Source organism: Leptosomus discolor, unplaced genomic scaffold (assembly GCF_034619465.1).
Source record: "Leptosomus discolor isolate bLepDis1 unplaced genomic scaffold, bLepDis1.hap2 HAP2_SCAFFOLD_66, whole genome shotgun sequence".
Lineage (NCBI taxonomy): Eukaryota > Metazoa > Chordata > Aves > Leptosomiformes > Leptosomidae > Leptosomus > Leptosomus discolor.
Genome location: NW_028237818.1, coordinates 669675 through 809913, shown reverse-complemented (window position 1 = coordinate 809913; position 140239 = coordinate 669675). Strand labels below are relative to the sequence as shown.

Genomic DNA, 140239 nt, shown 5'->3' with positions numbered 1-140239 from the left:
GAACTCAAACTGAGACTTTGAGCCCTAAAAGAGGGATTTGGACCCTCCAAATGTGGGTTTGGACTCACAATGCAGCTTGGGCCCTAAAAATGCCTGGCAGGATCCTAAAAACGAGGCTCTGGAGCCTGAAAGTGAGATTTTGCAAGTCAAGCTGACCTTTTGGACCCTAAAAATGAGGCTTTGGACATGAAGAAAATGAGGCTTTGTTCTCTGAGGGAGGAGTTTGTACCCTAAAAGGAGGGTCTGGAGCATAAAAATGAGGCTTTTGGGACAAAAAATGGCACTCCGAGCAGGACGGGAGCAGGGCAGGGACAAAACTCAGTGCCTCAAGTGGGGCAGGAGCAAAGCTAGCCACCCTGATTTGGGCAGGGGCATAAAGAGCCACCGGAGCAGGGCTGGAGTAAATCCAGGCAGCCTGTGTGGAGAAGGGGCAAAAGGAGCCTCCCCAAGCAAGGGAGGGGAAGAACCGAGGGGGACACGATGAGCAAAAGGCGCCCGAGCAAGGCTGTGGCCAAACGGGATGCCCCAGCGGGGGATAAAAAGAAGAAAGTCTCCCCGGGTGGAGCAGGGGCAGAACGAACTGCCCTGAGCTGAGCAGGAGGAAAACCAACTGCCCCGAGTGGACACTGGGAAAACTGGATGACCTCAGTTTGGGGCAGGGGCCAAACCGGCCAGTTCAAGTGGGGCAGGAATAGCAACCAGCTGCCTCGTCGGGGCAGGAGCAAGACTCACTGCCCGTGGAGCAGGAACAAGGGGTTGGAGCAGACGTCCCGAGCGGGGACAGCCCAAAGCTACGCAGGCCAGGCCGGGCAGGAACAAAACTGCATCCAGGCACCGCGAGCGGGGATCTGGCCAAGCTGTGGCTGACGGAGAGCTAACAAACCCCGGAGGGAGGAGAAATGGGAAGGTGGCAAAGAGCTGCCCACAAAGGAGTTTGGGAGCTCGAGGGCGAGAGCGCAGCCGGACAGGGGCCTGGCAGCCAGCGAAGCTCAACCCCGTGCCGTTGCTGAAGGTGTTTCTCGGGCAGCGCTTGTTCGGTGTCAGCCCGTGGCTGTATCTTGGGGGCAGACGAAAGGCGTTGGAAATGACGCTGTGAGAGAGCAGGGGCTTTGCTACACGAGGCTCACGGACACAGCCCCGGACCCAGGACGAGTGGAAAAGAAACCTTCAGCAACCCGCCTGTGCCGGCCGAAGCTGGGGACAGGCGCGCTCACGGCCCTGGGCAGGTTTCCATTTGCCCGGCTGGGGCGGCCCAGGGCAGAGGTGGGAGCTCTGCCGGCGGACAAACAGCCCTTGGCCAGCGGCGCCTGCGGTGCCTGGGGAAGCCCAGCGGCTTGTGACACAGCCCCGTGTCCCAAAGGGGCAGTGATGCGGCACTTGCCCCATGATTGTGACCTCCCCTGGCCAGGGCTTGGTATCCCGACAAGCGGCCCAGCGAGAGCCAGTCGGGCTGAGCTGGCCTTCGGGGTAGCTCGGTCCTTCCTTTGCTGCTGGCGCGGCTACTTTGTTCCAGCCATTTCTCGTTTTCTGGCCACTTGTCTGCAACATCCGTCCTCTGTCAAAGGTAATTATGGTTTGACTTTTGGGACAGACTGTAGGTAGGTAGGTACGGGAGAGAAGCACAGCCTGGTCTCTGCCTTCTGAGCTTGGGGCTGAGCTATTGCACCTGCATAGGCCGGCCAGAGGTGGGCTGTGGGTAGGGATCCTACTTGCTAGTTCTGATTTCTTTACCGTAGCCTAGGAGAGGCAAGTGGGGGGGTGGCTTGAGGGACTGGGCTCAGCCTGGAGTCACAAGGAGCCCACCCAGCCTCACCGATGGGTCGGAAGGGAGACAGAAAAGGAGCCTGGCAAAGGCAGCCATTAAAGTCGTGGCCGAAAGCTCGTTGCTCCTGCGCACAAGGAGAGGGCTCTGCTGCTAACGCTGGTAACAGGTCAGCAGCACGTCCTCTTCTGAGAAGGTGGCACGCAATGCAGTCTTCCAAAGGGCCTTGGGAACTGCTGTCAGTTCGAGTCCCGTGACAGGGATAGCAGGGCCACCAGCCTGCAGCTCTGCAGCAGTTACCACTACCACCAAGACACTTTTGATGGCGGGTGCTGATCTGTGGGTTACCTTTGGGGCTTTTCTAAGTCATTTTGTTGATCTACAATTATTTCTTTGCCATCAGGTGACAGGACTGGCGCCAAACTTCTCTTTCTGGAGCACGTCCCGACACCCTTGGTCATCCCAAGCTTTCTCCCTTGTTCTTGAGAGGAGCGATGGCCGCAATGGGGAACGACTCCTGTGAGTACGGGCTTCACCAGCAGCCTTGGCCTTTGTGAATCCCCACAGGCAACGGACGTGGCTGATGCTCTGTCCCTGGCTGTCGATGTGCTGACCGCCCAGAGTGCATTCTGGGGCATTTCCCAATAGCAGACAGATTTACCCACGTGTTCTCGATTAGTTGCAGGAAAACACATTTTTTCACTCCTCTGTCACTAGGAACCAGACTTTGAGAGATGACATTGCTCCTGGGAAGATCTGACGTCCGTAGGGTTACCCTCTGCGTGAGGTGCTTGCTTGTCTCATCTCTTTTCAAACGTTTCCCTGCAGTCGTTGCTGAAGGGATGGCTCCGCCACAAAGGATCCTCTGTTCCCCAGAGAAGATTTGCCTGGACTGGCAGCAACGACGGGGCGCTGGAGCGGGACTCTACAACCTGGGCAACTCATGCTTCCTCAACTCCGTCCTGCAGTGCCTGACCTACACCCCGCCTCTGGGCAACTACCTGCTCTCTCGGGAGCACAGCCAGTCATGTGAGTGCCTTCATGAACATCTCCGTGTCAATCTGTTGTGCGCGCCCCAAGGGTTCCCAGAGTCTGGAATTTGATTTAGGAGAAAAGCAGCCCTTCTCTGTTGGCCCCCCGAGTGGGTGTTCTTAGAACACTCAAGCCTAGAAGCCGCTTGTCGTATCTAGGTGTGTTCACCTTCAGAAAGGCACCTCTTTCTAGCCCCGGCTCTCAGTCCCTATTCCTGCGAGTCTTTGCTTATGGCACAGAAAACTCTGGTCAGTTCAGCATCCCTCTGAAGAAAGTTTTCTCCCGGGCTTGTTGGGACCTTGGGAGGAGAGGAGCGGCGACTTAGAATGTCAAGATCACCATTAGATTTCCCATCCCTGCGGCTCTTTTGCTAACCTGAGGAGCTTCTTCCTTCCCTCCTCCCTCTTCAGGTCTCCAGCAAGACACCTGCGTGATGTGGGCAGTGGAAAAGCACGTCAACAAGGTCCTGAGTTGCTCAATCGGTGCCATCCGTCCTACGGCCGTCATCAATGTCCTCAATCGTAAGTCGCTTCTGGTGCTTTTACAGGTTTTCTTTCCTTCTTGTAGGAGAGAACAACTAACTACTTCTTCCTTAGTAAAAGGAGAGCATTTCCAGACTGACGAGCAGGGAGACACCCACGAGTTCTTCCTCTGCACTGTCAATGCCAGGCAGACAGCTTGTCTGCACGGAAACATCGAGTAAGCACAAGCAGATAACCTTTCCAGTGTTCCTGAGCCCTTGGAGCTCCTTGACGTACTCCCGTCAAGGAAACCCTACAACCAGGGCTTTCACACAAAGCAAAACTCTCGGAGGAGATAACTAACCCTCTGCCTTACCATTGCTTTCCAGCTTGGACGCCTCTTCTCAATCAACCACCACCATCCATCAAATATTCTGGGGCTCTCTGAGATCCAGAGGTACTTTTCCACAGCTATTGCTCCCCTTGGGATTGCCGGTGCCCTTCTGTCTGCCTGGGGTAAACCACTGATGCTGTGACTGGCGTGGTCGGCATGAAGAGCGTAAGCTGTCACAGCCAGTCGACTTCCCCTGTCGCTGAGCATTTTATTTGCCTTCCAGTCATGTGCCTGAGCTGCAGAGCCGTTTCCGAGTCCTACGAGGCCTTCCTGGATGTCCCTTTGGATATCAGAGTAAGAGGCTCTGTAGCTGTGCTTCCAGACGTCCCACAGCTCCTGTAGCTTTCCACAATCCACGCAGTGGGCTTAAACATGTCTAGTGCAAACCCAGGAGAGCTTGGTGGCGGGTGGGAGGTGGAACGAATGGTGTCCTGCTGGGGAGGCCATGGCACTGCTCTGTGTGGAGGTGCTGCCTTTCAGCTGCACAAGCACGCGTTGTCCTCTCTGCACCCTCCATGTACTCTCGTCCTTCTTCCCTTTGCCCTCCCCCCGCACCCGTCTGGCTCCCAGCCCAGGCTGATGGGTTGTGCTGGTTTCATTATGGATGACCCCGCACACTGTCAGGAGCTGAGCTGAGCGGTGCCACAGAGACACGGCTCTTGATGGCCCCGGGATTCCCTGGGAATTGAGGGACTCTTCAGCCAAATACCCTCATTCTGCCTCCTCCTGGGCACGGCTCATGGGCTCACGGTGGCTCTCCTCGGCACCACCGAGCTGGGTTTTGGCATAAACTGCTCGTGAGAGTCTGGGCAAGGATGTTTCCCAGAGCTCAGCGCTCTCCTTCACACTCCTCCAGGCAGCCTCGTCTGTCGCCGCAGCCCTGGAGGGCTTTGTGGAACCCGAGCGGCTGGATAGCCAAAACTGCTTTAAATGTGCCAGGTAAGATGATCGCCAACGCCATTATTAATGCCAGATCCGGCGGGAAGGTGCTGCACGGCATCGAGCACAAGTGACCTGTTCCCCTGGGTTTAATGCACAACGGTGAGATGCAGCTTCTCTTCCTATGGCCTCACGGTGCTGAGTAGCCTTGAAAGAGCGGAGGGGTGTGTGAGACAGGGAAGGCAGCCTGGCCTTCTGGCAGCAAGAGGGTGCAGTTCAGCACCGGGCTCTGTGCTTGCTTTCCAGCTGCAACAGGATGGCTGCTGCCTCCAAGGGGCTCACTGTCCATCGCGCACCCAAGGTCCTCACGCTGTGTCTGAAGAGGTACGACGTTTTCACCGGCAGGAAGATCTGCAAGGTGCGTAGGCAGCTGGAGCGCGACCGTCTCTTCCCGGAGCGGATTTCCCAAAGCAGTGCGCTCTTTCCCAAGCTGGTCACGTTGGGTTTTCCGTGTTCCCTTCCGGGGAGATGAGGCTTCCCGTGGGAAGACCAGCCTGTGCTCTGCTGCGACAGAGCTGCTTTGGCCAAGAGCAGTTTCCCGCCACCCAAACCATGACATGTTGCTTTGGGGAAAAGCAAACGTGCGCGGGCCCCGGAGGTGTATTTGTGCACCCCTGGCCCTTGGAAGGCTGTTTCACGCACTATTTCAGGATGGTTTCTGAGCCCTCTTGCTTTCGCCGTAGGCTGTGCAGTACCCTGAGTACTTGGACCTTCACCCATACACATCTGAGGGAGCTGGGGAACCTCTCCTCTACTCCTTGTATGCTGTCCTGGTTCATGCAGGTGGCAGCTGTGGTACAGGACACTACTTCTGCTACATAAAGGTAAAGAGCAACTTCCTCCCCAGCCAGGGAGCAACGTGTGCTGGGGAAGACAAACTTTCCTGGCAGCATTCCTGGCAGCCAAGGTTTTGGGGGAGAGGGTCTCCTTAGGGGTTGGGCTGGATTTGTTTGGGGCATCCTCTTGGTGCCGCAGCTTTCTGAACCTGTGTTTTTGTGGAGAAACCTTGCACTTCATCTCCAGATCTCGGTGCCTTTTTGTACAGGCCAGCGACGGACTGTGGTACCAGATGGATGACATGGCTGTGAATCCTTGTGACATCAGCACAGTTCTCAAGCAGGAAGCCTACTTACTGTTCTATGTCAGGTAAGAGCAGTGTTAGAAGGTGCTCAGAACAGCTTTCCTTTCCCTGGCTTTGCTCTTTTCCTTCTCACCCTCCCAAGTGTTTCAGTGATCTGAAGCTGGCTAAAGCAGAGAAGAGCATGTAAAGGGGGCCAGCAGGAGAGAGGGGGAGGGACTCGTCATGGGGGAGCGCAGTGATAGGACAAGAGGTAAGGATTTTCAACCGGAAGAGGGTAAATTAGATCAGATCTTAGGACGAAGTTCTTCACTGTGAGGGTGGTGAGGCGCTGGCACAGGTTGCCCAGAGAAGCTGGGGTTGCCCCTCCCTGGCAGTGTTCAAGGCCAGGTTGGATGGGACTGGGAGCAACCTGGTCTGGTGGGAGGTGTCCCTGCCCATGGCAGGGGGTTGGACTAGGCAATCTTCAAGGTCCCTCCAGCCTAAACCACTCTATGATTTCACGATCCTACGAAATGGAGGCCATAAGGGGTATGAAGATGAGGCCTTGCCCTAGCAGGGGAGACCTGGTGGGAAGACGCCGGTCACGTTTCCCATCTGTGGTCCTGGTTACATCTTCTCTCTGTCATAGAAACCGCCCCAATAAAATGACTGAAGCTCAGAGGAGGCTGCGAGAACAGCCCTAACCAGAGATCACTCTTTTTCTCTCCAGGCGCCCTGACCTGAAAACTGAACCAAGGCAGCCTTCCTCACCAGCACCATCACGTGTCCGTTCCTTCCTCAGTCGGCGGGCGGCTGGCAGTGAGCGGGGGGGTTCTGCGGGACCAGGATTCAGCCCTTCATCCCGCTGCCGGAGGAACGGGGCCAGGGAGAGGGTCCGGAGCAGATCCCTGCAGTGGGGCGTTGATCTCCGCAGCTGGTTCGTGGACACCACGGGCTCTGACCATGCAGCATGGAGGAAAGCTGGTCCTCCAACTCGTGACTGTGCTCCCAGTGGTGGCGCACCTCCAGGGACCTCCATCTCCCAGGTGGCTCCTGCACCCGGTGCCGCTTGGGAGCAAACCCCACGGCAGGGCTACAATCTCCGCAGCCGGTTCGTGGACACGACGGACTACAACCACTCAACCGGGCGGCGGAGGAGAGCTGGTCCTAACTCTCATCACCGCACTTCCAAGGATGGCGCACCTCCAGGGACCTCCAGCTGCTTCTCCCACTTGGCTCCTGCACCCAGTGCCACTCGGGAGCAAACCCTGCCGAGGCAGAGGGAGCGGAGCAGATCCCCGCGGCAGGGCTACAATCTCCGCAGCCGGTTTGTGGACACAACGGTCTATGACCACTCAACCAGGTGGCGGAGGAGAGCTGGGCCTCCAACTCGTGACCATGCTCTCAGGGATAGCGCAGCTCTGGGGACCTCCAGCTGCTGCTCCCCACTGACGCCCACATCCAGCACCTCTCTGGAGCAAACCCTGACAAGGCAGAGCAAGCAGAACAGATCGCTGTGGTGGGGCTACAATCTCCTCAGCTGGTTCATGGGCACCACAGACCATGACCACTCAGCTGGGCAGCAGAGAAGTGGTGCTCCAAGTCGTGACCACAGTCCCAGTTGCGGTGCAGCTCGATGGACCTGCAAGTGCTGCTGCTGCCAGTGGGCTCCTGGACCCAGTGCCGCTCAGGAGCAAACCCTCCGGCAGGGCTACAATCTCCGCAGCCGGTTCGTGGACACAACAGACTACGATCACTCAACCAGGCGGCGGAGGAGAGCTGGTCCTAACACACATGACCGCCCTCCCAGGGATGGTGCAGCTCTGGGGACCTCCTGGTGCTGTACCTCCTAGTTGGCTCCTGCACCTGGCGCCTTTCAGGAGCAAACCCTGCTGAGGCAGAGGGTCCAGAGCAGATCCCCGCAGCGGGGCTATGATCCCCGCAGCCGGTTTGTGAAGCACAAGGGCCACCACCACCCAGCAAGGAGAAGGAAGAGAACAAGCAGAAAAGCCAAAGCCGTCATTAAAAGCACGCGCTGACCTTCCACGTGTGATTTGCAGGGAGTTTTCTTCTGTGCAGGTTTTGCGGCGCTTGGTGCAAACGCCCAGTGCGGGAGGTTGATGTCTCGGGATTTGGGGAGCTCTGTGCTGGCACAGGCCCATCGGGGAGGCCACAACCTCATTCCGCGTCCCCCTGTGCCGCTCGGGGAGCAGAGGAGGCCGAGGAGCCAGGAAGGGAGGAGCGAGGCTGAGCCTAGGCCGAGCAGGGCTGGGGAAGCTGCTGGGGTTGGGTTTGTGGCCGCTCTCCTGTTCCATGTTGAATTGGGAATGACTGCAACGGCCTGGGCCTAGTCAGGGCCCTCTGGCCCGGGAGGGGGCACAGGGCAGCTCTGGGAGGGGAGGCCATTGGCCACGGCTGAGCCCATCAGTGGGGCCAGAGCCTCAAGCTGGAGCTCAGCTTTCACCCCTAGAATCTGAGCTACGGACCCTAAAAACAAGCCTTTGGATGCTGAAAGTGAGGCTTTGCAAAGAAAAACTGACCCTTTGGACCCTCAAAATGAGGCTTTGGAGCCTGAAATGAGGCTTCGGAAGCAAAAAACCAAGACTTCAGCAAGTAAAAACGAGGCTGTGTTCACCATCAGGCAAGCTTTGGATTCTGGAAATGAATCCTTGGAGCTTCCAAATGACAGTTTGGGGCTTCCAAATGACACTCAGGGCCCTTCAAGTTAGTCCCTGAAACTTTAAAAGTGTAACCTTGGACCTTGTCAATGAGGCTTTGGAGCCCAACACTGAGAGTTTGGAGCCTCAGACTGGAACGGTGGGTCCTAAAACAAGCCAACATGTACTAAAAGCCAGGCTTGGGCCCTCAAAGTGAGGATTTGGGCCCTGCAAATGGGGCTTTCATGCCTAAAAACGGGTCTTTGGGTGCTGAAATTGAGGCATTGGACATGCCGATAATGAGGCTTTGAGCCCTAAGAGGAGTTTGTGCCCTAAAAGGAGGGTCTGGAGCATAAAAATGAGGCTTTGGGAGCCCTAGAACCCAAGCTTTGGACCCTAAAAATAAGCCTTTGAGACCTCAGACTAAGGCTTTGATACCCAAAACAGGGCTTTGGACCCTCCAGCTGAGGGTTTGGACAATCACAATGTGCCTTGGACCCTCCAAATGCCTGCCTGGAGCCTCAAAACGAGGCTTTGGAGCCTGAAATGAGGCTTTGGAAGCCAAAACTAAGAGTTTGGAAAGTAAGAACGAGGCTGTGGACACCATCTGTGAGGTTTGGGCTGCAGAAATGAGGCTTTGGATCTTCCGAATGAGACTTTGGGCTCCAAAATGATGCTCAGGGTGCCTGAACCGACTCTTTCCATCTTTAAAAAGCATCGAGTCAAAGAAAAAAAGGAAATCCGCAGAGGGTGGAAGCAAGGACAGGTAGCCTGGGAGGAATACATCGAGATTGTGCGAGCAGCCGGGGGTCAGGCCAGGGAAGCCAAGGCCCTGAGGGAATTGCACCTGGCCAGGGACACCGCGGGCAAGAAGAAAAGCTGCTGCAGGTCCGTCAGCGCCAGAAGGAAGACGAGGGATAACGCGGGCCCTCTCCGGAAGGAAACGGGAGGCCTGGCCACCCGGGCTAAGGAGCTGCTGGTTCTTCTGGAGCTGCCGAAAACCTCGTCTGCAGGAGGAGGGGAGGGAAGGGCCAACTTCTCCGGGCTGTCCCGGGGCAGCGCCGCGCCCTCCCCCTCAGCCCGGCCGCGCTTTCCCGACGGCTCCGCCTTGGTGCCCGGCGACGCCGCTCACGTCCCGGCGCTCCCGGCCGTCGGTTACTTCGACTCTCGCCTCGCCGCGTTCCCGGCCCGGCCCGGCCGCGCTCCGCGGGGCGGCACTCCTCCTTCCCGCCCCGCCGCCACCGCCACCGCCGCCGGACCCGCTCCGCTGCCTCCCGGGACGCGGGGAGCCGGGCCCTGCCCCACCGGCCGCGGGAACGTCCTGCCCGCAGCCAGGCGGCCGTTGGGTCCGTTGGGACGGCGGCTGCCCCGGGGCGGCGCTGGCGGCGCCGCGCCTGGCGGCGGGGGCGCTCCTGGTGGCGGTGAGGGGGGCGGCGGCGCTAAGGGGGGTTGCTGAGGGCGGCGGTGCTGAGGGCGGTGGGGTGGTGGTGGCGCTGAGGGCGATGGAGGCGTTGGGGGGGGCGGCGCTGGGCACCAACTGCCGCCGCCTCCCGCTCCCCCGCCCCTCCGCTGCCGCAGCCCCGTCCCGCGGCGCGGACGTTGGGGGGAGGGGGGGGGCGGGGCGGCGCCGCCATCGGTTCTGTCACTCCGGCGAGTTGTTCCCGCGGGGCCGCGGCCGCTTCGGCGAGAGCTGCGGGAAGGAGCGGCCCCGCGGCGGCCCCTCTGCGCCGCACCCCCGAGGTACCGGCGAGCGCGGGGGGAGGGCGGGGGGCGGCGGCGCAGGACCCGCCCCGGCTGCCCGGGCAGCCTCTGGCCCGGCGGGCGGGGGCTGGAGGCGGCGGCCGAGCGGCGGGGCCGGGCCGGGCCGCGCCCGGGGCTCCGCGGCGGCCGCTGCCGGCGGGAGCTGCGCGGCCGAGCGGCCCCGCTGCCGTGGCGCTGGCCTGGGGCTGCCGGCGGCGGCGGCTGCTCTGGCGCTGGGGGCGCTGCACAATGGGCCCCAAGAAAGAGAACGGGGGGAAACACCTCCGGGGGCTTCGCTGCTTTTGGCTTCGTTTGCCAGCGGGGCTTAACGGGGGCCAGCGGAGGGTCCTGCCCCTGGGGAGGAGCGACCCCGCGCGGCGGCGCTGCAGGTCTGCAGGGGTGAGGAAACCTCCACGCGCGGTCAGAGAAGCAGAGACGTCCTTTAGGAACGACGCGCACCGGGGCCGTGGGATCCTTCCCAAGATGTCCGCCTGCCCGTTGCAGTCAGCAAATATTTATACATTAAATTCATACAGATTCAGTCTATACAATGCGTATTCATTATCATCCTCTCGATGATTGGTTCCTCCCTTCTCGCTTCTGATGCAAATGGGCGTGCAGCCTCTGTCGCAGTCTTCCATTGTTCCCTGGTGAGTAGGGGGTATAATTTGGATAGGTGGTCCGTGAGTCGGAGGTCTCGACCAGTCCTCGAATGGACCATGTTTGGTCAAGGAACATGTCCTTGGCTTGCAGGCTCTTGGCTCATACGTGCTTTGGTCACGATTCAAAGATGACACACAACGGGTACCATCATAAATCCTGTTTAGCAGACGTCTTGGACGAGAACACACTGTCCTTGTTTCTAACCACCAACAGATTATTGGTTAATAAACACCATAGGTCTAGGAGTTTACAGTAAGCTGTTTAGGATGTTTCTTGCGCTCGCCCACGCTGCTGTACCTCTGTGGAGCCATTTGCAAGGGGATGATTTGCCTTGTGGTGCCACAGAAAGGAATATTGGGTTGTGGCAAAGTCCTTTGGGACATTCCCGTCTTTGAAGTTCTCTCCCGAATCCTTGTTGTGTCTCCAGCTGTTACTGACTTACCGGTGAGGTACCGAGGCCCGTTTCTTCATGACTATACAGGGCACTTGGGAGTAGGACTATGTTTTCTTGGAGGTTGTTGATGATTCCTCTCCTCGCAGGGTTTTCCGACTTGTCTCCAGAAGAGCTGCACCTGGAGTGTTACAACTGCAGAGCAAATTTCAACATTCAAAGCTGTGTAAGTATTTAAAAAATGCTGGCTTGTTCTGGGAACACCTTTCAAGACGGGACTTGTGTCTGTTCTTCAGGTGGCAACTCTGTACCGTACGTTTAATGACCAAACTCTAGGAGATGATCTGAACGCCAAGATATTTTTAAGTTCCTGTGCACCAAATAGACTGCAAAAGTAGCTGCCAGTCTGTGTGCTCGGCCGTCACTTACTCTTTCTGCCTGAGAACAGGGGCTAAACCTGTCCGATCTGGGCTTCCGAAACGGGTGGCAAGAGCCCTTGAGCGAGTCTCCGTTCAACGTGTGGGCTTCCTAAACCGAGACACGCCTCGGCTTGGCCTTGGCCCCGCTCTTGTGCGTTGTTTGTAGAAGTTACTTGAATCCTGTCTCCAAAGCCTCATCCTTTGTACGCTCTTCGTCTGTTGGGTTGCTCTAGCTGGAGATGGAGCGCTTTAGGTAGAACGCTGGGTAAGTTTATTTGACCTTGGGCTTTCACATACCTTTGTTGCGGGGAATTAATGCTGAAAATAGCAGATACTGCTAAAGGAGTGTATACATTTCTAGAGAAGCAGCAAGACATACGTTTTTATATTATAGATATATATATAATATTTTTGTATTGCGTATATATATTATATTCCTGAGAAGTAAATGATTTAATGACTTGCCAGTTCCTTGTTGGATACTTTAATCACAGTTATGGGACGGACACAGGCACTAGTTATTGCTGTGTATGTTCCCTGCAGTAATCTGTTGGATCACATTAAAGGGGCTGATTTGATTGAAGGAAGTTAATTTCTGCAAAGCTGAATGTTGTAGGATGATACTGTTAAAGGGCTCTGAATTATAGTAGTGTGACAGGGGGCATTTTTTCCTGAAAATGTGAGAGAAGCCAAGGCAGATCTTAGGACTTCAGCTTAATGAGCACATAAGTGGACAAGCCAGAAATAAAACCAGGGCTGGAGAGTTTGTTCTCTTACCCTTAAAACTGACATATTTGGTGGGTGGTGGTTGTGTTGTGGTTTTTTTTTTTTCCTAAGCACCTGATTCAGACAGTGGTAGAACTTAGATTCAGAAAGGCCCAGGAAATAAAAAAGTTATTTAAGGGCAGTGGAAAGGAATTCTGTGTTAATAACAAACATTTCAGCTCCTGTTGTCTTGGCCTAATAAAGTTTCTTTTCTAACTGTAGAAATCTTTCACTTTAGTTGTCAGATCACTATTTTACTTTTTTTTTTTAAGTCTTCGCCAATAATAAACCCAGACTTTTCTTTTCCCCCTTTTTAGATATTTCTGTCCAACAGTTAGTGGAACAATGGAAAAATCGTCTGTGCCAGCTGAAAGCTTCACAGGCATCGACAAAAGCAGCTTTGGTAAGTGCTAATGAAAGATAAAATGTTTCTGTTCCTGATGTAATTTTTTTTCTTAGGTTCACATTTCTTTAGGCACATCCCACCAAACTGTGCTGCAAATGCCGACCTTAATTTCTGCTGCAAAGATCTCTAAGACATGAGAACTGTAACGTGCCACCTCGTTTTTAATGCAGAGATCTTGCAAACGTTCCCCAGAAGCGTCGGCTGTCACCAGCGTATTTAACTGCACTTCTGCTGACTTCACATCAGTAGGTGATCGGTGTTGCTTTGAAGATCGCAGGATGCTCTGTTTTACAGCCAGCCAGACGTGATTCTTTTAGGGCATCCGTGTTTGCCCCTCAGTAGCTGAGACGTGGAAACATGCGGTTCCTGGATTTGTTGGCAATTTGACGCCAGCTCTGTGAACTGCTCTGAAAATCTCAGCTGGGATGTGTTCTGGCACTGCAGCCTTGAAAAACATCTGGCGTGAAAGCGTTGGGCTGACTGGCGGCACGAAGACCTTGACCGTGACCCTGGCACACCGCAGGGCCCGTCAGAGAGAGCAGAAAGGGTGTCAGGAGCAATTGCAGAAGAGAGTAACGCTGGCAGTTTGCAAACTGCCCCGGCTCTGCCTCTCTGTGGTTTTCATAGGCGACAGAAACGGGACGGAATGTTCTGGCACTGCCTGAGGCCGGCGACCGTGAAAGTCTGTAAACACCGTTGGGGGTCTTACCTCCACCTTTCTGTGGAGTCCTGAACTCAGTGACTTGCAGGCGGGTGTTGTAAAACCCTGTAGGTGACTCAGGAGAGCAGCGGGTCAGGACGGTTCCATGTCAGCGAGGCAGCCGCTGGGTCCCAGGTTTGGAATGCTGTCGTTGCCAGCCACGGGCAGGTCACCGCAGCTTGAGGCTGGGATCCGGTCGAGTGCCCGTCTAGGGAGAGGCGAATGTCCACCCCACCTTTTCTTCCACGTGCTGATGTTGACTCTTCCAAGGTGTCAGCAGCAGATGAGACCAGCAGTGTCCTCCAGGCCATCTTAGGATCAATGGAGCATTTTGGTGGTGCCAGAAGGAGAAATGGGTAGAGAGGAGGGAGAGAAGCTCTTTGGCTACATAGCTGTTCTGGGAAGGTGACAAACACTGCTGAATCTAGATGTGTCGGAAAGGAATGCTGGAGTTCAAGCCAGTCAGGGAGACAGAGGCAGCTGGTTGGAGCGGAGTCCGCGTGAGGCGCGTTCGAGTTTTAGTGCGATGATCCCAGCCCTTGGTGGGTTCCGTGCGGAAGGTGCAGGAGTGCCACTGGAGCTTTAGCACAGCAGGCTGGGTGTGCCAGGGTGAGGGAACAGACCCAGTCACAGCAGTGACAGGGAGAAGGTCCTGAAACCCTGACTGAAACAGGGGAGAGAGGAGAACGAGAGCTGGAAGAGGCGTTCAGGCCAGTGCCTGACAGACCAAAACCTGTACCTTGTGATAGATCTGTGTTTGTGGAGTGTTTTACAGAGAACAGCGTGTGGCTTTACAGCGTTTTGTTTGTAGCTGCCAGAGCACGTGGTCGTGATGAAAGCGATCGGTGTCTAACTCGGTCTGAGTTGCGTTCACTTGCACTGGGCCGCTGTATTTTTGCTTCAAGTATTTATCGAAAGACATTTCCCTGTTTTGGAATCTAATTTTCCTTTATGCTTTTGGTATTTTGTTCAGCCACCTGAATTGAAGAAGACGACCACTCGACCATTGCCTGTCTTTGGATTTGGAGGACAGCAAACATCAGGCTTTGGGTTGTCAGGTAAGTTCCTGCATGAAGAACCAACAGTGAAACATTTTCTTGAGTTTTTCTTCTTCTGCATTATTGAAATACAGCAGTGGTTTAGCATCACAGGGGTGCACATTCTAAGATTTCTTACAAATGTTATAGTTGCAGGCTTTCTTGTGAAGAGCAGCAGTACTAGTGCCAGCGATGGCTCCTTTCAAACATGTTCCAGTCGTGTCGGTCCTGCTCTGGGGAGCTCCTCTGCTGATTCTAATCCTCCCGCGTTTAGACTGATGTCCTCTCCTAGTGTACCCCCTTCTGCTGGTTTTGGCAGCTTGGCAACTCCATCTGCAGCCTCCTTCTCATTTCAAACTTCTGGAACCACCAGGAATTCCAACCCCACTGGTTTTTCAGGGTTTGGCAGTTCGGCTGTGGACCGTTCAGGCACCGCTCCATTTCCAGCCTTTGGAGATTCGAATGCAGCAGGTACAGCTTCTCCCTCCCATTCAAGCAGCGCTGGTTTTGGGCAGACTGTCAGTGCCTCTGGACATCACGTGACATCAACATCTTCTGCGGTCACAAGTAACAGCACATCAGAAAATTTATGTACGCCAGTGAGCAAATTAACAGCTGAAGAGGTGGAACAATTCAAAGCCAAAAAGTTTACCTTGGGGAAGATTCTTCTTAATCCACCAAGTTAAGTAGAACTTTTAAATGTTTCATGACTTAAGTTTGCTTGAAATAACATGTTACTGTAACTCCTTTGGTAGCTCAACTACACAAGTTTGTGGTGGTTGTGGTTGAGTACTAAATTTTCCCGTTTGAGTTGAATTTTGTTTCATCTCTAAGTCTTCTGCATTAATAAACTTTGAACGTCGTATTTTGTCATTTCTTTGTTAGTTTGGAATGGAACTTTTACATCCCAGAAATGAGTTAATGAAGATAAAATGTAAAGTTCCCTTTTATCTTCTGTACTGTGAGATTCTGGGCAAAACCTGTGTTAAAAAGGCTTTGTCGAAAGTAAGAGTGCTTGGGTGAGGTGTTGACAGCCTGCTGCGAGTGCAAAGCCAGACGGATGCGGTTGCGGTGCACGACTGCTTGTTGTGGGACCTCCTTGTCTTTTGGCTCCTACTTGAAGGGGACGTGCAGCCCTGGACAGTTGGGGTGGGTGGAGGGCTCCTGTGTGGTCTGTACCCAGCTAATGCTTGTGTCGCCTGGGAGCTGGTTACCTCTCCCAGCTGATGTGATTCAGCTTTTGTTCGTTGATCTGTTGGAGGGCGTAATGCACCAGTTCATGTCCTACAGCTGGGGGAGGACAGCCTTGAGAGCATTCATCATGAACAGGGAGCTTGTGGTTTGCTCTTCTGATACCTCTTGGATAAAACTTTGCCAGCAATTGCAAAACTGCTTACTGCAGTGGTGTGAATTGGTGGCGTTTTGTTGTCTGCTTCTCCCAGCTTGATGGGCGCATACATTAGCAGTACCTGTTCTGAGTTAGTGGTATTGAGGGAGGTGTAGATTTTGCCCAAATGCTGTAAAGCAGGGGTCAGAAATCTTCTAGAGGAGGTATTAGAGTCAGGTGAAGAGAACATTTGTTCTTGACCAGGCCCTTCCATTACGGGTTTAAAATTACCAAACCAAAGTAGCAACAGTTGACTGCAGGCTGTCCATAGAGAAATTGATTGTGTGACACTTGAAGGTGACATTTCAGTTTGTGCTGTGGAGCCCAGAGTCCTCCTTCAGCCTAGAGCTGGCTTCCTCCCAAAGGCCCACGGCACCCTGGCTCGCTCAACCAGCGCGAACACACGGACCGTTGAGGCTGGCAGGCGCGGGGGAGGCGCTCTGCCGGCCTCCTGGAAACCCAGGTTCCTCGGCCGTGTGCTCAGTGCTCCGGAGACACCAGGAACTTGCGTCTGCGATGTCAGAGCGCTGGGCTGCTCCGGTGTATTTTTCTGGTGGCTGTTTTGTAGATGAAATGCGGCGTCTGGGGTTTGCTGCTGTTGATGACGACCCAGCGCAGCTTCCTGTAACTCGCCAACAAACTGCGGCTCCGTTGGCCCAGAGCTCAATGTCATTCTCAGGACGGGTGTATTTCCCCGGGGGTCTCCCGAGCCGTGCTATGACTTGTACCAGTGAAGACGTGCACATCTGTCAGGGCTCATGGAGCTCTGGGCTGTTCATGCTAGTCAGTCCGACCTTGAGACAGGAACGTGCCCAGATCCTTTATACCCCTGTAGCTGCAGAAATCCCCCATCTTTACAGAAGTTGTTAAGCTGACTTTGTAAAAAGGTAGTATTTAATGAGAACCAAATGAAAACCGTGCTTGTGGTTCGTCAGATGAATGCCAGAACTGCCTCAACTCCCTCTTGATTCTGTTCTGGCCCTGTTCAAAGGGACTCAGGCTTTGAAGCCTCAAGCTTTCAAGCTTCTGGAGACTCGTACCAGGGATGTCACCAAGAGGCTGCCAAGCCTCGGACAGCCGCCTGGCTCTTACCCACTGCTGCTGTTTCATGTGGGCACCAGGGATACAGCCAGGAGCTGTCTGCAGAGTATCACGAAGGATTTCAGAGCCCTGGGAGCGATGGTAAAGGACTCTGGCGTGCAGGTGGTTTTCTCATCAGCTCTCCTGGTCAAAGGAAAGGGCTTTGAAAGGGCCAGTGAAATCTGGCAGGTCAGCAACTGCTGTCGGGAGCGGTGCCACAGCCAGGGGTTTGGCTGCTTAGACCATGGCGCTCGCTCGGAGAAACCTGGTCTGTTGGGGGCTGAGGGGCTCCGTCTGTCAAAGAAAGGGAAGAGGGTCTTTGGGCATAGGCTTGCTAAGCTGGTGGAGAGGGCTTGAAACTGGAGCCGGAGGGGGGCCAAAATGATGCTCACAGCCCATAAAATCGGTCTCAGAACCTTTAAACGTATAAAACTTGGAACTTGTAAATGAGGCTGTGGAGCCTAACTGTGACGGATTGGAGCCTAAAACTGGAACTGTGGGTCCTATAAAAAGGCTGTGGGTGCTAAAAGCCAGGCTTGGAGCCTAAACATGAGGATCTGGGCTCTAGAAATGGGGCTTTCTGCCTAGAAATAGGTTTTGGGGGCTGAAAATGAGGCTTTGGACATGAAGAAAATGAGGCTTTGAGGCCTAAGGGAGGAGTTTGTACGCTAAAAGGAGGGTTTGCATCCTGAAAGGAAGGCTTTGGGACCTCAAAGTGAGACTTTAGCCCTAAAGGAGGGCTCTGGACCCACCAAATAAGGGTTTGGAGATTCACGATTTGGCTTGGACCCTCAAAATGCCTGCCTGGATCTGCAAAATGAGGTTTTGGAGCCTGAACTGAAGGTTTCCAAGCCAAAATGAATAGTTTGGCAAGTAGGAATGAGGCTGTGGACAGCAGCTCTGAGGTTTGGGCTGTAGAAATGAGGCTTTGGCGCATCCAAATGAGACTTTGGGGCTTCAAAATGATGCTCAGGGCCCCTAAAATGAGTCTGCAAACCTTTAAAAGTGTAAACCTGGAAACTTGTATATGAGGTTTGGAGCCTAACCATGAGCATTTGGAGCCTAAAAGTGGAACTGTGGATCCAGTAAAAAGGCTATAGGTGCTAAAAGCCAGGCTTGGAGCCTAAAAAATAGGATTTGAGTCCCTCAAACGGGACTTTCCAGCCTAAAAATGGGGTTTGGGGGCTGAAAATGAGGCTTTGGACATGAAGAAAATGAGGCTTTGAGCCCCAAGGGAGGAGTTTGTACTCTAAAAAAAGGGTTTGGACCCTAAACCTGAGGCTTTGGGATCACAAACTAAGGCTTTGAGCCCTAAAAGAGGGCTTTGGACTCACCAAAGAAGGGTTTGGACACTCAGGAAGTTTCTTGGACCCTAAAGATGCCTGGCAGGATCCTCAAGAGGAGGCTTTGGAGCCTGAAAGTGAGACTTTGCAAAGTAAACCTGACCCTTTGGAGCCTAAAAATGAGGCTTTGGAGCCCGAAATGAGGCTTCCGATTCAAAACCTCCAGTCTGGAAAGTGAGAAGGAAGCTGTGGTCACCATCATTTAGGCTTTGGGCTCTGGAAATGAGGCTTTGGAGCTTCCAGATGAGACTTTGGGGCTTCCAAGTGACCCTCAGGGCCCTTCAAATGAGTCTTTGCACCTTTAAAAGCGTTAACCTTGGAAGCTGGAACTGAGCTTTGGACCCAAACACCGAGGCTCTGGAGCCTCAAACTGGAACTGTGAGTCCTAAAAATAGGCCCTGGGTGTGAAAAGAGAGGCTTCTACCTTAAAAATGCGGATTTGGCCCTACAAATGGGGCTTTCCAGGCTAAAAATGGGTCTTTGGTGCTGAAAACGAGAACTTGGACCTGGAGAAACTGAGGCTTTGAGCCCTAAGTGGGGAGTTTGCCCCTTGAAAGGAGGGTCTGGAGCATGAAAATGAAGCTTTCACGCCTAGAATCTGAGCTATGGACCCTAAACCTGAGGCTTTGGGATCACAAACTAAGGCTTTGAGCCCTAAAAGAGGGCTTTGGACTCTCCAAAGAAGGATTTGGACACTCAGGATGTTTCTTGGGCCCTAGAAATTGCTGCCTGGCTCCTACAATTGAGGCTTTGGAGCTTGAAAATGAAGCTTCAAAATTAAGTGAGAGTTTGCAAACTGAAATGGAGCCTTTGGTCCATAAAAATGAGGCTTTGGAGCTTGAAATGAGGCTTTGGAAGCCAAAACTAAGACTTTGGAAAGGAAAACTCAATCTTTGGATACTATAAATGTAGCTTTCAACCCTGAACAGAACCTTTCTACCCTAAAACTGAGGGTTTAAAACCCTGCAAATGAAACTGTGGGTGCTAAAAGAAAAGCAGTGGGTAATAAAAGACAGGTTTGGACCAGAAACATGAGAATTCTGGCCCTCAAAATGAGGCTTAGGGCAATAAAAAGGATGGGTTAGGTGCTACATATGACCCTTTGGACCCTGCAAGGGAGGGGAACCTCTTGGTTCCTCTGTGGCCCCTAGAAATGAAGCTTTGATCCCCAACACAGGGCTTTGGGTACTCCGGTGCAGGCGTACAGCTGTAGAAGAGGGCTTTGCCCTCTCTGAAGGATGGTCTGGGCCTTCAAAATAGGGCTTTGGACACTCAAACGGGGCTTTGGAAATGAAAATGAGGGTTTCAAACCCGAGATTCAGTTTTGGTCCCTCAAACCATGCTTTGGTACCAAAACCTGAGGCTTTGCATCACTAACAAGGGCTCTTTGGAGGCTCAAAATGAGGATTTGGGCCCTCAAAACTGCAGCCAGAATCCTCAAAATGAGGCTAGATAGGGAATTCCTGGCATGTATCCTTGCTAAGTCCGTGCTGCCTGCGTTTGGACATATTCTTCTCTTTAAGGTGCCCAGGAGCATCACCCAAGAGGACTCTGATGGCCCACTCCTCACCAAAGTGAGCTTTTAGAATCATAGAATCATGAACAGTTTGGGTTGGAAGGGACCTCTAATGGTCGTCTAAAGACACTCAAATCATGAGGCTCAGCTGGAGCAGGTTGTTGAGGACCATGTCTAGGTGGGTGGATGGAGACTCCACCACCTCACTGGGGCACCCTGTTCCAGGGGTTGACCATCCTCACAGTCAAAAAGTGTTTACCTGTCCATCACCCCTTGTCTTGTCGCTGGGAACTACCAAGAAGAGTTTGGCTCTCAAGTCTTCATGCCCCCCCATCAGGTATTCATTCACAGTAACAGAATCCCTCCAAGATTCCTTCTCCAGACTGAACAGTCCCACCTCTCTCAGCATTCCCTCCTATGGAAGGTACGGAAAGTCCCTTACACCACCTTTGTGGCCTTTACTGGGCTTCCTTTAGTAGGTCAACAGCTTCCCTGCCCTGGGCAGCCCAGCACTGGACACAGCACTGCAGGTGTGGCCTCACCAGCGCCGAGTCGAGGGGAAGGGTCACCTCCCTCCACCTGCCAGCATGGCCTTTCCTCATGCAGCCCAGGAGCTGTTGGCCTTGGCCACGCGGGTGCCATGTTGGCTCAGGCTCAGCTGGTCCTCCAGGACCCCAAGGGCCTTCTCTGCAGAGCTGCTCTGGAGCTGACAAGCCTCCAGCAGGATGTCCGCTGTGCGGCTGGATCACAGGCTCTCCTCCCCCAGGGACATTCCAGCAGCATCACGGTCCTTCTTGGAGATGGGCTCCACCTCTGGCACAGGCCCCACCATGCTGCAGAGTCCCCTGGCACAGCCAACCCCTCTCCTGCCAGGGCTGCACAGCCCAGGTCTTTTTCTCTCTGCCCTCGGGCACTGCAGCTCTTGCTCTCGTGGTGGGAACCTCAGCCATCAGCACGTTGCCACCTGCCATCCCCTCCAGCGTGCCTCTGCTGGCAAGCAAAGCCTTCCCACACACGGCGTCCCATCTCTTGCCACCAGGTTTCCAGGTGACAAGCCCGCCCTTGGCCCTGGTGCCACGTCTGAGGCGCTGCAGCCCAAATGGGCCCCACAGCCTGGGGCACAGAGAGCAGGAGCCCCATGTGCCACCACAGAGCTGTGACAGGAGTGGAAGAAGGGCTGGGGTGGGGAAGGACAGCTCCCACGGCTCTTGGGGTGGGTGGAGAGGCAGGGTCTTTAGGAGAGACCAACGGGAATGATGCAGATCTCCTGTTTGATGTCAGGGCAGCTCAGATACCTGAGCTCTTCTGTTGGACAGGCAAGAGTGTAGGTGAGAGCCTGCGTGTGGGTCAGAGGAGAGCCCAGAAAGGTCACTGTGGTAGGAACTAGTTGTGGTTTGGCCCTGGCCAACAGCTAAACGCCCAGAATCAATTGCTCACTCTCCCCTTGCACCCCCAGCAGGATCGGGGAGAGAATCAGAAGTGAAAAAAGCAGCAAAACTCGTGGGCCAAGACAAAGACAGCTTAAGAGTTGAAGCAAAAGCCGTGTGTGCAAGCAAAGCAAGATGAAGAATTCATTCCCTACTTCCCACGGGCAGGCAGGGGTTCAGCCATTTCCAGGAAAGCAGAGCTTCATCACAGGTATCGGTGCCATGGGGAGACAAACACCATGACCACAAATGTCCTCTTTTCATCCTCCTTTCCTTGGGCTTTTGTTGAGGAGCACCACGTCCTATGGTATGCAATATCCCTCTGGTCATTTTGGGTCAGCTGTCCCGGCTTCTTGGCTACCCCCAGCCCACTTACTGTGGGGGAAGAGGGTGAAAAAGAGAAAGCTTCATGCTCTGCCGGGACTGCTCAGCAGTAGCCAGAACACTGGTTCTGTGTGTTGTCAGTGCTGTGTCAGCGACAGAGCCAAAGCACAGCGCTGTAAGGGCGACTGTGAAGAAAATTAACTCCATCCCAGCCAGACCCGGGACAGAGTTACAGGTCATGCTGTCAGGGTGAGGAATGGAGAAAGTCTCATCATCTGGGACACCGCTTTTCTGGAGGAATCAGTCTCCTTGGTATTCACTGGAGAGCCAAGCAAGGACACAAACAGTCCGGGGGCTTGTGGAGAAGATCCTGACACCAAATGGGCCACCCAGTCTGATGCTGGCCTGGACCTGCTACTCCCAAAAGAGGAAGAGCTGGTCACGGATCAGCCTTGGCTGTAGTGACTGGGAAATTGTGGTGTCCCAGATCTGGAGGGATGTGGGGAAGGCCAGCAGCAGAGCACAGCCCCTGCACATCAGGGAATGAGAACCTGGGCTGTGGAGGGCACAGGCAGGTGGGGTGCCATGGGGCAGGGACAGGGCCCTGAGAGCATCCACAGACCTTCCTGTCCCTCACCAGCCTCCCCTGGGGCCTCCACCCACACCTCTCTCCATCAGCCCAGGAGGCCACTGAAGCCAGGCCTGAGTTTCAGCCCCAGCTTCATCTCTGCTGTAGGTGTAGTGCTCTCCAGACACAGCCATGGACACAGCCTTGCCTGGCCATGGACCTTGTTGATTCAGACTTGCAGACTCACTTCCCACCTTGACTCTCCATGGCTTGTACAATAAATAACACCGTGGCCATCCAAGTCCTAGGGCCTTGCTGCTTCCTTTTTATGCCATCCCTTGGTCAGGTTTTGGAAGGAGGGGAAGGAAAAGCAGGTGAAGTTTCTGGGTGTCAATGACTGAAAGGGGGGGAGCAAAACTGTGATCTTCAGCTCCTTTCTCAGAGACCTTAAATCTTCCACAGGAACCTGAAAGCTCTGAGATCCCTCCACCTCCCTCTCCTTTAGCAATCAGGTTGAGAGTACCCAAGTCAGAGGATTTGTTGACATTCTGTTTACAGCCTGGAGCATCCCCTGGCCTGGGGATATCTCATTTCCTTACCTCTGGCCAAGAATGTCCTTAGTTCATCTGACTACTGCCTATCACTCTCCTGCCCAGCACGACAGTTGCAAGAGTGGCTGCATCTTCCTGAAACCCTCCCCACAGGGACTGGGAGGTGACGCTGAGGCGGGACTATGTGAGGAATTTATGTTAATGAATTCCTGAAAATGATTAGAATAACCCGACCTTTCCTTAGAAATGGAATAAATATGTATAAAAGCTGTAACATAAGGCAAGAATCCTAACGCTTGTGCGCACACGGATGGAAGGAGCCATCCCCCGTGCTGCCCGGCGCCGCAATAAAGAATCCCTGCTTGATAACACTGGGTTGTTATTGAGTTTTCTTCGATTCAGGAGGGAACTTTGCAAAAAATGGCACTCCGAGCAGGGCGGGAGCAGGGCAGGGACAAAACTCAGTGCCTCAAGTGGGGCAGGAGCAAAGTTAGCCACCCTGATTTGGGCAGGGGCATAAAGAGCCACCGGAGCAGGGCTGGAGTAAATCCAGGCAGCCTGTGTGGAGAAGGGGCAAAAGGAGCCTCCCCAAGCAAGGGAGGGGAAGAACCGAGGGGGACACGATGAGCAAAAGGCGCCCGAGCAAGGCTGTGGCCAAACGGGATGCCCCAGCGGGGGATAAAAAGAAGAAAGTCTCCCCGGGTGGAGCAGGGGCAGAACGAACTGCCCTGAGCTGAGCAGGAGGAAAACCAACTGCCCCGAGTGGACACTGGGAAAACTGGATGACCTCAGTTTGGAGCAGGGGCCAAACCAGCCAGTTCAAGTGGGGCAGGAATAGCAACCAGCTGCCTCGTCGGGGCAGGAGCAAGACTCACTGCCCGCGGAGCAGGAACAAGGGGTTGGAGCAGACGTCCCGAGCGGGGACAGCCCAAAGCTACGCAGGCCAGGCCGGGCAGGAACAAAACTGCCTCCAGGCACCGCGAGCGGGGATCTGGCTCGACAGAGAAGAAAACATCAAAGGAAAAACCCATGGAGACCACCAAAGAACCAGAGCCTCCCGCTTTCCTTAGTATTGCAGCCAGCAGGGAAGTACCACATGAGACTTCTGGTAGCGTGGAAGTAGAAGCCCTGACCCCAACGGAGGAGGCAGCACCCCAAAGCCTTCCAGGTCAGGGCAAACCAGAGGGCAGTGACTGTGGCTGCAGGAAATCAGCGAGATCTGCAAAGGTGCTCTTGGTAAAAGCCTGGTGTCAGAGGGCCTGCTGACATGCCTGCACGCTGGTGTGGACAGAGGTGGGTGGCTTTGGTGGTTCGTTTACAGCCTGAACTGCAAAAGCCTGGCTGGAGTGGGTGGAAAAGCCAAAGTCCGTGTTTAAGGTGGAGTTTGAGGACTGTTGATGGGAATGCTGGGCCTGGTCACCTGAGATGCTGGGGGCAGGTGGAGGTGATGGATTCCACGGTCCAGGGCAGGTCTTCTGGAGTCCTGCTGTCTGTGTTCCTACTTACTTCAGAAACTTAATGTCTCCCCTTTTGTCCCTCACGGTCTGAGAGGCAGCTTTTTGACTGAAGGCTCTGTTGGTTCATTTGTCAGCCTGCTGACAGAGGGATGCAGGAGCTCTGTCATCTGTAACCCTGAACAATTGGCTTGTTGCTATGGAAACAGCTCTTGTGGTTGTGAGCGGAGTTCACAGTCCTGTGAGAGGCAGATGGGTGCGCTTTGGTGGTGAGCTTTGCTGCAGGTGGTGAGCGAGAACCCTTCACCTCGTGGAAGTATAAATTTGAGATAATTTCTGGAAGATTTCAGTGAGACGTCTTGAAATGTATTTTTCTGATTAGTAGAGCTATAGGTGTAACTAGAACAGTCAGAAAAGAAAAAGATATTTCTGACTTAGGGAAATTGATTAGTGTAAATCTCCTCATCTCTTTATCTTCTTTTCTACCTCAAGAGATCCTGGCTTTAGAGGTAGTATAAAGACTGGGGGCGAGGAGGAGCTAGTGGCCAATATCATCATTATCCAGGTTAAAATAAACAAATAAATAATCTGTAACACTTTCAGGAATGTCAGGCATCACGAGTTGCAGTACTGAAGGGGTACACAAGTTCCTTCTGAGCCCACATTGTCTGGGTGCCTTTTCTAAAAATGAGAAAAAAAAAAATTCTGCCTTCATCCCTGGAAAAACAAGCTCTGGAAAAGGCAAATCCTCAAATCAAAAAAAAAGTGGCCTTTTTCCCGAAGTAGACCAAGTGGGAACAAAAACTGGAAAAAAGCCATTTGGTTTCGGTCGAGTTGCGGATTAACACTGTCCGAAGCTTTAGTTAGGTCAGTGTGGTAACTGAAGCGTGAGCTCTCTTCATTGCAGCCGAGGGAACTGCATCCAACACTCAAATAATCACAATTAGTCAGAATTCCTGAAAATTACCGACCCCACTGGGCTGAGCCATGTTCTGGGTACCTGTTGCTTGTATACCAAAGTAGTTCCTTTGAGATCTTTCCTGGGTTACACTACCATAAACAGATTTAAATGACATTATTTACTCCCTTTAAAAAAAGGTGCAATATTTACCCACTCAAGAGGTGGTGAAGAGGGTTACTTATATTTTGAGAGCACTTTGCAAGCAGCATTTAACGTTCTGTGTAGGTGTTCAGTCATCCTAAACAGAATTAGACTAGAAAGAATGATCTCTCTGCCCGCTTGGAGAGATTGCATATGGAGGAAGAGTAAACAATTTTCTAATATTGACAAATAATTGTGATAAACATATGATTTTTCCATTGTAGAGACAAGTTGTTTAAACTGTTCGCATTCATTGTGAATAAATTCAATATATTGGAAGAATAATTAATGATTACAAATGCATTAAAACTTAGCAAGGCTCCACAGAATTACTTTTCCATTATCTAACTTCCCCGGGATGCTGGGTGAATAAAAGCAGAGACATGTTTTTGTTTGTTGGTTTTGGGGTGTTGTTCCCCGCCCTCCCCCCCAACTAGGGCTGTATGCTTTAGTGTGGTATATTTTGGAGTAAATGGTGCCAGAACAAATACAAAGCTAATTCCCACCCCAAAGCATCAGGTTTTAGAATATCCCCAGAAGATTGAATCATTTGACATTTTTCTTCTCGTTTGAATTGTTGTTGTTTTCTTTCTGGTGTAAGGACTTTTCTGTGAGGTTTCTTTACTGGGTTTATTGTCCTTTTTTGTTTGTTTCCCTCACAGAACAGACACATTTCCTGTATGAATCTGTGCAGCGAACAGAAGTCACCAGTCTGACATTGATTTTTTCCCTAATTTTAATGTATGCAGCTGATGTAATCCACGTGTACTGACTGAGGAAGGCAGAGGCTGCAGTGTACGTTCTCACCACAAAGCTGGATTAACATATACTAGTTTGGTGCTTACAGTGTGTTTGCGCTGCTTCTTTCCCAGACTCATCCCAGAAGGGTTTGGGCTGGAAGGGGCCTCCAAGGCCACCGAGTGCCACCACCCGCTGCCCTGGGCAGGGACACCTCCCACCAGCCCAGTCACTCCCAGCCCCGTCCAGCCTGGCCTGGAGCCCTGCCAGGCAGGGGCAGCCCCAGCCGCTCCGGGCAGCCTGTGCCAGCGCCTCGCTGCCCTCCCGGGAAGAGTTTCCTCCCCGTATCTCACGGGAGGGAAGCGCCCCGCAACCCCCGGCCCCGCCGCTGTCCCGCAGGGCAAACGCCCCCGCAGCGGCCCCGGCCCCGCGCCCGGCGCCCCGCTCCGGTCGGAGCCGTTTCTGCCCGCGCTGCCGGTGCCGCCGGGAGCGCGGCCGCGCGGTTCCCTCGGCTCGGGGCCGGCGCCGTCGGGCCCCGGGGGGCCGCGGGAAGGGGCTGCCAGGCCGGGCGGCGGTGCCGCCGCGGGGGAACCCCCAGAGCGCCCGGCCCGGCCGTGCCTTGGCCGAGCTGGGCTCTGCCCACGGGGCGGGGGGAGAGAGCCCGGGAAGGGGCAGTGTCCTCCTTCCCTCTCACGCCGCTTTCGCCGCTCCTGCTCCTTCCCCCGGCCCCTCCTTGCCCTCCTCCGGAGCGGCAGGACCCGGGCGACAAGGCCAGAGCCCCTTCCCGGAGGGGCCCGGATAGCGGGCACAGCGGAGCGCGGAGGTCGGGGCGAGGAGCCGCGGGGAGCCGCGGGGCCGCCGGCTGCGGCGCGGGGGAGAGGGGAGAGGGGCCCGACTGCTCCCCTCTCCCGCGGGGAAACCAGTGCCGGGGACACGGGGCGAGGAGGGGAGGGGGGGAGCGCCGCTCTCCCGGGCTCCGCGGCGGCAGTGGCCCCCGCGAAAATCAAGTCCCGGAGCTGTCTGGGGATCGGGCGCGCAGCAGCCCACCCACCCTCCGCGGCCCGGCCCGGCCCCCGGCCGTTGCCCCTCCAGGCGTTTCCCGGGCCGGCCCGGGGTAATCGACGGCGGGGCCGGGAAGAGGGGACGAGCGGGCGGGGAAGCGCCGCTGCCGCTAAAGCTCGTCACAGCGGAGCGCCGGGTCGGCACGACAGCGCCGGCGAAGCGCTGCCAGCGGGAGGGGAGAGCTTCGGCCGGCAAGTCGCGGCCGGACGGGATCGGGCCCCTCGCCGGTCCCGGGAACGCCAGCGGCCGCCCGGCAGCAGTCGCCTCTCCCTCGGGGGCACCCGCGCCCGTCCCCGCCGCACCCCCTGCAGAGCTCCACCTTTTACGGCGGCGCCGGGGGGGGCAAAGAAAAGAGGGGGCTGCAGGGGCGAGAGACCCCCGCCCCGGGCACGGCGGGACCGGGGCACGGCGGGAGCATCCCCGGCACCGGGCAGCCCTGGCGGCGGGTGTCCGTCCGCCCCGCAAACGCCCGGGGAGGGCAGGGTGGGCAGCAGCGAGCCACTCCGGCGCTGCCCCGGGATGGGGAGGCGGGGACGGGCGGGTCTTCCCACGGGAGCTCGGCCGCCGCCGGCCCCGCCGCTCCCCTCCCTCCCCCCGAGCGGCGGGGACAGCCCGGCCGCCCGCCCAGCGCTCGGCTCTCCCGGGGGGCTCCGGGCCGCCCCTGGCAGCAGGGCCGGAGGAGCAGCGGGGCCCCGGGCGGGCTCAGGGAGAGCATCGCTCCGCTCCGCACCCGGCCCCCGGCCCGGCCCCGAGGAGCGGCGCCGAGCGCGGCTTCCCCCGCCTCGGCCGGAGGACTCGGGTCTCACCGCGCCTCGGAAGGGGCAGCGGGATCCGCCGCCGGAGCCCGCGCGCGGTGCCGGCCTTGCCTGGGACAGCGAGCCGGGAACAGCCGTGGGAGCCGAGTCCCGCCACCGGCAGCCAGAGGAGCCGCGGGGGAGAGCGGGAGGCCGGGCCGGGAGGGCGCGGGCTGCGCAGGGGGAGAGAGCGCAGCGGCTGCCGCCCGCCGGGGCTCCTGCCGGCCCGCCGGGAAAGGAGCCCCGGAGCCCGGACAGCGCGCTGGGTGCGCCTGACGTCACCCCGCCGGGCTGTTCGCCCTTTTTTCCCCTCAATCTGGCCAAGCTCAGCAGCAGCTCGTACACAGGAGTTAGCCTTTTCCTCCAGCTGTCGAACAGTCGAATACTGTTTTGTTGTTACCTTTGTCGTTGAACTACGAATTCCTGTGGATCAACAGCCAGAAAGTCAGAAGAATTGGTGATTCGGGACTTCAGTACCCCTGGGGAAAAAAAAAGGAAAAGGCCGATGGTTCAGCCCGGCTCTTCCCTGTCTGATTCGTTACTATTATTCTATCTGGTGATGTGGATGGACGGGGAGACTCACTCTGAGCCCAGACGAGCCGGTTTATAAACACCACCGCCTGAAGGGCTCCGTTTATACTTTGTCAAAACGACAAAACGGTGGAGACGTGCGGGGACAGCGCGATGGCGGGAGCGCAGGAAAGGTCCTGTAAGAGCACGACCGGCTTGTTAATCGATTAATGTTTATTGAGTGTAAATATTTGGTAAAGTTTTTAGGAAAACAGGCGATTCTAAATGATTAGACCAGTCAGCAGGGCTTTTGAATAACGCATCCCATTAAATACATCTAAATATCTCTGTAGCGATTGCTTTATTCGCAGGGCATCCCCCCGCATCTTTCTCTCCCGTTCATTTGTTCTTCCGCCGCCGGCAGCTGGTTTCTTCTTGGCGCGTTCGCCTGAATATCAGGATCCCCAAATACGTGTTTCTCCCTGTACGTATAAACCGAACGTTTACAGAAAATGCTCTTTCAGCCTTGACATCGGGAGCGGTAATCACTTGGAAATTTCGAGTCGGAAGCAAAACTATGAAACTAAGGGGAAACCGAACTGAGCGCATATACATTTTGCTGGTTGGTGACTTCTGGTTTGTAGACAGCATTTAATTTAGACAGATTTGATTAGAGACGTATTTTTCCCAATAAAAGCCTTTTCTTTCTGTTTCAAATTACAAATACTTTTCTCCTCCCTCCCTCCCTCCCTCCCCCCCGCCCCCGCGCCCCAGTGCATGATTTTCACGTTTCCTTATTTCCACCGGAAAAAAAGGCGATTATTTCCCATCGCTTTCCCCCATCCATCCTCAATCTCGCTACAAAAAGAACGGATATTATTATCACTAATGACGCACCCGAAAGGCGCCTGCGGGGCGCGGGGTGCCGGGGAGCCCGCTCCGCTCCGTCCCCGGCCGCGCTCCCGCTCGGGGGGGTCCGAGGGACGGCCGAGCTCAGGGGACACGCCGAGGGGGCAGGGCCGAGGGCTTGCACCCCGAGGCGCGAATCCTTTTAACGGCAACGACTGACGTGAATCAGCGAGAGACCGGGCCTTCTCCTCGCCCGGCTCCGACCTGGCAGCTCGGCATCGCCCACCGTCCCCAAACCCTCTCCCGGTCCCTGCGCCCGGCGGAGACCAGCCGAGAGCCGGGACCCCCGCAGCGCCCGGGGGACAGAGCCGCGTCCCAGCGCCCGCCCCGGCGGCAGCGCTCAGCCCCGGCCCCGCCGTCACCGCCGCGCCCCTCCCCCGGGACGGCGCGGCTCGGCAGTGACCGACTCCGGCCGGAGCGGCTGCCACCTCCCCCCAAACCGCGCTCGGCCCCTCACAGACACCCCGCTCTCTGCCCGCAAACCGCCCGCGCCAGCGCGCCCCGCGGAGGCGTGCGGAGAGCGGAGCGCTCACGGCAGCCGCTCCCGCCGGCCCCTCCCGCGGACGCGGGGCTCGGGGGGTCCCGCTGCCGTCCCCGCCTCCCGCTCCCCGCCGCTCCCGGGGCCGGTCCGCCCGCGGCAGAGGCGAGCCCGGCCGGCGGCTGAGGGCGCCGGGCGAGTCCCCGCCGGCTGCGGCTCCGCTGGGAGCGCGGGGGCGGGCGGGGCAGGGCGGGAGGGAGGAGACCGGCAGGGCGGGGGTTGGGCTGCGGGGGCTGGAGCTTTCCACAGCCACGACCCCCTGTCACTCCTCCGGCCGTTCGGCACCCGAGGCCCGTGCTCAGCCTCCGGCCCGGCAAGTCTCCCCCCAGGGAGCGGGGACGGTCCCGCAGCTCCACCGCGGCGGGCGGCAGAAACCAGCGCCCCGCGCTCGGCACGGAGCCGCCGTCCTGCCCGGCACCGGAGCGCCCCGGGGCAGCACAGACAGCTACCGCGGCCCTCGCTCCGCACCCTGGAACGCAACAGCTCCGCTATTTCAGTCAGAACTGCTGACAGTGAGGGAGAGTTCAAATCCCTGACAGACAGAGGTGCCTCTCTCAAATCGTCCTTCGCCGGCACAGCCCGGCTCACGCACGGGCAGACCAGGCGCCAGCAGGGGCTCCCCGGGGGCCCGCTCTGTCCCGGGAACCGCGCTGCGCACCCCTCTCGCTCAGACGGACACGACCAGCGGCAGCACCGCGGGGGCCGGGGCGTCTCTGCGCGTTCGCCGCGGGGAAAGGAGGTTCGTCAGCGCCTGGGCTCTGCCCCAGCCGATGCTGAACCAGACCCGACGGGACCTCCTGGGCTGCAGCATCTCTCCCCGCAGCGAGGAGCAGGCGAGGCGCAGCGGCTCCCGGCCGGGCTCTCACGCAGAGGGTCGCGGCGAGCGGCTGCAGCCTCCCCCTGCCCCGCGGGGAGGAACTTGCCCAACTTTCGCAGTGTCGCAGCCCCGGGCTTCTTCCAAAGCGCCCCCACCCTCCTTCTGCCCTCGCAGTCATAACCCCTTCGTTATCCTTGCCTGCACTTTGAACAGCAAAACCCACAGCCCGCGCCTCTTCCACACCTAAGCCCCGCTCCCGCTCGGCCGACGGCTCCTCCTGCCCCGCGGCACCAGCCCGCACCCCGGGCAGCGGAGTCCGGCACCGCCCGCCCGCCGGGAGCCCCGCGACGCCGCCGGGGCCGGGGCCGCCGCTCCCCAGCAGCCCCCAGCGAGCAGCCGGTGGCTCCGCCGCTCTCCGCCGCCCAGCCCGGCCGCCAGCCCAGGCCCGGGCCGGCCCCGCTCTCCCCAGCGGCGGCCCCCGCCGCGGCAGCGCCGCCCCGCCCCCGCCGGCCCTCCTCCAGAGCCATCAGCACCGCTGGCACCGCACGTGACGTCAGCTGTAAATTCCAGACCCGACTGCCGAGCTGCAGGCATTCCAGTCACAGCCTTGTCAGGCTCATAAGCCTTCACGGGCTGTTTCACCGCCGTCCTCGGCTCCAAGATCCCTCCCAGCACTCCCGCCAGCACACCCTTTCTTCTTGAAGGCTGCCACAAAGGGAACCAAGGAAAAAATCACGTTCAAAAGCCCAACCTAAAGAGTGAGCAGTAAAAGCAAACCCCAGAACTGTTAAGATAATCGCTGTTCAGAGGACAAATTAATGTGCAAGGTGCCTCGGGCACCAATGATTTGGCTCTTTCCATAACTACCACGAGCAACTCCGAATGCAGGCAAAGCTCTCAAGGGCAGGGTAAACAGCGTGTTGTTCTTTGTTCTCCTCAGCCCCACTCACCCACTGGTTAGATACCCTTGTTAACTGAAACGGGACTTCAAGACTTACCTGTTCATTCTCAAAATGGTAAATGCTAAAGGAACATTGTTTAAAAATTCTGCAAATATTCTTTACTTGAAGTTTGTGGTTTACATTAAATAGGTGTATGCTGGTGACTGGCTAATTATTTGAAAGAGCTCCAGGCCATATTTATTACTTCCTTACCAAGCAGCCAGCAGACACCTCATATAAAATGAGAACAGAAAGAGGTCAGGGAGTTTCATCTCCCAAACCAGGACTCTTTTTCTGGGAAGACATTCTGCTCTACAGGCAGAGGAAGAATGACGTGTTACACACAGATAATTACTGTTTGATCCCCAAACTGCACAAGTAAAACACAGTTGAATTATTGATGAAATGAGCCTTCAGGGTACATGAAAGCATAAAGTGTAAATACTTCCTGAACTGACAGAAGTTCAGCCATCTGACAAATATCAAAAAACATGGGGAAATGGGAGACTGAACCTCCCCCCCTTCTGTCTGCTCGTAATGCAGCAAAATAGAAACTAAAAGATCAAGTTGATCTTCAGCTGCTTGGCCAACAGGAAGGGAAAGTGCCTGTCACAGAGCCCTGATATCGTCGCCTTGACAAAAGCTCCTCCACTAGGTGACACTGGGGTATCATCTCTAATCTGGTACAGTCAGTCAGGAAGTGCTCTGAGAGATGCACGGCCAGATTGGAATGCATCCTGTCTGACAGAGAGGAAAATGAAATATGAAGACAATTCTTTCATTTACAGCCCGAGCAAGGAAACCCACCAACTCACATTAAATGCTGGTAACACTACCAAGGATACAGTCACAATTATAATCTCAGCTATAAACAAACATACTGTCATTCAAAATTTCTTAGCTACGTACAATTACAAATAACACGTTATAATGACCCATGAGATTTCCAATCAACAGAATCGCTGTTAAGCTCCATAAGAGAGGCCACACAGAGTAACTCATTGTATCTTTCCATTTTGCACAGTTAAGACCAGAATGAACTACAACTGTCAAAAGAGAACAACAATCATTTATTAACATACAGCCGAATAATACCAGTCCAGTGTTGAAAACAGGGAGTACATTTATGTGACATTCTAACTATTTCTGAAAAAAAAACGGCCTCACCACAAGAATGGGACAGCCCTACACACATAGACATACAGAGTTGATTTTTTTTTTTTATCAGAACAGAGTCTAATTCTGTGTTTAATTAAAAATACATATTGATGTGCATAGGTATGTGTGTGTGCATGCACACACCCACAGGGTAGACTTTTATCATCTCTATTGTGTAGCAGAAAATGGTGCTATTCACACCTGCCCCTGGTTTCCAATGACACCCAAGGGTTCTCAGTACCTTCGAAAAGATTAAAGTTTGTGAGAAAAGATTAACCACTTACTTCCCTAAGCTTTCAACCTGTCCCAGGCAGGCTGAAAACCAGTAGCTGTGCGCTATCCCAGCGGAAGGCTCTAACGGCTGGAAGGCTCACACGAGAACAGCACTGCCGCAGGAGCGGGATTCTGGCTCCGGTACTGAGGGAGCACGTTGCAGGGCTTTCCCTTGAGCTCGCTGCTGGATGCTGGGTGTCCCAGGAACACAATTCGTTGGCTTTGCAATACGCAGCACCAGGGACTCCACACGATACTGCACAACAGGTTGGATACAGTCACTGTAATTTCAGAAATGCAGAGTAAACACGGCTGTATCCAACTGTGCGAGTACACACTCACATTTCCTGAATTTAAAGCACGGACAACCAGTTTTCCAAAATAAACAGCCAGACTCTCACTTTTAAGGTACATTTTCTATCACATACAGTGGAATTTTTCCATGTGTTTCCTCATCATTTAGCCCTAATAACTGAAAATCAAGTACTTCTAATTTTTACCTATGGAAAAATAAACACCCAACAGGCTGCAACAACATGTGCGGATGGCCATGCTGCAGTCAGGGAACAAGCGTTTACTGAACTGTATTTTTGTTGGACTTGCAGAACACTGAAGAAAACACAGTATAACATGCAGCTGGTGAGCATTTTCCCGGTCATCATTCCAGGAAAGAGGCACTGCATTATTATTTCAACATCTGGGAAAACAGAGAAATGACACGGGAGCTGTGTCAGCTGGTAATTGTGCCTCCAAGCTTTTAACCGTGAGGAGTAACTAGAACGTGCTTTGCAGCAAGAGAACTAAGGGAAGAATCCAAGTTAGCCCAGTCCAAAAGTCTGCTGCTTTGCTCTGGGTATCGTGCTTTCTGCCTGAGGATGCCACAAGTAGTACAGGAAGCATAAAAACCCAAAAGTTTAAGAACTGTCACCTTGTTCGAGACGTCACAAAATGTTGCATCACAAAACGTAGCAACATGATTAAAAACCAGCCCTATTTATTTATTACTCAATGCTTTAGTAAGGCTTTAAAAGCACTGATAGCCAGGTATTCACTGTGTCCATTCACAAGAAAAAAGAAAATAGCTGAAAATTACACACATGGGTGGCAAAGGACTGAAAATCCCAAAATATCAAAGAACAGCCCCAGGTAATCCTGATTCTGTTCTTTGAAAGCAACTCAATCACGGCTCAAAAGCCCTCTGCCTGACGCACTACACATTCAAGTATTGTACTGAATGGCTTCGGTATAATTTCTTTAACTCTGACGTTATCAATGAACTCAGAGAACCAACAGCTTTAACCAGACCCTGCTACCTCACAAACAGGTTGGGGTCTCAAAGTGTAGCTCTGCAGCAGCATGAGCTGCTGCTGCTGCCTTGCACTAAGCTGTGTCCAGTGCTGAGCTCAGGTGTGTGATGAGGTGCTCAGGGACTGGATCTGGCAAGAGCGAGGGGTTTGGGTTGGTTTTGTTTTCTTTTTTCTAGTGTTCAGCAAGTTCTTCAGTCATCTGACTAATAATCCCTAGGTCTATGACCATCTCCCTCTTAGATTTGTTTAGTCTACTATGGAATATTCAAGATAGCTTAATAAAATAAAAGAAAAAAACACCTTTAAAAAAGGTCTTGTAAAACTTTCAACACTGAGGAAGAGCTGAAAACTTGTTTTTAGTTTTGATTCCATTAATTTCTACTACGTGGAAATGACTCAGGTATTCCTTCTTGTCATTGAAGACAACAGAATGAGTTAAAAAAATTTCAACAAAACAAGGAACAAAATCTGAAATACAAACTAGTTGGATAAACCTCTTTTAATGCAGGTTTATTAAATGCAATTCTTCTGTCACAGAACAGATTGACAGAACAGTCGAGGTTGGAAGGAGCTTCTGGAGGCCATCTAGTCCAACCTCCCTGCTCAAAGCCTATGACCTCGTCTAGTCTTTCAGTTGGCTTTGGATTTTTTAAATTTGACTCCAGTTTCTACACAAAGGTATGTTTCACAAATTCATTTTCACAAACATACGATTTTTGTGTATAGGAACTGATGTGTTTTGCTAACCCGTTGGAGCACGGGTGGAAGGAGCCATCCCCCGTGCTGCCCGGCACCGTAATACAGAATCCCTGCTTAATAACACTGAGTTGTCAGTGAGTTTTCTTTGAGTCAGTTACAGCACTGCTTCAGCAAATGCTTCCCAGGCTCTGGAGGTGAAGTGGCCTCACGAAAAACTCAGTTTGGGTAAACATCAAGATTTTAACTATGCAGAGGCAAATTAAGCCTCAAAACACACATTTAAAGAGATACACAGATGCACAAGTCAGCAGAGCGTGTGATTCTGTGATTTTTCTGAACACAAATGGCACTAAACACATGACTAAAACTTTCTTAAAACATACACTTAAACCAAAAAATGGCCCAAGTTTCAGATGTTCAAATGCCTACAACTTCTACAGCCTAAACTTAAGAACGTAATAGGTGTAGAACAAGGCTTGAATTTTCCAAATTTGCCAGAAGTAGGGAGGTACTGAGAAGCTACTATAAGCTGTCTTAAAACAAGAATTTTTACCATAGTGAAAAAAACCCCACTGAAACGCAAAATCCAAACCAGTTTGGGTTTTTGGGGTGGTTTTTTTTTTTTTTTTTTTTTTGGTTGTTTTTGGTTGTGGATTTTGGGTTTGGTTCATTTGTTGGCTGCATTTTTAAATGACAATCAAGTTGAGGACATCAATACCAAGTATAAAAAAACCCCCGCAAACCACCCCCTCTCCCCACTCCCTCTCCCGTAAGTAGAAGTAGGATGAGTTGCCTCCTCTTGTTGTCCCACTAATCCAACTCTTCTACAATCCTTTCCTCCATGTATCTAAAGTATAAAACGAGCTCGATCTTGTTTAAAAAGCAGTGACCATCAAGACAGAACACAAAGGCTTACAGCACCGTCAAGACTCAATGGTTGAAACCGTTTCCTCAGTTGCAAGTCGTGCCATCCCCTTACCACTATGTACCTCCCAGAAACAGTACTTTCCCCTTCTCTCACAGAGGAAAATAAATTCGAGATTGGAAGGTAAAAAAGAACGGGGGGCGGGGGGGGTGTTTGAAGCGGGTAAGCAGAAGCCTCAGCTCTGACCACGGAGGCGAACAGGAGGTTTATCACTCACGACGCTGCTCCTGGATCCCACGCTGCCACCGGGAAGGCGAACTCACCCGGGAAAGTCGAGTTTCAGATTGATTTCTGCCCGAGGGAAGGAACCGCAGGGAGATCCTGCCTACGTCAGCTCCCCAGCCACATCCCCCACGGCGCCACACGAGCCTCCCCAGCTCGCGCGCTCCGGTTTGAGATGAAAAACAGCTAAAAAGGAGCTCCAAGGCGCTGGCCCAAGGGCACCTCCTACCTGCCAGCTCTGCAGCCTCGTCAGAGGGGGGGGTCAGGCCCCAAGCCCCGGCGGTGGCCGATGACCCTGTGCCCGATCGCGGCTTTGTCTCGGAGCCGCGCGTGCCTCCCGCCCGCCGCCCCGCGAGCGCGTTCATCGCCGCAGCGGGGACCGAAGGCGGAAGCAACCGGCGGGACGCTCGCAGCCCCGGGACCGTTGTCCCGCAGGCGCCGGCACGGCGGGAGACGCGGCCCGGACGCGCCCGCCCTCCCCCGGGCAGCGGAGGGGCCGCCCCGGCCCCGCCCCCCGACCCCCCCCCGCCCCGGGCCGCCCTCCCCGCGCCGCGCCGGCGCCTGCGCTCTTGCGCCGCTCGCACTTGCGGTGAGAGCCCGGGGGAAGAGGCGCTGCCGGGGCCGCCTCGCCGTCCGGCGGCGGGGCCGGCGCTGCGGCTGCCGCGACACCAGCCCCGGCCCGGGCCGAGGGAGCTGCAGCCCCGCGGCCGGGAGGCCTCTCCCGGCGGGAGCGCCGCTGCGGGGCCCCGGAGGGGAGCGAGGTAACGCGGCGTCCGCCCGCGGGGCCTCCGGTCCCGCTCTCTGCGTCCCTGCCGCCGGGCCCGCTCCCCTTCCCTGGCCGCCCCGTGCCTTCGGAGAGCCGCCTGCCGGGGACGGCCGCGGCGGGGTGGTGAGAGGGTTTCATCTCGGCGCTGCCGGGGGGGGAGGCAGGGAGGGAGGGAGGGAGGGAGGGAGGGAGGGAGGGAGGGAAGTGCTTGACGGCCCTTGCCGTAACTGCAGACCGTGGGGGCTGGGAGCTGAACTGGGAAGCCGCAGCCTTCGGGACTTGTCACCTTGGCCGTGACGCCGTACTCGAGGTCACCTCGCCGGGAAGCGAGGGAGGGCAGAGCTGAATCGTTGGACTCGGAGATGCGGTTGTGTTTAACTGAAGCAAAATGACAATCAATGCCCCTGGTTGTGCTTTCTTACAGCACACAGTGGGTTTTCCTTAGGAGAACCCTCGCTGTTGAAAGCTGTGGGAACGGAGCTGATAGTTTTGAGTTCAGGTGGCCTCTTAAGTGGCAAATAAATATGTTCCATGGGAAGATAATGTTCTAGCTTTTGGCTTTGTAGGTGAGGTAAAAATTTCAGCTGTTGAGCTGCAGCAGGCACAGTTCTCTGTAGCTTCAGTAATGCCAGTGTCAGTAACCCTTGCTGCTTGTTGGTGTGGGTTTTGAGGGGAGATGGTATTTTACTTGGTATGAAGGACTCGACACTGTTTTACTGTCTGCAGTCACAATTTGAGGCTCTGTTGACCATTCGCAGTGTGTTCAGAAGCATTCTTAGCCTCACCTTCCTTCAGAGAAGTCCTCTCTGATGTCTCTGGTGTACCTACTGTTCTACAGTTTCCCAAACCTCAACCCAAATCAAAAGGCAGTACCTAGGAATCACTCCCTTTTGGGTGGAGTTTCTAAACAGTTTTGTGTAGGTGCCTCCAGCAAAGAAGATATTCATTCAATAGTCATTTCAGTTTCTAGGTGCTTTGCCTGAAGTTTCTGCAAAGCTTTAAGCTCACTCACGTAAATCAGTGGGACTTTAGAATTATCTCTTGTTTTGTTTTGTTTGGTTTTTTTTAAACACAACTTTTCCTGTGTCCCTTGAAACAACTCTCCTGGTAGAGGTGGAGGGAGAAGGACTGGGAAGAGTCATGGCTCAGGGGTGACGTAGCCAGGCACGCTGCTGGATGCAAACTCTAACGGACTGGGGCCCGTGGACTGCAATTAGACAGCCCAAACTGCTACAGCCCCCAAAGGTGTTCCTGGTGCTTCTGAGTGTGGCTGTGCTCGAGGCAGGAGTGTTCGGCCTTCCTGTGAACCGCCAGTTGAGCCCTGTGTTTGAGGGTGCTGTAACACTGGGTAGTATGATGACTTGGGGGACTCTTCTGCCCAGTTAGAATCCCACAACTTTGCAAAGGCAGTAACTTTTGTAATTACGTCTTTTTTTACGAGGTGCTTGGTGGACGAGGAGAAGCTGAGCCTGGAAAGCTGTGGCTGAGCAACCCCGAGGCGATACTTACAGACTGGTCCCACGTGTGGGATTGGAGAGACGGGAGCAGGTCAGCTAACAAACACCTCCACCTCGGGGGGACATGAAACAAGCTTTTTTTGGCAATGAAGGGAGAGAGAAATGGCTAGCTTCATCTAGCTAGAGACAGGCTGATTCAAAGTGTGAAAGTCTCCTCAAAAACAAAGAACCCTGAAGTAGTGGAGAACTTGCTGTGCTTCAGAAGGTTTGGTTAAAATTTAGGCACTCACAAATAAGAACCTCTAAACACCTGTAGCCTGTGCACGTAAATACAACGTAGGCAGAGAAGTTTCTTGGAAAAGCTTTGGACCTCTACCGTGCTTTACCAGTTCAGCAGTGTCAGCAACTGGAGATTTTAAAAGCTCTGGTTCTCAGATCAGAGTTCACGGTACAGGTTTCTGGGTGTGCGCTGTGTGTTTTATTCTGGCAGAAGAACAGGCCTGTATGCTGTGACCCCTGCGGTACCTTGTGGGTGTAGCTATCAGTACACCTTCAAGGTGAAGAGTGTGCGTATGTCCAGAGAACCCAGTTATTTCCAGGCCCACCCAGTTTCCTGGAGGATGGTGAGGACTGTGCAAGGACTGAGCTGTGAACGGAAGGAGTTTGCCATCAGCTGAAGTAAAGGTCTGCGGGGTTGTTTTGTGATTAGGAAAGATAATTGGCTGCTGGTCTTCCAGTTCCTCGAGCCCCTTGCTTCTGTCAGGAAAAAGGGCAGCTGTCTGGTACAAGACCAGTTGTGCTGGTGGGTTGCTGGGGAGGTGTTCAAACCCGGGCTCGCTTGCCAAGGGCAGCGTCAGGTGGTGAAGAGGGAGACCCCCGAGTCCGAGTTGCCGGGGCCAGGAGCAGCAGTCGGTCTCTGCCCAGACTTCTGGAATACCGTGGGGACAGGTTTGCTCGTGCCAGGCTGGGGTCTGTTGGATACAGCCTACGCTCAGCCACGGGGAGTGGAATTTCGGGGTGGGATTACTGTGCAGCACAGGGGGGCACAAATTCCTGTGTTTTCATCTCCCCCTTTAGCGTAAGACTTAAGTTTTTATACGGTGCTGACTCAGCAGCCTATTTCAGCAGCTTAGAATTAGGAAAGGTTGTTTCACAATTAAAGCCACTGAATTTCGTGCTGCTAGTCAGAAGCTGGAGATGTGAAGTAATTCGAATTCAGATGTTTCATGTGGCTGTAAATGATTCCTGGGTTGTCACCTGAGGGGTCAGTCTGTGGGCGCGGGGGTGGAGGCGGCACAGCAGGAGGTGTGTTCCTGCGGGGCGGGTGGCGAAGGGGTGAGCGTGCGAGGGGAAACCTCTGGGCGTAGTCACAAGGGAGACTTGTGCAGGACTTGCAAAGTGGGGGTTTTATGGTGGTCCTACGCTAGCGTGGTACAAACTGCCTACAACGGCGGGCACTGGTGCTGTGCTGCAGAAGGGAACGTCCTAACCCCTGGCCCGTGTTGCCCCCGAGACTTCCTCCTGTCACATCCCACTTCTTCGTTGCCCCTTCTCCATGGGCTCAGGGTTACAGTCTTCCCATGTCTGAAGTGTGTTTCTGACCATCAGAACAAATTTCTAACGGGTTTAATATTTAGGAAAATGAATGTAATACTTATTGTAGTTTACTCATGCATTAATTACCGAGTTGGAAAAAAAGCCGTGTTCTTTGAGATGTGAGCCATGTTCAGCGTCCTTGTTGTGATCCATTTTATACTCACGTTGTGTAATGCCGACCTTGGGGATGAAGGTATTTCTGTGTGTTTTATTGACTTACATCTTGAAAGTGAGGTGTTGATATACAGGTTAGATGTTAGGCAGGACAAAAACATAATAGAAAAGGACAGTAATGGTATCTTTCCTCTCACCCAGTTATTATGGTAGAGCAGGTTTTTTTGTTGAGGTTTTTGTTGGTGGTGGGCTGGGTTTTTTTTGTATTTATAATGGTCTGTCTGTTCCCTGTTTAGACACAGAGGCATGTGAGATGTTAAAGCTGTTGTGACCTGATGCGTCTACAGCTCCAAATTAAGTGGATGAGTGGGTTAATTGATACAATATTGAAACAGAGGAACCTATTTTATTGTAGTTCTGGTTTTGCATACATACGAGATATGATGTAATAATATTTATGCAATGCATGAGTAACTATTCATTATTAAAAACTGTAGAGCCTGAGGTTGTCTGGCAGGTATCAGGCTTTCTGTGTGTGTGTGGTTAACTCCTTCAGGCTCATTTTCTTTTAAGAAAATGTTTAGGCTCTGCCATATCACGAATGCGGCATCACAAAGTAAACAGTGAAGTAGTTTAGTTGTCCAGCTGTTAGAAACACAGTAGGAAATCCCTGGCTTCTCAAGCCATAAACTGTGATATGAGTTTGCATAATACAGGCGTTTCTAATTTGTCTTGGTTAGAGAAGACCCTTCACTATAGTCTGCAAAGGAAGTGTGATTTGGCCATCTTCTATCTGTTTCCATGTGAAACTTTTTAATGGCTTTTTTTGCTGTCTGTACCTTTAGTGATGATTGCTAATAAGCTTCAAGAACTTATTACATCTGTGTTATTTTTTTTTTTAAAAAAAAAAGGAGATAAATGTGATTCTGTCTCTTTTCAGAGGTGTTGGACCCACGCAGTCATTGTCAGAAGTCCTGTAGGTGACTTCAGAGAGGCACCTATCCAATTATTTGCTTGAGAGTTGAAATACAGAACGAAATCAAGTGTAATCGCTTGTGTCCATGCTGACATTTTCTTTGAGGAGAAAGAAATAGCAGAAACAACTTCTAACCTGCTGTACAAGAGAGCGGAGTGCCCTTCCTGTTTGGCTCGCAGGCAGCGCGATGCTTGTCTTCCCTGGAGTTGGTAGGGATCAGAACGACCCTTTCTCACGGGGTCTGACGTGCGTGTCTTGCCTGCAGGAAGGCGCTCAGCTGCCGGGCTGCCTGCCTGCCAGCCACCCACCCTGCCTGTACAGGCTGCTGCTCCTCTGGCATGGGGAGCTCTGCACCAGCCTCCGTCTGCGTCAGGCTGGGTGTCCAGGCTGGGCAGCTGCTGGGGAGTCAGGGTCAGCCCAGGCTCCTCGTTCCACCTGCGCAGTGAAGGGGCGGATGGGCACGTGGAAGCGGCTGATGCGGATGTTCAGAAGCCGAACGTCCAGCAGCGCTGCAGCTCGTGGCTAGTGCCAGCTGTGGGCGCTGGCTCTGAAGCTGCCTACCTAGTCTTTCTGCCTCTTCTTCTGGAGGGGTTGTGCTCAGCGAGGTGTATGAACAAGGCCTGCCAGTGTTCTTCTCTCTGAGGGCTTTTGTGTGCTCCTATGCTCAGCCATTGGTTTGTAAAGGTTTGCTGGTACAATCTAGGAAGTTAAAGTGGTTTGTGCTGTGGTGGTTGGGGGAAGTGAAACCCTGACTTTTAATTGAAAATGGTGGAAGGATCAGCTCCTCGAATGGACTGTGCTGGCACTAAGGTTTGACAACTTCTGTAGGTCTTCTGAAGGAGAAATCTCGTTGCATTTGGCAAGACTATGGGCGTCATCTCTTGATGTCCTGCATCTTTACGTAGTAAGAGCTTGAAAGGCAAGGCATCAAACTTTTGTTTGAACCCAAAAATCCGCCTACGGTTTTCTGTTGTTCTGTAAAATACAGAGAGTAAAATTTTGACTACAGTAGCAAAGTGAAGTGAAGCACCACTAGAATTCATGTTTGAATGCATCTTAGCTGGTTGAGCTGTTTTATTCCATTTTAGCCCTTCGGTGCTTGGAGCAGACTGGCTTGTCTGTTGACACAGTGACTTGGACAAAAGTGTAATTTCAGAAATGCTGTAACGCTGCCGTGGTGGTAATACAATGAAAGCAGAGTTAAATTCATGCTTTGAGGTGTAAGGTTGTCGGTATTATTTAATGCGGTAGTCTTTGTATCTCTAAAGGAGTCTCACAATGTTGCTGCTTATATATAGAAACAATAGCTTGTAATTCACTAGGCAATGCTGAACTATGAAACAAAATTTCGTTACCTTCTAAGGCAGTATTTCCTTTCAACACACAAAAAAAAACCCTTTGAGAAATTGCAAGGCCTGTTTATTAGAGTAAAATCATAATGAAAATGGGGTTTTCTGTTTACATACGGCCTTTTGTTTAGTTGGTGATTCTTGAATTGTTCTTGTTGCTAACTTGGGGTGTATGGAGGTATCAAAGTTTTGATTTATTTCCTGCCAGCTCTTGGCCATTTCAAGCTCTTGAGTCTTTCCTCAAGATTTCCGTGACTGCTTCAAAATGAGTATGTGACTGTTCAGTTGGGCGTTTCTGTCAGGTGCTTATTCAATTGCAGGAAGACAGAACCAAGCTGTAAATCCAGCTGTAAAGAAATCAGGGGGAGACTAGATGTCATGTTAGGGGAGACATTAACAAACGAGCCGACGTTGCTAAATTACTGCTTTGCTTAACAAGCCTGAGTGCAAAGCAGCTGAGGACACTGAGAGTAAACAGCATACAAGATACCTGTTGGGGTGTGATGGGTGTTGTAAAACAGATAGGTGAAGTGTTTTTAAAAATCAGAATTCTGATTTGAGGCTGCCACGTGACAAATTTTACAGAAATAGGTACACGTTTTAAAATTGCATTTGAAGGGTGTTAGCCTGAGAAATGCGTGTTCAGTTGACAGGAGGGCCTTTGGAGAAGGCAGATTAGGAAGTTACCTAAGAGAAAGCAACGTGTAATTTGAGGAATATTATAACTGCTGTCCTCAACTGCCACCTTATGTATTTGTCTCTTTTTGAAGGGTTTTGTATTTTACATTATGAAATCACTGATCCAAGAATGAATCTTACTTCAGGGCAGCACAAACACTCAGCCAAAGAGGAGGATGTTCTGAAGTCACTCTTGCGTGCTTTTGATGGCGAGTTTTTCTGAGGCTAGGTGTGATTCAGAGTAGGGGTTTGCAGTCAGCAAAATCTGAATGCATTTCAGGTAGGTGTCTAAGTTTGGTGGCTTCTCCTTGGTTTTCTGAGAGGGGAAAAAAGCAGAGGCAAGTGCTCCAGCTCTAGTCTGGCTCCCTTCTAGCAGCAGTAGCTCTGGTCTGGCTCAGTGAGGGGGCCTGCTTCTCTTCTTTCCTCTGTTCTTCCCTTCCTTCCCCTGGCTGGGCTGTGTATCTGATGCCATCCAAGTGTCTGTCTCTCCTCCACTGCTGCTCACTTGAGAAGGAACGAGCTCATGGCAGGAACTCGCTGCTTTCTACACTCAGCGCGGGAGTAACTTTTCGTTTCCCACAGTGCTCCTGCCCCGTAGCCTCCTTGGTTCACTGTCCCAGTGCTCACGGCCCGGCATCGTTCCAGTTGCCGTCACTTCCCGTGTTCCGTTTTTCAGAAGTGGGCACTTCTTGTCCACAGCCTTCCAGTCCCTTCTGCGGTTTCATAGGGAGGGGCTGAGGCTGCAAAGCGGATACAGGCATTGTGGTGCGGCTTATGCCTCTGCCTTCCTTTCTCACACCCTCTCCCAAACTACCCCAGCATCCAGCTCCAGACAGGGGGTTATTCTGCGGGCTGCAGCGTGGCCTCGCAGATTGTCGGCATCGTACAGTGTAGCTCCGCTTCCAGCACGCCATTTCTGCGCCTCGCACGGGCAGGCTTCTCGTGCTTCTGAAGAGCTCTTTGGAAAATAGTCTCCTGTCCTTTTGTTTCTCTTTTTTCTCCAGAGGTTTATAGCTTCTGTGAGCTGTGAATAGGGCTGGAGTAGGACTGAGGAATTGGAGACCGTGTAGTTATTCTGAGATTGTTTTCAGTGTTGGAATTTTGTCAGTGATGAGATGGGAGGTCATTAGCCTCTACCTTCCCTGGTTCTTAAAAGGATGTGTTGTCTGGTGTGTCGTGGGGGTGTTTTTTGGAGAACCTTCTCCTTTTTTGAGGCGTTTGTTCCATACTTTGTATAGATTGCCTGCTGAGTTGTTTGAGCAATGAGAGGCTGCCTGAATAGACTGCGAGATTCAGCTCTGCTGGCATGAAACTCGTTCAGTAGCAAATTTAGTACCCATCTGTGGTACCGTATATACAGCTTGCTTTAGTTCTGTTTCTTGAATAAACCTTAAAATACTGTGAGAAAATCGATGTTCTAGAATGCAGATATTGCTTTCATAACCGTTCTTCGGTTTGCCACTGTGGGTCACCTCTTGATCAAGTCACTGAATATAGTTGTGCTTTTGTAATTCAACCAAAAAAACACATGTATAACTGACACTGCATGCTTAGAACTCCATCAGCTGCAGACTTCAAAGCGTTTCACAAAGTAGCTGCATCTATACTGGGTCTAACATATAACTTGGGACTGATGTTTATGATCAGTGCCCCTGGAAGCAGGCTAACAGCTTATGTCTCTCAGCCACAACTTCCAGTTCTGTCACATACTTCTTAAGGGTGCTCTTTGGCTGCTTGTTGAAACATCTTCTTTTTCAGGGTGTAAAGTGAACCTCCTCAAAATAACATGCTGGCCTGAAAACAGTTGTCTGTCTTATGTTGTCTCTCTCTGTACAGCCTGTTTGTGTGTCCGGGTGAACACAGTCGCATCCAAATGGTGTGGAAAGGTTGCCAAGTAGCTGTCTTGAAGTTGATGACCCTGCAGCTGTAAAAGTTACTGGCAGGTTTTGGCACTGTTAGTGAAAACTGATTTAGATTTGAAAAGCAGAAGAAAAGAAAGAGATTAACTCCAGAGACCATGTCAGCTTGGGTTTGTTCTTCAGTGACAGGTTCTTTTCCTCAAAATTGCAGAGAAAGTAGGAGCAGACCCTGCTTATTTCCATCCCAGTTGTGCCTCTGTGCTGTTTGCTGCCTAAACCAGTGTGTGCTACAGCAAGGCTGTATGTCCTGTTTCAGGTGCAATATCAGTACGCGGTACCCAGTGGGAATGTTGAAAGGGCTGTGGGATGTTGCAGCTAATCCATAATGCTTGGCATTGCTCCTCAGGGGAGGTTTGCAATACAAGTTTTCTGAGTTGTGTATGATGAGATGTACAATGAGTCTTTCCTTTTGTGTTTGAAACTGCCGAGGTGGGTTTCTGTGTAGCACAGTTCTGGTTAAGCAGTGGGAACTGGAAACTGATTCGGGCCTCACTTCTGCGGGTCCTGCCTTCAGATCAGTAATGAACACGTTTTTATTGCTGCCACCCCTATTATATTTGTCATCCAGTGGAGGAGGTTGTTTTCTGGAGTTCTCGATACAGCAGCTTTTGTATTTCCTTTTAAAAAGCTGTATATTTAACCTAGCTAAAAAGTTACAAAAGACTTTCATCACAGATGAATCTTCCTTCATGTTCTTGTGTGGTTTTATCTGTTGACTGTTAAGAAAAGGGTTTTGTGGCATTCACATTTGTAAGCAGTGAAACCTGGTGTGCTGTCTGTAGGAAACTGAGAGAGATTACAGGCAGTTTCTTACATTGAGGTAAAATGAAACTGGTTTTATAAATACTTGGTATCAAATATTTGGATTTTTGAGCTGTTTGAATTAGCTTTGTAGTACTGAGGCTTAATCATCTTTACTGTTAGGTGTAAATAGCAGCAGGAAAACCAACCCAGTTCTGCTGCAAGTATTATCTGTTCCTCTGTTTCCTACCACAGAAGTGGTTTTTTTACCCTCAGATTAATGTTCAGGTTGGAAGGGACCTCTAGAGATCATTTAGTTAGTCCAAGCGCCCTGCTCCCATCAGGGTCACCTAGACCGGCTCCAGGGATGGAAACGCCACAGCCTGTCTGGGTGAGTTCCAGTGTTTGACCACCCTCACAGAAAAACAAAACAAACAGCAAGGGAGGGGGGAAAAAAAAAGAAAGAAAGAAACCAAACCCACCCAAAACTTCCTTTTTAAGTTTCTTGTGTTTCCAGTTGTGCCTGTTGCCTTTTGTCCGTTCACTGGGCACCACTTGGGTGAGTCAGACCCACTCTTTTTTACTGCTTCCCATCAGGTTTTTATACGCATCAATAAGATTCTTTCCCGCCGCCCCCCGTCCTTCTTGAGGCTACAAAATCCTGGCTCACACAGCCTTCCCTTGTATGTCCGATGCTCCAAGCCCTTAATCGGGCTCCAGTATGTCCGTGTTTGCCTTGTACTGGGGAGCCTAGACCTGGGCCCAGCACTCCAGATGTGTCTCACCAGTGCTGAGCAGAGGGAAGGGTCACGTCCCCCGACCTGCTGGTGCTCTTCCTAATGCAGCCCGGGACACTGTTGGCCGCCTTTGTGGCCGAGGCGCGTTGCTGGCTGCTTCACCCAGGACCCCGGGTCCTGTTCTGCAGAGCTGCTTTCCAGACAGTCTGCCTCCAGCCCGCAGTGAGGGACGGGGTTATTCCTCCCCGCGTGAGGACTTTGCATTTCCCCTTGTAGGGCTTCAGGAGATTCCTCTCTGCCCGTTTCTCCGGCCTGCCGAGGTCCTGCTGAATGTCAGCACCACCCTCTGGTGTGTAAGGCACTCCTCCAAATGTTATCATCTGCAGACCTGCTGAGGGTACACCTGTTCGCTGTCCAGGCCGTTAATGAAGGTGTTCAGCAATATTGGCCTCAGTGTTGACCTCTGGAGCACCACTAGTGACTGGCCTCTGTGTTGCATTACCACAAGGCTGCTTCTCCTCACTTCAGTTTCATTTCTCTCTCGGCTGCATAACAGCCAAATCTGTTTTAGAGCTCTCCAGGGTGTGTTTTGTTGTTACCTCTTCCCTTTTTTAACATGCCGTCCTCTGGGGTGAACGTGTACGCGCTGCGTTTCATTTCTGATTACAGCAAGGCTTGTTTTGTAGCTTTTAGAAAACTTTTATGTAGATATCTTGGGTATGGTATGACTAAAGTAAAAGTGATAAATCCCGGGGCTGTATTTTCTGATTTTTGATGGTATGTGTTACCTGAACAGAAAACACAGGAATGATCTAAAATAACTGAATATAAGTCGTCATTTGACTAAGAAGGTGTTCTGTACCAGAAATACAGTTTTAAATTGTCCCATGTTTTCTTTACTTCAGAAGAGTGGCATATGTTGTGCATAAAGTAATTTAACTTGCCATGGTAATTCAGGTCATTCTTTATTATGTTCTTTTTTAATGGATGCTTCTTAAGAAATTTGTGCATTCACATTTATGTTTGTGAACCTGCAATGCCCATGCAGAGATGGATTTAGTACCTTTACAGTCTAGATTTCTGGTTTGAGTCTGATGCCTGAAACACCCCCAAAACCCACCAACAAAACCGCCCACCATAGGATAGGTGGGAAGAACAGACTAAAGCTCTGCTAAGCATTTAGAGGTTGTGCCAGCATGTCAGGTTTTGGTGAGCTTGTGTTCTTATGCCAGCAGTTGGAAACCTAATCAAGGAAATACATAGTCGTTTTTAACCACGGCTATATTAAAGATGAAAGACTTAAGAACAGAAACCAGTTGTTTTAGACAGTGTAATGGTGGATAGTCCTCACTCCAAAAGAATTCTGTTCTCTATAAAAGGAGGAGTTAAAAGGTGTAGGAAGAGTGATATGTTACGAAAACAGATGGCATGGCAATATTGTTAGTCGTCATTTTGAAGTGAGATTTTGTAGGAGGGATTGCCCGAGTGGACAAACAGGAGGAGGGGAGGATGTGTTGAAAGGAAGGCTGGGAGCGGAAAGGGAGATGCAGAGCATGTGAGGTGAGGTGGGGGGGAGGGTGGGGGTGGCTGGAGGAAGAGAGTGCTGAGAGCCAGGGCTGCAGAAAATGCTGACGTGGGAGTTGCAACAACAGGGACCAGTGATCCAAGGTGCTCCCTTTTGGTTTCGCTTGCTTTGGTTCACGGGGCTGACTCATCCCCTGGAATTTCTTATCTCCAGACTTGTGGAAGTAGATGAAGTGTTAGGTGAGGTTGATTGCTCTGTGCAGTGGGAGAGAAGGAGAACAAAGTCCCCCTGGCTGAGAAGTGTCCAAGAGGTGTTGAACATAGTGGAGAACTACAGTGTTCTCGTGAGCACTGTGCAGTTTGTGAGCACGTTTTGTGTTGCCTGCTTTCCTGAAAATTTGGGTGGTTATTTTTAGGTTAAGGGACGTGAAAATGTAAATAAAATGGATTCCAAATATCTAGTGTTCATCTTGCCCGTCTATCAGCAGAAATAAACTAAAACCAGCCAGACTTCAAGCCTGACTGCAGGGTGATGTGTGCACAAGAAAATACTTTTGCTGGCGGAGAAAGCTTGGTGGAGCTGCCTAATCTAGGTGCCTATGTGGCAGATTTAAAAAACAGAACAAAACACAAACACAGTGAGAAACAGGTCACTTCTTCAACTGATCATCTCTTCTTTAGGCTCAGGGGGCTTTCTGTAGCCTGTTTGTTTGTCATGTTCTTCAGTTGCTTCCATAAATACCTTACTTGTTTTGTGGGAGCTTGAGTTGTTGAAAGAAAACCTTAGCAACATCTGATTCTTTCCAAGATAGTCTTTGGCTTTTTCAGAATGTCATTCTCTTGTGGAAACCACTAGCAATGCGATATTTTAATTTTATTAATAATCTATTTTCTGTCAATAGTCATCTGTCTCGTAGTAAACCATTTAATTTCACTGGATGTTTGAATTCTGTAGTTTCTAAAGGTTGAGCGGTTCCATTTTTTTACTTGTAGTACCCTCATGACCAGGGACTTGGTATTTTGATAGCAGAACATTGACGGCGAGAGGCCGAAGCTTATACATTTGACAATAAAGTTGTGGAGATAAAATGGTGATGGAAAAGTAACAGTAGATCAGAGTGGCGTTGGCCAAAGACCCTTTAGTAAGAAGTTGGTTTAGGAGAAACCTTGGCGACTAAGATTGCAGCGTAATGCTTTTATTATCTGAAGATAGATAATTTGGTGTAGAAGGATCAGGAGAAGCACAAGTAATGCTTCAAACTGAGTAGTACAAAACTTTGGCCGTTTTTACAGCTGTTTTGCAGCAGCCATCAGTTGAAACTGGAAGCTTGGTCATACAGTTGAATCTGCACCTGCCTCGAAGGTGGATGGCTGAGTTTTCAAATCCAGTAGCTTGCATGATTTTTCTTTTATGTTTCGTTAATAATCCTAGATGTTTCGTGGTGTGCAATAGTGAACAGGAGTTTCCTAGTGCGAGGGTTTGATGCAGCAGCCGTCACACGGCGTAAATGTTGCTTTCTGAAGCCGTCTGATTTCATTGGGCTTGTTTGGACAAAGGCACGGTGTGGCTATTTGTGAGTGCCTTTAGACTAGAAAGTCACTTAGAATTGTGGGGCAGGGGGAAGCAGAGGGGAAAGCCTGATGCGATTTATTTGCTGAGCTGAGGAGGGCTGGGGGGTGTTTTGGTTCGGGTTTTTTCTTCGGGAGGTCGACTCAGTCTGTTGTCCTCAAATGACTGAGTTCTTTGTTAGCACTAATGGAGGTTTGAGCTGTTCTGGAGCTGAAAGTAGTTTACTGTTTCAGAGTATTTTGTGATCTGCCTGTGGATGCTGCGATGAGTAACTAAAGAAGGGCAGGGGATTTTCTACCAGTTGTGTGTCCTGAAATACTGCACACACTGAAGCTCTGCAGAGGAATTCTGCTGTTTCAGCTCGTCAAACCAGGGTACTGCTAGCACTAGAGGTAGTGTATTCATGTGAGGATTATGTTCTGGAGTTGTCTGTGTTAACAGAGACCTTGATCCCTGGCTATTGACCAGTAGCAGCCACAATAACAGGATGAATGTGTCCAAAATGTCACATTTAAATATTTTTGTTAGCTTGCTGTTGTTGTGGGAAATCATGTATTAGATCTATCTTTTTGTTTTAAGACAGTTGCTTAATAGTTGAGACATGATTAAAATTTCAAGGGGCAATCCTTCCGTTGGGTGCAAGGAAGTTTGTCAGGAGATGATCTGCCTGGTCTGGCTCCATAACATCGAGAACGTGGTTTTTCAAAAGTATAGAATGATCACAATTCCTATAAAATCAGTGTATGTCTGGCTGCCTCCAGGAGTTCCGCCCTTAATCCTTTTTTCCTAGAAATACGCTACAAATGTTTTTAGTTAGAAACAATAATTGGAGCCCTGCATTTTTCTAATGCATAATTGTCAAGGAGAGTTACTTATTTGTAGGAGAGAAGCAGCAGAACCCACGGTCTCATTTGTGAGTCGTGTATGGGCTTAAGTTTTTAGTTCTTCAGGATGGTAACTTTGAAGTGATTGCTGTTGTTCATGCAGTCATAACTTCAGGGTTTTGTCTCCCCCACAACTCCCCAGTTCATGTCCTGAACAGAGTTTTGTACCTCAAGACCTGAAAACCTCCTAATAGCAAGAGTAATCAAAAGGCTTGCCGTGTCAAACCACTGCCCTTTTAAGCAATATCTCTGTTGTTGGGTGCTTTTACTGGAGTTATTTGAGATTGGATTAAACTCTCGCCAGAGGATGATTCCTTCACGTTGGCCTTTCCAGACTGTGTTCAGATTGAAAGCTGAGAATTGTGTGCAGAACCTTTGCAAAGGCTCTTGATTATTTTCTTGCTTTTAATTCTACTCCTGCAAAGAAATTGTTTTCAGTGTTTATCGCACATACAGACTGCCTGACTGCATTTGTGTCTGAGTGCCACGTATGCAGTTAGCAAATGATTTTAAAAAATTTAAAATATTTGAGCAATTCTTAATTTGGTATTTTAGATGTGGAATATAGAGCGAGGGATTGGATGACCTGTACAGGGTCGCGAGGGGTTTGAAGGGGGGTTCGTCCTCCTTTTCTTGCCTTTAGGTGCCTTAATCACAAGACCATCATTTAAGATAACAGTGTGCAGCAGTGCTTCTAAGAAACCCTCACCAGATCTGTGCCTTTGTGCTGTAACGCTGTGTGCAGATTTGTACAGCTAAACTGATGGGCAATAGACTGGAAACAGGCGCTGTAGAATTGCATTGAAAAGTCATCAAACCAAAGGTGTTATTAAAAGGTTGTATTTTGAGGGGAGCCAAAGATGTCCGTGTTCATCAATTTCAGCTTGATTTCATTAAAGTTTATGCTTTTTTCATCATGTGTTAAGAACAACTTTGAGTATTCTGTACTGGTAAATGATTTCCAAGACTCACAGCATAGCATTTTGGTTTTTGAAGACTAAAGTTTTGACTGTGCTGTGTCTTGTAATGGTTTTGAACCGTATTCAGATACAAGTCTGCATACGTGCTGGTGCACTTCCACTTTCTGCAAGAACTGTTGGAAGGAGAGTCCCTGACACAGCTTAGCTCACACAGTTCCTTTCTTTTTTTTTTTTTTAAAAAAAAAGAGCCAAACAAAGCCAAGCCAAACCCTGGACAGGGAAACTTGGCAGACAGTCATACTGGAAAATAATAAACAGGCCTCTGCCAGGAGTGTTTGAAGTTGTTACGTTTGTCTGGTCGGGACTCGTAGCTGCTTAGAAATCTCTGAATAGCAACAGAGGAGGCAGAGGAACAATTTTTCTACAGGCACAGGGTTGAAATGATTCTTATTTGGAGGTCTGCCTTTGTCATCAAAGAGCTAGAAATATAGTGGGTTTTTCTCTTAAAGGTGGTTTTTGTTTTGTTTTGTTTTCTGAAGAAATGAATATGAAGTTTGCTGGAGCATTCATTTTAGAACAGGACAGTGCAGAAACACCCCGGTGACACTGATGAATGAGTTTCTGACCAAAGCCACGACAAAATAAATAGCCTGACCTGTGGTTTTAGATCTCAAGGTCTTCTGGTGGTTTCCATGGCAATTCTTTTCTGCTTTTCCTAGAAATAAAGGAATTCTTTGTCTCTTAAAGGGCTAGAGCCCCAGGGATTTGAATGGCCAGCTTCTCTGTAGAGTTGCACAAGCCTTAGTCTTACTTTCCGTCAATAGGAGGTTTTCAGGTGGTTGTCCCAGCCCCAGCCATCGCTATTAATACTATGCTGTGGCGGTCACCTGTGTGAGAAGTTCCTGTTGGTTTGTGCTTTGCTCTCAATGCACTTTGTGTTTATTTTACTTTTGATATACTCAAGTTAATTGGCCAGGACTTGCAATAATCAGTCAAGTGTTGGCCTTAACTATGCAAAATACTTTTAAAGCACAGATTTTTATTCCTGGTTACAGTCTGTTTATTTCAGTTGTCCCAAGTGTTGGAATGACCACTGGAAGAGTAAGTGTTGACTGAAGAGCAGTCTGATGGTTAGGGTGTGAGAGTTCAGATTTTGGTTTTTCCATCAATTTCTACTGAGGCTTTGGAAAATGCTTCTAATATCGATAAAAATGTCAAATGAAGTAAAGTCCTAATTTATAATTTGGCACAGTGCTGCACTGGTAATGTGATCTAAATTATTTGAATCTACTTTATAGCATTTTCCCTTCTTGGTCTAATTACAAATGAAAAATAGATCCTTTTCTTCATCGTCCTGAACTTTGCTCTCAACACTTCCAGGTTCTTTTGTTCTGGATGCCTGAACAAGTTTGTGTGTGTCAGTTCTTTCTTAAACTCATTGTTAGTAACCTCATCGTTATTGTTCAAAGGACTGAATTAAACCTTTCTCTCAGAAGGACCGGGAGCCAGGACAGCAAAATAATAAAATTGTCTAGAACAAAAGTGATGCCATTAGTACTGGAAATAAAATGCAAATACTTCCAAATCTGAAACACGAGAACGGGAATAGTTGTGTTATGTGATACTGGTGTTCACAGAGAGTTTTCCAGTCTCAAACTAGAGCCTCTAGTTAAGTAGTACTCTGACTGCTTTACAAAACTGAGTGCGTCCTGACAACCTTTTTATTTTGAGTGAGAGACAGTTGCAACTTTATAGTTCAACAGCCCCAAAACATTTTATTAGTTAGTGATCTTTGTGGACTGTGAGTTCACTGCAGCGATAACTCTCCAACCGACCTCGGGGACAAGAAACTTGGAGGTATGATTTGTCAGTGTACTTCTGAACTTGTACAACTTCTGGATCTGTCTCCTGACACTGGATGATTAGCATGAAGTTGTTGCACGGCTTCAGAAAGACAGCCTGTCTTTTCAGTTCTTGGAAATGTCAGTGATAGTTTCTGAGGAAGACTTAAGTGCTCTTTTGAGGTGTGTCTTCACTAAGCAATGAGCAGTAGGGCTGTTGCAAAGTGTATCACACCGTTGACGTTAACACCCTGCGTGCTTTCGGATCTGGTCACGTCCAGTGACTTTAGGAAAAGTCATAGCTTGGCGTTCAAGTGCATTCCTTACTCAAGCTTGTCATGACGGGGCACGTAAGCTGACATAATGTGCCGGTAAAAGCTCTTAGAGCATCTCACTACAAAAAGTAGAATATACCACTAGAGGCACATGGCTGAACAAAACCAGTATGGAAGGTGCAGAATCACTGAATGGTGTTTTACAAGGTTCACCTGGGTCTTCAGATTTGGTTGTTAATCTTTGGAGTTCTCCATAGGGTAACCAGCTGCAAGGGTATCTAAACACACAGGCATAAAGCAAAGTCTGTTTTGAAAGAGATCGAGACAATCACTTCTCTGACAATGAACAGGAAAATATATTCAGTAGCTTCTAGTCCTCTCTTTTTTTCTTTTAGGGCTAGCTTCTACTATGCCAGTAGCTGTAGCATGGGAAAACAATGCTTTGGGCAGATTACCATGTGTGTATTCTGCCATCAGCGGAAAAAAAAGACCTAATTAATGATTATTTCTGTAAGCCCTTGGGTAAAAAGCAATAAAACCACTACAGAAAACCAACTAGTAGGGAACAAACTGGCTTCAAATGTTTACTTTGTAATAGCTTCATCAAAAGTTATATTCATATGCATAAAATGCATAAAACTACCTCTCATGGCTAATCTATAGTGTTATCCCCAAGTTTTACCTGTTACTGTGATAAGGAGACTTTGTCCTGTTCACTTACAAAGTGTAGAGTGTCCTGGGAGTTAAACGGATTGTATTTTGTTTAGTTTTATCCCCTCTCCATTGCACCTTCCTTTGGCAACTATTTAGTCCAAAAAGTCTCCAGTGTGCTTTATGGGTTTTGGTTTTTTCCAGATCTGTACTACCCCGGCTTTTGTACAGAAACCCTTAGTCCCCATGGACCTTTGAGTAACGCAGTGAGATGTCTGTGTTTTGTTTGGATGTTGTTATTTCAGGTGTCAGGTTGTACTGAGGAGCTTAAGGAAGTCCTCTGGGTATCTTAAATGTGGGAAGTCCTCTGTTCTTTATTAAAGCTCTGTTATTAAATATGGAGCCTTTAAACAGATAACAGATAAAAAGCGAGGACTTACTTTGATCCGACTAAATGATGATGATGGTGGTTATTAATTTTTTTCTCAGTGCATTGGAAATGCAAGTTCTCTTCCATTCTTTAAGCAGTCCTGTTGCTTTTGATGATCCATTCCACTCAAAGGCTTAATACAGTAAGATTTGAAATATTTGTAGTGAACTTGTGTAGCTATTTGATTCCTTTTTCTGAACATGGTGATCAGTAGCCATAAATTTTCACAACCTGAATCAATGAAGTTCTGTTGGTGGAACTTTGTGTGCAGATTTGTGTAATACATGCTGTTCCTTGCCATCTTCAATTTAAGCAGGATTTTGTGTAAAGCCAAACTTCTTAGAATAATAGCAGCAATCCCAGGGGACATAAAAGAAAGTATCTTGGGAACAGAGGTAGACCTGTGTTTTTGATTTTGTTTTCAAATGAGAACCAGTTCTGTAGTTGTAGTTGCCAGGAAACATTCAACACCAAAACCAAGTCAATCCAGTAACACACTGTCTGCTTGAGCTGTCAGAGAGCTTAAAACAATAGCTCTGAGGTATGAACTGACCCATTCTTAAAACTGTGCCAGTAGTGATCATAGAATGATGGAATCATTAGGCTGGAGTAGACCTCTAAGATCATCAAGTCCAACCGTTGACCTAACACCACCATGCGCACGAAACCATGTCTAGAAGCACTACATCAACACGTTTTTTGAACACCTCCAAGGCTGGTGACTCCACCACTTCCCTCGGCAGCCTGTCCCAATGCTGGATAACCCTTTCGGTAAAGAAATTTATCCTGATGTCCAATCTAAACCTCCCTGGCGCAACATAGAAGAATCATTTTGGTTGGAAAAGACCTTTAAGATCATCAGGTCCAACCGTTATCCTAACACTACCAAGCCCACCACTAAACCAGGACCCTGAGCACCACGTGGGTACGTCTTTGAACACCTCCAGGGATGGTGACTCCACCACCTCCCTGGGCAGCCTGTTCCAATGTCTGACCACTCTTTCAGTAAAGAAAATTTTCCTCATGTCCAATCTAAACCTCCCCTGGCACAACTTGAGGACATTTCCTCTTGTCCTATGGCTTGTCACTTGGGACAAGAGACCGACCCCACCTCACTCCAGCCTCCTTTCAGGCAGTTGCAGAGAGCAGTAAGGTCTCCCCTCAGCCTCCTCTTCTCCAGACTAAACCACCCCAGCTCCCTCAGCTGCTCCCCATCAGACCTGCTCTCCAGAGCCCTCACCAGCTTCGCTGCCCTTCTCTGGACACGCTCCAGCACCTCCGTGTCTGTCTTGTCCTGAGGGGCCCAAAACCGCACCCAGCATTCGAGGGGCGGCCTCACCAGTGCCCAGTAGAGGGGCATGATCACCTCCCTCTCCTGCTGGCCACACCATGGCTGACACAGGCCAGGATGCTGTTGGCCGCCTTGCCCACCTGGGCACACTGCCGGCTCACGTTCAGCCGCCTGTCGACCAGCACCCCCAGGTCCCTCTCTGCCGGGCAGCTTCCCAGCCACTCCTCCCCAGCCTGTAGCGCTGCTGGGGGTTGTTGTGGCCGAAGTGCAGGACCTGGCACTTGACCTTGTTGCAACTCGTGGAACTGGCCTTGGCCCAGCGATCCAGCCTGTCCAGATCCCTCTGTAGAGCTTCCCTGCCCTCGAGCAGATCGACGCTCCCACCCAACGTGGTGTCATCTGCAAGCTCCCTGCAGGAGCACTCGATCCCCTCATCCAGCTCATCCATCAAGATGTGACACCAGAGCGGTCCCAATGCTGAGCCCTGGGGGACACCCCTTGTGACCGGCCGCCAGCTGGATTGAACTCCCTTCACCACCACTCTCTGTGCTTGGCCATCCAGCCAGTTTTTAGCCCAGCTTGGAGTGATGATTGGAAATGTCCGAGTACTTTAGTGTGTCACTGTTCATTGAGATAGAAAGTAGGACCATATCTATATACATCTTGCATTCTGAAAAATGTAGAGCCCAGACAGGCTGATAGAGTCAATAAAATGAGTAAAAGAACAGGTGTAGGTGGATATTAAACTAAACAGCTGCAAAGTCTTAGGTTTGGAATTGCTTTTTCTGAAGTAAGTATTGTAAAACTTTAGACTCACTGCTGTAATTATTGTCAATTCAGGATGCTTCAGTTGCAGGGCGTACACATGTTAATTGGTGATGTTTAATAATATTTATTGCCTTGAAGAAAAACTACCTTCACTTACCTTTTCTTTTGCTTCTTTGTTGTTGGGCTTAAGGTTAACTGTGATTGGATGGCTTGAACACTTGTCAGAATACCTTTGTGTAGAAACTGAAGTCAAATAAAAAAATCCAAAGCCAACTGAAAGACTAGACGAGGTCATAGGCTTTGAGCAGGGAGGTTGGACTAGATGGTCTCCAGAAGTTCCTTCCAACCTCGACTGTTCTGTCAATCTGTTCTGTGACAGAATAACTGCATTTAATAAACCTGCCTTAACATAGGTTTATCCCAGTAATTTGTATTTCAGACTTTGTTCCTTGTTTTGTTGAAATTTTTTAACTCATTCTGTTTGTGATAAGTAGAGACACGGACAATTTAAAGTGTCAAAATCCAGTGCGAATTTTATTATATTAGCAAGCGAACAAGAGCAAAGGCAGCGCTGGGCGGCCGGGGAGTCTGCGCTCCGCCAACGGCTCGCGCCTTCCCGCCTCGTGTAAGCACATTATATACAGTCTCATTTCCTGCATTCGCGATGTCGCAATCAGGTCAATACTCTGCGCATGTTCCTTCTGTTGCTGGGGGGTCTTTCTCTGCCTCCTGGTGGTCATAAGGATGAAGGCTGAAGGTCTTCCTCGTTGCCCTGTGGGTGAACTTATGCAAGAATGTGACTACTCAACCCCCTCAGCTACGGGTACTGTTGACTTACGCAAGAATGTCCTTCGGTTGGGCTATCAAGCCTCGCGGGCACATAAATCTTCCATCCATACCTTCCCATACAGGTTTAATGAACAAAGCACAATATGTTACTTATTACAACCCCCCCTTTTTCTTTTGTCCATTATTTTGTTCATTGAACCGTTGTAGCTCTTGAGCACTCAAGACAAGGGTTTCTGCCAAATCGGGCTCATCGGATACCGATTCGTACTTCGCTCGAACAAGCATCAGGTGAGCGGCTTCTAAACGGTTCTTAACTATCGCGATAACTTTATTAAAAATACAAGGTCCAAATGCAAGCGTTAAAGTGAGCAGTATTAATGGTCCCGCCAATGTTGACAATAAAGTAGTAAGCCAAGGAGAATGGTTAAACCATGATTCGTACCAACTTTGTTGGGATTCTCGCTCTCTCCTTCGTTGTTCCAACCCCTTTCTTAGCTCTGCCATTGTGTCCCGTACTATTCCGGTATGATCTGCATACACACAGCACTCTTCCTTTAAAGCTGCACACAATCCCCCTTGCTGCAAGAATAATAAATCCAAGCCGCGTCTATTCTGAAGCACCACTTCTGATAGTGATCTTAGTGATTTTTCCAATGCGTCTGTCGATTTTTCTATTCTGCTCAAATCCTCATCCACTGCTACTCTAAGTGACTTAAATTCAGCTTGTTGATTAATAGAGAGGTTATCCCTGTGGTCGCTCCGGTTCCTCCAATTGTAAGGAGGGCGGCTATGGTCAGAGCTGTAAACGGTTCCCTCCTAGCAAGATGGTGCTCGGGGGTGGTTTGATAATTGTAGACAAACTCATTTGAGTGATATACAATTTTTGGAATTATTGCTACTTGTATGCAATAATCTTTGCTTTTATTAACATTTTGGAGGCTCAAGCAAGGTGTTACTCCGATGCTTGAGCACACCCATTTTGTGTTTGCCGCTGGTATTAACCAATCCGCAGGAGCTTCCTTTGTGAGTGAAATACTTACATTGCACAAATGTTGTTTTGTGGGTGGAATTGTCCCAACGCACCGTCCTTTTCCCGTTACTTGTTCCAAGGTGAGACCTTGGACCTGATCCTTTCCTTTTTCTCCATAAACATTGTGCAGGGTTTGTCCCATTTACCTGCCTAGCCTTGGATGTAATTCCTACAGCCTCGTAAAAGGGCGGTTTAATGCTATAACATAGCCAGCAGGAGCTGGTTATTTGCGGGTTAGTCTTATTTAGTATTCGGTAGCTAGCTTGCATCACTTTCCATAGGGTATTTCCTTCTAAGTTTTCTTCTTCTGAGATAGTTATACCAGAGTGAGTATTATTACCAGTAAACTAAGTATCATTGCTTATACCAGAGTGAGTATTATTACCAGTAAACTGGGTATCATTGCTAGTTTCAGTATCATTCGCGGGTCCCAGAGTTTGTTCATGTGTTAGCACGGGATTTGGTCCAATTGGTTCCGGATCATTTGGAATGGTCTCTTTTTTTATTAGTATCAGTCCTCCTCTATCAGTTCCCGGTTCCCAATAACGCATTCCCCAAGTTTTTCCCACAAACCATGTAGGGTTCTGGTCTTGAGAAATATTCATGTATACAAACTGGCAATTTCCAGACAATAGTATACCACCAGAACTATCACGCTGAGGGGGTGCACATCCCACTGGTCCCCATGTTACTGTAATAAACTTGTCATTCCCTCCCCCGGGAGCCCAGTCCGATGCTATGGTTTCACAACCCCAGTATGTGCAATAATAATGTCCTGGTGAGTTACAATAGGTCCTTCCTGGATTTGAACTAGGGCAAAAATAAAACCCTTTCAGGTTTAAGCATGGTTGTATTGGCACGAGTTGGCACAATGTGGGAGTAAAACTGGGAGGTCCAGAGACTATTTTTGTCTGTACTACAGCTTGGTCTTCCCATCTAAACAGGGTCCGTTTAAAAGGTTCATGCGCGTACGGCTCACAAACAGGGATGCATAATACTACCCAGATTGCCCCTATAAATACGTATCGGGAAAAGTGGTGGGTTTTGTAATATACCAATTGCTTATTCCTACCCCGATTTGATACCCGTCCCCGATTTTTGTCGTTTGCACTCCAGGGCTTCGCCTTTTCGCTACCATCCTTGAGGCAGGATCTCAAGCACTGCTTTACGGTCCCAATCGTTGGGTTCATTCCTCCACAGTTTTTTACTCCTCTGCCTCGCTCGTCGACTCAGTTGCTTCGAGCCACGAGGGGTACCGTCTTCTTGGCAGCAGGGGTATTCTTCAGGAGGACTCGTGCTTACTTTAGCCACTTGCCTCAGGATGTATGAACTCCAGTTGGTATCTTTAACTTGGGGTGCGTTGCACTTCACCCCTTTCAGGAACTTCCGGCACTGCCCTCTTACTATTTCAGCGACAAAAGGAATTGGTTCATTCGAATGGTAACAATAATTTTCGGGCCGAATTCCTTTAGCAAATATCTCCCACCATTCCTCTGATTCAAGAATAATCTCTCCCTGTGATTCTTTTAATTTTAATGCCAATTCTGTGAGTTCCCTTTCCCACTCCCAGCAGATCCGGCAGACACTCTTTGGGGTCTTCCGTTTCGGCAATGGGCCCACCACCGTTCCCGACACACCTTACACACAAAGCACACGAATGGGTAACAGTTAATATACCACACTTGATTTCAGCATCTACATGCCCATCTTCAGTCAGAATTGGATTCTCACTATATTCAATTTTAAAGGTGTTCATTCAGGTCCTTTGAAATTTTATTTTTAGGTCCCCGGGTACACTGGTCACTTGCCACTGTTGATTCTTTACGGGTCCTTTGATTCGGCTGGCGTGAGTCCACCCTCTTTCAGCTGTTCGTATGGAGGTTTCTGTAGTAAGTAAAACAGGACAAGGCCCTTCCCACTATGGGGTTAGTAAGGTTTCTTTACTTTCAGGTCCCAGCTGGCTGAGTAAAATATACGGATTTGCCACAACTGGGAACCTTGCAAGTGTTCTTTTGTTAATTTCCCATAGGTCATGGACTAATCTATAGGACCCATCAGTTTTCTTTACGGGTAAGATGGGTTTACTGAAGGGAGACATGCATGGTTCCAGTAGCCTTGGTTTAATTAATCTTTCAGTCTCTGGTTTCAACCCCATCCTGCCTTCTCGTGAGATTGGGTATTGGTTTATTTTTATTGGAATTTCCGGATCCTTGATAGTTACAGTGAAGGGTGGGATATCTAATTTGCCCACTGTCTCCGGAGTGTACCAAACCTCGGGGTTAATTTTTACTTCATCCTCACTCCTAAGGGGACATAATTTTACTTGCATCTCATTATTTTTAACTTCCAAATTAATGCCCAGTGTGATGATCATATCTCGTCCCAATAGGTTATAATCTGCTTCTGGGACCAACAATAGGGATCCCACCCCAAATTTAGATTCCATTTCAAAAAGAACGTCTTTTATTACTGGAACCCCGAAAGGCTCTCCTTTTGCTCCAATTACTTGCATTGTCTCCAGGGACAAGTGACATCCCCGGGGTAATTCTTGTACTGTGGACCTTTTGGCCCCGGAGTCCACAAGGAACTCGATTTCCTGTTGCTGGGGACTTACTTTAATTTTTATCAAGGGCTCAGTCTTACGTCTAGCCCCCAGCAAATAGAGCCCCTGACACCCCTAATCCTCCTTGAATATTTTCTCATCCTGCAGCCGCTTTCTGCATTCCCTTCTCATATGACCCTTCCTCCCACAATAATAACACCCTACGTCCTTTCTCCTTGTTCCTTCCACCCCGGGTCTTGGGTCCGTTTTGTGAGTCGATCTAATCCCACCTCCACGTTGTCCTTCCCGAGCCACTGCTACCATCACCTTTGCCTGCTTCTTAAACCTCTCGTCTTTCCTTCTGACAAACACCTTCTGTGCCTCCCTCAATAGCCCGTCCAAACCTCTGTTCTGCCAATCATCTATCTTCTCAATTTTTCTTTTACTATCTTCCCATGCGTTTGCTACAAATTGCATTTTCAGCAGGGCCTGCCCCTCCTGAGTGTCTACATTCAGACTGGAATACATTTGGAGACTCTTTCGTAGTCTCTCTAACCATTTAGTGGGCGACTCATCTGCTTCTTGATATTCCTTGAAAGCTTTATTAATTCTTCCTCTCTATTCTTCCTCCCTCGGTAGCCACCCCCCTTTTCTTTTAAAGGGTATAAATTTACCCTAGTGTCGGCCACCATCCACAGACTGGCATATTCACTTTCTTCCAAATTAAATGGTTCCTTTGAGTTAACATAAATGTTTAGCGCCTGACATATCCAATCCTCAAATGATCCAAAACCAGGCCAATACAGATGGTCTCCTTGAATCTGTTTTCCGCCCCAGACCTCTATGCAATAATGGATCATTTTTACCTTATCCTTTCCCTGCCTAGAGGGAAAGTTATCCCAGTGTTTCAACATCAGCCCTAGGGGACTATCGGGCGGTATTTGGGGCAATTTCACATGGGGCCCCTCTCCCATGGGCTCAAAGGGCTTGCTTTTCCTTTGTCCCATCTTCTGAGGCACTCACACACACACACCAACCGCTCCCCTCGTTTGGGGCTCGCTCCCTCGCGGGCTACGAGAAACGCACTACTAGAGGGTCCGCACTCACTTCGCCCTGGCAGGACGTCTCATACACCGTGCCCCAGGATACCCAACCCAAACCGAACGGATTCCCGGCCTATACTCACGCGTCCTGCGTCTTCGTTCGGAGCTTCGTGCACAAAGATTACAGGGTTACCGGTTCTCCTTTGCTCAGTGTTCAATTTAGGTTCGTCGGTCGAGACAGAAGCGACCTGAGGGCTGCAGGGGCCGCCGGCTGGCGGGGCGCCTCCCCAATGCAGCTGCAGGCCACAATCTAGTCGCGATCCGAGTCACGGCACCAAATTGTGATAGGTAGAGACACGGACAATTTAAAGTGTCAAAATCCAATGCGAATTTTATTATATTAGCAAGCGAACAAGAGCAAAGGCAGCGCTGGGCGGCCGGGGAGTCTGCGCTCCGCCAACGGCTCGCGCCTTCCCGCCTCGTGTAAGCACATTATATACAGTCTCATTTCCTGCATTCGCGATGTCGCAATCAGGGCGATACTCTGCGCATGTTCCTTCTGTTGCTGGGGGGTCTTTCTCTGCCTCCTGGTGGTCGTAAGGATGAAGGCTGAAGGTCTTCCTCGTTGCCCTGTGGGTGAACTTATGCAAGAATGTGATTACTCAACCCCCTCAGCTGCGGGTCCTGTTTACTTTGCCGAATGTCCTTCGGTTGGGCTATCAAGCCTTGCGGGCACATAAATCTTCCCTCCATACCTTCCCATACAGGTTTAATGAACAAAGCACAATATGTTACTTATTACACCGACCATCCACCTTCATGTCTCTGCTGATAACAGCAAAGGAAGAGGTAGATACTGGGGCAATTTGAGAGAGGACCCCCTCCCCTAAAGGAAGGCAATCCTAAATACACCCCAAGCTTTAGGGAGCCAGCCCAGAACAGCAGAAAATAAAGTTAAAATGAACTCTTTCGCATTCCACCAGCCCCCAGCCGGCAGCACACCGAGCGCCTCGGGGCTCCGGTGGGAAGGGAAGACAAAGAGCGGGATAAAAGAAAATGGATGCATCCCCGGGGTGCTGGGCAGCGTCCCGGGGGCCTCGTCCCCGCAGCTCCCCCCGCCCGGACTCCAGCTCTCGGCGCCGTTACCTGCTGCCCCGCACCGGGGCTGGCGCCGCCAGGGCGGCCGGGACGCCGCGGGCCCCCCCCGGGCCCGGCGGGCTGAGGTAGTGCGGGCCGAGCGCCCCCCCCACAGCCCCCCCCATCTCCACGAGCCGAGGTGGTGCGGCCCGCGTTCCCCCCCCCTCCACGAGCCGAGGTGGTGCGGCCCGCGTTCCCCCCCCCTCCACGGGCTGAGGTGGTGCGGCCCGGAGCGCTCACGTGACCGGGTGTTGCTGCGTCGCCTGGCAACGGGAACACGGGAACATGGCGCAGACGGCGGCGGGTGAGTGCGGGGCTGGGCCGCGGCCGGGCCTTGAACCGCCCGGCCCTCGGCCGCCCGGCCTCCCCGGCCCCGCGGGTGCCCGTGCCCAGCCCCGCGGCGGCCTGCAGCTGGCGGGCCCCGGGGAGCCGGGCTGGTTCTCACTCTTCCCTCTGCTCTGGTTGCAGGCACAGGCCATCCCCAGCCCAGCAATATGGAGGAGGCCGCCGGTGGCGCAGCAGAGGGCTCTGGGGTGGAATCCGGCTCCGCTGCGCGGGATATCGTCCGAGTTCCGTCGCCTCTTGCTATGGAGGTGATTTCCTTCAGAACGTTCGCGGGGCAGCATGGTGTTCCTACGCTCTCCTTGCAGAGTGATGGCTTCGTGGAAGCAGTTTCGATAGGGAGAAGTAAAACAAGGGAGCAGTTGTTGAAGTCTTGCCCTGCCTATTAAAAAAACCAAGTTAAATGTAGTTGTAGTTCTGTGTGTCAGCAGCGTCCTGAAGCATGTGCTTCTCACTCAGCTCCCAGATGGCTGTAGGCATGTTAAACGGGAGGTTGCCCCCATCTCACAGACACGTGTACGGGGGCTGTGTTCGAGGTTGGTGGTGAAAATTTTTTTTTGTCTGTTGGTACTGCACGATATTTGAATTTGGCAAATGATGGTACGGGATAAAACGGTGTCTCTTTAAAAAGAAGATAATAGTTTGGCTACGTGTAGCACCAGCTGGAGGACTAATATCCCTAAGGGCATTTTTTAAAAAAATAGACGTGAGCCAGAGACACATCTGAAATTAAAAGTGGTGTGTAGAATTTTTGTCAGGATCTTTACCGTCTTCATGCTGCCTGGGTGACTGTTTTTGTGAACAAGATTAAACTTCAAAATTAAACTCCCATGACAAAAAGCAGTTGTTACAGCACCGTAGCATGAGCATTAAACAAAATGCACAGCCTGCTGTAACGCTGCTATTCTGCTTTTTGCCTGTGTGTGTGCTAGGCAGTAGAGGCAGAGAATGGGAGCGACAGTGAAGAAGAAGGGTCCGTTCCTCTGCAGGACCAAAAAGAGACATTTCCAGCAGCAGAAAGAGGAGCTACAGAGCTGTTTGTTAGTTCTGCAGAGGTGAGACACTAACAACACACACAATCTTATTCACAGAAGGCATGGCCGGTATTTGTAACTTCAAATTCTCCTGGGGCGGTTTTGTTGCTGCCAACACAAACCCGACCAGAACTGAACAGAGAGAAGCTAACTGGTCAGGCACAAAGTCTACAAAAGCTGTGACAGAGCTGGAGAGGTTCCTCTGTCGTGCTGCATGTGGGTAAAGGTGGTTTTTGAATCGGCAGAGGCACAGCTTTGCCAGTGTATCTGTGGGCTGAGTTTAGAACAAGGCCCTCTTGCCGATTCTGTGTCTGCATCGTTCTTGTCTCGTGATGACAGAAACAAGCAGATTGTCAGGGCAGACTGAAAAGCTGTTTCAGGTGGTGGATTTTACGTTTCAGAAAAAATCCCCTGAGACTTTCTTGGACAAAGTCGAATTAGACAGTTGTCCTCCTGCGTTGGGTGACATGGAGCAGCCAGTAACCGAGAGAGAAAACCCTCCCCTTCCTTCAGGAGCTCCTCAGCAGGTGTCTGCGTGGTCAGCGGAGCGGAACAGCTGCACAGAGTCAGGTATCCTTCAGTCCCTTGCTAACAGTACAACACTCCATACCACCCGTCAAGCACAGTTTCTAGTTTTCTCCCTTTCTCGTCATTGTTAGTCCAACTGGAGGCACAACGCTTTGAAATCTAAGCATTTTCTTTGTCTTTTTCTTCTCTTTTTTTTTTTTTTTTTTTTTTTTTTTTCTTGGGGGGTGGGGTCCAGGTGACATTGGAGAACCCATTTCTCTCTGCTCAGAGACTGCCTTTGAGCAGTTGGATCAGCTCACCAGTGAGCATGGTGACCAAAGGCGGGAACAGGCATGCCAGCAGCGTGGAGCTGAGGGGCACAAAATGAGTGGAAGAAGTGAAGAAACCGTAGAAGAAACAGAGCTGGTTGTCTTGGATCTAGAACATGTGAGAAGTCCTCCAATCTTGTCGTTCTTCTTCGCAGACCTGCTGTTTTTATTTGTATGAAATACACAAGGTAGATTGTCAGCAGCGGCTCAGCCATAGGCTGAAACCACGTGTTTAAAACAGGCTTTTGCAGAAGTACTGACTCCTGAGCGTGTCTGCTCCCTCAGGGTTAACCCCAAACGGGAGGCTCAGGAGGGAGCCGTGTAGTGGGTAAATCTGATACTCCTCAGTGCTCCTGAAAGAGAAGTACTGTCAGCAAGAGCGAGGGGATGGGCTCTCAGGCAGCTCTTCTGATGTGTTTCTGACTTTCAGATATCCTCAGTAGTGGCTTTCTGCTGTCAACAAATAGCCACTATGTAACTCCTCTCACTCGTTACAGTGAGCGTAGCTAAAGGAAGAATGCAAGGGTCTGTGGCAGAAAATACGCTGTGTTATTTAACAGCGGGGGTAGCAGTAAGGTTTCTTCATAATTTCTTTACACGAGTACGTTGACTTGTATCAATGTCATACTTCTTGACAGCCTCTGATGAGAAGATTCCAGGCTGCCCTGAAGAGTCACCTCACTAAGCAGATGGAAAAAGTGAGCCTAGAGCTTCAGGAACTGGTACGTGGCATTCTTACTTTGCCTTCCCGCAGCAGCCTACCCCTGCCCGAGCTGAAGCCAGGTAACTGGTTTCCTCTTGTGTTTGCAGAGGGCAGCAGCGAAGAAGGGGCAAGCAGAGAGGGAAGAGCTTGGGCTGGTTCTTTACGGAGCGCAGCAGCAGCTGGCCCGCCTGCAGCTGGGACTGGAGAAGAGCCACGACCGCCGTTCTCAGGTGGCCACAGCACGTCAGCAGCTGGAGGAGGAGCTGGAGGGCCTCAGGCTTACTTACAAGCAAATGTGTCAGAACACACACGATGAACGCCAGAAAGGTGACCGAGGCAGCCCTTGCCAGGTTTCCTGGCTCTAGTACTGTGTGGAGAAAGGGATTTATTTGAATCCAAGTCAAGCATTGGATTGAAAAATACAGTAACATTGATCAGGAATCAGGCACTCGCTGAAACCTTTCACAGGTATTCCTGGTTGTTTCTAAGACCGTGTGGCTACCTTGTACTTCTGAGAAGGTCTTTAGGACTAAAACTGTTCCGGGCAGATGGGCTGCTCTGTGACTTAGAAGGAGGAAGATCCTGTCGCTCTGTTACGTTTGCCTGTGTCTCTGTAAGGGTGTGACGAGATCGCAAAGGTCGTGGGTCGTGAGGGGCACGCGGGAGCCTGAGAGTGCCATCCATGTGGGAACCCGTCCCAGCCAAAGAAATGGACTTGACTCATGCTGGTTGTGCTGCAGGCCTGTGGGTAGGGGACAGGAAAACAACTGTGATGGCGAGGGTAGCTCAGCGTAGGATAAACTGCCTAGAAAGGTTTGGCAGGTTGCTGAAAAAAATAGAGAAGCGTTCAACAGACTGAGAAAGAGACAGTTCTGTTTTGGGGCAGAGGAGTGGAGTCACAGCCTCCTGAGGCCGCCCCTTCTTTGATCTCCTGGGCTTCTGAGTGCTGGGAAGCAATGAATTGCTTACCAAGATATTAGCTGTGCTTGTGGAGCTGTACTCCAAAGCCGATGCAAATTCACATTTCAGGGGGGCTGATTTGGCTGGTCAGTGTGCGAATTTGGCTTTGGGTGCTTCTGTGTTTCTTTCCCTTTTACCTCTGTTTAAAGTGTGTCTTACAAACATACTTTTCTGTAAATATTTTTCCCCCTGCCTCCCCAGTCTCTGCAATGCAGACCCAGGTTGAAAACTTGGCCTTGCACCTCTTCTACGTGCAGAACACGGCCCATATGCACCATAATATTTTACTAATGAAACGGTCGACAAAGAGGGCTGAGCTGGAGAAGGCCCAAGCTGACGTGGAAAAGAAAAAACAGGTATCAAGTAAAACTCTCTTCTTTCAAATAAATAAATGAATTCAGGTGACAGCTAGCGGCGAGTCTCGGAGGACGTGCTGCCTTGGCAGAAGGAAGGCTGTAGTGAATATACAGACACCATGGAAGGTGCGTGGGGATATTTTCCCCAAATAATTGAAAATGAGAAGAATCCCCACCACCAAGATAGTGGCATGTACTGAACAGAATTTTTTTATGAGCCTTATAATAGGAAGTAGTAATCAGTAGTGATCACTCTTCACGCAGGCAACGGGGGTGTGGGGGCAGAAAGATATTTAGCAAAGAAGTATCATATGTTGAAGTCTGGAGAATTGCTCTGAGTCCCAAGGAAGAGCGAACTTGGAAGGTGAACTGAGCGGTCGGTGTGCTGGAGCTCCCTCTGCTGCCTCCTGCTTGCAGCAGGACACCAACTAATTACTGTTGATGCAGAATTGCGGGCAAACGGTTGAGATGGAATGGGTTTAGATGGTTTTTAACAAAGGATTTTAAACCATAAATTATCAAGATTCCCAGCTGCTGGAGAGGTGGCGCAATGTAACCCATGCTGGCAGGGATGAATGCTGCTTCAGATCTGAAGGACCAGTTTCCTACTGTGGGTGGAACAATAAAAACCAGCAAAGAAGGTTTTGTTCTCTTGAAAATTGTCACTGCTGCATTCAGGAGTCGTTTGGATAGGAATGGAAGAGTTTCAGTAGGAATCAAAGCTAACTGAATTCATTTTCAGCCCAAGTTATTGCTGTAGAATTTAGTTGGTTAAGCCTGAGATTATGTTACTCATCCTGAGCTGTTTGGCTCTGCCTCTCTAGGATCTTCTGGTAGACCGCTTGACCCGGAAAGCCTACGAGCTGCAGGAACAGATTGCTCTGTTCGAAGCTCAGTTTGTGGCTCAGGCAGAGGACACAAAAGTAACTCGGCAAGCAGCAAATGAGGTAGGAGAATGCTTTTTTTTTGCTTCTGGTTAATATTTCCCTCTGGAAGGACCGACCCCGTTGGCTCATGCTCACGTGGTAGCTACAGTGTAGGACAGAGTTGTATGATCAGTTCCTGTTTGGAGGAATGAAGACTTTTTTGTTTTGGTTTGTTTTGTCTTTCCCTTTGTCCTCAAGAATTGCCTATAAATCACTTCCTCCCCCACCCTCTCTGCATTTTTTTCCTTGCAGACCTATGCTCTGTGGTCGGGGGTGACCATAAACCAGAGGCACGTTAGCTGAAGCTGTTCCTGCCCAGCGTATTATGAACACACACCAAAAAAAAGGCATTGTAACGTGAATTTGGTTTCCCAGCCTAGTATAGATTTATCCTGTCTACAAATCCTCTCTCCCCCAGGCTTGTATGGAGGTTCAGGCTATTAACATGGAGAAAAAGCGACTGATGAACCACTGGAATAGCAGCTTGGCGGGAATGAAGCAGAGAGATGAGGCCTATATCGCCACCCAAGCGCTGCTGAGGTACGGTATCTGAGAACAGTCCCAGGAGAGACCTCACACGGGTTGGACGGGAGGGCTGCTGAAAGGGGCAGTGCGTCTCCAGTTTATTGCTGCGCGTGCAGGATATGTCAAGCAGAACAAGTTTGCTGCTCTGAAGCACGTAGTAAGGTTAAAGGATAGGAAGCACAGTTCTTCGTCACTATTCTGTATCCAAAACACAACTCTCCCCCCAAATGTGTGGGGTTTTTAAAGCTGTTTAGAGTTTTTCTGTTCATATTTTAGTCCTTTAGAAGAGTTCCTTCACCTTTGCAACATCTCTCAATCCAAAGAGCTAGACTTCAAGAGGGATTTTACCTGTCGCTCTCAGTTAGGGTTTTGTGATGCCTTCAGAAATCATCAGGAAAACCGTCCTGTTGTTGCCAAAGGAAGCGCTTATTTGCTCTGGAGTCAGCCTGGCTGATGCCCTGCAATGTGCTTTGATGGTGGCATCCTGGTAAGAGTGGGGGGTGGGGACAGGACTGAAAGCGGGAATTAATTTTCCTACGTACGTTTGCTTTTCAGTCTTCTGTCTCCATCCATCTTCTGATGACTCTGCACTGTCACAGCAGGGTGGCCTTTGTAAAGATCTTCCTCCTTGGTCTGTTGTCGCTGCAGTAGCGTGTTTGAAAAGAGGAATTTGTAGATGACTGTTCAGCGCGTGAGTCTACCCCTGTGGTGATTTTCCATCCTCTTTGCCTCTCCAGCAAGTACAGACATGACCTCAAGTCCCTAGAAACGGACATCCATGGCTGTAGGAAGTCAATCAGGAAGGAGGAGGAGAAGAATGAGTTGCTTGTCGCCATCCTGAGCCGTTCACAGAACGATGCCAAGATGACAAAGAAGCTGATTGCCCAGTGCCTTTCCAGGCAGGAGGCCTTGAAGGTGGAATCTGGCACCTACGCTCGCGTTCTCCACGAGACAGAGCAGGCCCTCAACAGGACCAGGATGGTGAGGAGAGTTACTTGGAAGAAGAACCTTTCAAATCAGACACAGATGTTTAATCCCCTTCCCCAAACAGTTGTAGTGACCCTGTCTCCTGTCTTTCCTGCGTTTAGGATCAAGCTGCTTGTCTGAATCAGTTGCTGTCCATCAGTAAGGACATAGAGAAAGGAACTGATGCCAAAGTGCAGATGGAGAACGAAATCATGGCAAAGCTTCAGGACCAGATGGTGTCCAGCAAAGCCACAAAGCACTTCTCGCAGCTGGCTGCAAAGCTCCGTAGGAGAAAAACAGACCTGGTGTGTTATCTCTTCCGTTTGGGAGGGCGGGGGAAGGAAACCGCCCTGAGCGGTGTTTCTCAAGTGTGTTTCGTCCACGCCTTCGTTCTGCTTTTCAGATCTGCAGTTGAAGGTCTGCTGAGTTTGTGACTTCAGTTTGGTTCTTCCAGTGCTCTTATTGTGGGATTCTGGTGTACGCGAGAGGGTTTGGCCAAAAAGGCCTTGACACATAATGTACTGTTCTTTCTTTACTTAAAAAACGGGACAGAACGATGAATTCTGGGAGTTTTTACCATAAAGTAGTACCAGTTCTTATGTATTGGAGGAAGACAGTGGATATGTAGTACTGCTGTACTCCACATTGAACTAACCTGTATCTCTGTCCGGCATCATGGAATGCGATACAGGCCTGCTCTCGTTCCTGAGTGAGGATTACAGCCCAAGGAGCAATCGAACCAGACCCACAGTTCTTTGTGGCACGATCAGTTGCTCTCTTTGGGAGTGTGTAACTGGAACAGATAGAAAAACTAGAAGATCCAGCGTAGTGTTTGTGGTGTTGAGTTGTGTGGGCTGGCACTAACAAGGCACCCACACCTCTGTATTTCTGCGGGTTACTTCAGCCTGGCCCTGGGATTTTTAAATCGGGGGCATTATCTTGAGCAAGAGGAAGAGTTCCAGGGCTGGCTTCCGTTGTGAGAGAGGGGCCCCCCGCCCCCTTCCCACAGGCACACCAACAAGCGGACACTCGCGTTGTCTCCCATCAGCACCTGCGGTGCACGGCTGGATGTAGCCAGAGAGTCGTGGCCGCTGGCGGCGCGGGGGCAGCAGAAGTCACCCGGCTGCATTCGCGCTGCGCTCAACAGGCACCCGCCTTTCTGGCTGCTGCGGTGGTGGTTCGGTGAGGGACGTGTTTGTCGGGTGCGGTGGAGAATGTCCTGCTCCAGTGAGCCGGGCAGCTGGAGACACCCAGGCAGGGCAGGTAACTGCAGAGGTGATGAGCGCGGCCTCTTAAAGGCTTTGGGATGTTTGGGCTCCTTCATGCTCTTCAGCAGCCTTATGGCAGAGGTAAATGTTGGTATCTCCGTCAGGAGATGGAGAAACAAAGGTACAGAGCGGGTAAGTGGCTGGCTCGCAGCTTGTGGCACAGACCTGGGAGGAGAATCTAAATCCCCTGACTCCTGTGCCTCGGGAAGCGGGCGTTCCAAATCAGTGGGCTGCTGCTGGTGACAGTAATTTGTTTTCTGTCTGTTGGCGTTCCTAGGAGCTGCATTTTTCCAAGGTTGAGAATGATGTGGCCCAGGTTATTCTGAATGCAACTCATACCAGCTGCAGGCTGACAGTTCTCCAAAACACACTTTGTCAGCTGGACAAGGAAGTGAAAAATACCCGTGACCTGATCAGCTGCAGGGAAAGCGAGATTGCAAGGTGCAGTCTCCTGACCGAGAACAGGCAAGCGGTGCTCAGCCAGTACAACAAGAGGTTGGAGAAGATTCTTGCGCGGCAGGGGGTATGTACATTCCCATTTCAGTCCCAGGCTTGATTTTATTCTTTGTGGTGACCACAGGTGCCCCTGATAAATGTAACTGTGTAAGTGCTGAGTAGTTAAAACTTTCAGGCATCAGTATAGAGGTTTAAAAGCTGCACTAGTTAATGTAAATGTTTACGTCTGTCAAACAGCTCTTAGTGCACGGGAGGGAGGAGCTGGCATGAGGGAATTGTGAAATGAGGGTGTGCCCAGCACAGATTTCTGCAGGGAGTTGTCTGCGCCCGATGAAAACGTTGAATGACATCAATACTCTGGGAGTAACTAGGGTCTCATCAGAAAACCTGCAAATACTGACAAGGGGCGAATGGAGCAGGCGGAGTGATGTAGATCACTTGGTGCTTGGCCCCATTCAGCTGATAGATACCCAGGTCTGCCCCTGGCACCGTGAGCTGCAAGACCTTTATAGAGCCCAATGCAAGAATGAGTGCTGTGGCAGACTCTTGGACACCCAGATGTGCCTGTTGTAGGAGCTTAGGAGGCCCCTCTCGCCCCAGAGCCTGAGAGCTGTTCGGGCTTCCCTTGCATTTGTTCCCGTGAGGTCAGGAATGATTGGTCCCATCCAGCTCCTGGGAAATAGAGGCACAAAGGAAGTAACAGTATAGCTGAAGTATTCGGTAGGCATCTCAGCAGCTGGACTGGCCTTCTGCAAAAAGTGCTTCAGCAGCTTCTGCCTGATTAATCCCCAACCTTGCCCTCATCCAGGGTCAAGAACTGGGGCCACTGGAAATGGAGATCAACAAGCTGTCCAAGCAGATAGAAGAATATCACTCTGAGGTGATGACGCTACAAAAGCACTGGCTCAATCAGCAGCAAGAGCTGGTCAAGTTAACACACCAACGGGAGGAACAAGTAGCCTCCCTGGACACGTTAAAGAAACGGATCACAGTAATGCAGCAGAAGAAAGTGCGCAGGGAAAGTAGGTCATTCCCCAACTCTTTTTAAAACGTTCAGCTGTGAATGGAGGAAAAAGGGAGCGAGGGCTTACGGACGGGTGAGCCAGACCTTCACCAGAGAATGCGCCGTGCTCCTACGTCCGTGTGAGCAGTAACGCAGGCGGCCCCAGCACTGCTCTGGGGCTACGAGCCAGGCACCTCTGCTGCTCTGCCTGGCGTTATTCCCTGTCCCGACTGATCCCGCTGCCTTAACGGGCACAACCGAACCGAAGTGGCCGTGTCACGTGCTACACTTCTTAAATAACGTTTGCAAGTAGTTGGTGGGTAAATGTCCCCACCACGATGGCGCTTCCCTTGGCTCAAACCAGCTCTTTTCCACAGCAGTCTCCTTCAAAACCGTATTTGGGTTTTGGGCTTGTGGAAAAACGGTTTGGCTGGGTACGTGGGACGCAGGTGGCTCTGCAGGCAGCGTTGTCTGGTCTGATGGCAGTCTGTCACGCCTTGCCTGTGTTCCACCTGCTGCTTGTGGGAATTTTAAGACTTTTTTTTTTTTTTTTTTTCTGTTCACCTGTAGATGAAATTCAGCAGGAAACAAAAGAGCAGAAAGACATCGAACGTCACATGAGGAACATGTCCAATGACTTGATAAAGCTGAATGTGTTGATCAACAAGAACAGCAGCAGCTTCGAGGAGCTGCAACATGGCAACACGATCACCGAGAACGAGTTTGTGCGCTCTCTCAAGGTACAGACATCTCATTTCCAGGTCTCAGCCTCCCGTGCAGATCGGAGGCAGACAGTGACCGTGTAAATCTTTCTTAGTCTGACCACGTTGTGTTGTCTGACAATGTTATGCTTCCCAAACCTAGGCAGCAGAAAAAGAGTCGGTTGAGATGCAGGAGAAGCACAGTCAGCTGACTGAGGAGAAGGAAAGACTCCTAAACAGCCTGGTGGAAGCAGAGTAGGTACCAGAGAGGTTCTTGCTTTGTGCCACCCTCTTTGAATGTAGGTGTCCATGTCACCTTTCCTCTCTGCTCGTCGAACTGAACCAGCAACAGCAAATGTGCTTCTGTCCTTCTCGGAGAAGATGAAAGGAGTTTCATGGATTTTGGGGCGCAGAAGCTGAAAGGTGCTTTAGCTGTCTCTGCAAGCAGCGAGAGCCGTGAGGATGTCGGCTTTAACAGTTCCAGCAGGCTCGTGCTGGACGTTGCTGAGATCTGTATGGGGTGACTCTGCCTGCGCTCTCCTCCGCCAGTCACTCGGAGCGAGCGTGCTGCGCTGGGCAGCTCACTGGGGTCCACCAGCCCCCGGCAGCCTGGGCACGCTTGTTGTTAGTCACCGTGCCACCACCGTGCCACGTTGTGGATGGCGGAGCTCCCTGTCTGGTTCCACGCTGCTCCTGGCTGCCCTTTTACGTGTCCCACGTGCAAACCCTCAGGTTCTGCTGAACCTTCAGCTCCATGTTCAGGACTGAGCTCGGGAGCGTGCTGCCACGCGTGCACAGGGAGCGAGCGTCCTCTCGGGCGCTGACAAAGGTGCCGCTTTCCCTTTCTGTCACTGAAGGCATCAAATCCTGCTGTGGGAGAAGAAGATCCAGCTGACGAGAGAGATGCGTGCGGCGGTGGAGTCTGAGTCAGGGCACGGCGAGCTCCACGCCATGAGAACAGAGATTCACAGGATGCAGGTGAGCCCCGGGGGAGGAGCACTGGAGAGGGGAAGCTGCACACGATGGATTCAGCTTCGGCGTTGCTGAAGGCAGGAGATGAGAAATGGGCTGGGGAAGCAGCATTGCCAGGCCACAGCAATGTTGGAAATCGTACACCCTCCAGCTGGGCCGAATGAAATACATCCAGCGTGCGTGCTCTTCGTGCCTTCCTTGCGCCTGCCGTGTAACGGGCTGCAGCAGAGTCTAGAGACACCTGAGCAATCTATTTAAAACATAATATGTTTGCCACCTTATGCCGTGACCCCAATTTATAAGCAAAGGAATGTTGATGACTAAATATTGCATCATCTTAATCACTGGTTAGGGAAGCCTTCTGTCTTCTGGCAAAGCAACTCTTCCCTTTTGTTCCCAGGTTACTTTACTCTTCTGCTTTTCCTATTGCTAAGGAGTTCCAGTGAAACCTTTTGAAGATTACTTTAGACGAGTTGATAATCCAGCCCTTTGCTTTCCAGATCCACACAGGGCAAGCCGGGTTTGGGTTTAGAGCAAATTTGGCTTGCCAACGCTCACGTGTCACGTATGTCTGGTTTATGTAGAGGGGATGTGCCGCACAGAATCGGTTCGGTGCCGTTTGTGAACATTTGTTACTTTCAGCCTATTTCATATCTTGACACACGGCAGGTCCGCTATGGCCAGCTGATGAAGCAGCAGGAGAAGATGATTCGTGATATGGAGGCATCTGTTTCTCGCAGAGAGGTGATAGCGCTTCGTGGAGAGGGTCAGAACAAAAGAGACAAGAAGCTTGTCCCCAAGAGCGTCTTCCACTGCAAGAAACAGGAGCTGAGAAAGAAGATCAGCAAAGCCCAGAAGGTGAGCGAGCAGAGCAGGGCTGCAGGAGTTCACCGGGGCTGTAAGGAGCACCAGGGTGGGCTGAGCGCAGACACGCGGGGTGTCGGGACACGGACGGGACAGGCTTTGGAGGCTCCTTAAAAAACCCCACAGGAGAGTTCTGGGGAGATGGCTGGGAGTGCAGCTGGACGAAGAACCACACTCTGCCCTTTCCTTCTCTTCCGTTTGCCAGAACGTTCAGGACTGCAACGCAACCCTCCTGGAGCTGGAGAGCGCCCAGGCGTCCCTCGGTGCCGCCTTCTTGGAAAAGCAGCGAGAACTGCGCAGGCTGGAGGCTGAGTGCGACGGCCTCGATGCAGACGCAGAAGCTCGTTGGAACAGGAAGCGACGGGTGAGCGGCTCCGCTCCCTGGAGCTCGCGAGCCCAACGGGACCGGCTGCTTTCTCCTGGTGCCGGCTCCCCATCTCCCTGTCTCGCCACCATCCTGAACTGAGTGTGCTTGGCATTTTAGCGGCACTTTAAGTTAACTGAGCACACCTTGAGGGCTCATGGGGGTCCTGAATTGGGGCTGCAGTTGTACTCTTAGCGAGGCAGCATTCACCTGGAGACATCAGCCTGAAGGACATGGTTTGTGTCTTGAAAATACCCGGTCACAGCTCTCCTCTGTGAGCGCTTTCTGGCTGCTCATATGTTACAGATTTGAGAGCCAGCTGAAGGTCTTGAATGGCCTCCTGCAAAGGTTGTAAGTTGGTCAAACTATATCCTGGCGAGGGTTGCCCTGTGCATGCAGGTATTTCTCTGGTTTATGGAATTCTGTGATGAACATTTAATTTTATTTTTTTTTTTTTCTATTAGCTGACGTGTGGATGTGGTGCTTAGGGACACGGTTTAATGGTGGACTTGGCAGCGTTAGGTTCATGGTTGGACTCAATGATCTTAAAGGTCTCTTCCAACCTAACCACTTCTCTGGCTGTACCCGTTAGCAGCTGTTCTGCCGGTACAAGGGGGACTTGATAGCCCTGTCCCTCTTCAGAAGCCCTTCCCTTTCAGAATGTGATGGTTCCAGTACCGGTGACAAAAGTCACCTGCCTTTCTTAGTGCTTTTCTCTCTGCGGCCTGCTGTCAAAGCAATTTCTGTTGTTGCTTTCCTCAGAACCTTTTGGAGATCGTGTCCTACCAGACTCGCCGGAAGCACCTGCAGGCGCTGAAGGAAGGGACGTACACTCCCCTGTGCCGCACGGAGCAAGCCTGGAGAAATGAGCACCAGAAACTGCGCCACCGGCTCCAGACCATCGATGCCATCGTCCAGCAGATCCAGCAGGACCATCCCCAGCACTACCGGACTCTCCAGTGGCTCAGACAGTGCTTGGGCTCCAGGCTGGGCTCGCAGGAAGCCTGACTGCCACCAACCCCATCCATGTAACCCTCAGCTCTTGTTCTGCTGGAGCCTGCAGGCTTTGTAAATAAACAAATATCTAAAAACTAAGTCTGTGTAGCAGGTAGTGGTCACCAAAGCTGTAGCAGTGCAACTGATTTTTGTTTCCTTGGCTGCACAAGGGTGGCTTCATCCCTCCCCCTGGCCTGGGGCGCTGGGGGCAGCCGCCCCCTTCCCCTCCGGGCCCCCCCTCTCTCACCGCCTTTCCCTGCAGCTCCGGGAGGCGGAAGGCCCCGGCCCCGGCGGGGGAAGGCGCCCGCCCGCTCCCGGGGCCGGTCCCGCCCCGCAGACGCCTCCGTGCCGTGGGGCCGGTCCCGCCGCGCCTGCTGGGAGGCCGGGCCGGGCCGGCGGGGCCATGGCGGGGCCGGGGCTCCCGGCCGCGCTGCTGCTGCTGGCGCTGCTGGGCTCCGCCGCGGCGGGCAGCCCCGGGGCCGCCGGCTGCCAGGTGCCCCCGGGCGAACGCTTCGACTGCGGCCCCGAGCGGCTGCTGTCACGGGCGGACTGCGAGGAGCGGGGCTGCTGCTACGCACCCGCCGGCTCCGGCTCCAGCCCCGGCTCCGGCTCCAGCCCCGGCTCGCCCTGGTGCTTCTTCCCCAGCGGCTACCGGAGCTACCGGGCGGAGAACCTGACGGCCACCGCCACCGGCTCCGCCACCCGGCTCCGCCGCGTCGCCGCCAGCTTCCTGCCGGGGGCCGTGGGCAGCTGGCGGCTGGACGTGGCGCTGGAGACCCCCACCCGCCTCCGCTTCACGGTGCGAGCCGGCCCCGGGACCGGTGCCCCGGTGCTCCGGACCCCCCGCTGACACCCCCCCCCTCCCTTCTGTCCCCGCAGCTGCGGGACCCGGCCCGGCAGCGGTACGAGGTGCCCCTGGCCACGCCGCGGGCGAGCGGCCGAGCCGCCTCCCCGCTCTACGGGCTGCAGATCAACCAGGATCCCTTCGGCCTCGTCGTCTGCCGGCAGCGCGACGGGCAGGTCCTGTAAGTGCCCGTCCTGCCCCGAGCCTTCCCGAAGGGATTCGGTCTGGAAGCGGGTCCTGGCCCCAACCCCAGCGGTGCGTGGGACGGAGCAGGGATGCGGCAGGGGATGGCGGTGACAGCAGCAGGGTGGCGGTCAGCGGCTGCGGGGGCTTTGCTTTGAGCCCCTCTGCGGTTCGGTGCCTGGGAAGGGAAGCAGGAGTCCCAGAGATCAGTCGAAACCCGGCTGCTGGGCACCGCTGGGGCTGTTTGCCGGAGTCTCCCTTTCTCTCCAACAGGCCGAACACCACCGTCGCGCCCCTCTTCTTCGCAGACCAGTTCCTGCAGATCTCCACCTCTTTGCCCTCCTATTTCATTTCTGGGCTGGGGGAGCACCAGACGCCGCTGGTCCTCGACACGGCGTGGACCAGGGTCACCCTCTGGAATCGGGATATGGCGCCTGTGGTACGGAGCGGGGCTGAGGGAGAGGGAGGTGGCTCATCTGCGCCTGTGGGGGTGGCCCTGCAACCTCTGACATCTTGTTTGGGGCTGGGGAAAGGCATCGGTGGCTGTGGAGCTCTGGGACCTGGCCTCAGCCCTGGGCAAGCCCGGGGGACCGTTGTCCCCAAGTCAGGCTTTGTCCCCCCTGGGGCTCTTGTTTGGCTCAGAAGCCGCTTTCCCTGACACGGTCCAGGGCTCTTGTTTGGGGCAGAGCTCTGCTGACTCAGGCAGTGTCTGGGGCTGCAAGCCCTGGCTTTGCACCCCGAGCCGTGACGGTGCTTCTGGCCAGTGGCAGGCAGGTGGGTGGGTGGGTGCTGTGCTGGGGCCTCCAACGGAGCCTCACCCGCACTGCGCTGTGCTCTACTCCAGCCCCAGGTCAACCTCTATGGCTCCCACCCTTTCTACCTGGTGATGGAGGACAGCGGTTCGGCTCACGGCGTCTTTCTGCTGAACAGCAACGCGATGGGTGAGTCCCACGGAGGTGCTGGGCATGGGCTTGGCCCACGTCCCCATCCTCAGCTTGTTCCTCCGGCGCTCGTGCTTCACCAGATGTGCTCCTGCAGCCCAGCCCGGCCCTGACCTGGCGCACGACGGGTGGGATCCTGGACTTCTATGTCTTCCTGGGCCCTGACCCCAAGAGCGTGGTGCGGCAGTACCTGGACGTCATCGGTAGGGCCGAGCTGCGGGCGGGGGGCACGGGTGCTCCTGGGATGGCTCTGCTGGGATGCTGCGTGGCCCGTCTGAGGTGAGGGCTGGGGCTGCCCCTGAGGTGAGTGAGGCCCTTGGGTGGGTGACGGGGTGTCTTCTGCCTGGTGGCTGCCCGGGGGTGGTGGGTGGGAGCTCCAAGCCGGAGCTGGGCCGGCTGGGGCATCCCCGGGGTGACCTGAGGGCTGGGCAGGGGAAGGAGAAGGAGACAGACCCCCCAGCACAGGCACTGGGCACCCCGACTCCCAGAGCCCCCCTGATCCCCCCCCAGCCCCGCTCCCCCCCTGCAGCTGCCCTGTCCCCAGCCCCTCCCCTGAGGCCTGTCCCGCAGCCCCAGGCTGCCCCGCGGCCTGTCCTGGCAGCGGCGAGCGGGGCCTCGGGCAGGCCCAGGGCTCTGTTAACCCAGGGGCCTTCAGCAGCAGTGCGGGGAAGGAGCGGGGTCTGCAGGAGCGGCTGCAGCAGGAGGGGCTCCGGCCTGGGGCCGGCTGTGACAGTCAGGGTTCTTTCCCTCTGCCAGAGGCCGTGCCAGGGGCTCGGTGGTCTGTTCCTGCCCTGGGGATGTCGTCAGCTGCATCCAGCTCAGGCTGAAGCTGAAGAGATGGGCAAAAGGAAAAGCGGCTGGAGAAGGACACGAAGGGGATCCGGCTGCGAGCTGCCCCCAGCTGCAGACAAGAGACAGCCGGCCTCTCCATGTGAGGAAGGGTCCCTGTGAGTAGTCCTGAGCAGAGCTGGTCACCAACATGCACTGCGGGGTCTGTGTGTGTAACCAAACACGGTACAGCCATGTAGTGTGTGTGTGTGCGCACGTGAGGCTGTGTATGTAGGAAGCCTCATATTGTAAGAGCTGAGAGAGGCAGAGACAGAAGAGTCTGAAGAGTAAAATCCTCCCAGCAGCACCAAGAGCGGGAGCTGCAGTGAGTCCTGGGCCCTTGCGTTATACTCAGATCTGAATTTTGATTTCATTGGTAATTAATTGTTTTGAATGAACAACTAACATCTTATAGTTAATTATTTCCTGATTCAATTAATTTACATTATGGTAAGGAGTAGACAAAACCTCACTTATGCTAAGAGACAGCAGATGCAGGCCTTAGGAAGATGGCCAAAGCTGAAGCTGCTGTGGATTGGGAAACTGTACAGAACACAGAACGAGGAGGGAGGGAGGCAGGTACAAGGGGTGAAATTGTACGTTCTCAGCTAGTTCTCTTATGTGATGAAACCATTGAAACAAAGGAATATTGCTGTGAAGACTCTCCCATCCTCCCCATCCTAATTTGTATATCAGAGATTTTGATCAGTAAAATAACGAATGACTAGATTAGGAAAGGACTGTTAAGAAAGTTATAGAATAGGGCGGACCAATCATTGTAACTGTCAAAATTAATAGCGGGCATAAGATGCATGCTTATGTTAAAATCTGTTAAAGATCCTGACTTTGCAGAAAAAGGGTATAAGATGTTGAATTTTTGATGTAACTTTGAAGCCTGTCGGGTGGAGCTGTCCCTGTGCTTCCCAGCGCTGCAATAAAGACGTGCCGGCTTATCTGCAAGTGTGTAGATAAATTTGTCGTGATTGCGACCCTCCGTCCACACTTGGGGCCGTGTCACCCCTCTTGTGCTCCGGGTGCCTCCCTGTGCCTGTGCCCTCCCACCTTCCATCACTGGCGTCACTCTTTTGCTTCCCTGTACCTTTCTTCTTCTGTCTGTTCTTGTCCCCTGCTCCCTGTTTGTCCCTCTCTGGTTTCCAAGCCCCTCTCTTGTTCTGCTATTCTACCTGCCCCTTTGGTTTTTCTTGCTCTCCCTCTGTCCTGCTCCCTGCCCCTCTTTTTTCCTTCCTCTGTCTCTGTCCTGCAGCGCATGGCTGGTTTTTTGTTCACTGCCTCTTTGTCCCGATCTGCATCCCTCCTTGTTGTTCACAGTCTCTCTGGCTTCTTGCCTGCGCTGCTTTTTCTCTCTCTGCCTGCATGTCCCACTCCCTGCCCCTGTCCTCCTCTCTCTCCTTCATCGAATTGTAGAATGTATTGGGTTGGAAGCGACCTCTAAAGGCCATCTAGTCCAAGCCTCCTACAACAAGCCGGGACATCTCTAACGAGGTCAGGTTGTTCAGAGCCCCATCAGGCCTGACCTTGAATGGCTCCAGGGATGGGGCTTCCAATACCTCTCTGGCAACCTCTTCCAGTGACCCAGCACCCTCATATTAAAGAACTTTTTCCTAATGTCCAACCGAAATCTACACTTTTCTAGCTCAAAACCACTACCTCTCGTCCTATTGCTACAAACCCTTGCGAATTGTTCTTCCCTGCCTTCTTAGAGGCCCCCTTCAGGTATTGCAAGGTTGCTACCAGGTCCTCCTGGAGCCTTCTCTTCTCCAGGCTGAACAACCCCAACTCTCTCAGCCTGTCTTCATAGGGGTGTCAGACCTTGGTGGCACCAAACTGATCTCAAAGACAACAGGAGTTTGAAGATAAGAGAATGGTAAATGTCTGATTTCCTAGGTCAAGTTAGGAGGGACATCATTTACTTCACTGCAGTTCCTTTGTTGTTGTTTTGTATCTTAAGACCCAGCTTCTTTCCCCAAAGGGGTGCTAGCTTTGTGGAGGTACCACCTAGCACACTTTTCTGTGCAGGACTGGAATTAAACAAATATCCTGACTGTGTTTTTCAGCTCTTTGCAGACTGAGTAAAAGAACCCTGATTGGGGGGACAATAGGACTTACAGTGCTAATACCCCCCCCCCCCCCCCCCCCGCTTTTTGGAAAGCACATAGAAGAAAGTGTGACAAAGGAGCTCATAGAGAGGAGGGGGGAAGAAAACCCACCAGATGACTAAGAGCTATGTCTGTAGTTGGATAAAGCTGCTCCGAGAGAGAGAGACATCCATCTTCCCTGCATGGGAGAGTCAGGGCAACGACTAGAAATGAGGAGCTGTAATCAGGTGTCCTTTTTCAACCCCAGTGTCGAAGCTGTCCTTTGAGCATTTCCTAATCCCACTGCAGCTGAAGTGGGTCAGGTACCTCAAAAGCATCTCTTGACTGACCCAGCTGATCTCTGCACTTGTCCACATGTGAAGGGGGAAAATACCCGCTCTGAGTAATGGCCTCATTAATGCCTTTAGCCTTAGGGTCTGGGTATGGACTCTGACAAGCAGGAGGAGTTGAATAGACCTTCTGATGGGTCTCCCCCTGTTGCTGCTAGTGTTTCTGTAGGGATCCTTCATCTGTTAAGTACAGTTCTTGCCTCCTGTCCCACTCCTCCCTCTCTGCTGGTTTCAGCTGGTAGTGAAAAGTCGGGGGTTTTCTCCATTTTTTCACTTTGTAAAGCAAGGGGTTTATGGTGTAAAAAAAAAAAGCTAATGCTGCCTTTAATTGAATAGTCACCTCCCCTGTTGGTCTGTTGTGCTTCTGACTGCAAATGAGCCTCAACACGCAGGACAAGTGGAGGGTGGGAGGTGAAAATGATGCCTTGCTGTAGCTGGAGTTCCAGGGCAGTAACCTGGGCGGCCTCCAAACCAGGTGCCTGGTGTCGTGCTCTGCCTAACGGGGCAGTGAGCTGGCTGAGCCAGATCTGAACACCCTCTACAACCAGAGCTTGGCTTGGGCTGCTTTGTATGCTGACTGGTTTAGATAAAACAGACGTGTGTACAGCTGAGCCTCTGGACTATAAAAACTGAACACCGTGTTAAGAGCAGGAGGCTCTCCCAGCAGCATTCCCTGCAGATTGGTTCATGTTCTCCCACTCTTCCATAAACAAACCCAAGGTAATACTGAATTTACTGCATGAGCTGTGTTTAACAGACTGCTTTGTTATTTCTCCTTCCACTAGAAGGCCCTTCCAGAATCAGCAACAGCACAGCAAATACATTGAACGAAAAGAAGCCGGTGTTAAACTGTCTTGTTTAGTGTCATCAGGAAGCTGATGGGAATATCCTTAAGTCAAAACTGGTATGGAACTGGAAATGGGTCCAAAACCTCTGCTGTGTGGCCCTTAGTAGGGTTGAAACCTTTTCATTTCCTGGTGATTAGTTCTAGCTGTCCAGAGCAATGCAAATCAGTTGTGTTAAGTTGGTAGCAACTTGGATCTTTTCTTCTATCCCCAAATGTTTTTCAAAAGAGGTAGTTGTGGCTTCTAAATTGGGTCAAGTTATCTAAAAATCATCAGCAGGATTTTTTTTCTCATTTCTGTTAGTGCTGGGTAAAAGAGTAGAAGTTGATTTGGAAACCTGTAAGCTGAAGGGTGTTTCCCAATAAGTTTCTTTTTTTGCTTTTGTGGAGTCTTCAGCATTTTATTTTCTCCTACAGTACTTGTAGGCTGCAGAAGCAGCCCCGGAGGCACTATGGAATTACATGTGCAATTAGCTTGGCTCCTGCTAAGGATATAGATTGCCGTCATACTCAGAAGCTGGTTGAAGCGATGAAGCCACGTGGGGTATTTGAAGACGAGGAAGAACTGAATCGCAGGTCTAACAAGGCTGTAAAACTTGTTCACCTCTTCATTTTTTTAGGACAAACGGATGAGTTTTCTTTACAGGCTGGTTGTTCCTGGAAAACTGAGTAACTTGGTCAAAGAATGGATGTCAGACCTTGGTGAGAGCAAGGGAAGGATTTTTTATACGTTCTTCTGGAAAGAGCTGAAGCCTTTTGATTTCTTTTCAAGGCCGTACTACTGGGCTTTATGCTAAAGCTCAACTTTTGACTTTCTTCTCAAGTATTGAGTGGAGCCGCTGTAACTGTCATTGAAATAAGGTCTAAAAGATACCTCAGATGAAGATCTTGAAGTCTTTGGGGCCCCGAATCAGTCTGTGAAGTGGCTCCATCAGTTGACTTGTAGCAGTTCACAAAGCTGGAACAAGGTGTTGTGGGGGAGGTAGATGGTAAATGGGCACTGATTTGCCCCAAACAGCCTGCAGCACCCAGTCTGCTTCGACATTGTGACAGGAGACTTGCCTTTTGTATAGCTTCTTCGTGTGTGCCTGCTGCAGGGAAGACCAACAATAGGTCTTATTTTGGGTAAAGTAATGAAAGGAATGCTACATTGGGGTGGGGGTGGGGGTTGGGGGGTGTGCTTTTGGGTTTTTTGAGTTGCAAGCACTCACTGCAGAAAACCAGCATCAGTCTGTTAGACTAACCACTGGGTACGGGCCTGAGAAGACACTTTATGGAGGCTGTTCTGGTAATGGTGGTGATGGGAGCCTCGGTGGAGTTGACAGCACTTGTGTTTCCTTTCAGCAGAGTGCTTTACCTGAGGAGAGTTGAGAGCAGAAGGAAATGACTTGTGTTCTTCTGGTTGTTTGATCCAGCCTTGTTCTTCCTTCATTAAACCGCCTGTAATTGCCGTGCTATGGAATCAATTAGTGCTGTGTGTGAGCTGGTGGCTCCGTGAAGGCGCTGTAGAGCATTCAGCCTAAAGCAATGCAGGGGCAGCAGGCCCACCCCAGCTCAGATGCCCCTTTCCGCTGAGGAGGTACATCCATGTGACGATTACTGGGTGAACAGTCTCAGTTCCGTTGAAGCTGCTCTAGACTGAGCTGCGGATGGGAGCAGTCTGACCTTCAGCCATCCGGTTGCCCAGCAGGGTTGAGATTAATGAAGGAGAAAGAAAAGGACAAGGCTGCTGGGGAAGGACAGGAGGAGCAGAGCAGGAAGGAGGATGGGAGGACAGCATGAGTGACAGTGGCAGGGAGAGGGGATGGAGGAAAGAAGAGAATGAGATGAAGAGGAGGCAAGCAAACAGGAGGGCGCAAGCGTGGGGTCAAACCCTTTCTTTCTCTCTGGAGAAAAGCTGCTACTTAGCTGAGTCATGGTTTTCTGCCAAACAACTGCTCTTTTAACGTAGTAATGATGGTGATGCTGCAGACCGTGGAAGACAGAAAACTCTTTCCTTGTTCTCTTTGGTCTATAAGAGTTGCTGAGGTAGTGTGGGTGGCCCTTGTGGCTAACTGCTGTGCGGCAGGAGTGTATTGTGAGGGGTGTTTGTGAGAAGATCCAACAGGAATGCCCAGTATAAACCCCTTGAATCCACTCAGTCATTGCTTCAAGAGAGTCATGCCTTTTCGTCTCCTTTTGCCAGCTTACATAACCCAGAAGTGATGTGAGTTGCAGGGCACAGAGAGAAGTGTCCGAGTTTTTAGACTGGGGAGGGGTGAGGGTGTTGCAAGGAGATGTTGAGTTCTGTATTTAATTTATGGTTTATCAGCATTTGGATGACGGATGTTCTATCCCCAGTCTGGTAGGCAGAGGTCTGTGAAGCAGATGAGGCAAATCTTAGGGAATGAGCTGGTGGAAGACTTGCCCGCTGGCAGGAGAGGCCTAGAATGGACAAGTGCTGCTTTTGATGGAACGTTTCCTGGAATGCCTTATTTCGTTTCTAGATTTGGCTGTTGCTTTGAACTGAATTTGATGATCCTTTAAATCTAACTTTCACTGCATTTGCTTGGAAATGCTGAGGTAGGAGAAGCCAGTTTTGTTATCTCCAGTCAAAAGTTATATGTGCTGAATGGAGATGATGTCTTGTAACTGGCAACATCTATCCTGAAAATTAAACAACATCGTCGTAGAGATAAAAGAAGGAGAAAAGCCTTTGCCTTTGTATTTGATCTATTGCTGCCATCTTTCCTGCATGCTGACTGAAAATAATTCATCTCTTCACATTGTGTAGGGGTGTGCAGTACAGACCAAAGGTGACAGTTAATTATTTAATGAGGGTAAATGCAACAATGCAGAGAAAGGATTAGAAACATCCAAAGTACTCTAGACTGTAATTCTGAAGAGAAGAGCAGAGCATCTTCCAACTGAAGGAGGCTGTAAGGCAGGAGAAGAAAGGCACAGCAAGAGAGGCCTTGTGGAGCTAGTGTCTGTGAGCAAAGACAGACCCAGGCTGGGAGGGTGCTGGTCCATAGCGAGTTCAGGCTTTGGATGAGACCCCTAGGTAAACTTGGGCAGCTGTCAGACATAATAGTAAAACATCAGAGAAAACTGTTAATTAAAAGTCCATGAGCATGGTAGTGCTTTATGTTAGAAGACTGATGTGCCAGGAAATAGATTTCGCAAAGCTCCATCCTGGTTGATAAGGGTGGATGGGGACACGTGCTTTTGAAGTCAGACACACGCAAAGTTGTCTTCGTCCAGCTCTTCTTGCTGTGCATAGCGTGGCTGTCCCTGGCGCTGCACGGAGGGAATACGTAAGGCAAAGACAGGACCTGAACAACTGCTCCTTCCTCTCCTGCTGATGTGTTACTATGGCACGTGTATTCGTTTTCGTGTTGTCATCGATAGACAGTGATACACGGGCCTTTGGAGATCCCGATAGAGAGTCCCACTGTGAGAGGCACAGTATAAACCTCTCGTCTATCTCTGGGTTTCTCACAACTGTTAGCGTGAAGTCACGTCACATCAGATCTATAGAGAAGCCTGCTCAGCACCACGGTGAGGATATGTCGACCAGACACACCTTAAACTGGTAAGGAGGGCAGCCGAGGTGAGGGGGGATCCTGGGGGGCAGAGTACTTGCTTGAAAGATGTGAGAGGATGTGACTGTTTTGTGTTCTACATGAGCGCTTTAAGCGTGACTGAGTTCCTGAGTTTGTGTTAATAGCTCTCGCATACTGCAAGTGAGCGCTGTAAGACAGGAATTTGCTCTCGACAGCTCCCTCCAAGGAAGTTGTAGTGAGGCTGGTGTTGGTCTCTTCTCCCAAGTAACTAATGACAGGACAAGAGGTAATGGCCAGGGCAGACTGGCTATTAGGAAAAATTTCTTTACTGAAAGTGTGGTCAGACATTGGCCCAGGCTGCCCAGGGAGGTGTTGGAGTCACCATCCCTGGAGGTGTTCAAAAGACGTATAGATGTGGTGCTTAGGGACCTAGTTTAGGGGTGGGCTTGGTCGTGTTAGGTTAATGGTTGGACCTGATGATCTTAAAGGTCTTTTCCAACCAAAACGCTTCTCTGATTCTATAACATTTTTTCGGTCATTTTTCCAGTGAAAAGACAAATGTATTTGGTAGAATGGCAGTTCCCCTCTCGGCTGTTACAGAGGTACCACTGGCACTAGAGAAGATCCTACAGACAGCTCTGTGCTGTTATTATTCAGCCACGTGGTAGTTAGTCTTGGAGAATGCTGGTTCTGCAGGGAAGCCCAATATGTGAGGTACCCACCAGCAGGATAGATGTTTGCATGTGGGTTTATGCCGTGTTTATCTGGGTGTTTGGGAGTTGTCCAGAACTGGCATTATTGTGACCATTTCTCAGAGAAATAAATCTCTGTTGAACATGGGTTCTTGATGCATCAGAGGGAAGGCAGCTTCTCTCAGCCTTTGTTCCACTCACGCTTTATCAGGGTCACTAAAAGTGGGCTGAAGTGAGATTTGTCAATCGTAAAAGGCTCAGGAGATGGATGACCACAAGCGATGTTACTTTTGAGAGTTGTTAAACTAGGAGGGAGGTGAGAAACGGACGCAGACGCAGACTGACTGACTTCCAAGCCAGTCAAACCCTAGATTGGGGTGGCACCAAGTCTAAGTTTAAATGTTCTTCAGGTGGAGTTTTTCATTCAGTAAGGCCTGCAATTGGCTGGTAGGTGTTGGCTGTGCAGGTATATGGGGAAAATGACAGGCTTTCCAATTCAGGAAATTGCACTGGAGATTTAAAGCAATTGTTCATCCATATAGTTTGAACGCAGAGCTGCGGCTTTCAGAGATTGGATCAATTCTGAAATTCCACCCTCCCTCGTAAGATGTCCGAGACTTCAGCCAAGGCTTTGGCACTTTCCGCCTGTTTTCCCAGTCCCTGGTTTCTGCATCTTTACAGGAGAGAACCTAGAGAGCTACAGGAGCTCGCAAAAGAGGCGTCCTTAGCAGCAGTGGCGGAACTCAGTGTTAGGATTTTGAGAATTTAAATGCAGATTCTTAAGCCCGCAGGGTTCCCTGGTAGGCTGCAAATGAATTGTATCAGGATGGGGTTTAGCTTTTAGTCAGACAGCAGTGATCATTTCAGCAAGATGGGTTTGCGTTATTAAGCATTCAAAATCCAGTGTAAAGCTCCTAAAATACACAGTATTGTCCACAAATACAGAACCGTCTGGTTGTGCCTGCACTGAATCCCCAGGAAAACAAGTGAAGCCTTAAATCATTATGCCATGAAGAGCAGAGTTGATTTAACGATGAGTTTCATGCCCTTTTTTTCCTATCACAGTCCTAACTTTCTTTTGATTGTAAAGTTAATCCTGGTTTTAGCTGTGTATTTTGGTAGAGAAGAGAATGATTGCATCTAGTGTAGAAGCTACTAACTTGAATGGTAAGGTGTCAACCAAAATTTGTGAAAGTAATCTTAGAGGTAGCATGGGAGCTTGGTCAAGATGTGTGAGGCTGCGGCTGTTCAGTATTCTAAATGCTCCTTCTTTCCACTTGACATCTGCAGGGCACTCCAGAGCAGTGGGCCAGGCTGGTCCAGACCTCCAGCGTAACAAAACTGGAGCAGAAGAAGAACCCACAAGCTTTTCTAGCTGTTGTCAAATTCAGACTGGGTACAGGGTATACTTGTTTTGTGCGTTTTATGAGTTATTGTGGGATCCTTTGAGCAATGTGTTCGTGTTCCAGAGGAAGAGAATTTTTTGGGATGCTTTGTGACACAGCACATTTTTCAGGGCTGCTGTCATGATGTCACGGGAACGTTGGCCCAGAGGAGAAGGAAGGTGTCAGTGCCCAGAGCAGCCTTTGTAGCACGCTCCTTCCAGGAGGGTGTGACGAGAGTGCCCTTTTGTCCCCTTGGTTGGGCCCCGTCTGCAGACTTGTAGTGTAGCACTGCAAAGATGAAGGAGCAAGTCTGTGGTGTGCTCTTCAGTGTTCTTTTGCCTTTGGCCCATTCCTTCTGGTTTTTGCTAGACAAAGTGTGGCTGATGACGGATCTAGCAGGTAAGCAGAGGGGTTTACTAGGTGCAGGATATCTGGCTTCTGTATCGATGTGTCCTTTTGCTGTTCCTTAATAACCAAGTTGATTTTCCAACAAAAATACCATTAAGGTACCGATAGTGCAGAGGAGGCCACAAAGGTGGTGAGGGGGCTGGAGCACCTGCCCTGTGAGGACAGTCTGAGAGAGTTGGTGTTGTTCAGCCTGGAGAAGAGAAGGCTCCGGGGAGACCTTCTCGTGCCCTTCCAGTGCTTAAAGGGGGGCTACAGGCAAGGTGGGGAGGGACTCTTTGTCAGGGAGTGCCGTGATAGGACGAAGGGTAACGGTTTGAAACTGAACGAGGGGAGATTTCAATGCGATCTTGGGAAGAAATTCTTTCCTGGGAGGGTGGTGAGACACTGGAAGAGGTTGCCCAGAGAAGCTGTTGGCTGCCCCCTCCCTGGCAGGGTTCAAGGCCAGGCTGGATGGGGCTGGGAGCAACCTGGTCTGGGGGAAGGTGTCCCTGCCCACAGCAGGGGGTTGGAACGAGATGGTCTTTAAGGTCCCTTCCAGCCCAAACCATTCTACGAAAAGAAGCTGCTTTAGCTCTTGGGCAGAGCAGAAGCATTGACTGTTAAAGAGCAATTTGCATTTTCTTCATCAAGTTTCTGTTTATTTTATTGGCTGGCAAAACCGAGCAAAACATAGACACCAGAAACTCTAGAAAAAGAGTAGCCTAGTATATTGTCCTGCTGTCTTGCTTGCTATGTAAAATAGCTGTGGCTGCTGGAGGGCTGTTGTGAAAGAGAAATGCTATCTGTTTGGATTTACTTGTTTTGTGGGGTTCCCCCCATCAGGCAGTTTTATAACGGCATCTGGTTAATTCTCCCTTGCACGTTGCAGGTGAAAGCGCCCATGGATACCCAGAAGCCTGTCCTTCAGTGAGTGTGAAAGGAACCTCTTCCTTCCATGGCGTTTCAGAACTGTGGAGCAGGCTCTGAGCTTTGCCTTTGGTGACAGAGTGCCAGCCTCGTAGGCTGAACGAAAATACCTTTTAGTGTCTATGCAGCGGCAGTAAAGGGGTCACTGGCTGTTCTCTAATTTTCTGTTCAAGAACTTTTAGACAGATGAAAGTCTGGTTCTGCAGACAGAAGATCGCTTGCTGTTCTTGGGCATGGTGGAATATATCATTCACAACAGTATTCAGTACTGTCTAATTAATCCATTTTAATTTTTAACAACTTAGTGTCGATTTCTGTTACTTGTTATGATTTCTCCTTAGTACAGCTGGATGTGGAGCTGAATATAGATAAGGTTAGAATTGATACGTAAGTGACTGGAACCATTGCAAGAAAGTTTGAAATAATCCTCCACTCTAATGAATACTGGATTGCATAGCAATCCCAGAGATGTAGTCATGCCCTCCCCGTGAATATTGACCAGCTTTAGTAGTGTTGATGTGAGTGGACTGAATAGCAAATGACTGAACGGGGATTTGGCCTTTATTTTCGAGTATCAAGCACCTTAATTTGAGGTTTGGGATTACACAGCAGAGAGCGTGTCTAACAAAATGAAAGTCATCTTTGAATAGTCACACTTCAGATTTTCAATTGATGCCACTTTCATCATCTTGCTAAAACACACCTTTAAAAGGAAGTTTGGGGTTCAGCAGAGCACCATAAGCCTTCCCCATGGCTTTTCCCGTGGGTACGGGTGCATTGGCGGATGCTGTGGCAGTTTGCTCTAGCAGACGTAGGCAGTGGTGAGACAGTCCAGACGGGAGCTTTCAAAAGTTACCGACTCAGAGAATGCTGGTTGGATGTCACAGTGCAGGGAAAAGCAGACTCAAGTGTGGTGTGATTATCAAACCTCCCAAGTGCCAGAATGGGGACTGTCACTCACGCTGCTGTCTGTCTGTCCACAGAGCACAAAACCAGCCTCACAACCCCCACCAGCTCCCTCTGTTTCTGAAGGAGAGGATGAAGGTGATGAAGAAGAGGAAGAGGACAACAAACCTCCCTCTGTTATCGCCCCGTGGCCTGAACATACAAAATCAGGAAGTCCCAGCTTTGGTCAGCACTGCAGCGGGTGTCATTCAGAGCTACATGTTTCGGATCAGACAGCATTTGCTGTCCACGGATGAACGGGCTGGAGTCCTACCGTGACCCAGTGCTTCACCCACGTCACCGACACCAGGAAAGTGTGCCTTGAACTTTCCCATGTAGTCATGAGTTTCCTGTGATTCTGAGAGGGACCGTGTGTTCATCAGTATCAGATAAGAGGCAGCACTGTGTCTGTTAATGCCAGCGGTGTCAACGTGAGCAGCTTTGTCCAAAGTGCCTGTATGGGCTCTCTGGCATCAGCGGAGAGAGCGGTCATCAGACACAGTCCACCCCCTTGCGGGATCCTTAGGAGAAAGTGTCCCCTGGAGGTAGCCGTCGCTCTCCGCAGGCTGTACAAGTAGGTAAATGAAGAGCTTAGGCTGCCCCCTTAGCTTTTCCATGGCTGCAGTTTGGTGAGGAGAATCCTGCACAGCTCTGCCTTGTGAAGAGAAGGGAGGTCTCTGAAGGACTGGAACGCAGTTCCTCGTGGCCACTCCCTACGGCTTGAAATCCTGATGAGAAGTCAGTTCCACCGTTGTGATCAGAAAAGGGAGATGCTTCCTGCTTCTGTTCAGACACTTGCGTAGCAGCTAAAGAGTCGTGTCGTTACCCGAGAAAACACACGAGCATCAAGGCACAAGGCTCTGGGGCCCTGGACAGACCTATTTCTGTATCCTTGCACCACAGTAAATTCATTGTTTGAGGCATCTTTTCAGAAAATCAATGAAAATTGAAAATGAAACTGACCATGAACTTGTGTAAAGCCAGCCTTTCACTTTTGTCTGTTGAGGTTGAGAAGGGGAGAGCAAACCCAAACATTTTAAGAGCCCTGGATGGGGCAGACAGCATCTTCCTAAGGGTTTGCATTTGAAACACAGTCTCAGGGGCATCTCTGCAAGCTGCTTTTCTGACGCAAAATACTTTCTCGTCACAGACCTACACCCGCTCTGTAATTGAACCTGCGGCTGCACCAGCACCAGCTGAAGGAGCCACCACTCGCCAGCCTGAAAACTCAAATGCTTTGTACAGAGACACGGACCGGTGGCGAAAGAAACCCGAAATGAGCGATGAGGAGATCCTAGAGAAACTGAGTATGTGTTCTGTATTTCTTGTCTGATAAAGCAGTGTGTGCTCTACGCATGTCTCGGGGTTACAGGTGCTCAGTGTTCATCCTCAGTTCAGTGTCGCAGCGTCCCGACTCCCTACACGAACTGTGACTGTGCTGAAGAGGAAGCGAGAGAGCGCTCTGGGTGTTCCTTGTGCCGCCGAGGGCAGCTGTGACGCGGTTGGATTTGCCTGAGCTGCCTTCTCCGCTGAAGGCAGAAGCAGAGATTGTTTCTGGTTGAGCAGAAGGCTGTGACCTCCTGACTGGCCTAGCGAACGCCTGTGTGCTAATGGCCAAATGGACCAGAAGATTTGGGTTCCTGAGTGATCTTTAGACTCCTGATTCTCGGCAGTCATTGGAGCCAAATATACTTTGCAGAAATCTGTTGGGCTGTTGGTTTGGGATTGTTTTGCTTTGTGGTTTTGTTGGGTTTGGTTTCTTTTTTAACCCATAGACAACCACAGCACTAAGCTGATTCTTTCAGCCTCAAGGAGCTCTCCTGCCCCAGATACTCCATTGGTGACATTTTTATGCCTGCTGTTACTACTACTGCTTCTACTAATAGATGGGAGTTCATTTTCATAAGAATTCTCTGTTTTTGTCAGAGAGAACTCCTTTGAAAGAACATCAGTTGGCACTGTGGATAGAGAGGAGGAGGTGTTTTCAATGTGCCCCAACAGAAAAAAGAAAAAACTTTTATAACAATCCTTGTTTTATTTCTTAGCTTTATGCTTCTAAAGATGTACCCGAGACACATCTGCGTGGCTCGATCAGGTAAAACTGCACTGCAGGCGTGTCTCAGGAGGCAGCCTGCAGCACATCCACTGTATATCCTTCCGATACGGGGCACTTTGTCATAGCTCATTCCCAGCCAGTTCATACCATTAGAATCCTGACCGTTGGCCCCAACCCCTGGCTAGGCCCTACTCTAGGAAAAGACACCAAGCCCTTTGTGATTCTGCAGTACAAGAGCTTAATCTGCTTCTTGCACTTCATAACGGCCAGTGCTGTGTTCTCAGATGGAAACTTGTTGGGTCCATAGCATAGCCCAGTTTACTCTGTGTCTGCTGTTGACTGTTAGGACAGCAAGTGGATGGAGCTACACCTCCTCGTGTGTGATCTCAAAGCCAACACCATTCTGTCTGTAACGGGGACAACAGCTTGTAAAGGGGTGCAGTCTGGCTGTGGCTTCTTCACAGCGGCTGTCAGTGCTCGTCCTTGTGCTGTACCACCCTTTCTGTCGCACCTGCCCTGCCACTGATGGCTGGTGTGACTGCAGAGGCTGAAGCCTTCCTCAGCTGGGAGATTTCAGCTGCTCCTGTAGAGTTCTCTGCACCCTTAGCAGGTTGACAGGACTCTCAAGAACTGAATCTCAGTGCCATGAGGGAGTATCCAAGGGCTCAGTTCAATAGCTTTAGCTGAGGGCACAATGAAGTAAATTCCAGGGCAGAGGGTTCCTTGCAGGTATGTTAGCTTATAAAGGGAGGAATTAGAGCGTCTTCAACAGAGGCTAAATGTTTGAGGCAGGCTTTGCAAAACAGTGTTAACAGGGGGTGTAGCCGGTGGTGGGGTTGCCCCGTCATCTTGCCGTGCTGGCAGGCAGGATTCCTGGCTAGGCATCCAGTCAGATGCCCATGTGGATGCTGAAGCCCTCTGCTCCAGAGAAAAGGCCTGGACAGGGGAGGGAGGTGTTTGTTCCTACTTCCAGTGAATGGTGCATCACCCGGTTTTGCTTTGGATGCACAGGTGAACAAAGAAGCCTGTGTTTGTGTTGGTGATACAGGAATATTGCCAGAAGGGTCAAACAAAATACACTGTGAAACACTGAAAGTCTTCCTCCTGAACTAAGATTCTTCAAGTATTTCAGTGATGTACGTTGCAAGTGAAACCTTGAGAAGTCATTTGCATTGAGCGATCACCTTTGTTGTTTGTATTTTATCTGGGAAACTACCGGACCAGAGAAAGCAGTATGTTTTTTTTCAGTTATTCCTTCAGATTAGTGTAGCAGATCTTGGCTCTTTCACTCAACACAAACATGGCACCCTAATGACTGCTTGCTCTCCTCGCTGTTCAGACCACCTGCAACTCCGAGTGGGCCAGAAGCCGTCAGGCAGCACACGCTTCCCTGTTGGCCTTCAGTGGCAGCTGAGCTTTTTTCTATGTAGCTCCCTATTAATATTTTCGATATATCTTCTGTTATAAAATATATTTTCTATATGTCCCTCTATCAATTCCCCCCTTTTCTGTTAAGTGAATTCTTTTACTTGGCTATTCTGGTTGGTATAATGCTTCGTACATTGAAGTTATTCTTCTAACTATACGCCAAACCCACATATATAGGGTCCCTACTAGAAATAATAAAATAGCGGTAGCTATCAACAACACTACTATTGGATGCATTAGGACGTTGAAAAAGTCCAGTGTCTGAAGGTGACCACCCAAAAAGTGTATCCCACCATTTGTGTTCTCCATCCTTTTTGACCCTTTTCAAGACCCTACTTATCTCATTTGCCTCATGATGAACAGTTATTAGAGTTTCCTGTCCATTATTCTTGGCTTCCTCTAATATCTGCATTAAGTCTGGGTGTTTCAACAACCTTTTTGTCACTGCTAAATCCATCCCTGTAGGTGTGGGTTCTAGTTCAGAAATCAGTGTATAGTTTGATCTCAGGATTTGATGAGAAACCACAGGAGCAAAGTAGCTAAAGTCACATCCTGTGATGGTGGTAAAATTACAAATACAGAAGTTCGAGTGATTCCTGGTGTCTATTTCTACTCCTTCTACAGACACAAAGCGACATGTTGTTCTTAAACAAGCACAACCGTTTCCTGCATAGACAACAAGATTTCAATGGTAATCTTATTTCACCACGTGCCCAGACCCAGGTTACAAAGACAGGTTGTGTTAGAGTAAAATTATGCCAACAATCCAAGATACTGCACGGCTTTCTATTTGTTGTGTTTGTTATTATATTGGATACAGCTATCTGGTTTGCCCTTTTGTAGGAAGTTCCGTTAATTCCTCGGCATCCTACGCTTATGTTTTGACCCAGCATTCCCTGCAGTTGAGGCATCATTCTCTGAAGGTCTGTGCTCCAATAATTTTTGGGCTACACTTCATTTTTATGCATAACCACGTGGCAAGGCTTAAGCTTTTTCTATCAGAGAGCGATCCCATATCCCCAGTATATTCAATATGAGCTTGGGTCCATGGCCATTCTGGGGTGTTACTGTTCAACCCTTGGGTTACGATAACTACAAATACAACAATTTTCCTGACTAAATCTTGGCAGGCCGAGTTACTAAACACTTCTGGGTGCAATATACTCATTTCGCTTGGCAAAGCTTTAGTTTCAGTTCATCCTCACCCTGTGTTACTTTCCAAGGAGTTTTAGGAGCTTTCTTCACTCAGGAGTGGTGAATCCAGGCGCTTTGTTCCCTGATCTTGATTGCTGTGAAAGAGGTAAGAAGCACTTGGTATGGTCCTTCCCACTGTGGCTCCACAGTTTTCTCTGTAAGAGACTTAACATACACCTAGTCTCCAGGTTGTATGTTATGCACTGACCCATCCAAACCCCTGCATCGGGTTCCAAACACCTGTTTTTCAAATTTACGAAGCTGTTTCCCTAATGCCACCATATAGGAAGTCATCAGTTCTTCACCAATTTGTGAAGAGGTTCCCTTTTGTACCCCATAGGGTCGCCCATATAGGATTTCAAATGGGCTTAGCCCTTCTTTAGCTCGGGGTCTAGTTCGTATCCGTAGCATTGCTAGGGGTAGAGATTGTGGCCAGGCCCAATTGGTTTCTTGTCCTAATGTAACAATCTGTTGTTTAATCTGGTGATTCATTTTCTCCACCTGGCCACTGGATTGTGGCCGGTATGGAGTGTGTAGTTGCCAATCTGTCCCTAGATGGTGGTTTATTTTTGGCACAACTTTGGAGATGAAGTGCGGCCCTCTATCTGAGGACATCACCGCTGGGACTCCAAACCTGGGTATGATTTCTTGTAGCAACACCTTGGTCACCTCTCGAGCTTTAGCTGTTCTGCATGGGAAGGCTTCTGGCCAGCCTGAAAAGGTATCAGTTGGTACAAGCAAGTATTTATACCCCCCTTTTCTAGGAAGTTCTGAGAAATCAATTTGCCAATGTTGTCCCGGACAATTCCCTTTCCCAATTTGGCCCATTTCTGGTTTGGGGACAATTTTTGGATTAGTCTGGAGGCAAAGGTCACCTTGCTGAGTCACTTGTCTGACAGTGGTGTATAAATTTCGAGCCGTCACATGTCTGATAAGGTATTTGTGTAATGCCTCCACCCCCCAGTGTCCCTTCTTGTGTTCCTCCCGGACCAATGGCCAAACCATATAAGAGGGGACTATGAGTTTCCCATGTGATGTTATGGCCCAGCCGTCCTCATTGTATGTTCCTTCCAAATCTGTGATTAACTTTCGATCCTCCTTAGTGTATTCTGGCTTACCTTCTAGGGTTATCTGTCCATCTGGGACTAGTGCTCCCTCTACCTTTACCATTTCTTTAACTGCCTGTTTTGCCTCTCTGTCCGCCAGTTCATTTCCCCTTTCCAATTCAGTGCTCACTTTCTGGTGTGCCCTGATGTGCATAATTGCCACTTTTTCAGGAAGTTGGATTGCATTCAAAAGTCTTAAAATTTCCTTTGCGTGCTTGATAGTCTTTCCTTGGGAGTTCAACAGTCCTTGCTCCTTCCAAATTGCTCCGTGGGCATGTACCACTCCAAAGGCGTATTTAGAATCAGTCCAAATATTCACAGCCTTTCCTTCGGCCCTCTCCAGGGCCCGAGTGAGGGCTATGATCTCGGCCTTTTGTGCTGACGTGTCAGCCGGTAGTGGTCCAGATTCTATTACCTTTTTAGCAGTGGTGATGGCGTACCCAGAATGTCATTTTCCGCCCAGGATATAGCTGCTCCCATCTGTGAACCAGTGCTCTGCCCCATCCATGGGGGTATCCTTTAGGTCCATGTGGCTAGAGTACGTGGCCTCAATCGTCTCGAGGCAGTCGTGGTCCACTGGTTCTCCAGTCTTCCCACTAAGAAATGAAGCTGGGTTGACAATGTTAGTGGTCACAATCTCAACATCATCCTGCTCGACCATGATAGCTTGATATTTCAGGAATCTCTGTGGGGAGAGCCAATGTCCCCCTTTCACTTCAAGGACTGTAGACACTGTGTGAGATAGGAAACCAGTCATTTTCTGACCCAGGGTAGACTTCTGAGGTTCCTGGACATTCAGGATGACTGCTGCTACCGCCCTTAGGCAGCCAGGCCACCTTTTGGCAGCAGCATCCAGTTGTTTGGAGAAGTACGCCACAGCTCATCTGTATGGTCCCAGGTCTTGTGCCAGTACTCCTAACGCTATTCCCTGCTTTTCATGGGAAAACAGGAGAAATGGTCTACTCACATCAGGGAGTCCCAGTGCAGGTGCTGACATCAGGGCCTTCTTCAGCTGATGGAATGCCTGATCTGACTCAGCATCCCATTGGAGGTGACTTTGACTGGATTTTATCAGGGAATACAGTGGTTTGGCCAGCAGGCCATAGTCATGTATCCAGAGCCGGCACCACGCCGTCATTCCCAGGAAGGTCCGCAGTTCTTTTACAGTCTGTGGCCGAGGGGTCTGGCATAGGGCTTCTTTCCGGGCTTGCCCCAAGGACCGTTGTCCTGCACTGATCTTATACCCTAAGTATGTAACCTGCTGCAAAGTCACTTGTGCCTTGTTTGGGACACTCAGTACCCCTGAAGCCCAAGAAAAGTTAATAAACTTACAGTCCAGGTGACACAGGCTTCTCTGGGTTTAGTTGCAATGAGGATGTCATCCACGTATTGTAGTATTTTTCCTTCTTCCGATGGTGGTTCCCATAATCCCAAATCTTTTGCTAGTTGGTTCCCAAAGATGGTAGGGCTGTTCTTGAAACCTTGTGGCAACACCGTCCTTGTGAGCTGGGTCTTCCGACCGCTCTTAGGGTTTTCCCACTTGAATGCAAAACTTTTCTGACTGGCTTCATGGAGAGGGAGGCAAAAGAAGGCTTTACTTCTAAAACTGTAAACCAAATTAAATCAGGAGTTAAGGTGATTAGCAAGGTATATGGATTGGCAACCCCGGGGTATAGAACCTCTGTTATTTTGTTAATGGCCCTCAGATCTTGGACTATTCGATAGGACCCATCTGGTTTTCGGACCGGGAGAATGGGGGTATTGAACTCCAATTCACATTCCCTCAATAAGCCCAATTCTAGGAATCGCTCTATTTTCGGTTGAATCCTTTCCCTGTCTTCTTTCTTTAATGGGTATTGTTTGATTCTTACCGCTCTCTGTCCATCCTTCAAATTTCTTATTATTGGTTGGGCATTCTTGGCACGCCCTGGGGCATCAGTCACCCAAACCCCGGGGCAGACCTGATTAATGATCTCCTCGTCGATTTGTCCTTCTATGGGAATATTCACCAAAGACAAGCTCATTATTTGTACATATTGATCATCATTTACCTCCAGAGTAATCTCACCCTTTTTGAATTTTATCGTGGCCTCCAGCTGTTCCAATAGGTCTTTTCCCAACAGGGAATTCGGTGAATTTGGCATAGACAAAAATTTATGGATGCCTACCTGCTTGACCAGTTTATATTTTAATGGTTCCAAAAAACAAGCTTTTTCACTCTGGCCAGTTGCTCCCTTTACCATGACATAGTCATTTCCTAAAGGCATTAAAGCTTGATTCAAAACTGAGTATGTTGCCCCCGTATCAACTAGAAACTCCTTTTTTTTTTTTTTTTTTTTCTTTGTTTTTCTCCTCATTTCGTTGTAATCAATGGATCCTCTAATCAGTCCATTACATGTGCGATCGTTTTTCTTGGGTTATCCCGCCACCTATTGTTCCCCTGACGCTGTCGCTCCGGACATTCCCTTTTCCAGAGACCCGTTTTTTTACATATAGCACATTGATCCCTGCTCAGGGGCGCCGGTCCACGTCTCATCCTGGATTTAGGTTTCCATTCTCTCTCTTCTCTAACTACTGCCACCAATTTGCCTAGACTCTGCTTATAATTGTCCTCTCTGTTGCTAAACACCCTCCAAGCCTCTTCCAATAACACTTCCAAGTTTCGACTATTTGGTGGACGTAATTTTTGTCATTTGCGTCTGATATCATTCTGAGATTGTCCTAGAAATAGGGATACCAGATGTTGTATTCCCACTGCTGACCCGGGGTCCAGTGGTGTATGACAACACATCGTGTCCCTTAGTCTATCGAGAAATTTGGAAGGCGACTCGGAGGGACCTTGTTTCACTGCATATAGCACTGCTCGATTTATAGGGTTTGGAATTGCCTTCTCCATTCCTTCCTTAGGCCGTTTTGCCCCATCTTCCAGCTTATAAAGCGGCCACCATTGATTGCAATACTTAATCAACTTTTTCTTCTTTTCTGTGCCCCCTTGTCCTGCTCTGTCTTTCCAATGTGTCAGAACACATCCTAAAGGGGATTTTTCATGAGGTTTACTCTTTCCTCCCCCCATCTTTTGTTTTTCAAACCCGAACCCTTCGCTTATCTTTTCCTTCCTTCTCCGCACAACTCTACTTTCCACGGACCAACATTACTACTTATCAATATCCACGTGTTACACAGACGTATCAAGGATGGGCACGGCACTCCTTATTCATACTTCAAGTTATTACACTTGCTTCGCTCTTCTCCGGCCGCCTCAGTCGCCCCAGCTCGGAACCGCGGATAGAGCTCCTCACTCACTTCATACGTCTCACTCACGCATACACTCAGAATGTCCGGACAGTTTTGATAGTAACGACAGGAATTGTAATTGCAGGAAGCTTCAACTAACATATAAAGACATTCACAAACGACTCATGTTGATCCCCAGGCAAATCATACAATTACCTCCCCTTTTGTTGCCAGGTGATGGAGTCCACCTACTCATCCAGGGCACGGGCAAACCGACTTCCCTGGACAAGAGTCATAACCAATATCCCCTGGCAAGATTGTGGGGTTTAAGTTTAGTTATTTAGCCTTCCCAGTGAACACCCTTCTAAGCAGCTGCAAATATTGGAAAGATGACATGATCGTGAGAGGCCCGCTTACCCTTCTCCTGCTTCTTATGTACCAGTCATTAGCAGGTCCGTCCTGGCTCCCGATGTTGGGATGCAGCGGCAACCTCGGATTTGCTCGATCTACTGCCAAGATCGCTAGCGGCCGCCCTATCAGTCAGCAAATCCCCCTGTTACCATGCAGGGTACCCTCCTCCCATACGGGGACTATGCTGCACGCCAGATGTCTCTGCTCGATTTACCAGCTGCCCCTGCCACGCGTACAACTTACAGGCCCCTCTCACAAAACATACCGTTTGATCCGCGGCTTCAGGAGGTTGTTGTCTGCTCCCGCGGTGAGCAGCTGGCAGCGGAGGCTCCTCCGAGGAAAGTGCTTGGGGTGCGCCCAGGGGCGTCCGCTCCCCAGGTGATCCCACAGCCGAGCAGAGAGCCTTCTGGCTGGCTCGCCAAAACTGACGTAGGGAAAAGACTTTACAACCCGAAAGGTTACACAGTAGGTGTGTTTATTGCGCGCAGATGCACAGGGGATCGCTCCACCACAAACGTGCATCCCCACCGTGGCTGCTTCTCCAGTATTTATCCAGTTAAAACATCACCTATTTCGAAACGCCTAGACATATTCATGACCTGTCCCCAAAAAGGCCATTTCTTCCTGTCACTTGTCATTTCCATAATCTCTGCCTCGGGCTCCTCCTCGGGGCGCTTGCGCAGTTCCTCTTGGTGGTCCTGGGCAGGGGTCTTCAGGGATGAAGGCTGTAGTTCTTCCTCGCTCTGTACTCCTCCCCTCTCCCCTGGAAGCTCTAATTTGGCTGAGCTTGCAGTCCCAGACTGGTTTCAGCCTGGTCTGTCCCTGTGTGCACATCTGGCTGTCTCCTTTTTGTTCTTGGTTAGAGATGGATGTTAGCGAGCCCTCCTTAGCCCTTAGCTCCTCCTGCCTTTGACGCCTTTGAGTCATGAATTAGGTCCTTGTTTCTGTCTTTTCTGTTTCCCTTATCAGCTTCTTTCTTGAGCAGTTTGCAGGGGTTAGTGACTAATTGCCTACTTGCATGCGTGTTAGTTCTGGGATGCAAGTTTTAATAGTTTTAGCTTTGTTTTCCTAGGTAGCTCCCTATTAATATTTTTGATATATCTTGGGTTATAAAATATATTTTCTATGTGGCCCCCTATCACCAGCTGTCTTTTCCATGAGGTAATTTAGCTGTGCCTGTTCATCTCAGTGCCCTTGTTTTCTTCTTTCAGCTACCTGGTCGGTGATGAGCTCCGGGTGGTGATGGAATACATGGCCGGAGGTGCTTTAACCGAAGATGTTACCCAGTTTTGTATGGAGGAAGGGCAGATGGCAGCTGTCTGTAGGGAGGTGAGGGATCCCGCGTGTGCTTCCTCTTCCTTGGACGGGATGGTACTGGTGAACAGGTGGCAAGAACAGGAGGGATTTCATCTTGAGAGCTTTGTTTCTGCCTTGCTTTATGATATGGAGAAGAAAGGGCACCTTAAGTGAACTGCCTGACAGTGTCACTGCACTTTCTGTACTCTGTGATTACACTCTTAAACACCGTTATTGCATTACATTTTTTTACTTTTTTTTTTTTAAGTTTGACTCTTCTCAACTTTTCCTCTTTAAACACGTGCCTGGAGCATGTCTGTACTGCATTCCTTGCCTGTAAAAGCAAACATGCTGGTGGCAGAATTTTAAAAGAACAGCAAGGCAAAGGAGAGACTCATTTGTCAGAGTCTCAGCTTAAAAGGATAGCATTCCACCCAAAATGGTGTTTGCTCCTGAAAAATGACTAAGGTGCTATTTCCAAATCTGCTGTAGAGCCTGACAATAAAGTCTTTGTCCTGCAACCTCCCACCCAACAGTGATCTACTTCACACGGAAGGAAGGGACTTTCTCATTTCTGGCAAACAATACTTTGTCATATGGATGGACATGGCACACTGATTGCGGCAGCAGCCGTCCTGCCTGTGCTTTCAGGGGCTAGTCTGTGACAGTAATGGACATTTCTCTTCCCAAACCTGATATGCCTTCCTTTGGAAAGTTGTTACTTTAATAGTGTTGAAGCAGCAAGCTATTCCTCTTGACAGTGCAATATTCAGGCATTGCTCGCAATTCATCTGGAAATTCAATGTTTTAGAGGCGTTTCATTCTTGAGTGATGAAATCTGGTCATTAATTTTTACCCTCATGTTTCCTTTTTACCTATCAGTGCCTTCAAGCCCTGGATTTCCTTCATTCAAAGCAAGTGATTCACAGGGACATCAAAAGCGACAACATTCTGCTTGCAGTGGATGGGACTGTCAAATTGGGTAGGTATTCTTGGTCAGCCACAGCCTTCCCAGACTGTGGCATGGGGCTGCTTTTGACTGACAGCCAGTTCCCCAGAAGGGATTCCTGTGGCAGTGCGCTGACCACTGCTGCCAGCTCCGAGCACAGTTCCAACCTACAGAGAGGCACAGAAAGGAGAAAGGTGTGAAGAGTGTCTTGGGTTTGTGTGTGGCCCTTCCAGAGGGAGGGAGTTACAGTCTAACGGTTCAAGTCAACAAAAGCCACTGCAGGGAACTTGAGGGGTGGGTTTTAAGTGGCCAATTCAACAATATTTCCGTGGCTACAGCACTGAGCAAACAGAGCACGGCCGCTTTTCCAGATAGATTCCACACCGTGTTCTCGGGCATAGAGTGGGGATTTCTTTTGCTTGCTTTCCTAATTCGAGCTGCCTTTAACACCACTTGTTTTCCTCCTCAGCTGATTTTGGCATCTGTGCTCGGCTCAGCCCTGAGCAGAGTCGACGGAGCACAGTGGTCGGGTCTCCATACTGGCTGGCACCAGAAGTGGTGAGGAAAGAAGCCTATGGCCCCAAGGTGGACATCTGGTCCCTTGGGGTCGTGGCAATAGAGATGGCGGAAGGACAGCCTCCTTCTATTGATGAAGATCCTCTCAGGGTAGGGTGTACATAAAATCAGATACCAGTGTCTTTCAAATCTATCCCGTTAATCCCCCGTGAGGCAAAACCCCAGCCACATCAGCTGGAACCAGTTCCCCCATGGCCCGCTTCTAAAGCTGTCACTGCAGCACAGCAGCATCTCCTGTAGCTTTGGTGACGTCAAGGGGAAGACTTCCAAAGAGACGTGACTTGTAGCCAGGTCAGAGATGTGCCATCTCTGCCTCCAACTGGGTTTGAAATACCTTGTATGCTTTTTGAAATCTCTTTGAGCTGTATCTCTGAGTGACAGCGATTTTTCAGCGGCAAGTTTCTCCAGTTGGCGACTTTTTCTGAAAAGCATTCCAGCTGTGTCTGCAGGCAGAGAAGTCTTTTCAAACTCGGATCAGTGCCGATGGCTCACCTGAGCCTTTCAGGTAAGCAGTGTCGCTGCTTGTAGAAATGCCATAATTACTCATTAGCAAATGACTTTCTAAAAATGGGTTTTAGCACAGAAACTTGGAGTAAACAAATGTATTTTTAATGTTTTGAGGTTTTCCGATTCATCCTCATTCCTTAAAATGAAATGACCAGCTCTTATCCCAAATGAGTGTGTGATAGTGAAGGCGTGTATACCACGATAAAACCTCATGACTGGTAGCTGGAACAAAGTTAGGTGCTGCACAGTTAATTCCTGATTGGGATGCAGGAATGTATGAGGAAATTAATTGTGACCATGTGTATAGACAGATCGTTTGTGTTGAGGCTGGAATTGAAATAGAGCATGACGTGTAGCTTTTCCCATAGCAATAAGGCTGTGCTCTCTCTGGTCTATGGCACCCAGACTGTGTGCTGCAGGCCGAGAGAAGAAACAGCAGAAGGGTCAAGACATACCCCCAGGCAGGCTACTTAAGAAAGGAATACAACAACTACACTAGTGTCAGTCCTCCGCTCTGCTTGAACAAAGATTCCTGAGTTTTCTTGGAAGGCTTGTTTTGGTTTGGTAGGTGCCCGGGGTTGTTGGTTCCAGTGCACACAGGAGGAGCGGTGTGCACTGTGCCACCTCCTGAGGGGGGAGAAGAAGTAAAGAGGTTTGGGTTCAGCCTGATGCTGAGTCAGCTGAGTGCACCGCAGCTGGCAAGGTGGCAGTAGGCCTGTGTCCCTGGTTTGCAGGCTGAAAATTCCCAGCTTCCTTAACCTCAAAGGTTGCTTAGGGCTCTTGGAGAAGCCTCGGGTCAACTGTGAGGCAGGGAACTGGATTTTTTCTCTCTGATCAAATTCACATTCAGCCATTCCTGCCCTTGCCCAGATTATTTGAGATGCTCTTTTTCTCCCTACATGCCTCATCTGCTGTGGGAGTTGAGATCAGCTTGAGCACTCAGAGCTTCACGGTGTCTTCAGGTGCCTGAGTAAAACTGCAGGAGGTTAAAATCAGGCACCTGGAGTTGGTCCCACCTGTGTTCACTTCCTGGGCTCTTGGGCAGGGGCTGTTGCCCCTGAGCTGGGAACAGTGAACAGCTTGTGATGGACCGCCTGAAGTTCCCCAGTTCCCAGCTGGTTTTATGAAAGTGAATCAGCCCCAACAGGGACAGGATCCCTCTGCTGTTGTGTGTGGAATCACAGAGTGCAGCGAGAGCTCTCAGCTGCATCCAAACAGGAGAGCTGATAAGCAAGACCCGTCTTTACAGGTCAGGTTTTTAGCTGATGGCACACAGTAGCTGTTGGGTTTAATAGTCACATTTAGACCCCATCCAGGGAGTTCTGCGAAGCCTGGAAACCAAAGGATGTTCTTTCACATTTTCGTGAATGCTTGTTTTAACAGTGCAAGGCACGCAGCAGCTTCCGTTCCTGACAGGAGTTGAAATACCTACATGTACTCTAAGGGCATTAAAGGATCATTGATCAAAGAGTTAACACCAGTCTGAATGTAGATATGATTGTTGTTTTCCACGTGTAGAGCAAATGCATCCCCTGTAGCTCACGTTCTTTCCAGCCGATGCAGAACTCACAGGAATGAACCATTTTCCAGCCAAGAGTGGCCTGGATATTTCTGTGACAGTGTTTGTTTTCTCTCACTGGGATTTCCTTCCACCAGGCATATGTCTGGGGCCTGAGGGACAAATATTGGTGCGATAAATGTCCTTTGAAACGCTGGTTGGACCTCCCCAGTTTCAGTTTTAAAAATACCCAACAAACCAAATCCTAGGCATTCCTGTTTCACAGCCAGGCGAATGTAGCCGGAATAAAATTCCCAAGGCTGGCATGGGTGCTGTGTTCCTTTACCGCAGGAGAAGGGACGTCCCTGGGGCAGCACCATTTAACCGCAGTGAGGACAGGCCCTCCGGCTCACCGCTGTGCCCGGTGCCTGAGGGCAGCTGCAGAGGGATGGGACAGGACTGATTTTGTGACACTTCTGTTGTGGGAAAAGTAGAGAAACTTCCTTTTATTGTTTTTCCTCTAGGATAGTTCATTTGCCTTTTTAGGCCTGGAATTTTTCCTCTGTGTTTAAGAGGATAAGAGCAAAGTCCCTTTGGCCACCGTCTCTTTAAACGCCAGTAGCGCAGAGCTGTTCTTGTCATGGCGGACATTTGTATGGAAGACTCCTAGGCCTATTTCTATTATTATTGCTGTATATTTGGGACATATTCTGCAAGTTTAGGTTCAAACAGTTCAAAACATTTGTCTTGCCGTTCTGAAGAACGTCTTACAAAAGCAGAATGAACTCATCTGTCCAGCTTCGCAGCGTGTTAGACCTTGATTCCAAGTGAACTGCCCCGGATAATGCTCGCCCCATGTTTTGCAAAATTACGTTCTAATTCCTTGGCATGAGGTCTGTCAGGAAGACTTGCTGATCTGGAATTTGGAGACTGCTCAAAGACAGAGTTGCGGGTGGCTCCTGTCTGCCCAGTTATGTGTTTTCTTCATAGTATATTTGTGCACACAGCTAACGTGTCTGTGTTGAAAATGAGGTTCCAAATGTTTCTGTTTAGCCAAGGAATAAGCTGATGGATCTACTTTTTTATCCTCTAGTTACCATTTTTATCTAGAACAGAGGGAAAATCTGGACTACCTTTGTTTTAAGGAAGCTGTACTTTAGGGAGCAGTGAGCACTGCAGGGATGCATTTTATGTCCGAATCCTTTGAAATAATACAGCTGGACCAAGTTCACTCTTTAAAATAGCCAGGAAAGCTGGTGTCGATGCACAGAGAAGCCAAATGTGCTTTTGCTGATGGAGTTCCTCCTAACTAGGTCAGCCACTGCAATCAGCTGTCGAGGCAAGATCACGTTGATGTTGGAGTAGCTGTGGCTGCATCAGAGGTTTTTTGTAGGTAGAGAAAAATCATCTCTAACCCTCTGCCAGGGAGGAAACTGGCACTGGAGGCTGGACCTTAAAAAATGGGCTCTCTGTGAGCAGTTCTGGGTAAGAAAGAAACAGGTGGAGTCTTGTGTTTCTTGTCACTCTAGGCGATGGATCTGATAGCGACCAACGGGACACCAGAGCTGCAGAACCCCGAGCAACTGTGTGCTGAGTTTCGGGCCTTTTGGAGCTGCTGCCTGGAGGTGGACGTGGGCAGGCGAGGGTCTGCCCAGGACCTTCTGCAGGTAAAACACGAAGCGGCTGCATGTGAAACAGCTGCGCTGTGTCCTGGTTTTGTCATCAGCTGAACTCGAAGGCATCAGATGGAGCCCCCTCGTGTTAGTCTCCACTCTGGTTGCTTTTCAGCTGAAAAATCAGTGGAATCCTACAGTGGTTTGGGCTGGAAGGGACCATTAGAGGCCATCCAGTCCAGCCCCCCTGCAGTGAGCAGGGACATCTTTAGCTGCATCAGGTTGCTCAGAGACGCATCCAGCCTGACCTTGGATGTCTCCAGGGATGGGGCTTCTGCCACCTCTCTGGGCAGCCTGTGCCTGTGTTTCACCACCCTCAGCGTAAAAAATTTCTTCCTTATATCTAGTCCGAATCTGGCCTCTTTAGTTTAAAACCGTTACCCCTTGTCCTATTGCAACAGGCCCTGCTAAAAAGTCTGTCCCCATCTTTCTTCTAGGCCCCCTTTAAGCACTGGAAGGGTGCTAGAAGGTCTTCCCGGAGCCTTCTCTTCTCCAGGCTGAACAACCCCAACTCGCTCAGCTTGTGCTCACAGGGGAGGTGTTCCATCCCTCTGGTCATTTTCGTGGCCCTCTTTTGTGTTTTGATAGGAAGTTCAGGTTTACAGGGTGGCAAAATAACTGCAGTGGAACGATAGCAGGTGCAGAGGCCTGAAATGGGGTTGGGGACTGGTGTATGCCGAGAGATGAGCAGGGAGGAACGCAGTGAAGTCAGTCCCGGCCAAGCGGAAAGAGGTTTGGCGGTGGGAAGGAAGGGGCTGCAGGTGCTCCCTGTGAGCATCAGAGGGGCCCCGGCTTGTCCCTCCTGCCCCACTTGTAGAGGTTTCTGCCAGCGAAACGGGGATGGCTGAGCAGGACTTGTCACAGCTCCTTCTGTTGCCTGGCATAGTCGAGTAGATGAAAACTGCTGCAGGTTTGGTGCTAGGTTTTGTGGCAGATAGGGGGTGGCACCGTGTGCCCCTTGGCTGTCCCTGCTGTGAAGGTGCCAGCCAGCGCAGGAGGGGCAGGACATGGGGTGGTAGACACTGCTGTCCCTGCAACCCAGATCTGAGTGCATCAGCGCTCTGTCACTTGTCTCCCTGCTCTTCTCTCGACCTCAGTGGCCTTCAGAAGAACACGTGGGCCTAAATATTGCTGGGATAAACATTTCCTAGAGGTACTGGAGTTCCTTGAGGTGTGGCTTGTGCCCCTCATCTTTTCTGAGCACTAAAAGAGCCCGTGTCTGTAGCAAACAGGAACCTAAGTGAGCATTTTGAGGTTCCTGAGAGGAACAAGGCCCTGGGACAGCAAGCAGCATTCCCAGAGCACTGGCAGGGCAAAATTGCCAGCAAGCTGAAGACACCTTGATAAATGGATTAATCGAATGATGGGCCATGTTGGCCTGGGATAGCAAGGGACTGGAATTGCAGACGCAGGTGCAGGTGGTCCCCTAAGTCCCATTTCTGCATATTCCTGGTAACCAGCAGAACACTGCTGGAGCCCGTCAGTAACTGAGTTTGGAAAGTAATGGTTCATTTCTTTTTTTTTTTTCCTTTGGGCAGCATCCATTTTTAAAGAAAGCCCAGCCTCTGCCGCTGCCAGCCACGGGGCCTGCACGCCCTCATCCCACAGGCAGAGTGTTCAGCAGGGGTTTGTCAGGGCTGTCCGATCCCAGCTTCCGCCTCCCCTCCTGCTTGGAAACCCCCCCTATTGCTGACACCCCCACCTCCACCCCCCCTTGAGAGGCCACCGTGCCCCACGCCCAGAAACGGCGGCTCTGTGACATCAGCCCCAGGGCCAAGGCCATCAGAGGCAGCGAGACTGCTGCGGGCAGTACGTTGGCGGCTGCGCTGGAGGCAACCAGACCTCGTTCTTGCAGCTGACACGTGCCGCTGGCAGCAATGAAAGTGCTCGCCCTCCTCGTCCTGCTGGCCGTGTGCCGGCCTGCGCACGGCATGTGGGACAGCTGTGGGTAAGTGGGCCGAGGTTCTGGGAGGGAGCTCGGGCAGCCCTTGACGGGCTTCACTCGAGGGGGCCCGCGCGGCCCCTGTGGCCACTCCACAGCTTCCCAAACTCCCTGTGGGAGCCTCAGCTCCTTGCCAGCACCCAGGCTGCTGGCACAACCCGTCTACGGGGCTACAGCGGACAGAGGGCTGGAGGCACAGCCACGGGGTTCCCTGGCCCTGCCGTCCGTGCAGCCCCTCGGGGGGAGGGAAGACGGCTGACCTTCAGCCTCAACAGCAGCACAGCCGTCCAGCAGCACACTCATGAGTTTCTTCTTACACCAGGACCTGCGGGCTCCGGCCCATGGCGGCTAGCTACGGCATGTCGCGCGTCGTGGGTGGCTCGGGTGCCCAGCCAGGGGCCTGGCCCTGGATCGTCAGCATCCAGAGCCCCTGGGGCCACGTGTGCGGAGGGTCCCTCATCAGCCCGCAGTGGGTCCTCACAGCAGCCCACTGCTTCAACGCGGCCAGGTAAGGAGGAGCAGGGAAGGGGGCTATCCCCACAGCACCAGCAGGCGCCCCGTCCGCAGCCCCACGAGCTCCTGCCATCCCGCTGCCTTGCAGTATGCCTGGTGCCAGGGCACTGGCGAGCCCAGCTGAGAGACTGCTCCGCAGAAGGCTGGGCTCGTGCCACCGCTTCCTAGCAGCCTCCAGCTCCACGTTCCTGGTGCCCAAGGCATGCTAGGGCAGTAGCACCCTCCGCAGCGCTGCTTTCCTCCCTGCCTTGGGAAGCAGAAGGCAGGGAACCGTGGGGCTGCTGCAGCATGTGGCTCCGCTCCCTCTGAGGCCTCTCTGCATCTGCCTTCCAGGTACCTCACCATGTGGCGTGTGGTGATCGGGGCCACCCACTTGGGTCAGCTGGGCCCTGAGACCCAAGTGCGCGGTATTTATCGGCTGATACTTCATGAACACTACGATAACGTCACGGAGAGGAACGACATCGCCTTGCTGGAACTGGACCAGCCTGTCCAGTGCGGCTACTACGTACAGCTGGCCTGCGTGCCCGACGCCTCACTGAGAGTGTCAGAGCTGACGAGCTGCTACGTCAGCGGTTGGGGTGCCACCATGGCAAGATGTGAGTTCCCAAAGAGTATTCGTGTGCCGAGGGTAAGCTCGGCACGCTGGGGAGGCGGGCTGGGCTTCTGGGCAGCGGCGGCGGCAAAAACCAGAGTCGGGCTGTGGGGACGTACGGCCACGGAGAGATGGGCCCGAGCCATCAGCCAAAGCGAGAGGGAAGGGCAAGCCCGGCACAAGGCCTCTGCAGGGGCAAAGGCGGGCCCTAGGGAAGGGCTTCGCCCACACAGGGGAGGAGAAGTGGGAACAGAAGGGCTGCTGGCTGCTAACTCCTTCCTGTGCTCACAGCTGCAGGATCGACTGCTGTCCTGCAGGAGGCCCAGGTCCACCTCATCGATGTCAAGGTCTGCAACAGCAGCCGCTGGTACAGAGGGGCCGTCCACCCCCACAACCTGTGTGCCGGCTATCCGCAGGGCGGTATCGACACCTGCCAGGTAGGAGCGTGCTCCGCGCCAGCCCCCAGCAGCACAGGCAGCCCTGTCGCCAGCGCCCAAACGTCCCCCGGCGCGTGTTGCGCCTGCCAAGTCGCCCTCCTGCCGCTGGGTCCCCACCGCTGTCGGGGCTTGCCTTCCCTTCCCCGTCTGCAGGCCCTTGCCCAGCACCCCTCTTGTCCCAGAGCCCCGGCACTCTGCCCAGAAAGGCTACCCAGTGCTCTTGCCCCAGCCCAGAGGTCCGGATCCCAGTCCTGGAACGTCCCCCTTCCACACCTCCAGGATCAGCGGGCAGAGAGGAGAGAGCGCCCTACCTTGCAGGCCCACCACCCCCTCCCAGACAAGGTCCTGCAGGCTCCAGCACCTGAGCAGAGCCTTTCTGGGCACGGGGTACAGCTCTGGCAGGTGCCAGGAGAGAGAAGGAGCCAGCCACAGTGCTGACAGGGGCCACCCAACACCACCAGAACCCTCTGACTCTCCTCCGCTCCGCTGCAGGGTGACAGCGGTGGTCCTCTGGTCTGCCAAGACAAGCACACCGACTACTTCTGGCTCGTGGGGGTGACCAGCTGGGGGATAGGCTGCGCGAGAGCCAGGCGGCCCGGAGTCTACACCTCCACGCAGCACTTTTACAACTGGATCCTGGTACAGATGGGACTGCACCCAGCAGTCCGGGCTGCTCCAACGGCGCGGGCATGGAGTCATTTTCTCACCGCCTCCACCCCCGTGCAGAGGCCAAGGCCGATCCCAACACAGTCGGGCACGTTTAGCTCCTGCCCATTCCCACTCCAGAAGCTGGTGGAGTTCTTTACTCGGGTGCAGGAGCTCCTGCAGGTGCTAAGGGGGAAAAAGGCTTGAGCAGCAAGAGGAAGAGGATCCAGTGCAGGCTGCAGAGTAGCACCACCCTTTCCTCCTGGGGCAATGCCTGCTGAGATCCAAAGGCAGCCTCAGTGCCAGTGGCCTGCTCGGTCCTGCCCACGCTCCTCTCAGGGCACACACAACTGCTGCTCTTGACTTAGTTCTTGAAATAAAGTTGACCATTTTCACAGCTAACCAGGCTTCAGTCCAGTCTCCTGTGCAAGGCAAGGACTTCCACGCCCAGCACCTGCAGAACGAGGCTGCAGGCAGACAAGTCGGTCACACGGGCAAAGAGTCACTCCAAAAGCTGAAACCGTGCCCGGTCTGAGACGAGGGTGCTCAGAGCCACTGTCGGGTGGAGAAGACTGGCTAGAGGGAGGCTAGCAAGAGGAGAGGAGGAAATGATGTGACACGCAGCCAGCGTTGGGGGTATGCCTTAAGGCACGCAAGCTGAAGATTAGGGCCTGCCGGGAGCCTTCGCTTACTGAACACACCGTGGGAAACGCCTGAGCATGCCAAGAGCTATTGCTGTCTGTAGCAAAGCGAGTGCGAAGCTGACGGGAGTCAGAGTGCCATGAGGAAGAGCTGGATTTCACAGGTAGTTAAGGGGGATTGGTGTGGGAGGTGGCCACACTTGACAGATAACTGAAGGAAGAGCTGGGGTGGTTTTGGGGAGAGAAGTCTGGCAGGGACAGCAGTACCCAGGAAAAAACTGCATCGGTAATGCCGTGGAAGTCCGAGGTGACCCAGCTAACAGTGCCTGAAACAGCAAACCTGTGGACGGCTGTGGCAAACCTGGGAGCAAGGGGGAAAAAATACCCGCGGGGAGGTCCCTTGCTTGGGAGGAGACAGGGGCGGAGAAAGAGGGGAGTCAAGGCATTTGAGGGGCATGTATAGGCATGGAAAAAGGAGGGGAGGGGGGGATCAAGGAGCCAACCCCACAGAGGCAAACTGCTGGTTGGTGTGCTTGTTTGACTGAGCCCTGCAGGTGATCACCGCAGTGCGTCCTACCTCCTCTTGGAGAGCGATTCCCACTCCTTCGTGTGCGGCCCCACTCTGCACCCAGGGCACGGGTGGGTCCAGAGGGCTGGCGGCCAGCAAGGGCAGAAGGGAACACAGGCCACGGCGACCCAGCGGTGGGCAAGAGCGAGTGTCTCGGGCCAGCTACTGTTCGGAGCGCTGTGTGTTTGTGCAATTCACTAGGGAAACCAGAAGCTGGACTAGCTCACGAGCAAAGGAGAGAGACCCTTGCAGTCGTGCAGATGGCCTGTGGTTGCAGCCCACCCGCTTTGTTGAGCTGCCCGGTGGTGCCGATCCTGGGGAAGGCTCAAGAAACGGCGGCTGCCTGTACCTGCAGGCGGGCAGTGGAGTGTGCACAGCGGGAGCCAGCGGTGGTTTGTGCGGCTGTTGAACGGGTTTGGGCTTTCAATGTGCCCAGCCCGGTACGCCTGGTTCCTTTCTCCTTGCAGGTTGTATTCAGAGCTGTAATGCTATTTTTTAAAAAAAGCAAAAGCAACCAGCAAACAAAAAAAAAGCTGGGCAATTCCACCCTGCAACTGGTTGTCTCCCCCAGGCCCTGGCCACCCTGCCAGGCGACATTCACCACCACCAGCAGGGTGCAGGAGCGGGCCCGGGGCAGGGCTTTCACAGGCCGCCCCTATTTTGAGGCTCCTGGCCGTGCAGTTCCTGGGCAGTGCTCAAGCAATGGCAGCAGTGCCCACAGCCGGTATTTTTGATCTTTCTCCCTTTCTCCCAGGCTCTGGCTCCCTGGTTTCCAGCTGTTCTCTTTCTGCCTTAAAGCCTGTTGTGCTGCTTCTCTTCCCCTTCCTCACTCTGGCTCCTTGTCCCCATCTTTTTTAGCCTCCTCCCTGCCTGCCCCGGCCCCTCGTGCTCCCCCTGCTCCCCCACCCCGGCGGCCACCGTTGCTCGGTCCCTCTCTGCCGCCCTGCCCCACACTCCCCCTCCCGCTGGCCCTCAGGCTCTGGGGGATGTTTCCCGCCCTGCTCTTGGCTTGGGGGAGGGGCCATGGGGCCCGCGGGGGCGGGGCAGGGCCGGGGGAAGTGTCCCTGCAGGGGCAGGCAGCAGGAAGAGGCCCCGGGGCATGCTGGGAGCTGTAGTCCTGGGGCAGGGGCTGGTGCCGGGAGGTGCAGGCTCTGCTCCAGCCATGGCCCGTCTGAGGTGAGGGCTGGGGCTGCCCCTGAGGTGAGCCAGGCCCTTGCACGGGGGAGGGGGTGTCTCCTGCCTGCTGGCTGCCCGGGGGTGGTGGGTGGGAGCTCCAAGCCGGAGTCGGGTCAGTTGGGGCATCCCCGGGGGTGACCTGAGAGCTGGGGAGGGGAAGGAGAAGGGAGACAGACCCCCCAGCACAGGCACTGGGCACGCCGACTCTCAGAGCCCCCCTGAGCCCCCCCAGCCCCGCTCCCCCCCTGCAGCTGCCCTGTCCCCAGCCCCTCCCCTGAGGCCTGTCCCGCAGCCCCAGGCTGCCCCACGGCCTGTCCTGGCAGCGGCGAGCGGGGCCTCGGGCAGGCCCAGGGCTCTGTTAACCCAGGGGCCTTCAGCAGCAGTGCGGGGAAGGAGCGGGGTCTGCAGGAGCGGCTGCAGCAGGAGGGGCTCCGGCCTGGGGCCGGCTGTGACAGTCAGGGTTCTTTCCCTCTGCCAGAGGCCGTGCCAGGGGCTCGGTTGTCTGTTCCTGCCCTGGGGATGTCGTCAGCTGCATCCAGCTCAGGCTGAAGCTGAGGAGATGGGCAAAAGGAAAAGCAGCCGGAGAAGGACACGAAGGGGATCCGGCTGCGAGCTGCCCCCAGCTGCAGACAAGAGACAGCCGGCCTCTCCGCGTGAGGAAGGGTCCCTGTGAGTAGTCCTCAGCAGAGCTGGTCACCAACATGCACCGCGGGGTCTGTGTGCGTAACCAAAGCACGGTACAGCCATGTAGTGTGTGTGTGTGTGTGCGCAGTGAGGCTGTGTATGTAGGAAGCCTCATATTGTAAGAGCTGAGAGAGGCAGAGACAGAAGTGTCTCAACAGTAAAATCCTCCCAGCAGCACCAAGAGTGGGAGCGGCAGTGAGTCCTGGGCCCTTGTGTTATAATCAGATCTGATTTTGAATTTCATTGATAATTAATTGTTTTGAATAAACAACTAATTTCTTATAGTTAATTATTTCCTGATTCAAATAATTTACATTATGGTAAGGAGTAGACAAAACCTCACTTATGCTAAGAGACAGCAGATGCAGGCCTCAGGAAGATGGCCAAAGCTGAAGCTGCTGTGGATTGGGAAACTGTACAGAACACAGAACGAGGAGGGAGGGAGGCAGGTACAAGGGGTGAAATTGTACGTTCTCAGCTAGTTCTCTTATGTGATGAATCCATCGAAACAAAGGAATGTTGCTGTGAAGACTCTCCCGTCTTCCCCATCCTAATTTGTATATCAGAGATTTTGATCAGTAAAATAACCAATGATTAGATTAGGATAGGACTATTAAGAAAGTTATAGAATAGGGCGGACCAATCATTGTAACTGTCAAAATTAATAGCGGGCATAACGTGCATGCTTATGTTAAAATCTGTTAAAGATCCTGACTTTGCAGAAAAAGGGTATAAGATGTTGAATTTTTGATGTAACTTTGAAGCCCGTCGGGTGGAGCTGTCCCTGTGCTTCCCAGCGCTGCAATAAAGACGTGCCGGCTTATCTGCAAGTGTGTAGATAAATTTGTCGTGATTGCGACCCTCCGTCCACACTTGGGGCCGTGTCACCCCTCTTGTGCTCCGGGTGCCTCCCTGTGCCTGTGCCCTCCCACCTTCCATCACTGGCGTCACTCTTTTGCTTCCCTGTACCTTTCTTCTTCTGTCTGTTCTTGTCCCCTGCTCCCTGTTCGTCCCTCTCTGCTTTCCAAGCCCCTCTCTTGTTCTGCTATTCTACCTGCCCCTTTGGTTTTCCTTGCTCTCCCTCTGTCCTGCTCCCTGCCCCTCTTTTTTCCTTCCTCTGTCTCTGTCCTGCAGCGCATGGCTGGTTTTTCATTCACTGCCTCTTTGTCCCAATCTGCATTCCTCCTTGATGTTCCCAATCTCTCTGGCTTCTTGCCTGAGATGCTTTTTCTCTCTTGTTTGTAACAGGAGACGCTGTTCTCTAAAAACATAACGGCATTCTTTTGGCAAGCCGCTGAAACGCTGAGAAGATCCCCTCCTGGGAACACTCTGCAATATTCTTCCTGTCTGCAAGTGGCACCTTTTCATCAGAATGGATTCCAGAACCCAAGGGGCAGTTAACCTCCAGAAGTCTTAAACCTTCTGGGGAATCGCACAGACTATTTCTTGCTAAGAAGATGAAGGCTCTGTTGTTCCAGCTGTCCTTAGTGTTTCGAGACAACAAGCACTTGCACTGGTACTTGTTCTTTTCTGATCTGCGGCTCCTGTGAATGTTTCTCCAAGTTCTTGGTTTCCTGTCCAGGTGACTCTCCAGAGGACTGTAAAAATCAGTCTTCGTGGAGACTCTCTGTGCTGCGGAGCTGCCTGTATTGTTGTTGTCACCCAGCTGCCTACAAACGGCTCCCAACCCCAGACAGTGGGGCGGCATTTCTGATCTGCTGGAAGGGGGTGTCTCCATTTTTAATGTTGTTTCTTTCAGGGAGCACTGTGAGCGTGGCAGATCCTAAGCAGAAATACACTCGATTTGAACAAGTCGGGCAAGGGTAAGTCCCGTCACAGCTACTTACACAAAAGCACGCGCCAGGTATTTTGCTGGTGTGATATCAAGCGTGAAGTCGGGCAAGCTCCAAACGTGTTCAGACCCTGGGCTTAGATTCTCCTGTCTCTCAGTACTGATCAGAATTGGTGCCTGTGGTCAGAAGGCGTCGTCAAAGAGCACTTGATGCTGGCAACGTCTTGTCTGCAGCGAGGGGCAGGACCTGGAAGATCTACTGTCCCTCAAGTTTCTGGCACCCGTTTGCTTGTTTTCTTAGGGGAAATCATTTTTGTGTGTCTCAAAATAATACGGCCACGCTAAAGAAAGGAGAAAAATCTTTATTGCCTGAAAGAGCAGCTTAGAACCTGATAGCTGTCAGATAAATAACACTTCTCAAGAACATTTCTTTCCAATCTTTTGCTTTCAAAAAATACTCAGTGATCAGGATTATAACGGCATAGTTTAGAAACTGCAACCAGAGATTAGATATTCAGCTCTCTTTTCTGGCAGAGGTAGTGAAAACCAACAATTCAGTAATAAACACAGTGTCGATGCACTGTCCTTTCCTCAGATGGCTGGCACGTGTGTTCAGGGCTCTCAGAATGACTGCGTGGTGTTGCCTGAGTTTTGCAGATAGATCCAAAGAAGAGATCTGAGAAGGCACAGCTAGACTGTGTGCGTGTTACATTCTCCGGAAAAAACCCACACAAACACACCGCAGGAAAAAAAAAAGGGAAAAAATAAAACCCAACAGCGCAAAACTGGAGAAAAAGGGAAAAGAATGAAATCTATTATTTTCCAGTCTCTGTAGGCACCTCGCCTTTCAGTTGTGGACTAAAAGAATTTAGTATGAACTCTGGAGATTTGCATCAGCCCTTTTTCTTCCTGTTGGACCTAAGTTTTCTCTTGGATAGCCTGCATGGCAGGGGGCTTCTGGGCTGCTGCGCTGTGCGCTGCTGGCTGAAGGAGTGGAGGAACCAAGGTGTTTTGGAAACACTACAGGCAACAGAGAGCTCCTGTCAGGGCTTTCACTTCCAGGGTCTAAACCACTTCTCATGTCTCTGCTGCTCTTTTGTTTCTGGGGCGTCTGGAACTGTCTATACCGCACTCGACATCAGCACGGGACAAGAGGTGGGTGTCAGCAGCCCCAGCAGATTTGGCAGGGGTTCAGCGATTTCCGCCCTGGTGCGAACAGCGGATGGGCTTTCGGATCGCCAGGAGATCTTTACTGCAAAGGCTGTTCCTCTGAAGCGCAGGCTGGCGTCAGCCTGCAACGTACCTCGTCTGCTGTCTTCAGCTTTTCAGGGACAGCTCTTTAAGGGCACCGTGGTTCTGTGCCTCAGGAACTGAACGCTTCCTGTGGCTATCCGCTTTCCAGCAGCCATTGCACCGAGGGGTTGATTAATGCCTGAAAAGGTGCCTGCGAATTCCTGGGGGGAGGTCCTGGTCCCCCTGGCATCAGGAAGAGCCTTGGTGCTTTCTGTGCTTGGGCTGATGCTTCACCCATCGCTTCCAAGGCCCATCGTAAGAGAACTGTTTTTTTACTTACTGTGTCTTGAGGACAGGTTGGTGCTCTCCACAGTGCTGTTGGTCCCCGGCTGCTACCATGTTACCTCATCCCTGACTGGGCATTTGAATGGAGAGAAATCTGTAAAGAAATCGCAGCAAGCCTTTGGGCGTGCTAAAAACTATAGTTTTTACTGCCAATGTGAATGTGTTGGTTTAGAAATTGTTACATCTCTGTTCCCCACTGTGCATGAAGTTGTGCTCTTACAGAGAATGTTGGTCTCGATATACAATTTAACTCTGTACATTTACAGCATGTAAAACTGCCTGTGGACCTGGCCATAGATTGGTTAGTAATACAGATCGTAAAATCTGAAGATCTGTCACAGTGAGAGGCCTCGGGAGAACCCCAGGGGTGGTCACAGATTCCCCTGTTGCTGTGAGGAATAAATAGCTTCGTTACGTCACTTAATTTTGGACACACTTTGTCCTTATTAACAACCAGCAAGAACGCAAGGAGGGCACTTTCTCCTTTCAGAGAAGGCCACACTAGCTCTGTCTTAGTTACTGAATATATTGATGCATCCACTCGCTGCTGAAGGCTGCCGTCATTCAGTCCCAATTTACCTTAACCACAGCTTCAGGCAGTAATACTGTTTAGCATTTTTTCCATCAGGTGTTTCATCTCCAAAGTGTGATGCAAGACCTAATGAAGGAGAGATCGTGTTTAGGACTCAGTTTTGTGCTTTAGTCATCCTGAAGCTGGTTGACACACACCTGACAGATGAGAAGACGTATCTCAAGACCAAAGCTCTCTCCAAAAGAATACAGCCGTGTTTAGGTCCAGTGTCGGTGACAGCCTGTTACAGCCCGTGGAGTGGTTGCAGTGAAGTGGGGGCCGGGGGGTTGAGAAGCAGCTCTTGAAGGAGAGTTAACACTGACAGTCCCTGTAGTGGCCCCTTTAAAGTGGCATCTTAACGTTTTTGAATATGGGCAAACACTGCCTGCAAATCTGGCTGGAAAACCAGGCCCGAGAGCGGAGGGGTGCTCTCTTTTGGGCCATGTCAAGAGCAGGACTGGGCAGAGGGGGAGGCTGGCCAGACTACGGGGGAGCAAGAGGCAGACTTGAAATAGCCCCAGGGCCTCGTCTCCCCAGTGGGCGCGTGTCGGGTAGGGGGGCTCTTCTGGGGTGGGTTTGTAGGAGCCCTTGGCCGGAGCTGAGCTGGAAGGCAGGGAGGGAAGCAGGGCTGAGCCCAGAGGGACGGGGCTGGCAGAAGCGGGCTCACGAGGAGGCCAGGACGAAAAGCTCGAGCAGGGCCCATGGCTGCCTGGGGGAAGGTGGCACTGGGTGCAGGAGCCAGGCTGAGGCAGAGGCAGGCTGGCTACAGCGGTTCAGAGCAAAAGTGGTCATATTAGTGATAATTAGACAAGGTGGTGTCTTAGAGAATCCCTTTGCTCTTTGGGGCTACAGCTTCAGCTTTCTGATTTATCATTCCTGGCTGTCAACAGATACATCTGAATCTCACGGGTAGTGTCTCATCCACCTGCAGTGCTGCACTTTACAGCTGCTCTGAGACAGAGGTCTGCAAGGGATCTAAAAGCCCTAAGCTCTGCTTATGACCCTGGGTGTATCCATAAAATACTGATGAATGGATTATTGTTTTTTAACCCAGAAAATAATTGCAAATCTAAACTGTGCTAAAGAATGGCATTCAGAGTTGCAAAATAAAAATTCAAGGCATTAGGAAGTGCTAGGGTCGTACTTTTTGTGTAACCTTAGTAATCTTTTTAGTACAGCATTTGCCACGTAACGTGCATTTGTGTTTTGTTTCAGTTATGCAGTCAAGAACACCAGCAATTGCTGAAATAATGATCAAAAATCACGATTGCTAAAGCATTACCAGCTGGTTTTATGTTTTCACAGCAATAAAATCACTTCCTGCTTGAAAGCGTGCATGAATAATAATACCGTGATACACTAAGGCCATTTGAAAAGAACGTAGATAGACCTAAAAATGGTAGACCATTTTGACAGATTTACAAGGCAAAATGTATTTGGCCATGTGTCCTGCAAGCAGCACCCAAGCTAGCAAAGAAATAGGGCGTTGTAGTGTGAGTTACTGACCTCTTAGGTCTAATAACAAGACAGCTTGGCAGAGCTCTGCTGTGTCATTCCAAACCCACTCCCTTCATGTTCATTCTGATCTCGTACCACAGACTGCTCAAATGAATGGTTTTTAATGTCATTTCAGGTGGCCATAAAACAAATGAATCTCCAACAACAGCACAAAAAGGAACGAGCTCTTAACGAAAGCCTGGTGATGAGGGAAAATAGGAATCCAAATATTGTTAACTGTTTAGACAGGTAAGTAGTTCTGGTACTATCACATGAATGTTCATTTACGTACTACAAGCCAAAGATTAAAAAACTTCTGGTCTCTGGCAGAAGATTGACCTCTTCATTATTTATCTACTCATATACAATTTCTGGGAGAAGATTGTGTTTTGTCTGCGTTAATCTTTTCTGGCATATATAGTTTGAAGACTGTTTTTAAAAATGTGCATCAGCCATGTCTTACTAAAACAACAGCCCATGAGTTCACTACCTCTGTGTTGTTTTGTTGTTGGGGTTTTTTTGTTCCTTTTTTTTTTAAATTGATCATATTTTCTCTGTCTTATGATAAGTGCTGATAAGTCCTCACAGAAATTATTTCCGTTGGGCTGTTCCCACTATTTTCCATTACTGTGGATGCCAGGAAGACTAGGTTCTTGTTTCCAGAAACACATCATTTGCCAGTTTTAAATTTTTTTTTCCTCTCTCTGTGTGTTTTTTATGTAAGGTTTTCCAAACTGTGGACCAATTTCTGTCCTCAGTGGTACACACCCTCCTACCATGGATGTCTATGAAAGTTGTGTTGCCTTGTTTCTGGAGTTAATCCTGGAATCTTTGCGTTAAGATGATGAACCAGATGATGTGCTATGTCCTGGTTCCAGATTTATCTTTGCTGTTGGTAAACTGCATTTTTCACTTGCTTGCCATCTAAGACATGTAATTTTTCACTCGCATGCCTTTCTCATTTAGGCTGCACAGATTCTAAGTCCTGTATAGCCTAGAAGGAACGTCTAGTCATTTTATTCTGTCTTCGTTTGAAAATGACCTGGAAACAAAAGCCACCAGCAGTCTTTTCCATGAGGTAATTTAGCTGTGCCTGTTCATCTCAGTGCCCTTGTTTTCTTCTTTCAGCCACCTGGTCGGTGATGAGCTCCGGGTGGTGATGGAATACATGGCTGGTGGCTGTTTAAGAGATGTTGTTACCCAGTTTTGTATGGATGAAGAGCAGATGGCAGCTGTCTGCAGGGAGGTGAGGGATCCCGCGTGTGCTTCCTCTTCCTTGGACAGGATGGTACTGGTGAACAGGTGGTAAGAACATGAGGGATTTCATCTTGAGAGCTTTGTTTCTGCGTTGCTTTATGATATGGAGAAGAAAGGGCACCTTAAGTGAACTGCCTGCCAGTATCGCTGCACTTACTGTCCTCTGTCATTACACTCTGAAACACTGTTACTGTGTTATCTTTTCTTTTTTTTTTTTTTCTTTTTTTACTCTTCTCAGCTCTACCTCTTTAAACACGTGCCTGGAGCATGTCTGTACTGCATTCCTTGCCTGTAAAAGCAAACATGCTGGTGGCAGATTTTTAAAAGAACAGCAAGGCAAAGGAGAGACTCATTTGTCAGAGTCCTCAGCTTAAAAGGATAGCATTCGACCCAAAATGGCATTTGCTTCTGAAAAATGACTAAGGTGCTATTTCCAAACCTGCTATAGAGCCTGACAATAAAATCTTTGTCCTGCAACCTCCCACCCAACAGTGATCCACTTCAAACCGAAGGAAGGGACTTTCTCATTTTTGGCAAAACATAGTTTGTCATACGGATGGAGATAGCACACTGATTGGGCAGCAGCCATCCTGCCTGTGCTTTCAGGGGCTAGTCTGTGACAGTAATGGACATTTCTCTTTCCAAACCTGATAAGCCTTTATTTGGAAAGTTATTACTTTAATAGTAAGTTGAAGCACCAAGCTATTCCTCTGGACAGCGCAATATTTGGGCGTTACTCACAATTAATCTAGAAATTAAATCTTTTAGAGGCATTTCCTTTCTTGTGTGGTGAAATCAGGTCATTAATTTTTACCCTCATGTTTGTTTTTTACGTATCAGTGCCTTCAAGCCCTGGATTTCCTTCATTTAAAGCAAGTGATTCACAGGGACATCAAAAGCAACAGCATTCTACTTGGCATGGACAGGTCTGTCAAATTGGGTGGGTATTCCTGGTCAGGCACAGCCTTCCCAGGCTGTGGCACGGGGCTGCTTTTGACTGATGGCCAGTTCCCCAAAAGGGATGCCTGTGGCAGTGCGCTGACCACTGCTGCCAGCTCCGAGGACAGTTCCAACATGCAGAGAGGCAGAGAAAGGAAAAAGGTGTCAAGAGTGGCTTTAGTTTGTGTGTGGCCCTTCCAGAGGGAGGCAGTTACAGTCTAACGGTTCAAGTCAATAAAAGCCACTGCAGAAAACTTGAGGGGTGTTATTAAGTGGCCAAATCAGTATTTCCGTGGCTACAGCACTGAGTAAACAGAGCATGGCAGCTTTTCCAGATAGATTCCACACCGTGTTCTCAGGTATAGAGTGGGGATTTCTTTTGCTCGCCTTCCTAATTCAAGCTGCCTTTAACACCACTTGTTTTTCTCCTCAGCTGATTTTGGCTTCTGTGCTCGGATCATCCCTGAGCAGAGTCGACGGAGCACAATGCTCAGGACTCCATACTGGATGGCACCAGAAGTGATGAGAAAAGAAGCCTATGGCCCCAAGGTGGACATCTGGTCGCCTGGGGTCATGGCTATAGAGATGGTGGATGGAGAACCTCCTTACTTTAGTGAAGATCCTCTCAGGGTAAGGTGCACATAAAATCAGATACCAGTGTCTTTCAAATCTATCCCGTGTTTAGTCCCCCATGAGACAAAACCCGAGCCGCATCAGCTGGAACTAGTTCCCCCATGGGCCACTTCTAAAGCTGTCAGGGAGCGCAGCAGCATCTACTGTAGCTTTGGTGACGTCAAGGGGAGAACCTCCAAAGAGCAGTGACTTGTATCCAGTTCAGAAACATGCCATTTCTGCCTTCAACGGGGCTTGAAATACTTCGTATGTTTTTTGAACTCTCTTTGAGCTGTATCTCTGAGTGACAGCGATTTTTCAGCGGCAAGTTTCTCCAGTTGGGGAGTTTTTCTGAAAAGCATTCCAGCTGTGTCTGCAGGCAGAGAAGTCTTTTCAAACGGGTCAGTGCCGATGGCTTACCTGAGCCTTTCAGGAGGTGTCACTGCTTATAGAAATGCCATAATTATTCATTAGCAAATAACTTCCTGAAAATGTGTTTTAGCACAGAAACTTGTAGTAAATGAATGTATTTTTAATGATTTGAAGTTTTCAGCTTCATCCTCATTTCTTAACATGAAATGACCAGCTCTTATCCCAAATGGGTGTGTAATAGTGGAGGAATGTATATAAAGATAAAACCTCTTGACTGGTAGCTGGAACAAACTTAGATGCTGCACAGTTAATTCCTGATAGGGATGCAGGAATTTATGAGGAAATTAATTGTGACCCATGTGTATAGACACAGAATTTTTGTTAAGGCTGGAATTAAAATAGAGCATGATGCGTAGCTTTTCTCACAGCAGTAAGGCTGCACTCTCCCTACTCTACAGCACCCAGAGTGCGTGCTGCAGGCTGAGAGAAGAAACAGCAGAAGGATCAGGACATACCCCCTGGCAGGCTACTTAAGAAAGGAATACAACAGCTACACCAGTGTCAATCCTCCACTCTGAACAAAGGTTCCTGAGTTTTCTTGGAAGACTTCTTTTGGTTTGGTAGGTGCCCCAAGGTTTTTCGTTCCAGTGCACACAGAAGGAGCAGCGTGCGCTGTGCCACCTCGTGAGGGGGGAGAAGAAGCAAACAGGTTTGGGTTCAGCCTGATACTGAGTCAGCTGAGTGCAGCACAGCTGGCAGGGTGGCAGTAGGCCTGTGTCCCTGGTTTGGAGGCTGAAAATTCCAAGCTTCATTAACCTCAACTGTTAATTAGGGCTCCTCGAGAAGCTTCAGGTCGACTGTGAGGAAGGGAACTGGATTTCTTATCTCTGATCAAATTCACATTCAGCCATTCCTGCCCTTGCCCAGATTATTTGAGATGCTCTTTTTCTTCATACATGCCTCGTCTGCTGCGGGAGTTGAGATCAGCTTGAGCACTTGGAGCTTCAAGGCATCTTCAGGTGCCTGAGTCAACCTGCAGGAGGTTAAAATCAGGCACCTGGAGTTGGTCCCGTCTGTGTTCACTTCCTGGGCTCTTGGGCAGAGGCTGTTGCCCCTGAGCTGGGAACAGTGAACAGCTTGTGATGGACCGCCTGAAGTTCCCCAGTTCCCAGCTGGTTTTATGAAGGTGAATCATCCCCAGCAGGGACAGGATCCCTCTGCTGTTGTGTGTGGAATCACAGAGTGCAGTGAGAGCTCTCAGCTGCATCCAGACAGGAGAGCTGATAAGCAAGGCCTGTGTTTGCAGGTCAGGTTTTAGCTGATGGCACACAGTAGCTGTTGGGTTTAATAGTCACATTTAGACCCCATCCAGGGAGTTCTGCGAAGCCTGGAAACCAAAGGATGCTCTTTCAAACTTTGCGTGTTTCAATAGTGCAAGGCACGCAGCAGCTTCCATTACCGACATGGATTGAAATACCGAAATATACTATAAGGGCATTAAAGGATCATTAATCGTAGAGTTAAAACCAGGCTTAATGTCGATGCGTTTGTTGTTTTCCATGTGCAGAGCAAACGCATCCCCTGTTGCTCAAGTTCTTCCCAGCCGATGCAGAACTCACAGGAATGAACCATTTTCCAGCCAAGAGTGGCCTGGATATTTCTGTGACGGTGTTTGTTTTCTCTCACTGTGATTTCCTTCCACCAGGCGTATGCCTGGGGCCTGAGGGACAAATACTGGTGCGATAAATATCCTTTGAAATGCCGGTCGGACCTCCCCAGTTTCAGTTTTAAGAAGACCCAACAAACCAAATCCCAGGCATTTCTGTTTGCTTTTTCCTTTATTAACCACACTGCATCAATTTTCTTCAAACCTATAACATATTTTCCAAATGCTGTGAATCTTCTACAGTTTCAGGCTTCTAAATCATCCATATGTTGTTCCGTCATGTATCTGGGTGCCCTGGATAACTTTAGGGTCTCATTTTCACAGACTGCAGCTGTATGCCAAATCCATTCTTCTTTCTTGGTACGTTAAAGAAATCCATGAGCTTATTGCCCCTTTGCAGCTACTGCAAACACTTCTTTCCTTTGTACTGTACTTGCTTTTCTCTGCCAGCTGGATCACAGGAAAGCAAAAGAGACACGGCAAGAAGGTGCTTCAGCTTCCCCTAGATCTTTTTCTGTGGTCGTAGAACTGTTTAAAAGGTGCAGTACCCAGCTACAGATGACTCTGCTGATTGGAGTTCTGTGAAGAAAGGAGCAGCTGAAAGAGCTCCCTTTGTCCTGGCACTCCTGTTTCACAGCCAGGCGAATGGAGCCGGAATAAAATTCCCAAGGCTGCCATGGGTGCTGTGTTCCTTTACCGCAGGAGAAGGGACGTCCCTGGGGCAGCACCATTTAACCGCAGTGAGGACAGGCCCTCCGGCTCACCGCTGTGCCCGGTGCCTGAGGGCAGCTGCAGAGGGACGGGACAGGACTGATTTTGTGACACTTCTGTTGTGGGAAAAGTAGAGAAACTTCCTTTTATTGTTTTTCCTCTAGGATAGTTCATTTGCCTTTTTAGGCCTGGAATTTTTCCTCTGTGTTTAAGAGGATAAGAGCAAAGTCCCTTTGGCCACCGTCTCTTTAAATGCCAGTAGCGCAGAGCTGTTCTTGTCATGGCGGACATTTGTATGGAAGACTCCTAGGCCTATTTCCATTATTATTGCTGTATATTTGGGACATATTCTGCAAGTTTAGGTGCAAACAGTTCAAAACGTTTGTCTTGCGTTTCTAAAGAACGTCTTACAAAAGCAGAATGAGCTCATCTGTCCAGCTTCTCAGCATGTGAGACCTTGGTTCCAAGTGAACTGCCCCGGATAATGCTCGCCCCATGTTTTGCAAAATTCTGTTCTAATTCCTTGGCCTGAGGTCTGTCAGGAAGACTTGCTGATCTGGAATTTGGAGACTGCTGACATAGTTGCAGGTGGCTCCTGTCTGCCCAATAGTGTTTTTTCTTCCTAATAAAATTGTGCGTACAGCTTACATGTCTGTGTTGGAAATGAGGTTCCAAATGCTTCTGTTTATCCAAGGAATAAGCTGATGGATCTAGTTTTTATTTCATCCATTTACCATTTCTATCTAGAATAGAGCAAAAATCTGGACTAGGTTTGTTTTAAGGAAGCTGTACTTTAGGGAGCAGTGAGCACTGCAGGGATGCATTTTATGTAATCATCCTTTGAAATAATACAGCTGGCCCGAATTCACTCTTTAAAATAGCCAGGAAAGCTGGTGTCGATGCATGGAGAAGCAAACTGTGCTTTTGCTGATGTAGTTCCTACTAATGAGGTCAGCCACTGCAATCAGCTGTCAAGGCAAGATCACGTTGATGTTGGAGTAGCTGTGGCTGCATCGGGGTTTGTTTTGTAGGTATAGAAAAATCATCTCTAACCCTTTGCCAGGGAAGAAACTGGCCCTGGAGACTGGACCTTAAAAAACAGGCTCCCTATGAGCAGCTCTGGGTAAGAAAGAAACAGGTGGAGTCTCGTGTTTCTTGTCTCTCTAGGCGATGGATCTGATAGTGACCAACAGGACACCAGAGCTGCAGAACCCCGAGCAACTGTCCGCTGAGTTTCAGGCCTTTTTGAGCTGCTGCCTGGAGGTGGACGTGGGCAGGCGAGGGTCTGCCCAGAACCTTCTGCCGATAAAACGCGAAGCGGCTGCAGGTGAAAGAGCTGCGCTGTGTCCTGGTTTTGTCATCAGCTGAACTCGAAGGCATCAGATGGAGCCCCCTCGTGTTAGTCTCCACTCTCGGTGCTTTTCAGCTGAAAAACAAGTGGAATCCTACAGTGGTTTGGGTTGGAAGGGACCATTGGAGGCCATCTAGACCAGCCCCCCTGCAGTGAGCAGGGACATCTTTAGCTGCATCAGGTTGCTCAGAGCCGCATCCAGCCTGACCTTGGATGTCTCCAAGGATGGGGCTTCTGCCACCTCTCTGGGCAGCCGGTGCCAGTGTTTCACCACCCTCACGGTAAAAAATTTCTTCCCCATATCTAGTCTGAATCTGCCTTCTTATAGTTTAAAACCGTTACCCCTTGTCCTATTGCAACAGGCCCCGCTAAAAAGTCTGTCCCCATCTTCCGGATAAGCCCCTTTCAGCACTGGAAGGTGGCTGCAAGGACTCCCCGGCCTCTTCTCCTCTCCAGGCTGAGCAACCCCAGTTCTCTCAGCCAAATGCCTCCAGGGCTGGTGACTCAGCCACCTCCCTGGGCAGCCTGCTCCAGTGCTTGAGAAGGTTACCACTCCCCCTGTGCTGTGTCAGTTGAGTCGTTAGAATATGGATAAAGGAGTCTTCATAATCATCTTCTAGTGAACTTGGTGACTTAGTAGGTAGGGGCTGTTTTGAAGATGTCAGTGGTGAATGAGAATGTCGGAGAAGCCTATTGAAATGCACAATGGCAACCTCTCCCAACCTAGAAGAAAGCTAAAACATGACAAAATCAAGCTCGTTTGCATTGGAAGACCTTTGAAGAACTCGAACAGGGGGGGAAAAAAGGAGATCTGGTAGAGGCCTCACATGCTGGTGCCACTCCCGAATAACAGCAAAGGTGAAAGAAGTCACAACTAGGAGGTGCGCAGGAGTTGAGGCCCATTCTGTAGACATGAAGTGCTGCAGAGCGAAGGGTGGGTGCGTTCCTGAAGGGGTGAGGGGAGAAGAGAAGGTGGGCTGTTCCGTACTGCTTACGCTCCAGTTTTCACCAATTGCTTGTTGTAACCGGACAGCGGAGCCGAGGGTTTGATTCAGTGGAGTTACATTTGCAGTTCTGTCAGTCTGACTGTGAAGGCACTTAAAGGGTTTTGCTGGCTTTCATCGGTGAAAGAAGCGGCTGTTCGTGAGCGTAGCGATAAGCAGAACAAAGAGAAGGTAGATTTTGGACTTCAGTTATGGTGGTGTTCTTCAGGACTGTTGGGGAATTCCTTTTCTCTGTGCAGAATGATCTGTTGAATTGAACTGGGTGTAGGGGTGAAAACTCAGCGAGTGAATTTTGGAGTACTCTGCGCGTGAGAGAGAGAGAAAGCAAAAGGCAAGAGAGTTTTTAAGTCTGAATGTGAAGGTAGATGAGCAACCAAATCGGTTCTTAATAGGAGGGGAGGAATGGAACTGGAGTAGGTGATTAATCTCTTACTTTGTCCCTCGATGAATATTGTGGTGAAAAATACGGTCTATGGCAAACTGTCAGAGTGATGAGGTGTTCACATCACCTTCTGTAACGTTTCTTCTCTTCTCTCGAGGTTCTTCCTGAACACCAATGAGGTGACATCTGTTTTTAAAAACTTGGGCATGATTGGATGGGGAACAACAGGGCAGGAAGTATTGTTGTTTTTTAATGAAGAGGCTAGGTACAGTAACTTACCTGTTCTTCTAATGGTTAAATATTTATTGGAAATTAAATTTTAAAATAAAAAAAAAAAATCTGCGTGTGCTAGTGGGTGTCTAAGAGTGTGATGAAACAAAGCAAAGCTGCAGATACTGGTATTGCAGTTGGCATTCCAGGTCATCCAGTTAGTGTTTCAGTTCTGACATCTCGGTTTTACTTGTGCTTCACCCAACTGTTTCCCCGTGTCGCTGAAGAGATTTTTCTGTGCTGTGCTTTTCAGCTGTGGCTGGCGTTTAACGATACGATCCCGTGATTGTTCCCTAGGATCGGTGAGGTTGGAAAAGACCTTTAAAATCATCGGGTCCAACCGTAAAAGTAACACTGCCAAGTTTGCTGCTGAGCCATGTCCCTAAGCACCGCATCTACACGTTCATAGTACAAGTAATAGAGATGTTTATTGTTTCAGCAGTCACGTCATCTAAGTCGTCACGTATGAGAGCAGCAGGAGGTCATTTTTTACAGCCTCTGTGTTCCTCGGGTAATTGCCTTTCCTCCTAAGTGAGGAAAAGGCAAAGGTTCTGGCAAGGTAGTGGATTCTAGCCTTTTACTGTCTTTCTTTTAACAATTTAAATGTGCGCTAGGGCATCCCAAATAACAAAATGTCTTGAGGAGCCAGCTGCCATGTGTCGTTCGTGTGCTCTGTTTGTGATGGGAGAAGCATGAGAGAGAATTGGCTGCATCAGCTGCAGGAAGGGAAGGTCAAGCTATTCATACAAACACGAATCGAGTTATTTTGATAAGACCATTTTGCACTTTTTTAACGGGCAGCTTGACATTTGAATAGAAAAGGGTTCCTTCTCGGTTAATTTTGAGAGAATTTATTCCAAGTTGTATTTTATTTACCTCAGGTTTAGAGCACAGCTTCCCCGTCAGTTAGGAAGTACCATCCTGCAGTATAGCCCACCTAGGATTCCACAGGAGAGAGAAGTCTCAGTCGTAGTTTCTCACATTAATAGTCCGAGTGATTTCTATCTGCAGTGGGTAAGTTTAGAAATAAGGTCTGTTTAAATAAAACTCTGAACAAACCTTTTAACGTTTGGCTACTTGTCGTCCACCTTAAATAAGCTACTGTCCGTCGCTTGTAACCGGTTTTAGGATTCCTGGAATTAGTAGGTGAGATTAATTCTTACAATCCTAACTTGATTCCAGGAATTCTTAGAATTCCGGAAGGTTAACACATTTTGGTCAGTTTTGTTAGATGGTTAGTTCCTATGCGGGCATGCAGTGGTTTACTGTTTCAAGCAGAGATTGGACAGGGCAATATCCAACAATTGTCAGGCTCTTTGATTCACGTGAGGTGTTCCTAACCGCTGTGTCATGTTGGGGGAGGCCTAGGAAGTACATTGCTAGAGAAAATGGCCCTTAAGAGAGCAACAGTACCACGGGGCAGGGGTGCGGGGGGTGTGTGTGTGTGTGTGTGTGTGTGTGAGATTTGTTTTTCTCCTTTTAGACAGACAGCCTGGATTCTCTGTCTCCTGCAAAGAAAATTCAGGAGGTGTATAGACATGAGCATGGGACAAACGTGGAGATGCTCTGCCCAGTTGAAGGCCAAGCCTGCGTGGCAAAGTGGGAAGATGGGAATTGGTACAGAGCGCAGATTCTAGGTGAAGTCTTGATTCTTTCGCTCTAACGCTGGGTTGGGAAGTCAGATGTGGCTCTAGATCACGGGCTGTGAGCAGTAACAAAGCTGTTGTTTTCACTGGGCGTTCTTAGACTGGCGGGAGGTTCATAGAGTCAGTAGTACTAATGCATGTTATGACCTTTTGCTGTTACTGGAGTGGGTTATGCATTTTTACTTTTCTTTAAATCAAGAGAAGCGGTATACTTCATTTTCTATATATTATTGAAATTCTATGATCTAATTATTTTAAATAATTTTTCTCTTACTGCTACAGTTTGCACTACAGGTTTGTCTGTTAAGCCAACCTCTGAGCCTAGCTCGCGTGGGTCGCTTATTCCCCATGGCAATTCCGAAGGGGACTGGCCGTTCTTGTGCTGGCTCCTGTGCTGCCTGTGTGGGCAGCGCCGCGTGCCTGTGTGCTCGCGTGTCTCCTGGGCACATACTTGATGTGCCAGGGTCTCATGAAGTGGTTAGATGGAAGGGGACCAAACTGCGAACTCTGTCGTTGCAGGAACGTGACAGAGCTGACTCTCAAAGAACAGAGTTTTGGAACTGGGTTGTAGGACACTTGAAGCTGTGATATTTGATGATTGTATGGTGTAAATGTGGGGTTTGCTCTGAAATTCGGGTGCTTTAACCTGTATCAGATACTCATTTTTTGTTTTAATAACTTGGGCTGTTTTTCTTGAAGGGCTGCCAAGTCATCAAGCAGTTTTGGTGAAATATGTTGACTTTGGCAATGTTGCCACCTTAACTCTTAAAGACATACGCAGAGTCAAAAAGGAGTTTCTGAGCTTTCCAGAAAAGGTAAATTAGAGCTCGCCTGGATTAAATACTCAAAATAAACAGAATCTGGGTGGATGGAAGAGGAAGGCGAGGGTTGTTAACGTTCAGAAGTAAATAAAATGTTAAGCCAGTTCCTTGTCACATTGAAAACCCGTTTAATTGGTTTTGGATCATCCAGTTTCATCCAGTTTTAAATGAAATCTGAGGCTGCCTTGGGGTGAGGAGGTGTCTGTATAGTGTGTGTGTGTTTAATTCAGATCCAATCAAATGGCGGTGACGTGGCAGCAGAAGCCGAGGTCACGCTGTCTCGCTGTCCTGCGTGAGCGCAAAGCAGAGGCTGTGACGGGGCTGTGGTGAGACGGCCTTGGTGCGTGATGGGAGATCGATAACTTGAGTCCTCCTGTAGGCGATCAGGTGCAGGCTGGCTGGCATTGAGCCCTGCAAAGGGGCAGACGAGTGGAACAGAGAAGCCAAGGCAAGATTTGGAGAAATGACTGAAGGTAAAATTCTGCTGTGTTCAATTTTTGGTAAGTTATTGAGTTTCTGTTTCAGTATGATTGAATTGACTCAAACGTTGAAACATGCACTCTCGTGTTTTAGATAGTGTTTGTTGGAAGCGCTTGTGCTCGTACTTGTGACAGGTGGCCTGGAGTGAGAGTATCTCACCATGAGCCAGCTGGAGGAGACCTAACAGATGATGACTGCTGACAAAAGCTCTGGTTATGGCTCCTCTTACGGACCACACCAGCCTTGAGGGACATAAGTGTCTTGGTTTATTAAGAGGGGCCTGTTTCCAGAAGTGCTCGCTGTCCTTGACTCTTCTGACTTTACTGGTAGCTGGGAGTGGGATTGCTGCGGCTGTAAAGCATCGCAAAAAGAAGAAACAAGCAAGAAGAATTTCAGCTAACACATCTATGCCTTAGTAGGATTTTTCTCAACACCATTTATTGTTAACCTGTAGCTCGTTATTTTTCAGCGCCTGGGGGATGGTGGTTTGGAGCCCATCTCATAAATGAAATGACATGTAGCAGTTGGCTTTTTTGTACAAAAACATGGTGTAATTATTGGTGTATTTGAAGTTAAATTTTGTAGATACGTGCAAAGCTAAGCCTCTGCATTTTGTTGATGTTCAGAATCAATTGCTTTATAAACAAAATGTCATTTTACAGAATTCTGTCTTTTATAGTACCATTTGCCTCCAAAGCCGTCAGTAGTCTTTATACTGTCATTGGGTGGCTGTAGTTCTGTTTATATTATTCATTCACAGAAATTTTAGAGGCGAACATCTTGTCTGTTGAACTCGTGGACTCCCCTGCTCCTCCTGGAAGAATCTTTAGTATTAACTGCCAGCTAGTTAAAGAAGACCTGGCGTCCTACATAACGGGGTAAGTACTCTGTGCGTAACGTAAAGTATGTGGAGATACTGAATTTGTGTAGTAAAGTTTCTGGCTTTAATATGTTGCCTCCAGTGACTGTAACTTACCACATTTGTGATAAATTCATGACAAGTCACATTCCTCAGCTGATGTGAGTTACAGAGTGTAACTCTGCAGTTTGGCGTGATCGAGTTCTCCAGCTGAATCTTGACCAACGTCATGTATTGGAATTGTAGTTGATGGAGAAGGTGGAGATGAAATGTCTGCATCGTACTTGTAGTGTGCTTAAGTGCCCAGTCCTCCCAAACTGGTTATCGTGAAGGTTCCCCTTCCCTTGTAGTAAGGAAAGAAATACCCCTTTTGTGTGTTGGACCTGCAGCTGAGGTGAGTCGTCTCTGTGGAAGGTCTGTTGTTGGAGAAGAAGTACTGAGGTAACCAGCTGTGACAGCCACAGACAGAAGGGTTGGGAAGCCTGCTGGGGGAGATGGGGCTGATAAGGAGATGACAGGGCTGCATTTAGTTTGTTGGCTTTTTGGAAGGCTAATCCGTGGGCTGTGTTTGTGAAAAACAGTCATTACTCTCTCGTGAATAACTCTTGAATAGGGATGAGAATAAGAAGATTGCTGTGTAGAAAATTTTGATTCCGAAAGGGAATTTCTGAATTTGCTTTTTTCAGGAGGAAGCAAGTAAGTGGATTTTCGTCTCTTAGCTCAGAAATACGACTAAATCCTAGGAAGACTTTTCCTTACTGGTCACGCTTTTCAGTCAGGTTTTTGTCAAGTGAAGGAGCTTTATTGAAACCTGAACAGCAGAGTTGTTTTGTCACTGTCACTGGGGTGTTTTATTGTGTGGCAGCTGCAAACAAGCAGCCGTGTGACTTTACTGTAAGTGTCTAAAGTTGGTGGCTTGCCTAATGTGGATTTTTGTGGTCACTCGCTCACTGCCCCCTCCTTGGTTGGACTGGGGAGAAAACAGAAGAAAGAGGAGCAAGAAATCTCATGGGTCAACATGACAGAAGACAGGGAAGTTGCTTACCGACTACTGTTGTGGGCAAAACAGACTCAATTTACTTTAGTTTATTGCTAATTAGCATAAATCCTTCAAGACTGGTGCAAGCATTGTACCCAAACAGTTACAGCAGCCCCCTCTCCCTTTCCCAGCGCAAGTTTGCTCCAAGCCCCTCTCCTCCCCTGATGCCCCGGCTCCCCTCAGTCCCTTCGGTGAGGCCATGGGCAGGGCAGGGGCTGGGGCCAGGACCAGACGTTTCTCCCCGCTGCTCCTTCCTCCGTGCTCTTTGCTTCCCGTGCTTCAGCGTGGGCCCTCCGCAGGCCTCGGTCCCTTCAGGAGTGTGCCTCTGCCCCCCCCCCCCAATACCCTCTGCTCTCCTGACCTTGGTTCCTTCTCCCTCTGTTCCCTCTGTTCTGTTCCCTCCTCTCTCTCCCTGGCGTTTCTGCCCTTCAGGAAAGGAGAGGTGCCACCGGCTCCCGTTAGGATTACTCTTCCGTGTTTAAGGTTGTTGTTGGGGGATGCCCAGGCCAGCCCTGAACTGGTAGAAGAGACTCTAAGCGGGAGAGCACAGCTCCGCTGAAGCTGGCTTGCTGGCCAGCAAACCTTAGTCACCTCGCTCTTGCGTTGGGATAGGAAGTAGTCCATGCAGAATTCCGGGGAGCAACCTTGGAGCCTGAAGTTCATTCCAAACAGATGGTTTTTGCTGATGGGTGTGCAGTGATACTGCTGTACTGGAGTTACTAGAGAGGGTGTTGGAGGACTCGTAACGTGTGCTTCACTTGGGAGAGCTCTCTGTGGCACGTTGCCTCTGTCCGTTTCCCAGTTCAGGCTGGTTGGACACACGGCAAGCGTTGCTTGTGAGCTTTGGTGTTCCTTTCTTCCCTGGTTCTACAAGGCGGCTGTTTTACCCGTTGGTTTCCAAACGCCTGCCCCAGGCAGGTTTGCAGAAATAACTGTGGGGCAGTGGGCAGTGGGTGAGTCAAAGCTTCAGGGAATTTCTCTCTGCCAGAGCAGTTTGTTTCCTTCCCGTGAAGGAAGGCATAGACGGGTGGTAGATCTCCGAGAACAGAGCTTCTTCCTGGCGGCCCAGCAGTGCCCACAGTTAAACTCACGCTTGCTGTCTCCTTTGGTCAGCGGTGGTTACCAGAAGCCAGTTCTTTTGTGTTCACAGGTTTTTGTTGGAGCTGCAGTCTCTTACGGCTCTAGCTGGCGCAGCTCACACAGGCTTGTCCTGAGCCGGGCTGTGGCTCAAAGTACCTACCAGCCACCTCTGGGTTGCTGCTGGGCTTTATTCTATCCGGTTCAGGCCATTTAAACAAGTTTTCGTCAAGGTGTTGCATGACCAGACTTCACTCGGGACTCTGCTGAGGACAGTGCTGGCACCGGTTGCAGTGCGTTTGTATGCTCAGGGACCGCTAGAAAGGTAAATGTTTGGCTGACGTTCGTCATCTTCACGTCTGGAAGGAATACTTACACATCTTAGAAGCAGAATGTTGCAGCTTTCGCTCGGAGACAACACTGATCTCCCAGAAGCTTGATGTCGGTCATTTGATGTCTTTTAAGCCAGACGCAAACGTGAATGTTCAGCAGTCCGTTTGTGTCAGGCTTGCTTTTCTGCTGGCAGCCTGGACTGTGTAGTGCTGCCATCTCTCAGCAGAACGTGCAAGGATGCCTTCTGAAGGGGAATAAAAGCAAGGTACTCTCCTAAGTGTTTCAGCACTTAGAAATGATTTTGCCTTTTTTTGTCTGCTTTTCTAAGTTACTTGTTCTTCGCTCTTCTCCGCGTTGAGTGATTCCCGTCATGTTGAACTGTTGATTGAGCTCTTTTTTGTGTTGTCTCAAATGGCTTTCAACTTCCCGTTCCAATGACTTTATGCTCTTTACAGGTGCCCTGAAAGTACTAGTGTAAGGCCCAATGAAATATGGGATGTTCCTCTAGAAATTCCTGAAGCCTCGGAAGCTTTAAATCCTAGAGATGTGGAGTCCATGGACGGAGGAGATTTCAAATCCCTTTCTAAGCAGGAGCTACAAGCGAGAATTAGTCATGTTGTATCTCCCAGTAAAATCTTTCTACAGTGGCTGTCATCAGAAAGGACACTGAAAAGGTACTGAAATCCAAATGAATTTTCTCAAAGCATTCTTAGGACAAACTGGTGAAGTGTAGTTAGAGCAAACTCTGGTGCTGTGGGCTCCCCTGGCTTTGTTGGGGAAAGTCTGGGGCCAGAAGGCAGATTGGCACTATGTTGTGTTTTATTAAATATTTGGGATTCCAAATTAAGCACATGTCGAACTCCTATTTCTGGTCAGTTCTAGTGTAGTAAATGTTGGGGCCTGATAAATGCCACACTGTCCAGAAAGAGATGAAATCTTTCTGCTCTTTCTTTTCTCCTCCACGTTCCCGTGTTAGAAATCTTGCTAAAGAATCCCGGTATCTTGCATTGTAGAGCTTCAGTCAAGTTCTTTCTTTTCAGGTGCTTCTAATAGGCTGTTAGGAAAGTCTGAAGGCCATTTCTAGCCATGGTGTATCCATCCGCCTGCCTTTGGCAGGTGTTTAGGTACGGCAGGTGTTTGGGAGCTCCACTTCAGGTATTTCTAACGTGTCATGAAGAAAAACAACAATACTGTGTGTCTGTTAAACGGTCACTGAGACTGTCCTGTGTGCTAGTTGGGCAGTGGTGGGCTAAATACCCCTTCATTCGCCGGACAAAACTGGGCCACTAGAAACGTGGTTTCCTTGAATGTTAGTTTGCAGGAGAAGATGGCCACCACCTACAGAGAATCCCAGCCCCAGCCCGTGAAGTGGGAACATGGCACGCACTGTGCTGTTTACAGCTGTGAGGTGAAACAGTGGCAGAGAGGTCGAGTAAGCAGGACTGTGCCTGACAGCTGTGCAGAGGTAAGCCTCTTGCCGGGGGAGGGTTCGTGCTTTGATTTCTAAAGGTTGTAAGCGTGCGCTGATTGAAATAATGTCAAATCTCTGCTGCTTACTTCTGTGTTAATACAGTCTCATCCAGCCTCCTGCTTTTGTCGAGAGGTCGGGTTCTGTTGTGCGTTGCTGCAGACAAGCTTTCTGTCTGATCAAAGCGCAGGTGCCTGTAGCAGGGGCCCGGCCGTGGCGGAGGGCTCAGGAGGTTGACTGTGCGGGTGTTTACGCGATGCTTTGCACCATGGCAGATTCCCAAGCTGCAGCCTAATGGTTTAGCTTAGATTCCAGCTGCGTGAGCCTGAGGGTCCCAATAGTTCACGCTTCATCCAAAGTAAACGAGGGAGCCAACTGAAGGGAGAGCAGCACCCCAGCGCCCATGCCGTCCTGCTGTTGCTTGGGCCCTAAACGGGCGGTGATGCCCTGGGCCGAGCAGGGGTAACGTTTTCCCCGGGAGCTTCTCCCACAGGGCGGCTTTAAACAGGCGTGTTGTTGCGCTCATTTGAAAAGAGGGAGGAGCACCAGAAGAGGCATTTTGTGAATAGATAACCACTTGCCTCAAAAGTCAGAGTGGCTTTTTAATCCTGCAGATAATCCAGGGCTGGATTGCCATGGGTTCTCTCCACCCTCATCAGCTGATGCCCGTGGGTGGTGGTAGTTGGGAGCAGCGGTGGGACCTTCTCTACTTGTGGTTTGTGTCGCCTGCTTTCTGAGGCAAAGAGCCCTCGAGCAGCTCTTTAACCACCTCGGAGTGAAAAGCGGGGTGTGGAGAGGAGCTGTTCCGCCGTTCCTGGGTTTACAAACTGAAATGCACCCGCGTAACTGGAGCACAGGAGAAGAACTTTTCTTACTCAAGTCACAGGCCCTGTAAAGTTGTTGGACCCCCTTTGAGCATGTTTGTGTGTGTTTTGTCCTCTCGGCCCGCTGCGGTGGTCACCGGTGTTGTGTGAGGAAGTACTTCAGCACAAAGGCCACTCAGTGAATCCTGGTACTGTTTGTTTGAATTTTGTTCACCTCTTCAGGCATGCTTTGAATTCTGTTCCTTACAGCGAAGAGTGAGAGGGGGGTTTTGTTCTGTTCTGTTGTGTTTCTTATCTGTAACAGGTAATGCTTTATGATTCTGGAGCTGAAAAAACAGTGGATATCAGCTGTCTAAGAAGACTCGAGGAAAATCTGAAGATCATTAGGCCATTGGCAACAGAATGTTCCTTGGCAGATATAAGGTAGCCTTTCCTTATACGGAGTAGCAGTCTTAGACACCTAATAATGCCATAACTTAGTATTTTTCTGTGTTAGCACTGATTATTTGGGATTTGGATGGGCTTTGCTTTTTGAATAAAGAAGAAACGGGATGGCAGCTGTGATTTGCTCTATAAAAAGTTTTTTTTTTTCCGAAGGGTTGAGCCACTTACCAGTAAAGCAGAAACGGGGCTATAGAAAGCAAGAAAGCATACTTATAGGATGAATTCTAAAATAGTGGGCAGATGGTAGAGGTTTTTCTGACTGCACTGAGTGCTTTTTTTCCTTGTCTCAGAGTTTGAGATGAATGTGGTCTCGTGAAAACATGCAGGAGGTCAGAGAACCGGGGTATCGTCCCGTGCCTTTGTTTATGTGCCGTCTGTGCTGTGAAGAAAAAATAATCGTGTTTGTAAAACCTGTTCTCTGAATGAATATAAAAAGCCAATTTGCAGATGACGTATGGATTTTCCTTTGTTCTGTTCAGACAGGCGTCATCCTTCTGGACCTCCTGATGCTCCTCATTTTGAAGTTTTGGGGTTAGATTTTTGAATTCTTCCTGTCGTGTAGATCCAGAGATGAATAACCATTTCTTTTTCCTGTTGACTGTAATGGAAACTGTCTTTTTTCCCCCTGACAGTTCAGGCAGTTTCAAAAAACATTCAAAAGCCGAGTAAAGGGCAGGGTTTGTGGTTAAGCTCAGGAGATGCCGACTTCTCTTGTACTAAAGGGATCGTGATTGTTCTGTGTCAGACCAGCAGGTGGAAGCCCGCAGTGGACAGCAACAGCATGCGAGTGTTTATCCTCTTACCTAGCTGGGGCACGAGTCAAAGTGATCCTACAGGTTTGTAACCAAACCCAGCAGGATTTGTAAACTTTCTGTCAGGTTGTCTCTTAGTTTTTTCTTTCTTTTTTCTGACTGTTGTTACTCTTCAAAAAGTCCTGAATGGAGTTTGCTTAGATGGTGGTGTTTGCTGTGGGGAGAAAGGTGGTGTTTGCTGTGGGGAGAAAGGTGGTGTTTGCTGTGGGGAGAAAGGGGCTTTTTCTGTTTTCTGCTTTACTCTCGTTATTCCCTGGTGCGTTAGAGCAGTTTGGCCCCCGGGGCGGAAAGAACAGAGTCTGAGCTACATTTAGTTACTGAAGAATAATATTTACATCTTTGGGATCACTGGATGCTGACAGCTTTTATGGACAGGTGAGCAAGATGCTCACGTTCTTGAGGAGAACAGTCTCAGCAGCCACTCTATTAGCTTTCAAGTTTGCTCGGAAATGGAAAGAACGAGTCCGATGCTGTACGAGCATCGTTAGTCACTGAGTGCTTGCACCGGTAAAAGAAAACGGAATTATTGTGGGGGTTGATGGATTCAGTGTCCGTTGGCAGCTGCCAGCGAGGCTTTACAGTGTGTCTGGAAGTGACAGCACTGGTGAGCACAGGTGGTTACAAGTGGGCTTAAAGCTCCTGCTGGAGGAAAACTGGTGTTTGGCAGCTCATGCAAGTGACAGAGCTGAGGGACTAAGCAAGGGTTTGTGCTGTGATTTGGTTTTTTTTTTTTAAATGACCTGTTTAGAACAGGTGGTAAAACGATGGGAACTGTGACACAGATCAAATGGTTTTTGTCTTCTGATGTGGGCACCAGTTGTTCAACGACGTCTGACTGGCGGCCAGTACCAGTACAATGGAAAACGCCGGTAGTTAGCGGAGCTGCACAGTGTAATATGTTGTCGATCTCTCTCATTTTCTCCAGGAAAGGGATGTGGCTGGTGCATTGCCTGTGAAAATTCTTTGCAAAGATGAAACAGGAGAATTGATTGATATTGCAGAGCAGCTTGTTAAAAAGGGTTTGGCTTTTCAAAACAGGAGGTTTGGATACTTTCCTTTTTATGTTCTTTCTGACTCTCATATTCGCATCGTGATAAGCTAATGAGTAAACCAGAAGTTTGCACTGTCCTCTACAGCACATGTGGCAGCTGAACTCCATCTGCAGTGAACTACTTGGATTATAACGTTCGTAGTTGTACCCAGTGCACGTTTCAGTTCTCTCAGTTGGTAGATGAGATGTTGGGCAGTATTTTAACAAGCATTTGCCATCTTGGTGTGTTTGGGTTTTGACTTCTGTTATTTTGTTCTTTTGCACTTTTCAAGTTCTTTGCCAGTTAATGTGTTGATATGCTTTGATTGAATCTGCTAGAACTCATAAAGCTGGTGTGGCTCGCTCAGTCTCCAAGGAACATCTTAAAGTACATTTAGAGCAAGGGAACACACGACTGGACGGCTGCGGTTCAGAAACGGCACGTGTGAAAACCAGCGCTGCTCTGGAGGACCACATCGCTGTTTCAGAGAGTGAAGAACAGTCGTGTAAAACACGTGTGTCACAGCGTCGTTCAGGAATGGGTGAAATCTATAAACCCCCCTTTATACCTGAAGCGAAGACTTTTCAAGCTGTAGTGAGTTGCGTTGGATGCGATGGAACTATTTATATAATACCCAAATCCTCCGGTAAGGTTCCAGAGAAGAAAATACGTTTGTGCCTGTGAATCTGCTGGCTTGGGTGCACCGGAACATGGCAGCTCTGTGTGCTGGTGTGCGCGTCCTGTGCCAGAGCCCGGCTCTGGAAGGTTCCTGCTGGGGAGGATTGCTGTTGGGAGGCGATGAGGCCTTTGGCAGGGGGGGCGAGGGGTGCATGCCCGTGCACCCCCTGCGCTGCAGCGGTGGGGAGAGCTCCGGCAGCTCCCTGGCAGAGGAAACCCTGATCCCCGGAGGAGTTGCCGTGCCCTGACACCCACCCCAACGGGCTCTCCCCTCCTTCCGTCCGCCCCAGAAATCCAGGAGGCCCAAGCGCTTCGACAGGCGGGTTACTCACCTCTTCTCTGGGCAGTCTGGGGTGCAGCAGCGAGTGCTTGGCTTTGGAACGCGGAGCTGGTGGTACGTTTTGCCGCTGTTGAGGAAGGTGCAGGCCTAAAGATGCTTGGGAGTTAGCCTGGTTCTCAGCTACTGCTGGACTTTCCCCTTTCCGCGTGAGCTCAGTACCCAGTTTCCCGGTTTCCAGAGGGTCGTCCAGACGTGTGTTTGGTGGTGGTTCATGGTGTTCTGCTGCTGTCTCTGGCAATCTGTTGCATTGCTCATGGAGAGGCTCTTGTACTAGTGCTGTCAAGGTGTCGATTGCAAAATTTACAGACCCTCCTTCTCTGAGATGAGAGTCCAGAAATACTAATGGCTTCCCAATTAGAATGCAGTTTGCTTTTTGTTTTGAGCAGTAACGTGTTTGCATATGCTGGACGTCGAACATACAGATTGTATCAGTGTTGGAAAATATTCTTTGGAGCAGCACGTGTGGTTTCTGTTTATACAGGTCTTCACCTGAATCTGCTGGGGTTTGGTGACTGAAATCATTTGCACTACTATGTTATAGACTGTTTTGAATTGATTTTTTTTATTCCTCCCCCCACCCCCAGAAACGGCACTAAACCAATTGATGACTGACATACAAAGTAACTTCCAGTGCCTTGGTCTTCTGCAACCCTACTGCTGGGCAAAGGGAGAAGCTTGTGTTGTAAGAGGACCAGATGCCATGTGGTATCGAGGTAGAGTTGTAGGACTCAGCAGTGCCTGTCTCCAGGTAAGTTTGATTATATGGGGGCAGGGGGCATGTGCGTATGAACAGGCGCACGTGTATGTTAAAAAAAAAAAAAAAAAAAAAAAGGCAAATAATCCAGTCGTCTACCGTCAGTTTATGATCACACCTTTTTTTCATTCAGCTGACCTGACTTTCCAGATGCTCATTCTGCT

At 50.4% G+C, this 140239-nt stretch overlaps 3 protein-coding genes across 3 annotated transcripts; all 3 read left to right on the top strand.

Annotated features, from left to right (window-relative positions):
- Window positions 1-63573: 63573 nt before the first annotated feature.
- Window positions 63574-76470, top strand: LOC147412720 (coiled-coil domain-containing protein 40-like). The gene is made up of 18 exons (XM_086481090.1): window positions 63574-63692; window positions 64877-65045; window positions 65239-65429; window positions 65950-66033; window positions 66122-66341; window positions 67176-67330; window positions 68155-68277; window positions 68675-68796; window positions 69519-69762; window positions 69870-70052; window positions 71293-71538; window positions 72280-72493; window positions 73045-73214; window positions 73339-73430; window positions 74033-74153; window positions 74817-75005; window positions 75217-75375; window positions 76138-76470. Exons 1-18 carry the CDS (start codon window positions 63594-63596, stop codon window positions 76381-76383), a joined length of 3027 nt encoding a protein of 1008 aa, XP_086337216.1. The 5' UTR covers window positions 63574-63593; the 3' UTR covers window positions 76384-76470.
- A 1032-nt stretch (window positions 76471-77502) lies between these two features.
- On the top strand, window positions 77503-132873 carry LOC147412718 (serine/threonine-protein kinase PAK 3-like). The gene is made up of 22 exons (XM_086481089.1): window positions 77503-77528; window positions 77672-77837; window positions 78243-78339; window positions 78423-78618; window positions 82875-83046; window positions 85701-85753; window positions 85948-86031; window positions 87376-87442; window positions 87985-88090; window positions 88449-88478; window positions 89356-89393; window positions 90377-90507; window positions 91488-91645; window positions 115227-115288; window positions 116364-116414; window positions 119042-119154; window positions 120034-120151; window positions 121003-121102; window positions 121535-121731; window positions 125630-125789; window positions 131177-131294; window positions 132798-132873. The coding sequence occupies exons 1-22, from the start codon at window positions 77503-77505 to the stop codon at window positions 132871-132873; spliced, it is 2319 nt and encodes a 772-aa protein (XP_086337215.1).
- LOC147412719 (serine/threonine-protein kinase PAK 3-like) lies at window positions 96035-107861 on the top strand (the record flags this gene model as incomplete). Its single annotated transcript, XM_086481092.1, has 6 exons — window positions 96035-96075; window positions 100979-101096; window positions 101946-102045; window positions 102482-102678; window positions 106123-106260; window positions 107805-107861. Coding segments are annotated over exons 1-6 (651 nt in total), but the record flags the coding sequence as incomplete, so codon positions are not given.
- Window positions 132874-140239: the final 7366 nt, after the last annotated feature.

Coding starts and splice junctions, on each gene's coding strand:
- LOC147412720 (XM_086481090.1), top strand. CDS start 63,594: ATGGAGGAGGCCGCCGGTGGCGCAGCAGAGGGCTCTGGGGTGGAATCC. Junction 63,693..64,876: donor CGTCGCCTCTTGCTATGGAG/GTGATTTCCTTC, acceptor TTTACGTTTCAG/AAAAAATCCCCTGAGACTTT. Junction 75,006..75,216: donor AGATCAGCAAAGCCCAGAAG/GTGAGCGAGCAG, acceptor TCCGTTTGCCAG/AACGTTCAGGACTGCAACGC.
- LOC147412718 (XM_086481089.1), top strand. CDS start 77,503: ATGGCGGTGACAGCAGCAGGGTGGCG. Junction 87,443..87,984: donor CAGCAGTGGCGGAACTCAGT/GTTAGGATTTTG, acceptor TGACATCTGCAG/GGCACTCCAGAGCAGTGGGC. Junction 116,415..119,041: donor ACATCAGCACGGGACAAGAG/GTGGGTGTCAGC, acceptor ATGTCATTTCAG/GTGGCCATAAAACAAATGAA.